The 144,179-nt window shown below is 39.6% G+C and overlaps 2 protein-coding genes and 1 pseudogene across 7 annotated transcripts; all 3 read left to right on the top strand.

Annotated features, from left to right (window-relative positions):
* The first annotated feature begins 37,966 nt into the window (after positions 1–37,966).
* Positions 37,967–107,944, top strand: KLHL7 (kelch like family member 7). Of its 3 annotated transcripts, XM_007981892.3 has the most exons (12): positions 38,224–38,328; positions 49,742–49,872; positions 55,533–55,635; positions 56,426–56,519; positions 56,789–56,913; positions 72,210–72,385; positions 75,637–75,811; positions 83,973–84,115; positions 97,996–98,236; positions 100,148–100,349; positions 105,124–105,221; positions 106,532–107,944. In XM_007981892.3, the coding sequence occupies exons 2-12, from the start codon at positions 49,819–49,821 to the stop codon at positions 106,813–106,815; spliced, it is 1,695 nt and encodes a 564-aa protein (XP_007980083.1). In that variant the 5' UTR covers positions 38,224–38,328; positions 49,742–49,818; the 3' UTR covers positions 106,816–107,944. The 3 variants fall into 3 exon arrangements, with proteins under 3 accessions (XP_007980085.1, XP_007980082.1, XP_007980083.1); XM_007981891.3 differs by lacking the exon at positions 49,742–49,872 and having other exon boundaries at positions 37,969–38,328; XM_007981894.3 differs by lacking the exons at positions 49,742–49,872; positions 72,210–72,385; positions 75,637–75,811; ... (3 more) ...; positions 105,124–105,221; positions 106,532–107,944 and adding an exon at positions 57,503–57,786 and having other exon boundaries at positions 37,967–38,328.
* LOC140709659 (GTP:AMP phosphotransferase AK3, mitochondrial pseudogene) lies at positions 60,811–61,661 on the top strand (annotated as a pseudogene).
* A 5,577-nt stretch (positions 107,945–113,521) lies between the features above and the next one.
* NUP42 (nucleoporin 42) lies at positions 113,522–131,209 on the top strand. 4 transcript variants are annotated; one of them, XM_038004738.2, is made up of 8 exons: positions 113,522–113,749; positions 116,534–116,762; positions 118,471–118,565; positions 125,550–125,626; positions 126,389–126,475; positions 127,174–127,257; positions 129,659–129,743; positions 130,353–131,209. In XM_038004738.2, exons 1-8 carry the CDS (start codon positions 113,629–113,631, stop codon positions 130,928–130,930), a joined length of 1,356 nt encoding a protein of 451 aa, XP_037860666.1. In that variant the 5' UTR covers positions 113,522–113,628; the 3' UTR covers positions 130,931–131,209. The 4 variants fall into 4 exon arrangements, with proteins under 4 accessions (XP_037860666.1, XP_007980081.1, XP_037860665.1 ...); XM_007981890.3 differs by lacking the exon at positions 127,174–127,257 and having other exon boundaries at positions 113,524–113,749; XM_038004737.2 differs by lacking the exons at positions 113,522–113,749; positions 127,174–127,257 and adding an exon at positions 113,759–114,033.
* The last annotated feature ends 12,970 nt before the right edge of the window (positions 131,210–144,179 follow it).

Raw genomic sequence — 144,179 nt, 5'->3', positions numbered from 1 at the left:
GGCTTGGCCACATCTCTTGCTTTAGACAATGGAATGTGGGTGGAAAAGAGAACATCTCCATTTTTAGCCATCACATTTCCATTCTCCTCCCTTACTCTTCTGCCATCTGCCATGAGAATAACCCTAGGTAATCACTGGTCCCAGAATAGAAACATGTAAAACATACTAAACTCAACTCACAGACTGAAAGAGAACCTCCCCAGCCTACCTGCAGGTCAGGAATATAAAAGAAGTAATTTGGGAGTTTTTCATATATCAATATTGCAGCAAAAACCTGACTGATACATTAAGCAATTAATATTTCTTTAAATATTAAACAGTTACTGTAAACATATACTATTCATACAACTGATAAACCAAATCACAGATCTAACAACTTAAAATTTCCTGGCTACGGCTGGGTGTGGTGGCTCACGCCTATAATCCCAGCACTTTGGGAGGCCAAGGCGGGCAGATCACAAGGTCAGGAGATCGAGACCATCCTGGCTAACATGGTGAAACCCCGTCTCTACTAAAAATACAAAAAAAACAAAAAAAATTAGCCAGGAGTGGTGGTGGTCGCCTGTAGTCCCAGCTACTCGGGAGGCTGAGGCAGGAGGATGGCATGAACCCAGGAGGCAGAGCTTGCAGTGAGCTGAGATCATGCCACGGCACTCCAGCCTGGGCGACAGAGCAAAGCTCTGTCTCAAAAAAAAAAAAAAAAAAAAAAAAAAAAAAAAAAAAAAAAAAAGTCCCAGCTATTCAAACACTGATTATAAACTTCTTTAATTATATGCTAAATAATTACTTTAAAATCACAAATTTAACATATCAGGTAAATGTTTTAAACAACTGAAACTAGAGACAAAGCATTCATGCAATGTTATACTGATCACCAGCACTGCAGGATTTTGGTGGTTAAATGACTGTTTCTCCATTGGATTTGGAATCTGATCACACAGCCCAAAATAATTCATCCCCAAATTACTAGAATTTAAATTAAACTTCTATTACAACTAATATTCACTTTTGCTTCTAATCAATTGCCTTTCTTATATATTTGAATTTTCCAATGCATGGTCTCTCTTTACAAAATGATAAATTATCTCATGTTTTCTATGTCTGCCAGTACCTAACCAATAGTCCTGCCACTGTAATATGATGGTCTGGCCCGAAGGTATAAAGGGAGACTTCTGTCTCGTGAATATCTCATAATAATAGGTAGCATATCTAGTTCAGGGTTTTGCAAACTTCAAGGTGGATGCAAATCACCTGAGAATCTTGTTAACATATATACTCTGGTTTAGTAAAGCTGGAGTAGGGCCTGAGATTAAGAGATGCCAGTGCTACTGGTTGTTGAACCATGCAAGTACTTTGCATAGCAAAAATATAGGAATATCTTCTCCTGGGTGGTAAGGGACTGACTCTATGTAGCTAATTCCTCTGCGCTATCTGGCTCCTTTATTTTCTTGGAACACATTATCTTCCTGCATGGTTATTACATCTGCTGATTAACTGTCAAACCTTCATTTCCCTGGCTATTTCATTTGCCTACTAGTGTTGATCAATTGTTCTCTTTCTTGAAACAATGTCTACTTCTTTGACACTCCCTATGTTTATTCTTTCCTGTACACAGACACAGAAATAAAGACCCTTCTGGCCAGGTGCAGTGGCTCACGCCTGTAATCCCAGCACTTTGGGAGGCCAAGGCGGGCAGATCATGAGGTCAGGAGTTCAAGACCAGCCTGACCAACATGGAAAAACCCCGTCTCTACTGAAAATACAAAAATTAGCCAGGCATGGTGGTGCACGCCTGTAATCCCAGCTACTCAGGAGGTTAAGGCAGGAGAATCACCTGAACCCGGGAGGCAGAAATTGCAGTGAGCCAAGATCGTGCCATTGCACTCCAGCCTGGGCAGCAAGAGCAAGACTCCATCTCAGAAAAACAAAATAAAATAAAAACCTTTCTATACTTCATAAACAGGCTGTCAGGAAAATTTGTAAAAGATTTTGAAAGGCAACAAAAAATTATTGGCTGCCCTGTCTAGCACACTTTTCTAGGTTTCATTGTCTTTGAACTATTTTATAACTCTGTAAGTTGTAGTGAACTGATAGTAGTACAATGGATTCTTGTCCACAGAAAAGCAAACTAAAGTGGAATGCACTTAATTATTGCCTTGTGGATAGATTCATTTTGCATTTATTTGTAAATTTATCTTGGCATTCCTTATTGCTTATATATAGGTGATTCTTTAAATTCTCCTTTGACCAAGTAGTAACATAGCATTGGTTCCCTGGTTAATTAATGAATTAAGTAAAATCTGGCCAGGCATGGTGGTTCACTACTATAATCCCAGTACTTTGGGAGTCCAAGGTGGGTGGATCTCTTGAAGCCAGGAGTTCAAGACCAGCCTGGCCAACATGGTGAAACCCCGTCACTACCAAAAATACAAAAAAAAATTGCCTGCCATGGTAGCATGCGCCTGTAGTCTCAGTTTCTCAGGAGGCTGAGACAGGAGAATCACTTGAGCCCCAGAGGCAGAGGTTTCAGGGAGTCAAGATGCAATACTGCATGCCAACCTGGCCAACAGAGCAAGACTCTGTCTCAAAAAAAAAAAAAAAAAAAATTAATGAATTAAGTAAAATCTTTCACATGGATTTATTTTATATCTATATGACCCAAGAGAGTCATATAGATACAATACTGTCTTTTAAAAATAGTCCTTTAGCAAGACACATAATTGAAAAAAAAAGCTACCCACTTATTCATTATTTACTAATTTACTAATTACTTCCATTAATAAGACTTGAACAAATCTATTTGTCTTCATCATTCTTTTGTTTTATATCCACATTTTTCTTCTTTCTTTTTTTCTTTTTTTCCTTTTCTTTTTTTTTTTTTTTTTTTTTTTGAGATGGAGTCTCACTCTGTCGCCCAGGCTGGAGTGTAGTGGCATGATCTTGGCTCACTGCAACCTCCGACTCCCGGGTTCAAGCAATTCTCCTACCTCGACCTCCTGAGTAGCTGGGATTACAGGCTCACGCCACCATGCCTGGTTAATTTCTTGTATTTTTAGTAGAGATAGGGTTTCACCATATTGGCTAGGCTGGTCTCAAACACCTGACCTCATGATCCGCCCACCTTGGCCTCCCAAAGTGCTGGGATTACAGGCATACACCACCGTGCCCAGCTAATTTTGTGGCATTTTTTGTGGAGACAAGGTCTCACCACGTTGCCCAGGCTGGTCTTGAATTCCTGGGCTCAAGCAATCCTTTTACCTCAGCCCCCAAAAGTGCTGGGATTACAAGCATGAGCCACCATGCCCAGCTGCTAAATTATTATTATTATTTTTTTTTTTAAGAATCCTTGTTTTCTACCAATAGAAGACTATTTCCGGACCCTTTTGGGGGTTTTTTGTTAGTTTGTTTTGCTTTCCTGTCTCATGTCTTGGAAACTACCAAAGTTCAAGGAGTTCAGGCTCCTTCTAGTGGAGAAAAGTATCAAAGACCAAAATTTGGGCCTTGTAAGTCTACATGAGAGTTGGTGGTGAATGAGTGCCCCTGCTGCGGCTGCTGGTTCATTTGAGAAGTCACAGGGCTAGAAAATATGTATTTTTAAAGTCCGGAGTTCATACTGATTTTCCCAAGCATATTAAGTTGCTATGCCCTACTTTTCTTATAGTCCGGAGTTTCACTGACCTCTAAGATTTCTTACTGTGTTTCTGCTAAAGAAAAGATGCTAGGCTCATTAAAAAACAAACAAACAAACAAAAAAACCACACACACAGAGATATAGGTTTCCAGATGCAATGAGGAAAGGTTTGGGGAAGGGCTATAGAAGAAATGTTGTATTTTACCTGTAACCTGTTTCCTTGCTTTTATCTCGTGTGTACAGTTATTTACATATAACCAGAGAAAAGAAGAGGGTAGGAAGCCACAAGGATTCAGGAATATCTCTTTAGAGACAGAAGATATGAACCATGAGGAAGAAAAGTCAAGCATTCTGTCTCGATCGATCTCCATTCCCCCGGGTTCAAATGGACCCCAGTCCACTGGGAGAAGTAAAATATTCATTTTAACCTCCCACTTGGCAGGGACAGAAAGCTGTCAGTGGTCTCAAAGGACACTGGAATTGTGGCTTACAATTTCCTGGAGCTTTCTCTAACGCAGGAAATACACCTACTTTCACTGTGAAATTTTTCTCTTTGCCTGTGAGTATCAGATATCACTTGATTCCTTTTTTTTTTTTTCTCCCAAATCCTGATGGAATTGAAGGTATCGCTTGATTTTAGAGTGTTTCCTTTTTTTCCTCTCTTTAAGTTGCAGGTTTTGTGAGACGAAAATTGCATCCTGCCCCACCTAGAGGACTGGAATGATGTGGGATCTAAAACCCGCCTGTCAGTGTGAAATACAGCCGAATCTGAGTTAGAAGGCTCAGGAACCCTCCAGTCTTCTTGTAAGGCAGCCAGAGGGGAAAAGGGGGATTGCTTGTGCCTTAGCACAGAACTCATGTGACCTGGGATCAAATCTAGATTGTTTCTCAAAGGCAATCGAACATTTAAGATCTCATTCTCTCTCTCTCTCTCTCTCTCTCTCTCTCTCTCTCTCTCTCTCTCTCTAACACACACACACACATACACAGACACACACACACACAAATGCACACACAAAACAGTTAAATGCTGTTGTGTGATGATAAGATTCTTCCCAAGACTGTGTCACTAGGAAAAGAATATACTTGAATGCTGGTATACATTTTGTGGAAATACTAAAGTGTCCATTAACTGAGATTATTATATGCTAGTCTTGAAAATAGCTTCTTCCTTACTAGTCTGAAGAAGGTAAGCAGTTAATGCCAACTGACTATGAAGCAACAAAGTGCTACACTTATTTCCATTAACTGAGAATTTAATGTTGCCCCCAAAGGAGATAAATTAATTATTTTTTAAAAATCACAAACCAGCCAAATTTGGGAACACATTTAAATTACTATCTCTCTTGAAGCATTTAGGAGACAAATTTTGGAAACTCATCATCACAAATATAGAGGAAAGGGCCAGACATGGTGGCTCATGCCTATAATTCCAGCACTTTGGGAGGCCGAGGTGGGTGGATTTTTTGAGACCAGGAGTTTGAGACAAGGTTGGCCAATGTGGCAAAATCCTGCCTCTACTAAAAATACAAAAAATTAGCTGGGCTTGGTGGTGTGTGCCTGTAGTCCCAGCTGCTTGGGAGGCTGAGGGACAAGAATCGCTCGAACCCGGGAGGCAGAGGTTGCAGTGAACCCAAGGTTGCAGTGAACCGAGATTGCACCCCTGCACTCCAGCCTGGGTGATAGGGCAGGGCTCTGTCTTAAATTTTTTTTTTTTAATTTTAGACAAAGTCTCGCTCTGTCTCTATCTATCTACCTACCTACCTATCTATATATAGAAAGAGAGGAATGAAGAAATTTAGAAAATATTTTACATGATCAAAGACATAAAGGTGAAGTTAACACAATATCTAGTTTTCCTACTTTCTGAAAAGATACTGAAATTCAAATAGGCAATTAACAAACTCCATTTATCCAATCTCATCACATTCCAGCACTAGGTAAACTTCGTCAGCTAGAAGTATTTACAGTTTAGCTAAGTTTGTATATGCTTACTTCATTTACTAAATGCCTGCTATGCCAGGTTCTTTGTTAGGAATGTGGATACAAAGGTAAAGAGGGGAAAAAATAATCTCTGGCACCAAGATTTCTCTTGGTCCTGTTTTACCAACAGTTCTCCGACTCTTGCATTTAAGAGAAGCAGCTTTGGTTGTGAAGGCAGCTATTATAGAAAGGGAATGATCATTTTGCTAAATAGAACTCAGTGAGGAACTAGCTGGTGAGTAAAAAAGGTTTCTAGGCAGCCAAAAACAGATTCCACACATGCCAAATACTAAAGTTATGGGTTGAATCCCTAGACATGACTCCTGGAGCCTTTTTCCTGCTTTATATACAATTCTAGCAATTGTGGTGTAAAAGAATATTGGCTCCCTTTCAAAGATAAACTTGGAAAACTTCCAAAGTTAATACTGAAAGGAGACTCTCTAGCCCAGAAGTGGAGTCAAACCACGTAGTTCTGGTTCATTCTTTCTGATTCTAGTGTGCATTGTAACTTTGTTTACAAAGTATATTTGACTAACAACCCACAACTGATAAAAGGGCCAACAGTGTTACAGTGTTGTAAAGTTAGAGGTCGCCCTGAAGGATTTGATCAGGTGGTATGTTTTACAGGCTTTAGATAAATTACCCCCAAAGATGTTATAGTTTTATTGCCCTGTAGAATGTTAGCCAATTTTATATCTAAATTAGCAAATATTTTCTTTTGCTTACTGGATACGTGTGTGTGTGTGTACGTGTGTGTGTGTGTGTAAGCATTTGGAAAAGCCAATTCTTTTGTCTAGTTGTCTAATTTCCAGTTCCCTCACTAGTGGTTTAAATAAAACTTTGACACATTATAATGTATAACTTTGTTCAGAGACTTTGCTTTTAAAGTTCTGTATTGTTTGTTTCCACACATTATCTGAGATAACTACCTGTCCTTCAGTCCATAAAAACTAACAAGCTCGCAGGTACTTGATCTGGGTCACTTTCTTTTTAGCTCCTAAGCTGTCTGCAGCAGGAGGGAGCCATCTTAACATTTGCCCCAGGAGTACCACTTCCTTGATTATTTTGATACCTTCATGGTTGGGACCAAGAGAGATCTCTGTTGATGGCAGCACCCCAGGCCTCTCCTTTCCAGCCTCTCATCAGCTAACTGTAACCAGAAAGGAAAGACACAGCAAATGACCTGCCCTGGCCCATTTAGATAACAAAATACCAAAGTCTTAATATAGTAAAATACCGAAGTCTTAATATAGTAAAATGCCAAAGCTCTGTGCCAAAAGCAATGGACCCAGGAGCCTTTTCTGAAAGAACTTTGCAATATTTATAACTTCCTTATTTTTGCCATATCTGTTACCCCTTGTTTCCCTAAAACAATAAAACTTAAAATAAGAAGAGCTTATGTTGAAGGGTTATGAGAATATTTTTTCCCTTTTTATTTCTGTTTCAATGTTTCCCATTCCCCATATAACCAATGTTAGTGGTTTGGTTTATAATTTGGCTTGCAGGCAATTTTTCTATGTATTTTCAATATGTTCTATATGTATTTTCAATATGTTCTGCTATCCTTCCAGGTCAAAAGGATGTCTTTTTGAACCATTTCCTCACCATTATGAAACAATTTCCCAACAGATTTTAAATGTTGGGGAATGGCATGGAATGAATTCCAGCAATGGAATACTTGGGAATTGTGCTTACCCTATTTGGCGGTTCAGAAATTCATTGTTTCGTAATTCGTCTGTTTGTTTAGTCTATTGTTGGAAATGCTCACGGAATACAGAGAGTGGGGAAAGGTAGGTGGAAATACAGAGGGGAAGAGGGTAGAAAATAAGTCTAGAGAAGCTGTAAGGAATTACCTAGAATGCCTAGTCCACAAGTCCCCAGTAAGAAGGGAGTGGGGGAGAAGAGTTTCCACTGACTTTTCAGGGCCACTCTCATGTGTGTGTTTGCAGGTAGGGGAAGGACAACAAGGAAGGATGAAAAGAAATACTCTATAAGCTCAGGAGAACACAATTATCCTTTAAAAAGTGGAGTGGGGTGGAGGGGCAGCAGATGGATACTTAAGACGAACTGGACAAGAATGCTGATGCTCAATGGGAATACATTTAGAAAAAGTGCATACTTCCTCCAGCCAACTTGACCTATGAAGTGAAATAAGATTAACAAACTAATTCACTCCTTCAACAACTATTGATCAAGCATCTGGTTTATGCCAGACACACTGTACTAGTTGTTAGAATTACAGCTATCAAAGCTAAAAAGACTATCCCAATGGAGGAGACTGATGTGTAAACAAAGAAGTAAAACACTACTTAGTTGTTCAGATAGCAAAGCACAAAGGAGGGGAAAGTAACTCAGGGTTTGTTTGTTTTAGCATGCAGATAGAATCTGGGAAGATTTCCTGAAAGGGGAAACATCTGAGATTAGACCTGACAAACAAGCAGAGCTAGCACCAGCCAAGCAAGCAGCAGATACTAAGACCCGGAAGCCAAAAATAGTACTGTGGGTTAGGGGGCTGGTGATGATAATCCAGTTGGCTGGAGCATCAAGGGCAAGAGCCAGGGGCATAGGAAGTTGGTGAGAGATAAAGCAGGAGAAGAAAGCAGATTCTCCACATTTATATTTCAAGTAGATTTGCCTTTGGATAACAGAAGGCTAAGGTTAAGGCTAATTGTTAATCGTATTTACAGTTCACTCATTCTGACTTGAGAACCCAGGCAAAAGGCTCACAGACTTGCTCTATAAGCATGTGGGAGAAAGAGCTGGCAGAAAGGAGCCTCACTGTCTGTTCCTGAAGATCCCAGGGCATAGGATGGCAGAAGTTGTTACAGAGGGGTATCAGGCCATTCTTGCATTGTTATAAAAAAAAATTAAATTAAATTAAATTTTAAAAAATGAGACCGAGTGATTTATAAAGCATTGGCTTAGGCAGGCAAGGAGAGCAACCAAGTAGGTAAGAGCTGAGAGCTAAGCTGGGGTCCTGACTTCTAATCCAGGGTTAGGCAAGAGAGGAAGTCGCAACTATGGAACCAAGTCAGTGCTGGGAGGGCAGGCAGGCAGGAATGGCTGCAACAGGGGACCAGAGGAGCCACAGCACAGGGTGGTCATATAAGGTCCAATTACCCCGAGGGTCCCAGGTCCACTCAGTGGATGGGTGCCTGATACTTTTAGAGAAATACTTACCTCTCTATTCAGGGTTAGTATAATAGGAAACAGTGTGGACTTCCAGAGTCAGATGGCCTGCCACTTTCTACCACTGTGTCCTAAGGCAAATTGCTGAATCTCTCGAAGCCTCAGTTTCCTCATCTGTAAAACAGGGGTGATAGTATTCTCTATATCATATATTTTTCTTCCCATTGAATGAAATAATGAATGTGGATTGTTTAGTGCAGTGTCTAGCACATAGCGCAAACTCAGTATCTGGCACCTGTATCATCACTCTGGCCACAACTTTTAGTCTGCCTTAGGTGTTATGCCCTTCTGGCAACCATCATTGCCCAGTTCACTCAACTGGGATTTGGACATCAACTTTGGAAAGTACTCGGGAACAGAGATCATATCTTTTACATCCAAAATTCCCCTTAGCACTTAACGATTTGATATAATCAGCATTTACGTGTCTACTGTGTTGGGTAGTTTATGGCAATAGACACTAATTCTTTTTATTAAATAAATAACTAAAAAATGACTTCAAACAGCAAAGTTAATAGAAGGAAGCAAATCATTTGCTAATTTACATAATGAGAAAAGTTTCCATTTGCAATCAATTACAGCACCCAGCCTAGCTTAGTGCTTTGCATAAATATTTATACACTTGAATCAAGATGGCTGTGAGATACTCTGAACATATTTTAAGTATTCAGGAGATACAACACTTAACATTCATCTAGCAAATCTGAAGCAGAATTAAATGCCTTGGACTGAAATCCTTTCATAGAAGGATTCACTGTCATGTTATCTTCTTTAACTAAAACAGCATTTCAGTTACTAGCTGTGGTTACAGCAAATTAGTGTATGACCTACAGGCAAACAGCCAACTAAGTAATTATAAGAAATGTATCAACCTAAATAATTCCTTGAGGGTCCCTGAGATACGGTACTGCCTTTCATTCCTGAGCCTTTTTCATTAGAGCATCTATGCATTAATATACAATTTACATCTTTTAAATTGAGGATATGACTAAATTATACTCTTTTCAACTCTTTTCAACTTAAGAATTGGATGAAGTTGGACGACTTAAAATGTTTGGCTCTTTAATTGGAAAATAAAAGAACTGCTCCATTTCTGGGCACAGGCACTTGAACTGACATATCAACATATGAGCTGAAGACCACCAACTTGCCCTTTTACAATCACCTCTGAAAGAATGTTGACTCTTATATTATACTTTCAGTGTCAGATTTTTCCCTTTAAGGTTTAGCCCAAAAGTGCATGGTTATGAAGGACATTTTCTAGACTTCTTGCCTACATATGAATTTTTAAAAATATAATGTTGGGCTGGGCAGGGTGACTCACACCTGTAATCCCAGCAAGTTGAGAGGCCAAGGTAGGTGGATTATTTGAGCCCAGGAGTTCGAGATCAGCCTGCAAAATCCCATCTCTACAAACACACACACACACACACACACACAAAATTAGCCAGTTGTGGTGGCACATGCCTGTAGTCCCAGCTACTCAGGAGGCTGAGGTTGGGGGACCCCTTGAGCCTGGGAGGTCAAGGTTGCAGTAAACTGGTCACAGCACTGTACTTCATCCTGGGTGACAGAGCAAGACCATGTCTGAAAAAAAAATCTATCTATCTATCTAGAGATTTCATATCTATAAAGGCAAGGCAATGTAATTACCCAGAATACCTCAAATTTGAGATCTGCAACGAGATAATAGTGCTTGGCAATTTAATTACTCAGTTAAGAGTTCAAAGCTGAGCCCAGTTCTTCTGGCTTCCTCCTTCATGTTCAAGGCTTTGTTTAATCAGGTCTAGGTACAACATGAGAATAAACAGGAATGTGGGAAATATGCAACGTAAGTTTCCAGCCCTCCAAGGTAGATGTTTATACAGTTAACAAAGTAATAATTACCACAATAACACACAATACTCTTGATTATCTATTACGTGACAAACACTGTATTAGGTACTATATGATCCCATCTGCAGTATCCCTGATGGTAATAATAGATTCCTACAGCAATACTCCATGACATACACTATTATCTCAATTTCCTTGTTGGGAACCTCAGGTTCAGAGAGGTTAAGTAACACTCCTTGCATCACGCAGCTAGTAAGAAGTAGAAGGAGAAATGTTATTAGGTCAGCTGGATTCTTTATGCCATTTTTCCTTTTAGTTAAAACAACAAACAACTTTTCACAAAGTTTTGCCAGAAATCATGAATGGATCCAGATTTTGAGGAGCATAAAGTTTATATAATTGGGGGGAGAGAACTTCTTTAAGAGAAAGAATACAAGATTTTTTTTTTTTTTTTTTTTGAGACCTAGTCTCATTCCATCGTCCAGGCTGGAGTGCAGTGGCATACTCTCAGCTCACTGCAAGCTCCGCCTCCCGGGTTCATGACATTCTCCTGCCTCAGCCTCCCGAGTAGCTGGGACTACAGGCACCCGCCACCATGCCCGGCTAGTTTTTTGTTTTTTTTAATAGAGACGGGGTTTCACCGTGTTAGCCAGGATAGTCTCGATCTCCTGACCTCGTGATCCACCCACCTTGGCCTCCCAAAGTGCTGGGATTACAGGTGTGAGCCACGGCGCCCGGCCACAAGATTTCTTACTTTCACAAATTTTACAAAAACATATAAGCTTGTGAACACATTGTAAGATCCTTCCCGTCACTTGGAAGAAGCCAGAGCAAGTGACACGTAAGCTTCATTAACATCATAGAAAATCCGCCTCTGCTGGGGACTCAACCCTTCAAGTTACCTTTGCCTGGCTGAGAGAGTGAGAAGGTGCTTTTGTGATGCAACAGGACATTCTGATAGCTTTAGACATCTCCTCCCACCCCCAAACGTATCCATTGCTGAGGAAACTTAGATGCTGCTGGGAATTAGGATGTGTGTCGATCAGAGCCTTCAACACATGAGGGTACTTTTGAGGGGAATCGAAGTGAGAACTTGTCTTTTTGCATCCCAAGTCCAAATGAGTCAAATTTGTTTGATGGACTTTGGTGGCCTAACCCAAATTAGGCAACAGGAAAGAGCAGCAAGATCCTGGGAAATCTTTACCATGAAAACAGGAAAACGGCAGGCTAGGAGGTCAGCTGGGAAAAGTGAACCTTGCATCTGGATCCATTAGTCAATCTGTTCTCAATGCAGCCATCCCGAAGGCAGTTTGGGGGCCCAAGGAAATACCTACATGAACCAAAAGAGTTTGAAGGTGGTAAGGCTGGGCCATTTTTGGTGTTGACCCATTAGCCAACAAATTGTACATCTCTCCAAAGAGTACATCATAAGGAATGACCATAGCCTGTGCTGGGATCTGCAATAACCCTTGTGGTAATAATTAGAGCAGGTGGCCCAGCTTGAGCCACAGTTATTTGGCTTACCCTATTTAACAGTAACCTTGAGGTTCAGCTTCAGCAATAGTAGCCACAGCATGGATGGTCACAGGGCAACAGGAGTATGGCCTGGTTAGGGCACACATCTCCAGACTGCCAGTATTATAGGAAAGGGGTCCTGATCCAGATCCCAAGAGAGGGTCCTTGGATCTCGTGCAAGAAAGGATTCAGGGTGGATCTGCAGTGCAAAAAAGCAAGTTTATTAAGAAAGTAAAATGGTGAGAGGGCAGCTATTCCATAGATAGAGTAGGACATTCCTGACAGTAAGAGAAGGAACGCATCCACCCTAGGCACAATGCTTGTGTATGTGGCGAGATGTGTTCTGCTACAAGGGTTTGTGATAAAGGATTGATTTTCTTGATTACTATATTTTGCAAGGATCAATATTATTATTATTATTATTATTATTATTATTATTATTTGAGACGGAGTTGCACTCTGTTGCCCAGGCTGGAGTGCAGTGGTGTGATCTCAGCTCACTGCAACCTCTGCCTCCTGGGTTCAAGTGATTCTCCTGCCTCAGCCTCCTGAGTAGCTGGGATTACAGGCATGCGCCACCACGTCCAGCTAATTTTTGTATTTTTAGTAGAGACGAGGTTTCACCATGTTGGTCAGGCTGGTCTCGAACTCCTGACCTCGTGATCTGCCTGCCTCGGCCTCCCAAAGTGCTGGGATTACAGTGTGAGCCACCACCCACGGCGGACACTATTACCTTTAAAGCAAAATTAGGAATGCCTTTGTTCTCCAGATATCAGGATACCAGACACTCCCAAGTCTTTGTTCTCCAGATATCAGGATACCAGACACTCCCAATTGTTACCGTTTAGTAAACAATATTAATCTGTTCTCTTAACCATAAATATCTAGGGGCTAGGAATGCCTAACTTTCTGAGAATGCAGCCCAGCAAGTCCCAGCCTCATCTTCCTAGCCCTCACTCAAGTTAAGAGTTTCTCTGGTTCAAACTCTGACTTCCTCTGCCATATCTCCCCCAACCCTTTACAACAGGACCCTTAATCCTAAGGGTTGCAGAAGGATGCAGATCTGTCTTCTGCAACTTCTTCAGGCTGAATAGGGGCGATTATATTCCTGCCTAACTATTAGGGTCTCTTGCATTCAGGGTAGAGAGAAGCTCAGTCAGACAGCATTGGTATGATGAAAGTCATTCGTAACTCCGAGTTCCGACACAAGGTGATACCTGGAAGATTAATAAGTGTCCAGTTTAGGCCTGGCGTGATGGCTCATGTCTGTAACCCCAGCACTTTGGGAGGCCGAGGCGGGCGGATCACGAGATCAGGAAATTGAGACCATCCTGGCTAACACGGTGAAACCCCGTCTGTACTAAAAATACAAAAAAATTAGCTGGGCGTGGTGGCGGGCACCTGTAGTCCCAGCTACTCGGGTGGCTGAGGCAGGAGAATGGCATGAACCCAGAAGGCGGAGCTTGCAGTGAATCGAGATCGCACCACTGCACTCCAGCCTGGGCAACAGAGTGAGACTCTGTCTCAAAAATAAATAAATAAATAAAGTGTCCAGTTTAAGAAAGCATTGAGTAAACTTGTCTTGCATTCCTACACAAAGAGTACAACCACAATATATTCCACAACAGCAAAGTAAAATAGTAAAATCATTCCAAGTAAAATAAACAGGAAGGCTGTCCAAGAGCCAAGCAGTTGTTGGAACCAAGCCGATGTAGAGTCGACTGATAGTGCATCAATGGCAGAGATATGAGCATCTAAAGCTTTCATATCCCAGGTAATATTATGTGAATAGTCTGAAACATACACTCATTTGGTTTTGATCAGAGCACAAGTTCCCCCTTGGGCTGCCGTTAAAATCTCCACATACCCAACAGTTTGTCTGATTATGTAGAGAGGCTAAAGTCTATGCCCACTCGGTAAATAAGTTACTGTCTGCATGATTCCAACTTATATGCAAAAGTAGAATGCCAATCTATATCTTTATGTTATCCATCCCTTTCATTTCTTCTGAACAGGAGTCGGAGGTCACCGATTGGCTCACAGGAATAAATGAGATCACTCTCTTGTATTCCACAGGCCTGTGGGACTTCCTAAGAGACAGGTTTAATTCAAGATAAGTGGACCTAGCTGTTTTTTCCCAGAAGTTCCATTGCAGTGGGTACTAAGGAGAACTTAAGAGGGTCCCTTCCATTTTGGGGGAAGTGGATCTGCTGGGGATCCTTCCTTCCAAGTTTTTAATAGGACCCAGTCTCCCGGCTGGGTTGCAACAAGATTCTCTTCCTTAGTAGGGGAAGGGAGTCTTTGATTTCTACATTCAAGGAGTGTGCTTTGCACTTGTCCTAAGTTGATCACATAATTCTGTAGCTTGAAAGTATCTATGCCTATTAGGAGGTCTGTAGTTAAGAAAGGACTTCCATACATTATTTCAAAAGGGCTGAGCTGCAGATTTCCCTTAGGGGCCACTTGAACCCATAATAAGGTTACAGGTAATAAAGACAGCCAGGTTTCTGGTGGCGTAGTTTAGCAAGAGTCCTTTTTAGAGTTTGATTAGTTCTTTCTACTTTCCCCGAAGACTGTGGCCTCCATGCGAGTGAAGGCGGTACTGAATTCCTAGAGCTGAAGATGTGTTTTGGGTAATTATCACTGTGAAATATGGGCCATTATCGCTATGTAAACTTTTAGGCAGCCAAAATCTAGAAATTATTTCCTTTAGTAGGAGTTTAGAAACCTCAATTGCCTTTTCAGACCGGGTAGGAAAAGCCTTGATCCAGCCAGTAAAGGTGTCAACAAATTCTAATAAATAGACACTTTACATGGGGACATCTGAGTATAGTCTATTTGCCAGTCTTCACCAGGGTACATTCCCCTATGCTGAACAGGCCTTACTAGAGGAGGAGGTAAAGACTGGTTTTTTGGGTTATTCCGGGCACACAGTTCACAGGCCTGAGTTAGTTACCTGTTTTACTCTTTTAAGTAAGCCTTTCCTACTAAATGCCAAGACATTAATTGAAACAGAGACTCTCTTCCCAAATGAGTAGAGTCATGCAAATGTTTAACTGTTTCCCACTGATTAGCACCTGGTATTAGCAGTTTTTTTGTTCTGTTTCCCTGGTGCACAAAGCTACTTCCATCTGCAAACCATTCTACCTCAGGATTATCTAGAGGATCGTCTTTTAAATCCAGATAGCTGAAGTAAACTTTCTCCATAACTTGTATGCAAGAATGATCTAGGGGGCCTGTGGGTTCAGGCAAATAGGTAGCTGGATTCAAAATTTGGCTTGCTTAAAGAATTATATCAGGACATTTAGCAACAAAGCCTGATATTTATTCACAGGAAAGGAGAAGGAACCATTTCTTGTCTGCTTTATGATTTCCAAAAGATACTGAAAGGAATAAAAATTAGAAACTTAAGTTAGGCCATTTTGAAACTTAGAAAAACAACCCACTCAGACCCACCCAACACCAGATGGCCACTCAGACCCACCCAACACCAGATGGCCCCTTAGTAAACACCCAATATCCCCGGAACGCAAACAGAAAAATAATTCCAGGAAAAACCCCTCATACGAGCCCACCCCAACCAATCAGAGAACTAGCCTACCCCAACCAATCAGAAAAGACACACCCTGCTCGCACCATAGCTGGCTCCAATCATTTTGAACCTTAAGCCTTGTTTGAATCTCGCGCCTTAAGCTTTGTTTGAATTTCGCGCCTTGTTTGAACCGGTGGTGTTTGCCTATATAAACTGCCTGTAACAAGCAATCGGGGTCCTTTGCCACCTTTGTGCAGAGGACCCTAGCGCGCTAGTAATAAATCTCTCTGCTGTGACTCCCGTGTTGAGTGGTCTCTCGAGACGACCCCCTATCCCAGGAAGGAATCTAAACCTAGGTTCCAACAATACTACTATTTTCAGCTGAGTTAACAAATCCCTTCCCAACAAGGGGTGGGACATTCAGGAGAAAACCACAGTCCCTTAAGAGGAGCTTACAGGATAGGTGAATGTCATCTATGAGCTTGTCTATCTATCCCCATGACTATACAGTTTTGGGGTGACAGAGGCCCATTATATTGGGTCAAAACAGAATCAGCATTCCAGAAGGAAGTTAATATTCTTACCTGCCACGTCAAGGGTTACCGAGGCTCCTCCGGAGATATGGCTAGCTGTCCGACAGAAGCTGTGGCAGAAGGTCTCAGGCCCCATCACTCTTGGGCTTGCCTGGTTATTTCTGCCATCATTGGTTCAGGTGTCGATGGCTCCCTTTGGAACACTGGGCAATCCTTCTTCCAGTGGCCAGTTTTCTTACAGTGTGCACACTGATTCATGCCCAAGGCATGGTGACTTGGAGACCCAGCTTTGGTTTTCCTACCTTTCAGCTTCCCTTGTTCAGGCCAAGAGCCAGGAGGGCAACCCCATGTGGGAGGTAAGCTTAAGGCTGCAGCCAAGAGTTGCACCTTGTGGGAGGTCCTTCTTGCTCTTTCTGCTTCCTCTGCTTTGTCCCTGTTATTAGAAATTTAAAATGCCATATCCAAAAGCTGTTCTAGGCTAGGCACGGTGGCTCATGCCTGTAATCCCAGCACTTTGGGAGGCCAAGGTGGGTGGATCACCTGAGGTCAGGAGTTCAAGATTAGCCTGACCAACATGGTGAAATCCCATCTCTACTAAAAATACAAACAAATTAGCTGGGCATGGTGGTGCATACCTGTAATTCCAGCTACTTGGGAGGCTGAGGCAGGAGAATCACTTGAACCCAGCATGCAGAGGTTGCAGTGAGCCACGATCATGCCATTGCACTCCAGCCTGGGCAACAAGAGTGAAAATCCATTTAAAAAAAAAAAAAAAAAAAAAAGGTGCTCCATAGGAGTTTGGGGACCCATAGCTGCTTTTTGCAGTTTCCTGTGGATATCAGGGGCAGACAGGAATATAAAATGTACTCCCAAAGGGTTTGTCCTTCCCTTGAGGCAGGATCAGTGTTAGTATATTTCCTGATTGCCTCAACTAAACCCCCTTGAAACAAAGCTAGATTCTCGTCTTTGCCCTGTGAAACTTCCTTAACCTTTTCATAGTTAACAGGCTTTTTCATACATTTCTTCATCCCTTCCAACAAACAAGAGACCATATGATCTCTACTCCCCAGGTCCTCACTGCACCTTTGATAGTTCCACCCTGGATCTTGATCTGGAACTGCTATACCTCCTGCCTGATATACGTGATGGTTAGGGTTACGAGCCAATACCTCATCTGCATAGGTCCTAGCTGTCCCCAAAATGTGTTGTTTTGGCTGGGCACGGCAGCTCATGTCTATAACCGAGCACTTTGGGAGGCCAAGGCGGGCAGATCACTAAGTCAAGAGATCGAGACCATCGTGGCCAACATGGTGAAACCCTGTGTCTACTAAAAATAAAAAAAGTAGCTGGGTGTGGTGGCGTGCACCTGTAGTCCCAGCTACTCAGGAGACTGAGGCAGGAGAATTGCTTGAACCCAAGAGGCAGAGGTTGCAGTGAGCCAAGATCGCGCCACTGCACTCCAGCCTGGTGACAGAGCAAGACTCTGTCTCAGATAAAAAAAAAAAAAAAAAAAAAAGCGTTGTTTTTCTTCCACTGTACAACACAGAGACAACAAAACATGCTGATTCTGCCAAGTTAAACTGTAGGTGAGAGGTAATTTCTCAAACTCATCTATGAATTTTCCTGGATCTTCAGAGAAATGACCAAAGTTCTCTTTACATAGAGCCAAATCAGACATAGAAAAGGGAACATGTACTCTCACAGTGCTCTGGTTCAAACGTCTCTGATACCAGGGCTTCAGAAGGTCACTGGGTGTCTTACTCAACACTGCAGGAGCCCCACCGTTCTGGAGTTAAAGCATGGGAGTGACTCTGTGGCAGCTTTTAGCCTCAAGGGGGCGCACTGAGTTTGGTGTTTGCCAAGAGGAAAATAATAGCTAGAAGAACAGACACTTGAACATGTTTCAGCATCCCTGGGGTTTTTGGAAATACTTGGGGAGGCAAACTAAAAAAAAAAAAGACGGACTTCCTGCAGTCAGGCATGCACACTAAATTGGATAGTAAAAGGACGTGTGACTGGTAAGGGTCATATAAGGACATGTTTTTCCAGGTCACTCTGAATACTTTGCCTCCACTGGATCTGTTTCTTCCTTGGGCTCTGATTTCGTAATTTGCTTTTGCTCATTTGTTTTCTTTTCCTTGGAGACCTCAATCTGCATCTTCAATGACTTACTGGACATTTTTATATGTACATTATCTCCAACTCAGTTTGTCTGAAATCTACCTCAACAAAAAATCCTTACAAGTCAATAAGAAAAAAAAAAAAGAAAAATGAGCGAAAATATAAACAGGCAATTCACAAAAGAAAAAATAAAATAGTCAATAAATGTATGAAAACATGCCTAATCTCATTAAGAATTTAAAAAATAACAAGGAGGTGGGAGGACTGCTTGAAACCAGGAGTTTGAGACCAGCCTGGACAATATAGTGAGACCCTGTCTCTAAAAAAACAACCAAAAAAGAAAAATTAGCTGGGCATGGCAGTGCACACCTCTACTCCTAACTACTCAGGAGGCTGAGGCAAGAGGACTGCTCGAGCCCAGAAGATAGTTAGCTATAATTGTGGCACTGTACTCCAGGTGACATAGTGAGACCCTGTCTCAAAAACAATAACACTGAAAAGTCTTTTTTTTTTTTTGTATATCATATTGATAAAGATTTCCAAAACCTAGGATTCCATTGTCATTATATATATATATATATATATATATATATATATATATATATGTAAAGCGCCTTTTAAAAAGTGATCCCAGCCAGGCACGGTGGCTCACGCCTGTAATCCCAGCACTTTGGGAGCCCAGGGCAGGTGGATCATGAGGTCAAGAGATCGAGACCATCCTGGCCAACAAGGTGAAACCCTGTCTCTACTAAAAATACAAAAATTAGGAGGTCGTGGTGGCATGCCTCTGTAGTCCCAGCTACTCGGGAGGCTGAGGCAGAAGAATTGTTTGAACTCGGGAGGCGAAAGCTGCAGTGAGCCGATGTTGCATCACTGCACTCCAGCCTGGCAACAGAGTGAGACTCCGTCTCAAAAAATAAAAAATAAAAAGTGATCCCAATGCCTCCAAGCTTGTTACCAGCTTAAATCTGTTAAATCTTTAGGTGCTTTTAAAAGTACTAAGGCAATTCAAATAACATTCATTGCTCAAATGTACAAAAGCCTCCATGGCCTCATAGTTGTTTTTTAATAAACAATTGTATTGAGGTATAATGGACATACAATAAACTGCATATATTTAAAATGTACAATTAGATAATTTTTGCACCCATTAAATCATCACCACAATCAAGATCATGAACATATACGTATCCCAAAATGCTTCCTTGATCTTTTTTTTTTTTTTTTTTTTTTTTTTTTTGAGAGACAGAGAGAATCTCACTCTGTTGCCTAGGCTGAAGTGCAGTGGCGCAATCTCAGCTCACTGCAACCTCTGCCTCCCGAGTCCAGGTAATTCTCATGCTTCAAACTCCCAAGTAGCTGGGATTACAGGCAAGCACCACCACGCCTGGCTACTTTTTATACATTTAGTAGAAATGGGTTTTCACCATGTTGGCTAGGCTGGTCTCTAACTCCTGGCCTCAAGTGATCCACTGCCTCGGCCTCCTAAAGTGCTGGGATTACAGGTGTGAACCACTGCACCTGGCTTCACACGTCTTTTTAATCCTATCTTATTCCACCTTTTCTTAAACCCATGTCCCAGGCAACCCCTGATTGCTTTCTGTCACTAAATATTAGTTTGCATCTTCTAGAACTTTCTATAAATGTGTATATTTATAGAATGATACAATGTGTATTTTGTCTATATTATCCTGCTCAGCATAATTATCTTGATATTTATGCATTTGTTGCATGTATCAATAGTTCATTCCTTCTTATTGCTGCAGAATATTCCATTATATGGATACAGTCCTTTTTTAAATCCCTTTGCCTACTAATGGATAGTAGGTTGTTTTCAGTTTTTGGCTATTATAAATAAATCTGTTTGAACATTTATATACAGGTATTTGTAAAGACATATGCTTTCATTTCTTTTGGGTCAATACCTAGGAGTGGAATAGCTAATTCACATAGGAGGCATATTGTATAACTTTAAGAAACTGCCAAACAGTTTTCCAAAGTAGTTGTACATTTTGTATTCCCACTTGGCAGTGTATGAGAGCTCCAGTGCTTCCATATTTTCATCAACACTTGATATGATCAAGTGTTTTAAGTTTAGACATTCTTTTAGGTGTAAAGTGGCATCTTACTGTGGTTTTAATTTGTACTCCCCGATAAATAAAAATGTTGGGCATCTTTTCATGTGCTTTTTTCCTATCTATGTATATTCTTTGGAGAATTATCCGCTCAAATCTTTTGCCCATATTTTCCCCAAATGATTTGTTTTTTCCTACTGAGAGTTCATTATATGTTCTAGATACAAGTCTTTTATCAGTATGTGATTTGCAAATATTTTCTCCCACACTGTAGTTTGTCCTTCGTCCTCTTAACAACGCCTTTTGAAGAGCAGATATCCTTAATTTTCATAAATCCCAAATTATCAGCACTTAAGCTCAGAGGGGTATGTAAAGGTAAAGGGAGACTATATAGAGAAAATATATAACACAGTGATTGGCACATAGTAAGTGCTCACTAAATGTTAGTTTTTGTCTATTTTACTGAAGGAAAACATGGCTTAAATACTCAAAACTAGTTATCAGCTTAAATCCCTCATTTTCTTACTCTATATGATTGTGAGCCTTGTGGGCAGGAATTGGGGATCAAGGCAATTTTCTGGGGCTCTTTCCATACGTGAACATTCATAGCCATGGGTAATTCTCTTTTGTTGACGATAAAATTCTATTTGCTAGACAAAATCATATACAAATAATTTCAAAGCACTTTATTTTAAGAGAGATAATCTAATAGAAATACTGACAACTGGCCGGGCGCGGTGGCTCAAGCCTGTAATCCCAGCACTTTGGGAGGCCGAGACGGGCGGATCACGATTCGTGGTCAGGAGATCGAGACTATCCTGGCTAACACGGTGAAACCCCGTCTCTACTAAAAAAAAAAATACAAAAAAACTAGCCGGGGGGGTGGCGGGCGCCTGTAGTCCCAGCTACTCGGGAGGCTGAGGCAGGAGAATGGCCTAAACCCGGGAGGCGGAGCTTGCAGTGAGCGGAGATCCGGCCACTGCACTCCAGCCTGGGCGACAGAGCGAGATTCCATCTCAAAAAAAAAAAAAAAAAAAAAAAAAAGAAATACTGACAATTATTTAACATTAATCTAAATCATATTGAAATAAAAAAGCAGATGAAACTTGTGTTTTCCATTATCGGGTGTTATGACGAATGTAAATGAATTATTTCTAGGAGGGAAATCACTGAGTGTCAATTGTGTTTATCAAAAACATTCACTCCTATTCAAGTTACTCTTTTATGTCACATCAAACTCCTTTTATCTTTTATCACTGTCATTTTCTGACAGTTATATGTGATAAAGCTATGGTAGCTGGTGAAATAGATAAAACAAACAGGTAGTAAAATGGGCCAGTTGCTGTGGCTCACGCCTATAATACCAGCACTTTGGGAGACCGAGGCGGGTGGATCACGAGGTCAGGAGATCGAGACTATCCTGGCTAACACGGTGAAACCCGGTCTCTACAAAAAATACAAAAGAATTAGCTGGGCGTGGTGCCGGGCGCCTGCAGTCCCAGCTACTCGTGAGGCTGAGGCAGGAGAATGGCGTAAACCCGGGAAGCGGAGCTTGCAGTGAGCCGAGATCCACCACTGCACTCCAGCCTGGGCGACAGAGCAAGACTTCGTCTCAAAAAAAAAAAAAAAAAAGAGGTAGTAAAACGGACAGAGTAGGAAGCATTATACATTACCCTCGAGTCCTGAAGAATAAAGAGAAAGTTTATTCCCCAGTCACGCCAGGGCAAAAGGGAGTAATGACAATTTGTTTTCACTGAGAAGCCAGGCATTGCTGAACAATATATGCCAATTTGGGTGCTAAATGGTATTAAAAGTTTAGAGATGAGTTTTGAAAATCCTACCACTAACCCACTGCCCTACCAGGCAGGGCACCCAAGTATAAAAGCCACGCATAGATGTGAGAAACAAGAGTCAGAAGGGAGAAAATACTATTTTATGAACAGCAAGAGAAGCACTCACAGCCCCTCAAGGCAGAACTCTGGCAGAACCAGAATGGAGAATGGAACTCGGCAGAGAGCCTCCCTCCCTGGCCAGCACCCCCTAAATCAGAAATGGCCGTGTTAGAGGGGCAGAGCTTAGCCTGACTTACACATCAAATTGCAGGCTGGAAGAAGCTCAAATAAATAGACCTGCCCAACAGATACAGGCCCTCCCTGGGCATTTTTACAACTCCATAGAATTAGATAATGAGTGATGAGTGTGGGTGCCGTTCTTTAAATGCATAGTGACCCTACCCACTAGTAAAATGGCACCCAATGACTATACGGCTCTGACCAATTAGATTAGCAACTATTCCTTCCTTGGGGCAGAGCTATTTCGAGAGGTAAAAGGAGTGGATGTCTGGGAAAGAAGCAAAATGTTTTAGCTGGTTAAGTGAGAGTAGGCAGACATGCTCCTCTTTTCCCCCGTCCACGTTCCCCATCCCCTCCCCCATAAGGAGCACCTTTTGACATGAGCAGAAATATTGAAGCTGTGACACTTGGTGGAGAAAAGAGTAGTTAGTGTCCCAGTGGACCAAAAATTAGAACCTGAAGTTTAATCCTGCTTCAACCGCATGCAAAGTGACTCTGGAAAAATGGCTTAGCCTTTCTATGATTATATTCCCATCCTTAAAAAGAGAAATACATATAAAATATCATAAGAAATAATAAACATGCAAATATCCTATGAACAGTAAAATAATATAAAAATATAAGGAAGATTGTTTCTGAAGGAGCAGATACATACTAGGTAGGAGAAAATGTTAATTTGTGATCTGAGAAAAAAGAAGAGACAAGAAATAAGCAACTACTGGACCATGCAGTTTGAGACTGATAAAACTGGGATATTCCCAAGTAGAAATTTTAAAAAAGGAAATAATTGAGAAATAATATAGATTCTGGACTATAAACAATGTCAGAATCATAAGCCTAAAGTGATGTAAGGATAGTGATGTTCATTTTTAGAGTGGTAACACTTTGAATGATATTTCTAGTTTCCATGTTTGTTGCCCTTTTTTTTTTTTTTTTTTTGTTAGTCATTCATTTGTTTTGGTTTTTGTATATAAATTAAACTTAATATAAATAAACTTAATATTATATAATTAGATGATTAGATATGCAAAATGCATAATAAATAGCCATGTACCTAGCATCTTGCTTAAGAAAAACAAAACAAAAATAAAACACACATTACTGAAATTATTGAAGCTTCACGTGAACTCATCCTAAAATTCACCCATCTCCCTTCCTCACATGGCTAACCATTATACTAATTTGGTGTTTATCATTCACATACTTTTTAAAAAATAATACTTTCACTACCTGTGCATCAATTTCTAAACAATACATTGGTTTACTATTTCTTACACTTCAACAGCGTTATAATGGCTTCATAATGTGTGCGCCTTTATGCATCTTTCTTTCTTTCCTCTATATTATGTTACTGAATCTATGTTTATTCCTGTGGCTCTAACTCATTTTTTACTGCAATATAATTACAGTACAGTGTGCCTACTTTATTATGTTCCTATAAGTGGACATTTAGATTGTTTACAACCAAAAAATACTGCCATGAATGTGCTATTCCCATATATCTCTCCTTGTAGGTACGCCCAGTCTAGGTGTGAAATTGTTTAGATAGGGAGTATGCATTGTCAACTTTACTAGATTTCATCAAATTATTCATCCAAAGTGACTGTACCAAATTATAACATTGCCAGTAATTGATAAATGTTAAATATCCTTAGCAATATTTGGTATTGTATCCCTATAGAATTTTGGTCAATCAGATGGATGAATGGATGCCAAAACCTATCTCATTTTGTTTTTTTATATTTATTTATTTATTTTGAGTTGAGTTCTCGCTCTGTTGCCCAAGCTGGAGTGCAAGGGTGCGATCTTGACTCACTGCAACCTCTGCTCCCAGGTCCAAGTGATTCTTGTGCCTCAGCCTCCCAAGTAGCTGGGATTACAGTCATCCGTCACCACACTCAGTTAATTTTTTTTTTTTTTTTTTGTATTTCTTGTAGAGACAGGGTTTTACCATGTTGACTGGGCTGGTCTCAAACTCCTGACCTCAAGTGATCTACCCACCTCAGCCTATCTCATTTTGCATTTAACATGCACTTCTAGGATTACTAGTGATGTTGAACACATTGTTATATGTTTCTTGGTCATTCCAGTTTCCTCTTGAGTACATTTTCTAATTATTTCTTTTGTCCTTTTTTGGAGATGTTTTTCTTATGGAATTGTAAGCAATTTTTATATATCCTAGATACTAATTCATTCTCAGTCACCTGTGCTTCTGGGATCACAAGACTTTATCAGGACATGATGCATTATATTGTCAAGATGTGGTCCAATATGTCAGGATGCATAAAATATGAAACTTCATAGACAAACTCACTGTTGGTAGTACTGTTATAAAAACATAATAATTCTGATAAAATATATTTCATGCATTTCCCCTCAAAAATGAAAAAAAAAAGGTGCATTTATAATTTTTAAATATATGCCAGGCACAGTGACTCACGCCTGTAATCCCAGCACTTTGGGAGGCCAAGGCAGGTGGATTACTTGAACTCAGGAGTTTGAGAGCAGCTTGGGCAACATGACAACACTCTGTATCTACAAAAAATACAAAAATTAGCTGGGCGTGGTGGCACACACCTGTAATCCCAGCTACTTAGGAGGCTAATGCAGGAGGATCAATTGAGCCTAGGAGGCGAAGGTTGCAGTGAGCTCAGATCACATTACTGCACTCTAGCCTGGGTGACAGTGAGATCCCATCTCAAAAAGATAAATAAAAACAGCTACAGTAAATATAATTTGTATACCATAAAGTTTACCACTTTACAATATACAATTCAGTGGTTTTTAGTGTACTCACAAAGTTGTGCATTTATCACCACCATCTAATTCCAGAACATTTTATCACTCCAAAAAAAAGGCATACATCTAAGCAGCCAATTATCATTGCCTCCTTACCACCCCCCAATCCCTGGCAAACAATATTCTACTTTCCGTCTCTTTGGATTTGTCTGTTCTGGGGATTTCATAAGAATGAAAACATGTAAGTTGTGGTCTTTTATGTCTGACTTCTTACACTTAGTATAATGTTTTAAAGGTTCATTCACATTATAACGTGTCAGAATCTCATTTCTTTTTATGATTTAGTAATGACTAATGTTCCAATTTATGGAACATTACCATTATATGGAATACACCACATTTTGTTTATCCAGTCACTAATTGATAACCATTTGAGTTGTTTTCACTTTCTGGCTATTATGAGTAACAGTGTTACAAACATCTGTGCCCACGTTTTTGTGTGGACATGTTTTCAATTGTCCTGTATATATATCTAAGTGTGGAATTGCTGGGTCATATGATAATTCCTAAAAACAAAAAAAAAACATTTTGAGGAACTGCTGAACTGCTTTCCCAAGTGGCTGCATCATTTTACGATCCCATGAGTAATGTATGGGCATTCCAAATTCTCCACATCCCGCCAACACTTGTTATTATACATTTTTAAAATTACAGTCACCCTAGTGGGTGTGAAGCGGTATCTTGTAGTTCTGATTTTTTTTTTTAATTTAGTCTTAGATGACTAATAGAGTTGAGCATCTTTCATGTGCTTATTGGCCATTTGTCTTCTGGGGAGAAATGTCTGTTAAGATTCTTTACCAATTTTTAAATAGGGCTATTGGTGTTTTACATATTCTGGATACAAGTTCCTTTTCCAATGTATGATTTTCAAATATTTCCTGTGATTCTATGGGCTGTCTTTTCACTTTCTTGATGGTATCCCTTGAAGAACAAAAGTTTTTCATTTTTATGAAGTCCAAATTATCTATTTTTTTTCTTTTGTTCTTTGTGCTTTTGGTGTCTAGGAAGCCACTGCCCAATCCAAAGTCATAAAGATTTAAGCATAATTTTTCTTCTAAGAGTTTTACAGTTTTTCTCTAAATATAAGAGTCTTATATTTAGTTCCCATTTGAGTTAATTTTTATATATGATGTGAGATAGGGATCTCAATTCATTCTTGTGCATGTGGCTAATCCAGTTATATTAACATAATTTGTTGAAAAACAAACTATTCCTTCTCTCGTTAAGTGGTCTTGACACTCTTCCTGAAAATCAATTGACCATAACTACAAGAATTTATTTCTGGCCTTTCAATTCTATTTCATTGATCTATATTTGCATTCTTATGTTAGTACTACATATTAACTTTGTAGTAAGTTTTAAAACATGGAAGTTTAAAATGTTTCAACTTCGCCTTTTTCTTTCAAAATGTTTTGACTATTCTGAGTTCCTGGCATTTCTTTGAGACTGAGTCTTGCTCTGTCACTCAGGCTGGAGTGCAGTGGTGCAATCTCAGCTCACTGCAACCTCCACCTCCCAGGTTCAAGCGATTCTCCTGCCTCAGCCTCCCTAGTAGCTGGAACTACAGGTGCATGCCACCACTCCTGGCTAATTTTTGTATTTTTAGTAGAGACAGTGTTTCACCATGTTGACAGGCTGGTCTCGAACTCCTGACCTCAAGTGATCCACTAGCCTCGGCCTCCCAGAATACTGGTATTACAGGTGTGAGCCACCATGCCTGGCCTCTTGGTGTTTTCATATGAATTTTAGAATTATCTTGTTGATTTCTGTAAAAAAAAAAAATAGGAGTTGGGATTTTGATAATAATTACATTGAATCTGTAGATCAACTTGGACAGTACTATTATTTTAACAATGTTAAGTCTTTCATTCCATGATCATGGGATATTTTTCATTTATTTAGGTCTTCTTTAATTTTTTCTATGATGTTTTATATTTTCCAGTGTATAAGCCTTGCACTACCTTTGTTAAATTTATTCTTATTTTATTCTTGTTTATGCTATGATAAATAGAATCTTTTCTTAATTCCATTTTCATATTTATTATTTTTTAAGTTAGTATATAGAAAACTGATTTTTGTATCTTGATCTTGTATCCTGAAACATTGCTGAATTTGTATTAGCTCTAATGCTGCGTGTGTGTATGGGTGCACGTGTGTGTGTTCCTTAGTATTTTTTATATATAAGTTAATGTCAACTGTGAATAAAGATAGTTTTCCTTCCTGCTTCCCAAGCTTAATGTCTTTTAATTCTTTTTCTTACATAATTTCCCTGGTTAGAACCTATAGTACAATGTTGAATAGAAGCGGAGAGATGAAACATCTTTGTCTTGTTCCTAATGTTAGAGGGAAAACTTTCAGTCTTTCAACATTAAGTATGATGTTAGCTGTGGGCTCTTCATAGATGCCCTTTAATGGGTTGAGGAAGTTCCCTTCTATTCATAATTTACTGAATGTTCTTGTCAGGAAAGGGTGCCAGATTTTTTCAATTGCCTTTTCCACATCTATAATCATGTTATTTTTGTTTTTTATGCTATTAATATAACATATTATGTTGATTGATTTTTCATATGTTAAACCAACCTTGCATTCCTGGGATAAATTCCTCTTGGTCATGATGTATAATCCTTTTTATATAAAAAAATCACTTAAAACAATAATTATTTTACTCTGCCAAGGGGTTCTATGTGTGTGTTGGGTTGCAGCTTTAATGCTCCAGCAGGCAGCTTATAATTCTGCCTTACTTGTCACTTGTTGCTTGCATAGAGCCACAAAAGTCAACCAGAGGTAAGAGTTTCAGGCCTTCTGAGGTTTCTCCTGGCCTTCTAGATTCCCAAGTATATGCCATAGTTTTCAAAGTCAACTATGGACATCTCATTACCTAATGTGGTGATTAATTTAAGGTGTCAATTTGACTAGGTTAAAGGATACCCAGGTAACTGGTAAAATATTATTTTTAAGAATACTGTGAGGCTGTTTCCAGAAGAGATAAGCATTTGAATCAGTAGATTGAGTAAAGAAGACCCACAGTCACTAATGTAGGCAGGTGTCATTCAAACCATTGATGATAGATAGAACAAAGAAGCAGAAAAAGTTTGAATTTGCTCTCTCTTCTGGAGCTGAGACATCCATCTTTTCCTCTCCTCAGACATCAGAACTCCAGATTCTCAGCTGGGCGTGGTGGCTCACACCTATAATCTTAGCACTTTGAGAGGGACCTTAGGAACCTTACCTGAGGTCAGGAGTTCAAGACCAGCCCAGCCAACATCGTGAAACCCTGTCTCTTCTAAAAATACAAAACTTAGCTAGGCGTGGTGGCACATGCCTGTAGTCCCAGCTACTCAGGGGGCTGAGGCAGGAGAATCACTTGAACCAGGGAGGTGGAGGTTGCAGTGAGCCAAGATCAAGCCACTGAACTCCAACCTGGGTGACACAGTGAGACTCCGTCTCAAAAAAAATAAAATAAAAAAAAAAACATGAACTCCAGATTCTCAGACAACTGGACTCAGACTTACATAGTCCCTCCAGTTTTTCAGGCCTTCAGCCTAGGACTGAGAGTTAAACCACCTGCTCCCCTGGTTCTTAGGCCTTTGTACTCAGACAATTGCAACAACAGCTTCCCTGGTTTTGTAGCTTGCAGACAACCTATCTTGGGACATCTTAGCCTCCATAATTGTATGAGCCAATTCCCATAACAAATATGTGTGCATTTATGTATGTATGTATGCATGCATTTATGTATGTATATGTAATACCAGCAGCAGACCATCTGGAGTGGCCACACTATGAAGACACAGGCTGCAGTTAGGGAGGTGCAGCTGGGGCTGTGCACTCCCCAGAGCTAGCAGGGGCCAGGAATAGGTCGGAGCTCCTTGCCCTACCAAGTTGGTAGGCTAGGAGCCCTCTCTCTGGGGCTCAGCTGTAGCCACCCAGCCACAGCTCCAGACCTGGGCATCCCTGTGCTCTCAGGAACTGGGAAGCTCCCCTGCTCCCACAGGCTTGGAAGTGCCTGCTCCCGCTCCCTGGCCTCTCCCTGCTTCCAGCACCTGCTCTGGGGCAGAGCAAAGTTGTGGTTGAGCCCGGGCATTGTCACAACCTGGCCAGCTGTACATGTGTTCAGGATGGTGCTGACACAAGAGCCCCCAGCCGCTTCAGCCCCCTCCAGACTTTGGGCACCAAAGAATATGGGAGGCAGGTGGGAGGGGCAGTGACTGATGGCAGCTTGGCATGGGCCTGCAGACACCCCTCAGTGTGGACAGCCAAGGTGCCATGTATGACATGTTGATGAGGGCAGCAGGCAGACAGGTTCCTGGATGGGAAGGGGTGGGTCCCCAGTAAAGCCCCTCCTTTGAGCCAAGAATGGCCTGAAGCCTGGGGGCCAGGCTGCCAGTTCGGGTAGAGTCTGTGGCCCAGAGTGAGAACTTATGGTGGTTTTCCTGGGCCCACCCATGGCTGCCCATGGACCAATAAGCACACACTTCCTCCTTTCTGAAGCCCATAAAAACTCCAGACTCAGCCAGACTCACACAGATGTCAAGACTACCAGCTGTGGGAAAGAGCTGTCCACTTTGGGTCTCCTTGACTCATCAGGATGAACTGCCTGCAGAAAAGAGCTACCCACTGTGCGTCTCCTCTCCACTGAGAGCTGGACATTCATCAGGATGACCTACCTGCAGAAAGGAGCTACCCACTTCAGGTCTCCTGAGAGCTGTTCTGTCGCTCAGTGAAACTCTTCACCTTGCTTGCTTGCATACCTCATTCTTCCTGGATGCAGGATAAAAACTCCAGTCTCACCAAATGGCAGGACTGAAAGAGCTATAACACAAACAGGGATGAAACACACACACACACACACACACACACACACACACACACCCTACTTGCCATGTTACAGACGACAAGAAGGAGAGAAGAGCTGTAGCCCTTTAGGAAGCCCAGACCTAGAGGCTTCCCAAGCCAAGACTGTGACACCCTCTTTAGGGCTCTATGGATCCTGGCGTCTCCAAGCTTCCAGGTGCTATGTGTTCCCCTCATCCAGATGTGGGTATCTGGAACAGAATCTGCACACAGTGCATCTGGACCAGCCACAGCCTCGTATGGAGCCAGCACCTGTGCTGGTGCCTGGAGCTGCCCGCCTTGCCACAGTAGCCGGCATGCCAGGCCGTGCACAGTGGCTGGACCCCAAGCTTACTGTCCCACACACTCCTTACCACTCTGAACCTGGTTTACTGTTGGCAGGTGTGGGATCTGGGCCAGTAGCCCGAGCTGAGCACAGCTTGCCAGGCCAAGTGGGCAGAATGAGTCCAGCAGGTGTAAGCAAAACTCAGGCAGAAGGTGCCACCAGCCACAGAGGTTTCTGGCTGGTGAAGCAACATCCTAAGGATCCTGTGACATATGTATGTATACATGTGTGTGTGTGTATACATGTATGTATGTATCATCTATCTATCTATCTTTCCATCCATCCATTCATCTTATTGGTTTTTTTTCCTCTGGAGACTCCTGCTTAATATACTCAGTTTTTCCTTTTAAGTGTTTAGGTCAGCCTTTTGCTGGCCCTAAATGGCAATACTGCCTTAGGCAGCTGCAATATTAAACAACTGCTACTTATTGTCTTTGTCAAATTCCCTGCTGGCAGAGCTGTTTGCACAAAGTGAGCTCTGAGTCATGTCAAATAAATACAAGCCCTGAGAATGGAGCTTCTCAGTAAGGTGCCAGACAGGCTGAATACTAAAAAATACCCTAGGCATGAGGCTTTCCAGGACCTCTTAACCTGTTCTGCCTTCTCCAGTGACGGTGGGCTGGTGGGTTTCACAGCTACCATAGTTGTGAAGCTGTTGGTCTTTAAAGCTACTGTAAAGCTGGGGAGAGTGAGAAGGGATTAGGAAGAGTTAAAACACTACAAGTCTCATTGTTCTTACTGAGATTCAGCCATCTGTATTAAATAAATACTTCTTGGATTTTTATAAGCTTTTAGTTAGTTTCCAGCATTCTGAAAAAGTTAATTTTGACAATTTCCCAGTGTTCTTGTTGCTTTTATGGAGGAGTAGATTTTCAGAGGCCCTTACTTTACCATTCTGGAAGTTGAGGTCACACTTCCCATTCATACGTTACATTGTAAAATATACACACGACTAGCTAGGCATGGTAGCTCACACTTGTAATCTCAGCACTTCGGGAGGCCAAGGTGGGCAGATCACCAGAGGTCAGGAGTTGGAGACCAGCTTGTCCAAGACAGTGAAACCCCATCTCTACTAAAAATACAAAAAAAAAAAAAAAAAAAAAAAAAATTAACTGGGCATGGTGCCAGGCTCCTGTAACCCCAGCTACCTGGGAGGCTGAGGCAGAATCGCTTGAACCCAGGAGGTAGAGGTTGCAGTGAGCCAAGACTGCACAACTGTACTCCATGCTGGTCAACAGAGTGAGACTCTGTCTCAAAAAAAAAACAACAAAAAAAGCATGACATATATATTCCTTCCACTTCTGACTGGAAGTGAGTACCAAACCTTCTGCTTACAATTTTACATATTTGATGATTGAAGAATTTTCCATAGACCAGCTTGTGGCTTAGCTGATGAAACCTGTTTAAAATTTGCTTCTCCTCCACTACTTAAATACTTTCAGTGCTGGTTACTGTAAGAAATATTAGGAGAAGATCTCAGGCCCTGCATCTTTGCATCACCAGATAGGGTTGGCACAGTGGGACTAGGGACTATTCCTGGATGCCATTCTTACATTAGAAGGGCTGGAAATAGCTTAACTATATGGAAGTAACTGTGATCTACAAATATATATCCTGCTAGATGCCAAAAAATATATCCCCCGCTCAATTTGTGATGCGTTCCCAAATATATATATGGCCATTTCAACACCACCAGATAGTAAAAAAAAAAGAAAAAAAAGAAAAAAATGTGATAGAGGGAAAATCAGGGTGAAATGAGACAATAGACTTAAGCTATTGTGGTTAAAATATCTTACTTTTATAAATTTTACCAAGCCAAATTGCTATGTGAACACGTTACTAGGCCCACAGCTTTGAAATCAGCCTAGAGACCCTGAATTTTAAGCTTAGATAATCCCCATCACCGTGCCCACTACCTGGTCCTTTGTCTGATTTCTCTCTGGGTTTCTGCTTTTTTTCTTTTTCTTTTTTTTTTTTTTTCATTCTGCAGTCTCTGCAGACTGCTGCCTTTCTCTGCTTATCTACATACACCGTCCAGATTGGCTGGCTGAGCCCCTTGTACGTACTTCCAGTAGAACTGCTACACACCAGCTCATCAACATCCATCTGTCCAGTGTCCAAAGAGAACATGATGCTCTTTACTTCAGCTTATTAATTGGATGTCTTTGGTTTAGGTGTTCAACCTTAATCCAATAAACTGAGACCAGGTAGAGGTAAAGTCCCACAGAATAGGTACAGCCTTAGGAATCCCTCCTGTGCGTGAATAGAGGTGTAAGTAATTCACAGAAAATGGGAATTGGCTAAGTCGACACTTCAAAAAGTACTGGACTATAGAAAAGTTGAATAGGTTTAAGTAATAGGTACAGGAAACCTTCTCTAAACACTTAATATGCAAATATATTTTGGGATTTTTCACTAAGGGTATATTTTACATGTCTCTGGAAATTGTTGCAAAGGTTCTCTACCAATCACATGATTGTGATTGCAAACAGATTTATTATGCACAGATAGATGAACAGCAGGAATAAATAGAAGCCTAGGATCCACAGCAAGCCAGTCCTCTAAGGCTCAAGAAAGCTGCTGAGTGTGGAAAGGGCCTTATCTGTGTGTGCTCCACATCCCACTGCAGCTGAGGGACACTGATGCACTGTGCTCTGGGTTTTATACCCTAGGTGGCACTAGGATCACCGAGAACAAGCGCTGCAGTACACCCTGTTCTGCGAGGAACAAGGACACAACATGGATTATTCTGCACACTACCTGTCTATCTCAGAAAGTTGCATTCTAAGGTTATTCTGAGAACTACAAGTTGCAGGAAGAGCTGGATTGGCCAAGATCACCCAAGGACCTATCCTCCTGTGGGTGCATTCCCAGAGAACCAATTCAGGTTAGGGGAATCATAAGACTAGTGGTATTCCAAGAAACACATTTTGGGAAATGCTAGATTAAATAGTAACAAAGTTAATACAGGACAGGTACACCTCATTTTATTTGCAGTTTGCTTTATTGTGCTTCACAGATACTACATGTTCTTTTTTTTTCTGGTTTTCTGCAAATTAATGGTTTGTGGCAACCCTGCATGGATCAAGTCTATTGGTACAATTTTTCCAACAGCATGTGCTCACTTTGTTGTGTCTCTGAGTCACATTTTGGTAATTCTGGCAATATTTCAAACATTATTATCATTATCATTATATCTGTTATGGTGACCTGTGACCAGTGATGTTTGATGTTACTATTATAATTGTTTCGGAGCACCATGAACTGAGCCCATAAAACAGCAAATTTAATCAATAAATGTTGTGTGTGTTCTCACTGCTCCAATGACCAGCTGTTCCCCACTTGTCTTTGTCTCCCCAGGCCTCTCTATTCCTCCAGACACAATATTGAAATTAAGCCAACTAATAACCTTACAATGGCCTCTAAGTGTTCAAGTGAAAGGAAGAGACGCACATCTCTAACTTTAAATAAATAGCTAGAAATGACTATGCTTAGTGAGGAAGGCATGTTGAAAGCCAAGACTGGGAAGCTAGGCTGCTTGGCACCAAACAGCCACGTTATGAATGAAAAGCAAACACACTTGGAGGAAATTTAAAGTGCTACTCCAGTGAACACACAAATGATAATAAAGCAACCCGGCCTTAATGCTGATACGAAGAGTTTTAGTGGTCTAAATAAATCAAATCAGCTACCACATTCCCTTAAGCCAAAACCGAATACAGAGCAAGATCCTAACACTACTCAGTTCTATGAAAGCTGAAAGAAGTAAGGAAGCTGCCCAAGAAAAGCTAGAAGATAGCAGAGATTCGTTCATGTGGTTTAAGGAAAGAAACTATCTCCAAAACATAAAAGTGTAAGGTAAGGCAACAAGTGCTGATGTGGAAACTGTAGCAAGTTATCCAGAAGATCCAGCTAAGATCTTGATGAGGGTGGCTACATCAAACAACAGATTTTCAATGTAGATGAAACAACTTCTACTGGAAGAAGATGCCATCTAAGACTTTCATAGCTAGAGAGGAGAAGTCCATGCCTGTTTTCAAACTTTCAAGGACAGGCTGACTCTTCTTGTTAGCAGTTAATTCAGTTAGTGACTTGAAGTTGAAGCCAGTGCCCATTTACCATTCCAAAAATCCTAGGGTCCTGACAAATTATGCTAAATCTGCTCTGCCTATGCTCTATAAATTGAACAAGAATGCCTAGCTGGCAGCACATCTGTTTACAACATGGTTTACTGAATATTTTAAGTCCACTGTTGAGACCTACTGCTCAAAAAAAAAAAGTGTCCTTTCAAAATATTACTGGTCATTGGCAATGCACATGGTCACCCAAAAGCTATAATGGTGCTGTACAAGGAGATTAATGTTGTTTTCATGACTGCTAACACAACGTCTATTCTACAGCCCATGGATCAAGGAGTTATTTTGATTTTTAGGTATTATTATTTAAAATATGCATTTAATAAGGCTAGAGCTACCACAGACAGTGATTCTTCTGATGTGGGCAAAGCACATTGAAAACCTTCTGGAAAAGATTCACCATTCTAGATGCCATTAAGAACATTTGTGATTGGGAGGAGGTAAAAATATCAACATTCACAGAAATGTGGAAGAAGTTGATTCCAAACCTCATGGATGACTTTGAGAGGTTTGAGATTTCTGTGGAGAAAGTACCTGCAGATGTGGTGGAAATAGAAAAACAACTAGAATTAGAAGAGGAATTTGATGTGACTGAATTGCTGCAATCTCATGATAAAACTTGAATGGGTGAAGAGTTGCTTCTTATGACTGAGCAAAGAAAGTGGTTGTTTGAAAAGGAATCTACTGATGGTGAAGACTCTGTAAATATTGTTGAAATGACAACAAAGGATGTAGAACAGTGCATAAACTTAGTTGATCAAGCAGAGACAGGGTTTGAGAGAACTGACTCCAATTTTGAAAGAAGTTCTACTATGGGTAAAATGCTATCAAACAGCATTGCATGATATGGAGAAATCCTTTGTGAAAGGGAGTCAATCAATGCAGCAAACTTCACTGTTGTCTTATTTTAAGAAATTGCCATAGCCACTCCCAATATTCAGAAACTACCATTCTGATCAGTCAGCAACCTGACCCTGATCAGTCAGCACCTATCAACATTGAGGCAAGACCTTCCACAAGCAAAATGACTGTGAATCTAGTGGGCATGGTGGTATGGGCCTGTAGTCCCAGCTCCTTAGGAGGCTGAAGCAGGAGGACTGCTTGACCTCAGGAGTTTGAGGCTGTAGGATACTATGATAATATCTGTGAATAGCCACTGTACTCAATCCTGGAGAACACAGCAAGACTCCATCTCTTATAAAAGTAAAAACAAAAATAAATTTAAAACTTACAACTTGCAAAGGCTTAGATGATCATTAGCAATTTTTAGCAACAAAGCACTTTTTAATTGAGGTATGTGCATTGCTTTTGCAGGTACAGTATTATTGCACACTTAACAGACTACAGTATAGTGTAAACATAACTTGCATATGTTTTGGGAAACCAAAAAATTTGTGTGACTCACTTTACTGCGATATTTACTTTATGTGGTGGTCTGGAACAGAACCTGAAATATCTCTGAGGTATGTGTGTATTATTAACTCAGTAAAGTAATTTTAAGGGTCTTGTGCTGGCACCCCTCTAAGCATTTTTATAATCTTTATGGCAGTTCCATGTGGTAGGTTCTATTTTCACAGATAAGGAGGCTGAGGCATAACAGAAGTTAAGCAATTTGTCCAAAGTTGCACAACTAGAAAGTTGAGATGCTTGACTTTGCATCCAGGCAGTCTCATGCTTAACCCCTGTACTGTATAATCTCTGTGGTCTCTTTGAGTTCTGAATCCTATGGCTCTTCCATGAACTTTGATGTTTTATATTCAGCAATATGTAAAAAGACTGTTCTAACACCAAGCACTAAGGATGCTGTTCCTTGTTTCTTTTTTGCTTTATTGCAGAACAGCATTCTTTTTCATCACCTACATTTCTGCCTTTGAATCACGGATCCTTCATCTCTCAAGGCCTTCGAGTTAGAAGACAGATTTCTACTTCTTTTTGATTAAAAAAAAGAAAAAAAAAGTTATTCTGTTTTTCTTCAGTGTCCTGGGTCATTTAATAAAGTGAATGAAAAATTTTCTCATTTCTAATTTCATTAACAATAAATTATTCCTATTGCCAGAGTTCACCTTAAATCCCCAAATCAACTAGTTAAAGTAGAGGCACATCTGAGAACCTCTAGATTAAAAGAAGAAAGATAAAGTGTACAGAGACATAAATATCTTACTCTTTTGTAAAAATTGAGGCATATATACAGTTTGCTCTTTCATCTGGATTATGTTATGTTGTTTGTCCCCAACAAGAAAAGTATACTGTGGGCCAAGACTGGCGGCTCATTCCTGTAATCCCAGCACTTTGGGAGGCCTAGGTGGGAGGATTGCGTAACGCCAGGAGTTCAAGACAAGCCTGGGCAACATAGTGTGACCTCTTCTCCACCACCACCAACACCAACAACAAAATTTTAAAATTAAAAATTAGCCCAGAGTTGTGTTGCACACCTGTAATCCCAGCTACTTGGGAGGCAGAGATGGGAGGATTGCTTGAGCCCAGGAGTTCTGAGGCTTCAAGCCACTGCATTACACCCCCAGCCTGGGCGACAGGGCAGAGACCCTGCCTCAAAAAAAAAAAAAAAAAAGCCTCAATAGTGTAAATTATTTTACATAAAATAGGTCTCTATACAGTCCTATATAGACCGAGGAGGAAAACCAATGAAATATAAAGTTTTCATAATATTCATGTACAATTTCAAATAATCCTGTATATTACTATACACTAGAAAGAATATGGTTACAAAACGCATTTCCATGAGGGCTGTGATTGAGTTCCGTGTTACTGTAAAAACACTTAGATGCGCCTAACTGAAGATTTCTAGAACTGCCTGTCAACTGATTTCAGTTGTGAACACATAGTAAGCCAGCCTAGTTAGGCAGACACTCACTGCACGCCAAGGAGACAGCAACGTGAATGTGTGCTGTTGCTTTATGAATCCCATGAAAATAAATCTTGTACTCCGTGTAACAAGACTTTAACGTGCAGTAACATCCTTTCATCATTTAATATCTACTGAGCGCCTACCATACACCAGGCTCAGATATTGCACTGAACACCGACCCTGTTCCTATGAAGCCTTACACTGATGGGAGACACCTTTGCAGGTTCCACCGCCCAATTATCAAAAAACAAAAAGATAATCACGTAACCGAAACCTGGAAATCTGCCTTGGGCACACAGAAGGGCAGGCGCGACCTCGGACCAGCTCCGAGGCAAAATTCACTTAGCGCGGGACAGCGACAATGCATCCGGCCGCACCTGTGCCTGCAGTCGCATTGCTCGGAGCGGCGCGCCACTGTGACGTTCGAGGCCCCGCCCCTGATCCCTTCAAAGGGCCCCCGCCTCCTTGCGCGAAGTGCGCAGGCTCCTCGGCCGGACTTGGGTTCTGCCCGGGGACGCAGCCCAGCTGGCAGCGTCGCTCCCTGAGCGCTCCTAAGCGGGCCGCCCGGCCTTGTCTTTCGGCAGTGGCCGAGCCACCGCCGCCTGTCGCGCGTTCCAGAGCTGGGTGCTGCAGCCACAGTCCCGATCGCCGTGTTTGGTCGATAGAATCCCCAGTGTGCCCAGAGAGTGCGACCCCTCACCCGGCCCGGCGAGCCCCGGGCGTGAACCGAGCTGAGGGAGGATGGCAGCCTCCGGGGTGGAGAAGAGCAGCAAAAAGAAGACAGAGAAGAAACTTGCTGCTCGGGAAGAAGCTAAATTGTTGGCGGGTTTCATGGGCGTCATGAATAACATGCGGAAACAGGTACCGCCTCTGTGGGAGTGACGGACGACGGTGGGAGGTGGTCCGGGGCTCGGGTCCCTGGCTCCCGGCGTCGAACCCCGCGCCCTGTGGATCGCGCCTCTCTTCCTCGGTCCTCGCCCCTTCTTCCATTTTCGCAGGCGAGTCTGCAGTCGGTAGAGGGGCGCGTAAAACAATTCTCGAGCAAAAGTGCTTCTAGTCTGCGGAGGATGTAGCTCCCAAGTCAGACTCCTGGGGGACTCCTCGGGCTGGCTTTCGCCGTCGGGTATCGGTTGTGTAACAGCTCTGCCCTAGTTATCTCTTTGTGAGGCGAGGATTCTTCCACCGGCGAGCCGTTTTAAAGTGTCGTGAGATCTTGTGTGAAGAAACCCATTGGCATAGCCCAAACCGAAGCCCCCAAAGGGAGGAGAGTTGCTGGCCTGAAATCAGCTGCTCTTAAATAAGGATCCCCGCCCCCTCCAGTGTTTCCCCGGTGGAGCTAGTTGAAAACGAGTCCTCCTGTACGTGTTAATTTAGAGCAGAAGCAGCCATCGATAAATACCATGCCATCTTCTAAGGGCACTGTGCGCCCCTGTTATTAAGAGGAGCTCTTTGTTCTGTCTTTGGTGTGTGGTGCATTCATGAAAGTCTGCAGCACATCGGCGAAAGGTGGGTTATGAAAAGAACGGATTTTAACGCTGGCGAAGGTGAACCAAAGAGGCTTTATTATTATTATTTTTTAATTCCATAACATCTATACCGATAAGCATAGAAAGTCACTTTTTCCTTTCTGTAAGCTTTATTTATAGATAATACACATCTAAGGAGATTTGTGGTAATGTTTGGGTTTTGTTGACTGGGATCCTATTTCAAGAGGACAAAGCAGGATGTGAATTGCATGTAACTACAAAACCTAGTTTGCTTTGTCTAGTGGTTCTGGGAATATGGGCACAGTAGAGGAATTTAAGATTTTTATGAAGATATTAACTTCTGGTTTCTATAAGCAAACGCTGACTGCAGGGATCTTGTCTTTGTTCACCAGCTCCTGCTACAGTGCACCAGTGCAGTCTACTGGAATGCTTTTAAATCTTTCCTGGCCTTTGTGCTGAAGTACTGTGAATGTCTGAATTCGTTAATTCGTGCGACTTACTTCCATGTATCTATTTTCAAATTCATGTTCCTTTCATGTAAACCTTTTTGTATCTACAATACCACAGACTTCAAATTGCTGGTGCATTTAGCTATTGCCTGCCTGTAATGGTAGTTGAACATAGTTTACCAGTGCTTAAACTTGCTGAAGACTCATTAGGTTCCCTCCCACTCCCTCAAATATGTTTTCATTCGTGGATCATAGCATCGTAAAGCATTGCCTCAATCCCTAAATAGATAGGGTGCAACTGGGTTGCAGTAGCAAATATTTACTTGAGGAGGAGAGGATTATCTGAGACTGTCCATTTAGCTCTTTGGATTTAAAAATTGACTCACGTTTCCTAGCTTTGGAGTATATTAACATCACTTATTTACTGTTACAATAGAAATACAGTTACTGAAAAATCAGGGTTCTGTTACTGAGTAGGAAGGAAAAAATGGTTACTTGGTGAACAACCAGGGATCCCCTCCACAATGCTTAACTGACCTTAATCTGCCAGGTTCTCCTTTTGTCAGTGGTTTGGCATGTGATTCAAACAGTTCTCCGATAGCACTTTTATCAACTTCATGGAATCATGCATCTTTTGCAAGATGTGCAGTTTCACTTTGCAATTGATTTACATTATGGTTATATTGTATTGTCCTGTTTAACATCATAACACAGGAAATAATTCACCAAGAATGACTGACAAGGGCAGTTGATGGGAATTGGCAGAAACAGTAGCTGGCCTGAGCCAGAGGAGGAATGTTTGAGCGAGGACCAACTTTATAAGTGCTCTTGTTCTTCAGTAAATATTTTTGTGTTATGACTAGTTTTGCATCCCTTTACAATCTCATTGATTTAAGGATCAGGATAATGAGTGCTTAGATGACGAGGACCCCTCTGTAAACATCCGGAAACATTCCTTCAAAAATTTCAGAACATTGTGAGATTAACATACCTCAGTTCCAATCCCTGCTCTCTCATTATTTCATTTTGTTATTTTAGATAACATGATTTAGGTCATTCCATCTCTCTATAGCATAGTGGCCAATTCTATATATCGAGGCAAAAGGGGCTTCTGCAGAGCCAGCAGCCTCGGCTTCTTCTAAAGCCTTTTCCTACATTGTTTTTGTCATTTCTAGCCTTTTGTTTCTAAGTAAACTCTCCAGTGAAGTATGGGATACATAAAAGAGGGCACAAATCATAAATGTACAACTCAATTATTACAAAGTGCACATCCCACCAACAAGACTAGAACATGACCTGTACTCCAGAGGTACCCCTTATGCCCTTTTCAGCCACTAACCACAGTAGTAACAACTATTCTAACTTCTGTAACCATAGAAGTTAGAGCAGAAGCAGCCATTGATAAATGCCATGCCACCTTCTAAGGGCACTGTGCGCCCCTGTTATTAAGAGGAGCTCTTTGTTCTGTCTTTGGTGTGTGGTGCATTCATGAAAGTCTGCAGCACATTGACAAAAGGTGGGGTTTTCCTGTTTTTGAACTTATATAAATGTAATCATATGGCATAAACTCTTGTGTTTTGATTTCTTAAAGCCAACATTGTTTGTGAGATTATTCTGTGCTTTGTGTAGCACTACTTCATCCTTGTGGTATATAGTATCCCGTTGAATGAATATAGCACAATTTATCCATTCTATCATTATGGACATTTGGGTTATTTCTAGTTTGGGACTGTTAAGACTAGTACTACTTTGAACATTTTTGTACACTTTGTACATACCTTTTGGTATGCATATGTATATATTAATATTTGTGTTGGGAAATACCAAACAAGAATTTTTGAGTCATAAGCTATATCACCTTCAGCTTTAAAAGATATTGTCACGTACTTTTCCAAAGTGATTGTACCATGTTATGCTTCTGCCAGTTGTGTGAGAGAGGCTTTTGCTCCGCATCCTTGCCATCACTTAATGTTGTCAGTCTTATCACTTTAGCAATTCTAACTGGGTGGCATCTTATTTAATTGGATTGAGTACTTTTTCATGTATTTCTTTAACTTTTTGCTTAGATTAATGTTATTACCTGATATGTAAAATAGAAGCTTTACAAGGCAGGTCTGGGTCACAATCACTATTGCACATGCACATTGCTGTTGCCATACTCTTCTTTTGTGTTAATGAAGTCCAGGAGTCTCTTAACATTGGAGGAAGATGTTTTAAGACCTTCCTGAGTACCAACATAGTTTGTAGTTTCTCCACATTAAATGAATTAAAGCATAATTGGAACTTGAAAGCTTATGTTAAAGTCCTTATTGAGAGTTATGTGAGAGAACTACAAAGCTGATTTGACAATTAGGTACTGGGCAGTTAACTGGGCTCACCTGCTGGCTAAAATGACTTTGCTTCTGTATTCTTATCTGTCTGACTGTAAATTACTACTTGTCATTATCTTTAGGTCCTCTTGTGAATAATCTAAACCTTTAGTGTTAAACCCTTGATAATAATAAGACTTCTTGAGCCCTTATAACTCTTTTCCAGCCACTTTGCAGAATGTTTTACATGCTTTGTCTCATTTAATTCTCTTAACTTTCATTGACAACTCCAGTCATCCAGACCTTTCTATTCTTTTTCCTGTACTTTACTGTTTTCTGTTTTTTTCTGTCTGTCCAGCTTAGAAGCTATTGTCACTCCACTGTCTCTCCAGTGCCCCAGCTTTCTTGACCCTCTGTCCCTTTTTCATGTCCATCTGGCAAACTTCAGTATTGATGACTGATTACCTTCTTCATGCACGGCTCCAAGCACAGCTGGAAAATATCTCATTATTGGGCAACTTCTGCCAAGTAAGTGCTTGGCCACTAATTTCCACTAGACTATCAGTGCCGGTGAGCAATCTTTTTGTTTTACTATTTTCCTCCAATCTGAGTCTTTTCTATAGATCCTCACTTTCAGCAGATCACCCTCTTTTGACATCATAGATAAATAGAAGTCATTAGTCTAGAACTATCTACCTTTTCACTTTCTACCACCAGATCTATAAACCTATTTTGACACTTTCCCTTTTCTCTTCTTATCCTGCTACAATGGAGATGCTGCTTCTTTTTCTAAGGCCAGTACTTCTACCTAGGCTTTGGCTTCCTGGATGCTGGGTTTCTCAGAAGTATTATACTGTTGGTTATTCCATCTTTGTTGAGCATCTTTAACTTTTCTTCTTTGCTGGATTCTTGCTATTGGCACTTAAGCTTGCTTTAACCTCTCCAACTTTTGAACCAACCAACCAGCAAACCCATTCTTAATGGGTTTAATCAATGTACCCCTGTAAATACTTCTTTCCCCCCATTAAAATGAGAAGTTGAGTAAATTCACTACGTTTTCTTAGTCACTATTTATTTATTCCTCTAGTTCAATTTGGCTTGCAAGCTCATTCATTGAAATGAATACTTATTGACAACGCACTGTATGCTAGACATTTTGCAAGATTCTGGGGTTGCAATGATAAGCAAACCCTGACAGTCCCAATCCTCATGTGGTTTATAGTCTAGTAGAAAAGCCAGATATTAGTCAAGTAATCACACAAATAAATGTAATATTGCAACAGTGATAGGTATTACACAAGAGAATAACATGGTACAATGAGGGCATATGGGTGGGTAATTTGACCATCAGGAAGTTTTCTCTAAGGAAGTGGTCATTGAGAGCTGAAATAGGAGTAGGTGTTAACTAGGTAAAGAGAAAAGGGAAGAGTGACTCAAGTAGAGGGAACAACATATTCAGAGGCTCTGAGTTGGAGACCTACTTTATTATAGAATGGCAAGTTTGAGACTGATTAAAGGTCAGTGTAATTGGAGCATAGAACATAAGGAGGACAATGGTTCTAGATGAAACTGGTGAAGTAGCTAGGGACCTGCCCATGCATAGCTTCATAAGTCAAGTTAGGCGATTTGCCCTTATTCTAAAATCTGTGTGTGCATGTTTGTGTGCATATGCGTGCATGTTTGTAGAGGTGGGGTGTTTTCCTCTTTTAAAAAGATGACTTGGCCTGGCACAATGGCTCACACCTGTAATCCCAGCACTTTGGGAGGCTGAGGTCAGGAGTTTGAGACCAGTCTGGCAAACATGGTAAAACCCCATCTCTACTAAAACTTCAAAAAATTAGCCACGCATAGTGTCACGTGCCTGTAGTCCAAGCTACTCACAAGACTGAGGCAGGAGAATTGCTTGAACCCGGAAGGCAGAGGTTGCAGTGAGCCAAGATTGCGTCATTGCATTCCAGCCTGGAGACAGAGTGAGACTCTATCAAAAAAAAAAAAAAAAAAAAAAAAGACTTACTGCTTTATGGTAAATGAATTAAAGAGTTTTCCGAGTGGTTGTTGGCAGACCAAATAGGAAGCTGTAGTAGTCCAGTGAGACATGATGGTCCTTTGGACTGAGGTGATGACAGTGGCAGCCACAAGCAACATTAATGAAGAAAAGGTGATAGATTAAAAAGATAATAAAATCAACAGGACTTGGTGATGATAACTACCATATGTAGTTGTGATAACTAAATTAGGTAACTAAATTAGGTAACCAAATTAAGATAACTTAAAATACGACCTGATAACAAGTAACATCTCAATAAGTGTTAGCTATTTGTGTTGTGATGCTGGTACCTGATTGGATGTTGAGGGATTCAGCATAAGGTGTCACTTATGATCTCTAGGGTTCTGGAATGCATAACTAAATGGATGATGACACTATTCACTGAGAAAGGAGGTATTGGAAAAGGAGCAAGGCATTGGGGAAAGGATTATAATTTGTGTTTTAGATGTGTTTAGTTTGTGATATCATTGGGACACAAGTATATATAACAGGTTGACGGGTCTAGAAAGTTGTGGGTTAGATGTATACATTTGTGAATTATCTGCATGTAGAAGATAACTTCTTCATTGAAGCTGTGAAGAGTCAAGAGTCCAGAATAAAGGATAGGAAATGGGCCTATGGAGGAGATAACAAAGGAGTCACCAGAAGAATAGGAGAAAAATGGAGAGTTTTGAAAATTGGGAAGAAATTGTTTCTGCTTCCCAGGAGGAGGATCACAGAAAGTCAGAATGGCCAAATGGTCTAAAGCACTGTGTTCAGAGGAGGACTGCAATTTTTGAAGCTGATAAAAGATCAGAATAAGATTAAAACTAAAAATACTTGTAGGACATAGCAACACAGAGTGGTTTGTTGACTGTAGTAAGACTTATTTTGATGGGGAGACAAATGGGAGTCCGATTAATGTAAGCTGAAGTGAGTAGAATATGAGGAAATTCAGGCAGCTGTTTTGAGAAATTTGGCCTTGAAGGGAGAGGGAGTCAAACGAAGGTTGCTGGGTTTTATTTGTTTAAATGGGAAAGATATAGATGTCTTTAAAAACTAGTGAGAAAAAGAGATGTAGAGGTTGAATGTATATGAGACAGAGTGGATAATTAATAGATAATTCCTGAGATGAGATCCAAAGCAAATGTGGTTAATCTTAGACAGGGGTGGGGGGCAGTTCCTCTTCCATAAAAGTGGGGAGGAGGAGGGGATTGATAGTAGGTATGTTTGAAATCAGAAAAATGAAGGAGTTTCTATCAAGTGACTTCTCTTTTCTATTAAAAAAAAAAGAAAGAAAGAAAAAGATCATCTGCTAAAATGAAGGAGGAAGAAGGCAAAGCTGGAGGTTGAGGAAAGTGGTCTTTGCAAAGAATAGAAATGGTATTATGGCTGTCAGTATTTTTGAAGATTTTTTTGAGGTTGTCATGAACTTATGTTGAATATTAAGCTAGCCTTCAAAGCCCTATCTTTTGTTCTTTTTACCTGATGAGGAGGTAAAAATTAGGAGGCTAATATAGACAGGTCACAGTCTTAACTTTCAATCCTATGGAAACATTTTTCTATCACTTGGTTGAATCACTTTTCTTTTGGGCCTCCAAATCTCTAAACTAACAGAACCCACTAGCAGAAAGACTAATTGCTGAGATTAGAAGCAAAATATTTGTAAGTGAATCATTAAGTGTAATATTGAAGGGAGCCGGGCCAGGCACGGTGGCTCATGCTTGTAATCCCAGCACTTTGGGAGGCTGGGGTGGGCAGATCATTTGAGGCCAGGAGCTTGCGACCAGCCTGGCCAACATGGTGAAACCCCCGTCTCTACTAAAAGTACAAAACTTAGCTGGATGACACATTCCTGTAATCCCAGCTACTCAAGAGGTTGAGGCAGGAGAATCGCTTGAACCCAGGAGGCGGAAGTTGCCATGAGCCAAGATCATGCCATTGCACTCCAGCCTGGGTAACAAGAGCGAAACTCTGTCTCAAAAAAAAAAAAAAAAAAAAAAAAAACACCCAAATATTGAAGGGAGCCTCTTCCATTTTTTGGTTGCCAGGCTGTTAATTCTTGCTACAGAGAGACCATTCTGTCTATATAAATTATATTAGATTAGCTTATTTGAGAATGCTGCTACATAAAAAAGAAGCTCAAAAAGCACGAATGTAAGAAGCTGAAAGGAAATGAGGCATCTTGAGCTCGTATCTATCTCACTTCCTCACTTTGTCAAACGAGAGAGGAGTAGCTAATCTAATTAAGTTAGAACTGAAGACACTGCTGTTTTATTAATGGTAAAGTTACTCTGTTGAGAGCTACCTTGTTGTATTTAAGGACTCCATCTGCTGAGTAGGACAGGTAAGGTATGTGTTATGATGGACTCCATAAGCTGCGTTTGGGCCAAGCCATCTCTCTCATTTTTCCCATGTAGGACATATGACTGTGCAGATTCCAAAATTTAGATTATTGGGATATGTAGGGGCAATTTAAAGGTTGGCTTATCAAGCAAAGCTTCATTTTCCAACTTTGTTTTATGAGAGAAGCACTGCATATGGGAGATTAACAAGTACTTGCCCCTCAGTCAAAAGTGCATCTTGTTATGTCTTATTTGGTTATTGATCCTTCCTTATATAAACAACCTGAGTTGAGAATCTCAGTGGGCTGAATGATAGAATTCAGGCACCAAAGCCCCGCCGCAAACCTCCAGCACAAAGTAGCTGGACCAAGTAGCTGTAAGTTATTTTTTCCAAGTTTGCCTTGTCTTTTGGGCTATTTTCTTACTACCTCAGGGAATGCTTTATCTTCAGTGCTTATGTGGCTATTTTCCTCTACCAATAACTGTTCTTTTTTGTATCCTCTGAACACCAGCTTAAGAGGTTTTTAAAATTTTTACCCAACAATGCTTTGAAATGGGTGGATAACTATTAACACCAGGCCTTGAAATACTACAGGCTGGCAGTTATTCACCTCTATTTCCCATCTCAAATTTTTCTAAGCCGAGGTGTCATTCATAGCTCTCTAGATGTTCTGTGGTGAACCAAATGACAGCCTAAAGCACTCTGTATGATTCTGTATTAGCAACACAAAATCTCCCAAATCTGACTGTTATGAGCCCTCTCATGATTAAATTCCAACATCTATGTTCTTCCTCTGAATTAAAATGAAAGGCAGTTGAATTCCAAATATGTGCTCACCCTGGTTTCTTATACTGTTCAGTTTAGTCAGCCAGAAAGCATTTGCTTGAGTGTTTGGGTACAGTCAGGGTAGCTTCTTCAGCAGCTGCAATGTGGGCTGGCTTCCATTGGAATGGATTTAGTTAGCTTAGCACCTCCAAAGCTGACTTTCTCCAATTTCGAGGTAGTTGATACCACACTTTTCCAGTATGTCAGAACGTCCCTAGGATTGATACAAGAAGATCTCTCATCTCTATACCAAACAGCCCAGATGTTGACATATTATTTATACAATCCTATCCCACATTATTTTTCACAGCCAAAAACAGAGTATAAACTTTGGTTTCTGGGGAACAGAGGGTTTTCAAATAAAACATAACAATCTTGGCTTTTGGCTTGCCAGTCTGAATCAGCTTTCTATAATCTACAGACTCTAGGCTAAACTCAGTTGGGAGGAATCTTCCATGCTTATAGGGGCACTGTTTACCATCTATAGAAGAGATTTCTTCCATATATATTGATGCTTCTGTGGCATAGGACTCATTCTTTTTTTTTTTTTTTTTTTTTTTGAGATGGAATCTTGTTCTGTAGCCCAGGCTGGAGTGCAGTGGCGTGATCTCAGCTCACTGCAACCTCTGCCTCCTGGATTCAAGCAATTCTCCTGCCTCAGCCCCCCCGAGTAGCTGGGACTACAGGTGCCTGCCACCACACTGGCTAATTTTTTGTATTTTTAGTAGAGACAGGGTTTCACCATGTTAGCCAGGATGGCCTTGATCTCCTGACCTCGTGATCTGCCCTCCTCAGCCTCCCAAAGTGCTGGGATTACCAGCATGAGCCACCACGCATGGCCAGGACTCATTCTTTGTCTTGGACAATTGTTAGAAATTTGCCAGGGTAATAATACTCAGCTATCAGGTATCATAGAGTTTCCCTTCTTTCCCTATTGTCCATCCTGCACATTTAAAGCTTAATTTTGACATCTTTTTTGAACCCTGTGTTCCTGGCAACCTGATGCTGAAATGATTGAGTTCTATCTAATGACAAAGCTTCTCTCATTTTTGAGAGAAGAGTGATTCACATTTGTAGCCAGCAGTTCTGCAGAACAGTTTGTGGCCTTGCATTCCTTAAAATTCTGAGCTTCCTGATTGTTCTGCACCTTTGTGTGCCCATTAAGATCCTGTCATGCTGTGAAATTCCTTATATCTATGAATCCTGTCTCTTGGAGGGGTTTGTCCTCCTTTCCTCTCCATTTGTCTCAGCTGGAGAATGGCCTTTAACATTCCTTTAAGACCTGTGGTCCCACAGGGACCAATATGGCCCTTACAGCATGCTCCTAAAAACTTTGCTTTTCCTCAGTATTTGAATTTTCTAGGCCTTGCAAACTCAGCAGCAGTGCAGATATGTTCCTTTCTGTTACCTATTGGTGTCAAAATGGGCTATGTCTCTAGCGTTGCGTTTTCCTCTATGGTACATCTGTTCTTTCAGGCAGCATCAGCTGACTTGTTAACCTGCTTAAGTTGGATCTTTTCCTTTCTACATCAGGTAGCTGACCCTTTTAGATTAGAATACCTTTCTTTTTCTTTTCCTTATGATTTTGGTGTTTGTTTTGCTTACATACTTATTCCTCTAATGCATTTCCTACAGAGCTTCCCCTAGTGGAAAATAAGAGAGCACATGTATTCAGAATTAGTTCAGTTACTGCCAGCCTTCACTAATCTCAGAAAGGTAATTCTAATTGTGGGGATGTCCAGCATATAACTTAGAGCCGGACTACTTTTGGGTTATTTGACTTACTTTAATGAGATCTAGTACTCTCCCTTAGAGTCTTAGTTCCACAAACTTCTCAGTTCCACTATATACCATGTGCCATATAGCAAATACCACACCTGTCTTCCCAGCAATATCAACTTGAAAATTACTTAATAATGCAAGAAATACTCTTGCTGATCTTCCTCCTTTTCAAATCTATCTGAACTTAATTGTAATGGCCTATTATAGTTGTCCTATTCTTTAAGAGAAATCCTCTAATTTTCTCTTAATATCTTTAGCATTAAGAGCAATCATAAAATATTCCTAGATCCAGGCTTTTTTTTTTTTTTTTTTTTTTTGAGATCAAGTCTCGCTCTGTCACCCAGGCTGGAATGCAGTGGCATGATCTCAGTTCACTGCAACCTCTGCCTCCCGGGTTCAAGTGATTCTCCTGCCTCAGCCTCCCGAGTAGCTGCTATTACAGATGCGCGCTACCAAGCCTGGCTAATTTTTGTATTTTTAGTAGTGTCAGGGTTTTGCTGTGTTGGCCAGGCTGGTCTTGAACTCCTGACCTCAGGTGATCCACATGCCTTGGCTCCCAAAGTGCTGATCCAGGCCTTTCTGAGAGAACCGTTTTAATCTACTCCTGAATTCTTACTTCTCTTCTTCTATTCCTGTTTGGTCCATAACACCTTCCTTGAATAAATAACAACAAAAATAGCTTTTTTTTTTTTTCTTAGTCCCATCTCTTAAAGGGCAATTATGCCAAAGTCTCCTTTCCTTTGCAAAGCTGTTCAGCCTGACCTGGTATATGTTTCCCTTGAGGAAGGCAGTCCCTCTTTTCCTTCTGCTTAGTCTAGGTATCTTCCTTTGTTTTTCCTTCGCTATCCCACTTGCCTTATTCTAATGTGTGTGTTTAAGTTCAGTCCTGTTTTTCGTTGCTTTTCTGACAAATGTGATTTCTAGAGAAGTCTTTTTAATGTTTCTTAGCCTTTGCATTTACTATTGCTTTATTGAGGCTTTTCTAGTAACTAATCCAAGAAAATTATTTACCCCATCTAATAAGGGCTTCATTTCCCTTTATATTTTCAGTGACTTAAATCTACCACCCAGCTATAGTTGAATCTACAATCTGCTCAGGGGTTTATACTCAATGCCAATTTGATATCATGCTGGGAGGGACTGATTGCAGAACCTTCTTGACAAGCCACATAAATCTAAAGGTTAGTCATTCCTCAGTCTCCTCCTTGGGATATAACAAAGAATAGAATGTGGGGCAGTTGACTGCATGCCTCTTACTAATGACAGCACATGTGATTAAAAGCTAATCTTCATACAGTGCTTTAGCGCTTACATGGACCCAGCTGCCTTTTGTAATCCCGTGTGGTAAACTTGATAGAGAGCAAAAGGTCATGATACCAACAGATGCCTAAAATGTCTGCCTCTTCTGAGGTCAACCTTTCCTAGAACCAAAGGATTCTTCCTGTAAAAGCCCCCAAATCTTGCAGGCACTAAAGCAGCACCAAAGTTTCTTTCTCTATGATGTGTTGAGTATCTATGCATACATATTTGAGGACCCGTCACTACTAGTTCTAACTATAGGACATTGGCCTAAGCATTAAATTGGGCTTTCTGTACTTTCTTTCCTAAACTAAACTTACCTACCCAGTCTGAGGCAGAGCAACTGATGAGCAGGAACAGTCCTCTCTTGCCAGAGGGGCAAGCCTGCCCCAATGATTGATGTCCCACTTTTGGGGCAGACCTAGGAAAGAAGAATGAGCCACAATGCCTGGCTCTGTGTTGTCAGTGACCTCTGCTACACTCTTGTTCATCCTGTATTCACTCTTCCACATGTGATGGATGGAGACTGAAACTTCCTTCTCAGTACTTACCTTCCCAGGGGAAGAGGGAGTATATTATGAGTGAGGAGTCTAATGGTTCCCTAAATGATTAAGTTATCTCAATATCAATTTTGATTATCTGATCTCTTACCACATTATTTAATAGACTTTTTTTTTTAAGAGCAGTTTTAACTTCATAGAAAATTTGAGCCAGGTGAGGTAGCTCGTACCTGTAATCACTATACTTTGAGAGGCCAAGGTAGTGAGATCGCTTTAATCTGGGAGTTGGAAACCAGCCTGGGCAACACAGTGAGACCTCGTCTCTACAAAAGATAAAAAATTAGCCAGGCATGGTGGCACATGCCTGTGGTCCCAGCTACTTGGGAGGAGGGGTGGGAGGATCACTTGAGCCCAGGAGTTCGAGGCTGCAGTAAGCCGAGATTGCATCGCTGCACTCCAGCTTGGATGATAGAGCAAGACCCTGTCACAAAAAAGAAAAAGAAAAATTGAGCAGAAAGTGCAGTATTTACATTTATTCCCTCACCACCTCCTCTACACACAGTTACCCTTATCATTAACATATTGCATTCATGTGGTATGTTTGTTACAATTGATGAGTCAATATTGTTACTTTTTTTTTTTTTTTGAGACAGAATCTCACTCTGTTGTCTAGGCTGGAATGTAGTGGCAAGATCTCTGCTCACTGCAACCTCTGCCTCCTGGTTTCAAGTGATTCTCATGCCTCAGCCTCCTGAGTAGCTGGGATTGAGGCGGGCACCACCATGTCCAGCTAGTTTTTGTATTTTTAGTAGAGACAGGGTTTCGCCATGTTGGCCAGGCTGGTCTCGAACTCCTGGCCTCAAGTGATCCATCCGTCTCGGCCTCCCAAAGTGCTGGGATTACAGGGGTGAGCCACTGTGCCCAACCCCCAATGTTGTTACATATTATTAACATTCATAGTTTACATTAGGGTTCACTCTGTGTTGTACATGTTACAGGTTTTGACAAACGTATAATGACACATATCCATCATTACAAGATCCTACAGAATAGTTTCACTGCCCTAAACATGTCCTGTTCTCCACCTTCCCACTACATTTTTGAAATGGTATCTTTATCATATATCAAATTGCCACTTAATGAAGATCCCTCACATTTTTTTTGTTTCTCAATATTTAATTATTTTGTTGCTTCTATGCCTTGGGATTTTTTTCTCATTTGTGTTTCTTTACGGCTTATTTCTCATACAAGATAGTTAATTGCATTTCCATATTTATCTTATTTGTGTCTGGCCATTTTACTGACTTTTCTTGTTATTTCTGTAAGTGTAAATTGATTTATCTTTATCTTCTTACTAATTTGGCTAAGATTTCCAGAGCAAGGTTGAATAATAGTAATGACAAGGATTTGTGTACATAGTTTGTTTTATTTTATTATTATTTTATTTATTTTATTTTATTTTTGACTGAGTCTCACTCTCTCACCCAGGCTGGAGTGCCATGGCACAATCTCAGCTCATGGAAGCCTTTCGCCCCTGGGCTCAAGCGATCCTCCCACCTCTGCCTCCCAAGTAGCTGGGACCACAAATGCGTGCCACCACACCTGGCTACGTTTTTGTATTTTTGGTAGAGATGGGTTTTACCATGTTGCCCAGGCTGACCTTGAACTCCTGAGGTCAAGCCATCTTCCCACCTCAGCCTCTCAAAGTGTTTGGGATTACAGGCATGAGTCACCACACCCAGCCCCATATACCTTGTTTCAAGATTGAAATGAGAACATGTCTGATGTTTCACCGTTACATGTGATGTCTGCTGTTGATTTATTATTATTTTATTAGAGACAGGGTCTTGCTCTGTCACCCAGGCTGGAGTGCAGTGGCATGATCATGCTCAGTGCAACCTCAAACTACTGGGCTCAAGTGATCCTCCCATTTCAACCTCCCAAGTAGCTGGGACTACAGACATGTGCCACCATACCTGGCTAATTTTTTATTTTTAGTAGAGTCAGGGTCTCACTATGTTGCCTAGGCTGGCCTTGAGCTCCTGGCTTCAAGCAATTCTGCCTTAGCCTACCAAAGTGCTGGGATTACAGGTGTAACCCACTGCTCCCAGCCTGAATCTATTACTGTTAACTATAGTCATCCAACAGTGATATAAATACTAAAACTTTTTCCTCCCATCTAACTGTAATTTTATGTCCTTTAACAAACCTCTCTATCCCTCCTTTCCCCCACCGCCTTCCCTCTACCCTTTCCAGCCTCTAGTATCTTCTTTTCTGCTTTTTACTTGGATAAGATCAACCTTTTTAGCTTACACATATGAGTGAGAACATGTAGCATTTAACTTTCTGTTCCTAGTTTATTTCAACTAACATAATGTCTTCCATTTCCATCCACATTGCCATGAAAGACAGGATTTCATTCTTTGCTATGGCTGAATAGTATTCCATGGTGCATATATGCCACATTTTCTTTATCAATTCATCTATCATTGGACACCTAGGTTGAGTCTATATCTTGGCTGTTGTGCATAGTGCTGCAGTAAACATGGGGGTGCAGATGTCTCTTTGTTATAATATCACTGGAGTACAGTGATGCAATCACAACTCACTGCAACCTCCACCTCTGGGGCTCAAGTGATCCTCTTACCTCAGCACCACCCCCACCCCCAGTCACTGGGACTATAGGCACACACCACTATGCCTGGCTAATTTTTGTTGTTTTTTTTTTTTTTAAGAGAGATAGAGTTTCATCATGTTGCCCAGGCTGGTCTCGAATTCCTAGGCTCAAGCAATCCACCTGCCTTGGCCTCCCAAAATGCTAGGATTGCAGGTGTGAGCAACCGCACCCAGCTCCCATTTCTTGTCTGTGGATATACCTTTCTTTTGCTTATTGATAACAGGAGGGGCCTTTCACTATAGGTCAGTCCCATCTCTTTTTTTTTTTTTTTTTTTGAGACAGAGTCTCACTCTGTCACCCAGGCTGGAGTGCAGTGGCTTGATCTCTGCTCACTGCAAGCTCCACCTCCTGGGTTCACGCCATTCTCCTACCTCAGTCTCCTGAGTAGCTGGGACTACAGGCGCCCACCACCATGCCCGGCTAATTTTTTGTATTTTTAGTAGAGGCGGGATTTCACTGTGTTAGCCAGGATGGTCTCGATCTCCTGACCTTGTGATCCACCTGCCTCAGCCTCCCAAGGTGCTGGGATTACAGGCATGAGCCACTGCGCCCAGCAATCCCATCTCTTATTGGAAATTATCAGTCTGTTGTACAGGCAAATAAATGTACCACTTGGATACAAAAGACTCTTCTGACTTATTCTCCCCACCCCTCAAACCATTAATATCCAGCTGGCCATTAATCTTAGACTAAAACTCAGTTGCTCTACAAAGTTCTACATTTCTTCAGCCTCCTTCAGTGCCTAGAAAGTCATTCTACTTTTAAACTCTGTTGTTGAGTATGCCTTGGAGATGTTTTTGCTGTATTTTGGTTTAACCCTATGTTTCACAGAAGTTCCATCACTAGCCATAGATTTCTCTCCGATGATCTGATGTAATCTGATTTGCTTGATGCTTTATCATCTTTAGTCTTCACTCCCCACCCCTTTCTCCCTCTCCTTCTCTCCCTCCCTCGACCTCCAAGGCAAATTGATCACTTGTTTTTTGGTGGTAACCAAATAGTTAACTTGGTTCTGCTACTTGGTATTTTTTGGTGTAGTATATAGCAAAATCACCTAAGAGATCTGCCTCTGTATCCCCTCCGCAAATGAAAAGAAATAAAATTTAAAACTTCAAGACACTATGAGAATAAAAATAGCTTTAGCTATTAACCTGTATATAAGTTTTTAGCAATAGTCAGTAGTAGGCCTTATTTGAAAATCTTCAAATAAGTGGTAAAAGTGAAATTTTGTTCATTTCCTAGCCTGCTATTTGAGGCTTATTTTCTCTCTCATTATAAACATCATTATTTTTTATTTTGATTTATCTTCACAAAATAATACAGTAAGAAATAACAGGGATTTATCTATCAGAAACTATATTAACAGTTTTAGTAAAATACTTAAAATTTGCAAAATGCAAATCCTCTGAGCTATGAAGCCAATCTTAGATTTGTAAGCGATATTTTTTTTTACTCTGAATATGTTATTTGCCTCATATTCCCAGTGCCTAGGACAGTGTTTAACACATTGTATGCACCAAGTTTTCTGTAAGCCTAACCTCTATATTTTATCTTTAACTTCGTTAAGAAATTAAGATTGGATTTGGCAAAAAGGACATTTATTTTTCTTGATATTCATTTATAAGTGTTTGAGTAAGCCTTAATTTTTTTTCTTTATTATTCCATTTTCCCCACATTTTAATTAAGTATTTACTCAGAGCTGCCTTCTTTAAGCAGCTTATAGTGATACTATTTTGACCTTGGTCAGAAATCACAATTTAAAACTGGCTGCTATCCAGCTTTTATCAGAAGTACATTTGAGAGAAGTGTTATTTAAGAAAAGATTGCTGAAAGGACATTTAGTTCATCTCCTCTCTGTATTCTGAGCTGTTTCTGTTTCAAGTTAGATCTGTGAATGCTACTTTCTTAGGAAATGCAGTGTGTGTTCTCGATTTCACCAAGGATAAATAATGGAAAACAAATCATATAAAAACTAACTGCTGTGTTTGAAAAACTATCAGGGGCACTGCCATGATGTCATTTAATTTCCCCCAGAAAAGCTTACCATGAGAAATGTCTTAGAATCTGTGTCAGAAAAAAAAAAAAAAAAAGACTTCTCAGAAGGGTTAGTAGACTTGTTTCTGATTATGAGGAACGTTTTCTTTCCTCTTGACTGTTGGACAACTCAGTGCAAAATTTTCACACTACATGGCAGCAACTCTGTAAGTCCTTCCTAAACATGTCTTCAAAAGAAATTCTGTGCTGAAAAAAGATTGGCTTTAAATAGAAAATAGAAATAAAGCATTTGGCAAGCACCTTTTTAATATGTATTGCCAAGCTAGGCTAGTGAGCCTCTTTTTATTTTATGTATTTTTTCTTTGATTAGAAAACGTTGTGTGATGTGATCCTCATGGTCCAGGAAAGAAAGATACCTGCTCATCGTGTTGTTCTTGCTGCAGCCAGTCATTTTTTTAACTTAATGTTCACAAGTAAGTATCTTAAGGTAAAACATGCCATTATTTCTTCTATGAGAATGAAGTAAAATCTAAAAGAGAATATGTCATTTTTCTAATTTTTAAAGCAGTTAGGAACTTAAGGCCACAGAACAGTGAAGAGACTGAAAAAGTAGTCAGCTGATAACCAAAGAAAAAAATGTCCTTTCATTAGACATAAAGGCCTGATGCCTTTATAGATGGAGGTATAGCGTCAACTTAAAAGCCCAGGGTTGAGGTGGAGGTTGCAGTGAGCTGAGATCGCGCCACTGCGCTCTAACCTGGGCGCCAGAGCGAGACTCTGTCTCAAAAAAAAAGCCCAGCACTTTCTTTTTAACCTCAGGTGGAAAGACAAAGAAGCAGATAAATTTCATAGTATTTTAGCTGGCAAGTTAAACTTAAAAAAAAAATAGATATAGCATATTGTGCTAGAAAGAACCCTGGATTTGGTGTTGAGAGCTGGGTCCAAGTCCTCCTTCCTCTACTTAGTACTATTTTATGAGCTTGGGAAGAAAACAAAATCTAGTTTTATGTTTCTGTTAATATGGTCTTTAAATTAAAAAAAAGTATACTAATTCACTGTTTTCTTAGCTTAATTTAAGGCACATCTTGTGTGGAGAATTAATTTGCATTTACTATAGGAATGTTGGGCTTGCTGGGGTATTTTCTTCCAGAGAGAACTGTCCTGTTATTTTTCTCCATATTTAACAAGCCCTGGAATGCCATGGTTCCTCAGTCAAACTTGTGGTATTACAGATGCCATTTATGTTTCTTCTCTTCATTGTAGCTAACATGCTTGAATCAAAGTCCTTTGAAGTAGAACTCAAAGATGCTGAACCTGATATTATTGAACAACTTGTGGAATTTGCTTATACTGCTAGGTGAGTTAAGAAGGATTATTTTTATTTTAGAGAAGTAATGTTGGTATCTGCCATGGCAAAGCATTGTTGTAACAAATGGTTGCACTACAAATTCTTCAAAATGAAAAACTGCAAGGATAGAAGAGTTTGAGTATCCTATGCCATACTGATTCAAGGACTGAAAGTTTAATTTTGTGTTTAATTTCAAGGGCTATTAGGATACATTCTATAGTAACATTTAAATAATAAAAAATCATGGGTAACTAATATTCCCTCTAACTTATTTGCAGAATTTCCGTGAATAGCAACAATGTTCAGTCTTTGTTGGATGCAGCAAACCAATATCAGATTGAACCTGTGAAGAAAATGTGTGTTGATTTTTTGAAAGAACAAGTTGATGCTTCAAATTGCCTTGGTAAGAAATACCAGATTCCTGTTGTGTTTTTTTTTGTTTGTTTTATCCTCAATTTGTAATTTAATTTTTTTAAAAGGCTGATTATAAGTATCCTCATTCAACCTTAAAGACATTGTCCACTAGAACATTTTCTAGTAATAAAATTTAAGAGGGGCTTAGAGCGATGCATATTAGCCTGGGCAGCAGCAAGCTTATTAAATATTATATCAACATTTTCTAAAAATGGCATTTATAATGGTTTTTCATGGATCGAGGACAAGGAATAAGGATTGCATGTGGTGATAGTAACATGATTATGAATGTTTCCTTTTATTTAAGCACTTATGATATGCTAAAGTCTGTCACAGATAAGGCAACTTATAGTTAGGTAACTTGCCTGAGGTCACATAGCTAGTATATGAAGGAGCTGGCATTGGAACTCAAGTAATCTAATTCTTAGCTACTACACCTTGCTGCCTCCCCACGTTGTCAAAATGGTGTTTTATACTAGAAAATATAACCTTAGTCTATAAATTAAGATACTAACTGAGGGACTGCTATAGCCATTCATTTTGAAGCTATTAATAAAGTATTTTCTATTTTGTGATAGGAGAAGCACAAAAAGTTGATCAGAGCCTTCCAGAGTGTGGTATGCTTTTGGCTGTGTGATGATCCTTAGTGGCACATGAATGAACGTCCAGATGTTTGTGCAGTAGCCCACCCTTATCTGCAGGATACGTTCCAAGACCCCCAGTGAATGCCTGAAACTGCAGATAGTACTGAATCCTATATATACTGTGTTTTTTTCTATGATACATACATGCCTATGATGTTTAATTTCTAAACTAGACAGTAAAAAATTAACAATAGTAAAATAGAACAACTTTAACAATATGCCAGCATCACTACTCTTATATTTTGGGGCCATTATTAAGTAAAATAAGGGTTACTTGAACAGAGCACTGCAGTACTAGGGTAGTCCACTTCATAACCAGGACTTTTACTTAAGTGACAGACAGGCAGGTAGGTTAAACAGCATGGATATGCTGGTCAAAGGGATGATTTCTGTCCCAGGCAGGATGGAGCAGGGTGATGTGAGATTTCATCACACAACTCAGAACAGCATACAATTTCAAACGTATGAATTGTTTATTTCTGGAATTTTCCATTTAATGTTTTTGAATGACAGAAAGCAAAACCATGGATAAGAGGGACTACTCTAATTCCATTTTCCTTCCCTTGCTGTGATTCAGAAGCTTTAAAGAAAGGGAAGAGCGCTGGGATAGGAGTGCTAGGAAAGCAGGGAGGAAAGAAAAGTAGAATGAAGGAAAGTATAAAGAGGGGTCAGAGATTCAAGTCAGTGCTAAGGTATTTGACCCAGGGGAAAAGAAGAGGAGTGCTAATGACAAGAACTCGAAGACTGAGGCAAAGGGCTCCTGGAGATGCTTCAGAATTTTGGCAAGCCTCCTCTGTCTCTACTTTTTCTAGGCTTTCCTCCTTCTGGACACTTTAGTACTCCTTCCTGCATACCCCCTCAGTGTGAGCACAGAGAGAGAGATCTTGGAAGGCAGGTAGGAAAGAAGCAGAATAAATTTCAGGAGGGAGTAAAAGCCAGGTGAAGGGAGTAAAAATGAGACTTAGTCTAATATCCAGAAAAGGAATTGGACTAGATGGAGCAGGAAGAGAAACAGCTATGCAGGTGAATATATTGATGGAATTTTTAAAAGGTAGCCATGGGTCTATGTATTGAAAAGATCCCCATGTTAGGAAATAAAAGGCCAATCTCTAATCCTAGGTATACAGCAGAGACACTCTGGCATGAGTTCTTCCATCTCTTTGGGCCATAGTTGGGGCTTCACTCATCAATAAGATTTATATTCCTAAGATTTCAGCTTACTTCCATTATATAAATAATTATCTTCAGACAATGTACTATAAAAAGAGAATTACCTTAATTAAGTTTTTCGAAGATGATGGCTTGTGTATGTTTCTATAACTCTCTTGCACTCTAAATTTCCTCCTGGGGTGATTCAACTACAAAGAAGAATGGCTGAAATATAGGTAGGTAGTAGATGTGGTGGTGCAAAGCATAGTGTGAAACTTGGAGTTAGTCTGTGCTAAGCACATCTTAGGCTTTGGGCTTCTGAGGATACCCTCAGTTTTGCCTCTGGATACCTTCTATCCTCATTGTTCACAAAGCTGGGAGGAAGGACAGCCCAGCAACCTAGAAAGTAGCCTGAATCCTGGCTAAGCTTGTAGCAAAGACAGTGGCCCAGCCAGGTGAGCCAACTGCCATAGCCCAGTAACTGGTGAAACTGCTTCTGCTTGCTTTCTGTTTAGCTCTGAGCATGGCTCTCAATGTCAGCTGATTGGAGAATTCCTATCATAGTTTTCACCACCTGTCAATTCTCTGCTGCCCAGAAAGTGGCCAACAATCGGGCTTCCACAAATGCTAAAGGGACCGGTGGCAGCTGATGGAATCGGGCAAAGATCATATAAAAAATTAAACCCAGTATCAGCCTGGCCAACACGGTGAAATCCCATCTCTACCAAAAAAATACAAAAATTAGCCGAGCGCAGGCGTGGTGGCACACACCTGTAGTCCCAGCTGCTCCGGAGGCTGAGGCGGGAAAATCGTTTGAACCAAGAGGCGGAGGTTGCAGTGAGCCAAAATCATGCCACTGCACTCCAGCTGCATGACAGAGTGAGACCCTGTCTCAAAAAAAAAAAAAAAAAAGAGAGAGAGAGAGAGAAACCCAGTAGTTTGAGGAACAGAAAACCAAGCTAAACAGCCAAAATGAATGGCTCCTGTAAGGCAAATTTAATGTAAGAAATAGTGGTGATGGCGCGCCTATAGTCCAAGCCACTCCGGAGGCTGAGGCGGGAAAAACCACTTGAACTGGGAGGCGGAGGTTGTAGTGAATGAGCCGAGATTGCACCACTGCACTCTAGCCTGGACTACAGAGTGAGACTCTGTCTCAAGAAAAAAAAAAGAAAAAGAAGCGAACTTAAAAACGTGATATGTAAAAATATGGTTTTACAGTTTTTTGACATTCAATTGTATTGAAAAATGGAATGGATACTCTTAAAAATCAACCCGAAGAAGATCAAACAGCAAGTTGCCTCATGATGCAAAACAAAAATGCAAAGGAAGCCACTAGTGAGAAGATAAAAGAAAGGAAAGGAAAATACAGGAACTGCAGTGTGAGGTAGGAGTTCCAGAAGGAACAGATGGAGAAAGCAATAATCGAATAAGACGACAACTTCTTTGGGTTTAAAAAAAAAAAAAAAGAAAAATCTCTCGGACTAAGTTATACTGAGTGCTAAACCTGATCAATGAACTAAGATATTCCTCCCTCAGATATATTCTAGTGATATTTTTCACCTTCAGAGATCAAAAAAGAGCTTACATTTGGGGTGATAAAAGTATTCTGGAACTAGATAGTGGTGACTGTGGTACAACATTGTGAATGTAGTAAATGTCACGGTAAGTTTTATGTGTATTTTACTACAATAAAAAAAAAAAGTGACCCTACGGCTAGCAGGTCCCAAAAGAAACTCCCGCAACCGTTAGCAGTCACTCCCCATTCTTCCTCTGGCAGCTCTGGCAACCATGAATCTGCTTTCTGCCCCTATAAATTTGCCTATTCTGAGTGTTTCATATAAACTGAATCATACCAAAGATGGCCCTTTGTGTCTGGCCTCTTTGAGCACAGTGTTTTTAGGGTTCATCCATATTGTAGCATTTATCAGTACTTCCTTTCTTTTTATGGCTAAATAATATTCCATTGCATGGATATACCAAAATATGTTTATCCATTTAATGATTGGTGAATGCTTGAATTGTTTCCAAGCCAGCACATTTTATAGAGAAAAAGGAAAGCGCTGGTTAACTTGAACCAAAAAAAAAAAAAAGTGCTTTCTGCCATCTGGGACCTTGGCTGTGGATCAGGTGAGTGCACAGGTCAGACCAAAACCCTACGGTTGGCATGGCTTGGGCCTCTGTCCATGGTTGCAGGGGCATCTCCACAGCTACTGCATGCAGTGATCATGGGGACCCCAGCCCTGGGCTTAGGCAAGGGTGCCGTGCTGTTGTACATCACCAAACACTTCAAGCTGAGGCACCTCTCCAGCAGGGACTGCTCCAGGACAACATGCTACAGGGCACAGAAATTGGTATGTTAGCCAAGGCTTTTCTTGACCAAGGGAAACTCATTCCAAATGATGTTACGACTCGGCTGAGGCCCTTCACGAACTGAAAAATCTCACCTAATGTAGCTGGTTGTCCAAGGACACTGCCATAGGCAGAAGCCCTAGATGAGCTTATCAGATAGACACAATGATTAACTCGTATGTGCCCTTTGAGGGCATTTAAACAACACTTCACTGCCTGCTATTCAGCCAGCCAGTGGCGGAGTCTGCTACATTGAATTCAACCCTCCCCAAACTGTGGGCATTGCTGATCTGACTGGGAGGCCTCTCATTCAGCCTGAGGATGATGGACCAGAGACACAGTTATCAAGAGACTGAAAATTTATGGAGCCAGTCCCAGAATTTACCAGAAAAAAAGGATGTTGGAAACACTCTCCAGAGCAGAATCCAACAAGATTTAACACTATGTTTATGCTTTCCTACAAACTAAAGTTCCACAAATAAATCAGAAAGCCCCAGTTACTCCATGAGGAGAAATGATTATAACTAGTAAGATGAGCAGAACCTCCTTATCCTTGGATTTAGAAGCTCCTTTTCCTAAGAATGGAGGATATATAAATAAGAATGTATGCATGTATAAGAATGTATGCATGTATAAATTCTTTGAAAATTATATTATTTCTACAGATTTTATTCTGGATACTAATGATGTGCCAAATGAATCAGGTACTGATTCATCTTTTGAAATCATGTAATGTGTTTTATCTAGTTATCTTCTAGCAGTGTGCAATTCAAAAACATCAGCAGTGTCTAAACTTTTAAAACATCTGTTAGAGCAAAATTAAAAGAGCAATTAGTAGTCTTTTTTCTTCAGTAAGAGTAAGTGGTTGATAAAATTTTCATATTTTTCTGGAAAAGTTTTTAAAAGTTACATGTCATTTGGGGAAAATATCTCAAAAGTTTTTGCATAGAGATATTTCTAGCCCTGTGGAACATGGATTTGTGAGACATCATGTCTATAAAATTCCAGAAAACCAGCAACTGGATTTAGAGATCTGTTGCAAGATGCAAATTCACTGCTGCCTTTACACCAAGACATTTATAAGCTAACCATATTGCTATATTTATTTTGTTGTTAAACATATCTTCAGTTTACTCAGAATTTTCAATTTGCTATACAATTATCAATTAGCATATGGGAATATATTACTTTAAGATGACTTGTTTTCTTTTGAAAATACATATGTGCTGAGGGATATGATTTATGTCAGAAATTGACATTGTAAGTTCTTGGATAAGTTCTTGCACCACAGTGGAATGAATTTTCAATGGAAAATGTAATTTAAAGACTTATTTTTTCATCTGTTACTCAGGTTTAGTAATGTATGTTTTAAGATCTACTTGCCAGTTTCTTTTCGATCAAACATGATCTGCCTTGAATAACAACATCTGGTACCAAGAAAAAGAAAAAAGATTAAGGGTAAACTTGGCCTGGCGCAGTGGCTCAAACCTGTAATCCCAGCACTTTGGGAGGCCAAGACGGGCGGATCACGAGGTCAGGAGATCAAGACCATCCTGGCTAACACGGTGACCATCCTGGCTAACCCCGTCTCTACTAAAAAATACAAAAAAAAAACTAGCTGGGTGAGGTGGTGGGCGGCTGTAGTCCCAGCTACTTGGGAGGCTGACGCAGGAGAATGGCATAAACCCGGGAGGCGGAGCTTGCAGTGAGCTGAGATCCGGCCACTGCACTCCAGCCTGGGCAACAGAGCGAGACTCCGTCTCAAAAAAAAAAAAAAAAAAAAAAAAAAAAAAGAGTAAACCTATGACACTATGTAAAGTGAACATACTTTGTTGTTAGGAAATAGAAATAATAGATCAGGCAAGTCTGGGGAGTATTCCCTTTGCATAAGTAACAAACATGATTAGTAAACAGGTATAGCAACAAAAAGAATTTACATAATGGTTAACAGGGATCAGGAACGTGACTTTCCTGAAAGAGTTATTTATTTCTGATGACATTGATACCTGGTAGTGTTCACTGCCACCCTATCTTAAGGGGAAAGAATTCTGCTGGTGAATGTCATCTGAGCAACCGTTTAAAAATTTGAATCATTTTAGATTCCTTAGTGGGGCAACAAGGATGCATGCTTATGTACTGTGACTTGGTAGGAGAAGCAGGCCAATATGAGAGGTGGAGATAAAACTCGACTGTCTTCCATGGCATATTTACTTTTACTTGATGCTAAATCAAATGAAACAAGCCCTTGTATAGCTGTTATTAACTGCCTTTGAAAATTTGGCTTTTTTTCCCCAGGAACTTGAAACAAAAATGCCAATAAATGGTTCTTGTGTATTTTGGTGGAAAAAACCTTATTTTCCTTTTCTTTTGATTGAAAAAAAATTATTGTTGATCTTTGAAAATGAATCAAGGCTTTTAAAGAGGATTATAGTAGACATTTCATTCTTTATAAAACTTTCTTTAATGCCTATTTTTTGTGTGTTTGTGTTTTTATTTTTGTGGGTACATGGTATATTTCTAGAGTATATAAAATGTTTTGATACAGGCATGCAATGTGAGATAAGCACATCATGGGGAATGGGGTATCCATCCCCTCAAGGATTTATCCTTTGAGTAACAAACAATCCAATTACACTCTAAGTTATTTTAAAGTGTACAATTAAGTATTAACTATAGTCACCCTGTTGTGCTATCAAATAATAGGTCTTATTTATTTATTTTTTTATTTTTTTGTTACCCATTAATCCTCCCCTCATTCTCCCAACTACCATTCCAGGCCTCTGGTAACCATCTCTCTACTCTCTATGTCCATGAGTTCAACTGTTTTGATTTTTAGATCTCACAAATAAATGAGAATATGTGATGTTTGTCTTTCTGTGCCTGGCTTATTTCACTTAACATAATTATCTCTGGTTCCATCCATGCTGTTGCAAATGACTAGATCTCATTCTTTTTTATGGCTGAGTAGTACTCCATTGTGTATATATACCATAGTTTCTTTATCCATTCATCTGTTGAATGGACACTTACGTTGCTTCCAAATCTTGCTATTGTAGACAACGCTGCAGCAAACATAAGAATGCAGATATCTCTTTGATATACTGATTTCCTTTCTTTTGGGTATATACCCAGAAGTGGGATTGCTGGATCACATGTTAGCTCAATTTTTAGTTTTTTGAGAAATCTCCAAGCTATTCTCCATAGTGGTTGTACTAATTTACATTCCCGCCAACAGTGTACGAGGGTTCCCTTTTCTCCACATCCTTGCCATCATTTGTTATTAACTATCTTTTGGATATAAGCCATTTTAACTGGGCGAGATGATAACTCATTATAGTTTTGATTTGCATTTTTCTGATGATCAAAGATGTTGAATACCTTTTCGTAAGTCTGTTTGCCGTTTGTATGTCTTTGAGAAATATCTATTCAAATCTTTTGCCCATTTTTTCATTGGCTTTGTTTGATTTTTTTCCTATAGAGCTCCTTATGTATTCTGGTTATTAATCCTTTGTCAGATGAGTAGTTTGCAGATATTTTCTCCCGTTCTATAGGTTGTCTCTTCACTTTGTTGATTGTATCCTTTGCTGTGCAGAAGCTTTTTAACTTGACGTGACTCTATTTATCCATCTTTGTTTTGGTTGCCTATGCTTATGGGGTATTGCTCAAGAAATCTTTGCCCAGACCAGTGTACTGGGGATTTGTCCCCAGTGTTTTCTTGTTGTCATTTTATAGCTTGAGGTCTTAGATTTAAGTCTTTAATTTGTTTTGATTTGATTTTTGCATATGATGAGAGATAGGGGTCTAGTTTCATTCTTCTGCATATGGATATCCAGTTTTCCCAGCACCACTTATTGAAGAGACTGTCTTTTCCCCAGTGTGTATTCCTGGCACCTTTGTTGAAAATGAGTTCACTGTCAGTGTGTTGATTTGTTTCTGAGTTCTCTGTTCTGTTCCATTGGTCTGTGTGTCTGTTTTTATGCCAGTACATGCTGTTTCGGTTACTATAGCTGTGTGGTATAATATGAAGTTGGGTAATGTGATTTCTCCAGTTTCATTCTTTTTGCTTAGTGTAGCTTTGGCTATTCTGGGTCTTTTGTGGTACCATATAAATTTTAGGATTTTTTTTCTACTTCTGTGAAGAATGCCATTGGTATTTCGATAGGGATTACATTGAATCTATAGATTGCTATGGGAAGTATGGACATTTTAGCAATGTTAATTCTTCCAATCCATAAACATGGACTATTTTCCCACTTTTTGGTGTCTTCTTCAATTTCTTTTATCAGTGTTTTATAGTTTTCATTATAAAGATCTTTCACTTCTCTGGTTAATTCCTAGTTATTTAATTGTATGTGTGGCTATTGTAAATGGGGCTACTTATTTTATTTTATTTATTTTATTTTATTTATTTATTTATTTATTTTGAGACAGAGTTTCTCTCTGTCACCCAAGCTGGAATGCAGTGGCACAACCTTGGCTCACTGCGGTCTCCACCTCCTGGGTTCAAGCGATTCTCCCACTTCAGCCTCCCAAGTAGTTGGGACTACAGGTGCATTCCACCACACCCGACTAATTTTTTTGTATTTTTAGTAGAAACAGATTTTCGCCACGTTGGCCAGGCTGTTCTCAAACTCCTGACCTCAGGTGATCCGCCCGCCTCGGCCTCCCAAAGTGCTGGGATTACAGGCATGAGCCACCACGACCGGCCCTCTTATTTCTTTTTCACATTGTTCACTGTTGGTATATAGTAATGCTACTAATTTTTGTATGTTGATTTTGTATCCTGCAACTTTACTGAATTTATCCATTCTAATACTTTTCTTGTGGATTCTTTCAGTTTCTCCAAATATAAGATCATATTGTCTACAAACAAGGATAATTTTATTTCTTCCTTTCCGGTTTGGCTGCCCCTCATATCATTCTCTTGTCTGATTGCTCTAGCTAGGACTTCCAGTACTACGTCGAGTAACAGTGGTGAAAGTGAACATCCTGGTTGTGTTCCGGATCTTAGAGGACAGGCTTTCAGTTTTTCCTCATTTAATATGATACTAGCTGTGGGTCTGTTGTATATGGCTTTTATTATGTTGAGGTATGTTCCTTCTATCCCCAGTTTTTTTTTTTAGGGTTTTTGTCATGAAAGGATGTTGAATTTTTTTAAATGCTTTTTCAGCATTGACTGAAATTTTCATATGGTTTTTATCCTTCATTTTATTGATATGCTGTATCACATTGATTCGTGTATGTTGAACCATCATTTGCATTCCAGGGATAAATCCCACTTGGTCATGATGAATTATATTTTTAATGTGTTGTTGAATTTGGTTTGCTAATATTTTGTTGAGGATTTTTGCATCAATGTTCATCAGAGATATTGGTGCCTGTAGTTTTCTTTTTTTTTTTTTTGATGTGTCTTTGTCTGGTTTTGGTATGAGGGTAATGCTGGCCTCATCAAATGAGTTTGGAAGTATTGCCCCCTCCTCTGTTATTTTTTGTTGTTGTTGTTGTTGAATAGTTTGAGTAGGATTGGTGTTAGTTCCTCCTTAAATATTTGGTAGAATTCATCAGTGAAGCCATCAGGTCCCAGGCTTTTTTTTACTGGGAGACTTTTTATTATAGCTTCAACCTCATTCCTTGTTATTGATATGTTCACGTTTTGTATTACTTCCTGATTCAATCTTGGTAGGTTGTATGTATCTAGAAATTTGTTCATTTCCTTCTAAATTTTCCAATTTATAGGCATATAGTAATAGTTGCTCATAGTAACCATTAATGATCCTTTGAATTTCTGTATTATCAGTTGTAGTATCTCCTTTTTCATTTCTGATTTTATTTATTTGGATCTTCTCTCTCTTTTTCTTAGTCTAATTAAAGGTTTGTTCATTTTGTTTTAACTTTTCAAAAACCCAACTTTTTGTTTCATTGATCTTTTGTATTTTTTTCATTTCAGTTTTATTTTTTCTTTGATCTTTATTATTTCTCCTACTAATTTTGGATTTGATTTGCTCTTGCTTTTCTAGTTCTTGAAGATACATCATTAGATTGTTCATTTAAGATTTTTCCTCTCTTGATGTAGGCACTTATAGCTATAAATTCCCTCTTAGTACTGCTTTTGCTGTGTCCCGTAGGTTAGGGGATATTATCATCATTTGTTACCATTTGTTTCAAGAAATTTTTCAGTTTCCTTTTCAATGTCTTCAGTGGTCCACTGGTCATTCAGGAGCATATTGTATAATTTCCATGTGTTTGTATAGTTTCCAAAATTCCTCTTGTTATTAATATCTAGTTTTATTCCATTGTGGTCAGGGGAGATGCTTCATACTATTAAGTTTTTTTTTTTTTTTAATGTTTTAAGGCTTGTTTTGTGACCTAGCGTATTGTCTATCCTTGAGAATGATCCACATGCTGAGGAAAAGGATGTGTATTCTATAGCTCTTAGATGAAATATTCTATAAATATCTGTTAGATCCATTTGTTCTATAGTGCAGATTAAGTCTGCTGTTTGTTGATTTTCTGTCTGGAAGATCTTTCCAGTGCTGAAAGTGGGGTGTTGAAGTCTCCAGCTATATCATGCCCTTATTTGAATGATACATGCTTTCTAAAAATGTTGTGACTTGCTAAACATGTATTATCACTAGGCTATCAGGCATACATTAGTCTTTATTAGAATAAAACAAAATTTCATAACTGTGGCGGTTTGTCTTTGGTCCTTCACAGAGCCTACTCCATCCCACCTTCCTTTCTGCTGCCCTGATGTTTCCCTGGCTTCTGAATGAGTGACTGTGTAATAATAAGTTGATCTTAAAACAGTAAAAAAGAACAAGTATCAATATAAAAAAATTTACAGCCTTTCAAAGAGAAGCAGTATAGTATATTACAAAAAATAACCATAAATTCTTTCCTTCCATTTATGTACACCCTTTTGCAATGTCACTTGGTAGCTCCTCCCATCAAGAGACAGAGTCTGTTTTCCTCCCTTGTAATCTGTGACCATGTGATTTGCTATAGCCTGTGGGACATTAGCAAAGGAGATGTTAGCAGAGGATAGAAAAATGCTTATGCTTTGGGATTTGCTCTCCATTTGCTCTCCATTGTTGCTGGGAACTCTTCTGCTGTCATGAAAAGGCTAGAGACCATATGGCAGAGATGAACTATCCCAGCTGGTGTTTATAACAAGTTACTCAGAAAAGAAAGAGAATCAGAATGCCATTACTTGTTTATCTGCAACGCAAAATTAGAACATAATATCACAAGGTTGCAAATGAGAGGGAGAGAAAATTGCATTTCAAGGCATCATTCATTTGGATATTGCAAGAAAACAATCACATGTATCCCTTCTGAGAAAAGTATTGGAAGAAGTACTAAAGCTAGCTAAGTGAGAGAGAGAAAGAGCTCAAGATAAAGATGTACTGGTTAGCTTTCTTACTTGCAAGCAAAATAAACCAAATGTTGCTGCTTTACACAGAAAGAGAATTTATGGAATGGCTAGTGAGTAACTCATAGCATTGCCCAGAAATCTCAAGTCAGATTTTAGAAACAATAAGGATTTGAATAATACAAACTTGTTCAGCTAGATAACACAGAATGTTTTACTTAGTCATCAGAGAACACAGATTGTTTTCAGATACCCTTGGAGTATTTACAAGTACTGATCACCAGCCACAGAAAAGCTGGAGCACCTAAAAAAGAGGAGACACAGGCCACATCCCCTGATTATAGTGCAGTAAAACTAGAAATTAACTATGGAAGGACAACTCTTCTCTCCTGCCCCATTCTGAACACTTGAAAATTTAACCGAAGAATTATTTAGAAAATTATTTTTTAGAGATACTAAAGGTAAACTTATAGGCTATATAGAAACATGGCAATAAGCACACAATAAACTGAAATCTTTAGAATATAACCAAAGTATTTCTTAGAAGAAAATTTGTAGTCTTAAATTTTTTCCAAATAAATGTATTTATTTTTATTCTTTCTTGACTTATGTATCCTATTCAGAGAGGTAGAGAAAAATAATTTGTAAACACCTAATGAAAGTAGAAAAAAATATGATTTAAAATATAAATTAGGCCAGGCGCAGTGTCTCACACCTGTTATCCCAGCGCTTTGGGAGGCCGAGGTGGGTGGATCACCTGAAGTCAGGAGTTCGAAACCAGTCTGGCCAACATGGTGAAACCGCATCTCTACTAAAAATACAAAAATTAACCAGGCATGGTGGTTTGTGCCTGTATTCCCAGCTATGCAGGAGGCTGAGGCAGGAGAATCATTTGAACTCCAGAGGGGGAGGTTGCAGTGAGCCAAGATTGCGCCATTGCACTCCAGCCTAAGCGACAGAGTGAGTGAGACTACATCTCAAAAAAAGAAAAGAAAATATAAAGTAATAAAGTAGAGAAATAAAACTAATAGACTATAGACTTAGTCAGAAAAACTAAAGCTAAGTATTTCAAAATACGGTACAAAATAGCCTCGGACTTAACAAGTCTTATCAAGAAAAGATCAAAGAACAGCATCAGGAATTAGAACTATAGATATGAAAGCAAAAGACAGTGACCAAAATTGTCTCTTTTTTTTTTTTTTTTGACAGTCTCACTCTGTCGCCCAGGCTGGAGTGCAGTGGTGTGATCTCATCTCACTGCAACCTTCGCCTCCCTGGTTCAAGTGATCCTCCTGCCTCAGCCTCCTGAGTAGCTGGGATTACAAGCACCTACCAGCATGCCCGGCTAATTTTTGTATTTTGGGCAGAGATAGGGTTTCACCATGTTGGCCAGGCTGGTCTCGAACTCCTGACCTCAAGTGAGCTGCCCACCTCATCTTCCTAAATTGCTGGGATTACAGGCATGAGCCACCATGCCTGGACAGATTTTATGCTTTTTAAGACAATTTTGGGCCAGGCACAGTGACTCCTAAAATGCTGGGATTACAGGCATGAGCCTGTAAAAAGAAAGAAAGACAAAAAAAAGTTATAAAACCTGAAGCTGGTAACCTCAGAAACAATAAAAAAAGTAAAGATGTATTTCTTTTATCTTTTTGAGACAGAGTCTCACTTTGTCACCCCAATTGGAGTGCAGTGACCCAATCTCAGCTGATGCAGCCTCTGCCACCCGGGTTCAAGCAATTCTCCTGCCTCAGCCTCCTGAGTAGCTGGGATTACAGATGAGCACCACCACACTAAGCTGATTTTTGTATTTTTAGTAGTAAAGATGGGGTTTCACCATGTTGGCCAGGCCGGTCTCGAACTCCTGACCTCAAGTGATCCACCCTCCTAGGCCTCCCAAAGTGCTGGGATTACAAGCATGAGCCACCATGAAGATGTATTTCTAATTAGTGCTCCAGGCTTGAAGGCTTCGTGGGTTAATTCTATCAACCTTTCAAAGAATAGATTAATGCTTATGTTATTTAAATTGTTCTAAATCTCTAGAAAGGGTAGAAAACTTGCCAGTTCATTTTCCTAGGGTAAGGTTACCATAATACCAACATTGGTTGAAGAAAGTGTGTGCGTATGTATACATGTATGTGTACAAACACATATAACATTTTAGTTTCATTTAAAAACGTTTATTGATGCTAAAAAAAAAAAAAAAATTCAAGAATACCCCTCGTGTGGAATGGTGATAGTGGGAAAGGTTATGCATGTGTGGTGACAACAGGGACATGGGAACTCTGTAATGTTTCTTCAGTTTTGCTGTAAACCTAAAACTGCTCTGAAAAAATGAAGTTTATTTTAAAAATAATAATACTTTGTGACCAGCTAGAATTTACTTTAAAAGTGACACAATGGTTCAATCATTTCAATGTCAAGAAATCTAGTAACGGCCGGGCGCGGTGGCTCACGCCTGTAATCCCAGCACTTTGGGAGGCCGAGGAGGGCGGATCACAAGGTCAGGAGATCGAGACCATCCTGGCTAACACGGTGAAACCCCGTCTCTACTAAAAATACATAAAAAATTAGCCAGGCGTGGTGGTGGGTGTCTGTAGTTCCAGCTGCTCAGGAGGCTGAGGCAGGAGAATGGCGTGAACCCAGGAGGCGGAGCTTGCAGTGAGCTGAGATCGCGCCACTGCACTCCAGCCTGGGCGACAGAGCGAGACTCCCTCTCAAAATAAATAAATAAATAAATAAATAAATAAATAAATAAATAATTCATAGTTTCATATAGAAGAGGGAGCCGACTTTTCCTGTAAAGGACCAGAAGAGAAAATATTTTAGGCTTTATGGACCACATGTGGTCCTTATCTCTTCTCCTTTCCTTTCCGTCTTCACTTCCCCTTCTCGCCTCCTCTTTTTTTTTTTTTTTTTTTAACCTTTCAAAAAAATGTAAAAGCTATTATTAGCTGCAGACCCTACAAAACAGGCTATGGGCTAGATTTTGCACATAAACAGTACTTTGCAGACTCCTGACATAAAAGTTTATACCTGAATAAATTTGATGTATGTCATGTTTTTAAGTGGAGCTCCTCCGTGCTGCAGAAGTTGTCCCAAAGTAATCCAAAAGTTCAGTGCAATTCTGATTAGTATCACATGGAGATTTTGTAAAGTAGAATGTGATAAGCTTATTTTAAAATTTGTCTGCAAGGGAAAATGTCTAACAATAGCCAAGAAAACTTTGAAAAATCATTGAAGGGGGCTTCTCCTACAGAATATAAAAACCAGCAGGGCATGGTGGCTCACGCCTGTAATCCCAGCACTTTGGGAGGCCTAGGCAGGCAGATCACGAGGTCAGGATATCGAGACCATCCTGGCTAACATGGTGAAACCCCATCTCTACTAAAAATACAGAAAAAAATTAGCCGGGCATGGTGTCGGGTGCCTGTAGTCCCAGCTACTCAGGAGGCTGAGGCTGGAGAATGGCATGAACCTGGGAGGTGGAGCTTGCAGTGAGCCGAGATCACAGCACTGCACTCCAGGTGGGTGAGACTCTGTCTCAAAAAAAAAAAAAAACAGTCTTTTATCTCAAAAAAAAAAAACAAAACAGTCTTTTATAAGACAGTATAGTATTGGTACAAGAATAGACAAATCAATGAAACAGAAAAGGATCCAGATTTATGAAATTTATTCAACTGATTTTCCTGAAGTCATGCTTCATCTTAAATGTATACTTGGTTTTTCTAAAAATGATTTTCTATTCTTTTATTTTCTTTATGTATTTAGGTATAAGTGTGCTAGCAGAGTGTCTAGACTGTCCTGAATTGAAAGCAACTGCAGATGACTTTATTCATCAGCATTTTACTGAAGTTTACAAAACTGATGAATTTCTTCAACTTGATGTCAAGCGAGTAACACATCTTCTCAACCAGGACACTCTGACTGTGAGAGCAGAGGATCAGGTGACTAAATTGCCTTCTCACATTTTTCTTAATAAAAAATGTCTTTATTGGTTTCTTATAACTCATGTTTGGACACATGACAAGGGAAAGAGTCATATTAGGAAAGAATATGTTCTTTACACTAAACAGAGTATTGCAATCTTAGGTGCTTGCCAGGCTGGCTGTTTGAGAAATAGGTCACTTCATAGAGATAAAACCATTGGGTACCATGGTAGGCAGAACAATGCCTTCCCCAAAGATGTCCACTTCCCAATCCCCAGCATCTGGAATACACCTTTGTGGCAGATAGGACTTTGCATATGTGACTAAGTCAAGGATTTTGAGATGAAATTATCCAAATGGGTCCAGTGTAATCATAAAGATCCTTAAATTTGGAAAAGGGATGCAAAAGAAGGCAGCATCAAGTGGTGCAATATGAGAAAGACTTGACTGGTCATTGCTGTCTTTGAAGGGGGAAGGGGACCATAAGCCAAGGAATGCAGGCAGCTGCAAGATGCTGAAAAAGGCAAGGAAATGGTTTCTTCTATGGCAAGGAAATGGTTTCTTCTATAGCGTCTCCGGGCAGACACATTGGTTTTAGTCCACTGTGACCCATTTTGGACTCTGACCTATAGAATTATCAGATAAACTGTCAGAAGTGTAAGCTGGGTGCAGTCATTTGGGAGCTGGGTGGGGGAACACTTTATTTCATGTATGTACATATGTATGTATGTATGTATGTTATTTTTTGAGATGGAGTTGGCCAGGCTGGAGTGCACTGGCATGATCTCAACCCACTGCAAGCTCCACCTCCTGAGTTCACGCCATTCTTCTGCCTCAGCCTCCCAAGTAGCTGGGACTACAGGCATCCACCACCAAGCCCAGCTAATTTTTTGTATTCTTTAGTAGAGCCAGGGTTTCACCATGTCAGCCAGGATGGTCTCAATCTCCTGACCTCGTGATCTGCCCGCCTCGGCCTCCCAAAGTGCTGGGATTACAGGCGTGAGCCACCGTACCCAGCCTTATTTATTTTTTTGAGATGCAGTCTCACTCTGTTGCCCAGGCTGGAGTGCGGTGGTGCGATCTCAGCTCACTGCAATCTCTACCTCCCGGGTTCAAGTGATTCTCATGCCTCAGCCTCCCAAGTAGCTGGGATTATAGGCATGTGCCATCACACCCTGCTAATTGAGATGGAGTTTCACCAAGTTGGCCAGGTTGGTCTCAAACAGGTGACCTGCCCACCTCAGCCTCCCAAAGTGCTGGAATTACAGGTGTCAGCCACCACGCCTGGCTGTGGGAATACTTTAATATGCAGACTCAATCTCTGTTTTCAGCCCCACATGCTTCTCTGTATTTTAAGCCACTAAGTTTGTGGTAATTTGTTACAGCAGCAATAGAAAACTAATGTAGGTACTGTAAGATCATATGTTTTAGGCCGGGCGCGGTGGCTCAAGCCTGTAATCCCAGCACTTTGGGAGGCCGAGACGGGCGGATCACGAGGTCAGGAGATCGAGACCATCCTGGCTAACCCGATGAAACCCCGTCTCTACTAAAAAATACAAAAAACTAGCCGGGCGAGGTGGCGGGCGCCTGTAGTCCCAGCTACTCGGGAGGCTGAGGCAGGAGAATGGTGTAAACCCAGGAGGCGGAGCTTGCAGTGAGCGCTGAGATCCGGCCACTGCATTCCAGCCTGGGCGACAGAGCGAGACGCAGTCTCAAAAAAAAAGAAAAAAGATCATATGTTTTAAGTTGCTTTTGTTCTAAAAACAAAAATTGGCACTTAGCAATGTTCTTTTGCCCAGTCTTCTTCGTGGCCCAGGGTATCAATTTGCAAGTTAACAGGTTAGACCTGGAGGACCTCACTAGGTAAATAGAAAAAATTTACTTCCATGCTCAAATTGGTTGACTTATATGCAGTATGGAAAAGGAATAACAAGTAATGTTAGACTGGAGAAACGTGACGAGCATTACCTACAGGTGGTCAGCATTAGCATCATCAGTGATGTCATGATGATTAGTATGCACACTTGATGTAATGAAAATGTCATTCACCTCTATGATCATCCTCCTAAAAAACCGTAACCTCAGTCTAATAAGTAACACATCAGACAAACTCAGATTGAAGGACATTCTCAACAAAATACCTGACCAGAACTCAAAACTGTCAAGGTTGTCAAAAACAAGGAAAGGCTGAAAAATTGTCACAGTCTAGAAGATTCTAAGGTTTAATGACTACATGTAATGTGGTATCCTTTATAGTATTGTGGAACAGAAAAATAACACTAGATAAAAACTAAAGAAATCCAAAAAAAAAATGAAATTTAGTTAATGTGTCAATATTGGTTCATTAGTTGTAACAAATATACCATACTAATGCAACACCTTAACAACTGGGGCAGGGTATATGAGAACTCTTTGTGCTATCGCTGCAACTTTTCTATAAATCTAAAACTATTCTAAAATAAAAAATTTGTTTAAAAAAACACCAATTCCCATAAAAAATTAACTCAGAAAGAGATCAGAAGTTGGGCCTTATTAAATCACCCCAAAATTAATTTCAAATATCACCCCAAAATTAATTTAGTGGGTATGGGAGATGTGTGTGTATATGAAGCAATTGATGTTTTGGGGGATGTTTAATGATTTGTAGGTTAAATTATGTTGAGGAACTTGGACTTGTTCAGTGCAGTTAAGTGCAGCAACAGTATTATTTTGGAAAATAATTCTTTTAAATATCCTGTAATTTATTTTTAAGTATAGAATTCTTCATATCTTAAAGTTTCTAAAAAGCAGATAAGTCTATCCATTCATAATGCAGGAATATAATATTGAAATAAAATCATGGGTGACCTTCATATCTCCTGGAATGGACGGCCTCTTGAGAAATTAACCTGTTTTCCTGGTACTAAACTAAATGAGGGTATGTTGAAACTTTTGTTGACTGCAGTTTTTTTTTTTTTTTTAGTGCAATGTATATCATGTCTTTGTCTGAAAATGAAGCTATCTTTTTTTTTTAAATCATAAATTCAACATCCTCACTGTCATTACATTACATAATAGTAGTTAGTTCTAAAAAATATATTACCTACAAGACTCACTAGAGCAGTAAGTAAACTGTTCTGAAGTACCAGCAAGTGTCCAGAGATGAAAAATATTAGGAATAAGTGGTTGTCTCCTTATGAGGTTCTCTCCCTTCAATGTGAGAGTAAACATAGGTAATTGGAAATGTTGCTGTCTTCTAAGAACTTTACTGTGCTGTTTTTCCCCCTTAGGTTTATGATGCTGCAGTCAGGTGGTTGAAATACGATGAACCTAATCGCCAGCCATTTATGGTTGATATCCTTGCTAAAGTCAGGTTTCCTCTTATATCAAAGAATTTCTTAAGTAAAACGGTACAAGCTGAACCACTTATTCAAGACAATCCTGAATGCCTTAAGATGGTGATAAGTAAGTTGCCTTAATATCCATTTGTAACCTGATCATGTAGCCAGTTTCTCATGGGCTTGAAACCCTTTAGAATGGATTAGACTCAGTAGCCAGGGAGAAACAGTCAAGATTTTGCTCTTCTAGATAGTTAATCCCTTGGGTTTCTGAACTGTACACTTGGAAGGGACTTGGCCTCAGCCCTTATTTTATAGGGGTGTATATCATAGAAAGTACAAATTACTTATGCTTTTTCTATTCTTATATACAATAACTTTCATGCAGTTTTGTTTCTAGTGTTCCTTTTTTATTTTACTTAGCCAAGTAGTTTACTGTGATCACGTTTTCTTTCTTCAACAGTATATATTTCTTTTCTTTTTTGGCCCAGAGATAAAAATTGCCACATTGTTTTCATTTGCTTCGATTTTCTTGTTTGCCAGCTAAGTCCCAACCCCTCAACACCTTTGTAAAATGCCACTTAATAAAATTGTCTATGCAATTAAACAATCTGTTGCTTTTCTTTCTTGGAAACATGCCTTGTAGAACCTTCCTTCTGCCTATTCCAATATGAACTGTTTGCTCTCTAGACCTGAGACACAGTTCTTGTCCTGGGGCTTCCGTCTCCATAATCCTGGGAAGCCATTTCACTCCTCTCCTGTTAGATCTGTTGTCTTCTTGGATCCTGGCTGTCCTCTATCTTAATTCTTTTTGTTTGATGCAATATATCCTCTAAAAGGTTCCTGATAGAGTATATGATCAGTAAATATTTGGAAACTTGACAAATCTCATATATTTATTTTATCATAAAATATTGAAGGAGGCCGGGCACAGTAGGCCACACCTCTAATCACAGCACTTTGGGAGGTCAAGACAGGAAGATTGCTTGAAGTCAGGAGTTTGAGATTCACCTGGGCAACATAGCAAGATTCCAACTCTACAAAAAAACAACAACAACAACAAAAAAAAACCGTAGCCGGGCGTGGAGGCATGTGCCTGTGGTCCCAACTACTCCAGTGGCTGAGGCAGGAGGATTGCTTGAGCCCAGGAGTTTGAGGTTACAGTGAGCTCTGATCCTGCCACTGCATTACTCCAGCCTGGGCAACAGAGTAAGACCTTGTCGAAAGAAAGGAAGAAAGAAAAAGAAAGAAAGAGAGAGAGAGAAAAAAAGAAAGAGAGAAAGAAGGGAGGGAGGGAGGGAAGGAAGGAAGGAGAGGAAGGAGAGGAAGGAGAGGAAGGAAGGAAAGAAGGAAGGAAGGAAGGAAGGAAGGAAGGAAGGAAGGAAGGAAGGAAGGAAGTTAAACTGAAGATAGAATTATGCTGAAAATCATTTTCAGGTAGAATTTATCTTCTAGCTTCCAATGTTATTTTGAGAAGTCTAGTGCCAATCTGATCCTTTTCTTTCTTTCCCTTTCTTTCTTTCTTTTCTTTCTTTCTTTCTTTTCTTTCTTTCTTTCTTTCTTTTTTATTATCCATCTTATGTCTCTTGGCCTTTTTCTGAGAGATAGCTTGATTTTTTTCAACCCTTTTATTTCAGCTATAATTTTTAATTTCTGGAGTTTTTATTCTCTATTATTTCATGGCTGCAATATCTTATCACTCTAAAGTAGTCTTTGTAGTGCTTTTGAGGTTTTCTTATGTTGTCTGTATTTTCTATATTTTGAGTTTTCTTTTCCTTTTTTTATTGGAAGCTTTTCTTAAATATTTGGTTTTATATCATATGAGAGTGAGTTATTACAAAACTGATAGATCATGCTGTATGTATGATTGGGCATCTCAGTTCTTGAGCTAAACTGTAGCATAATCAGAGTAGCTGTTCAGTTTTTTAATTGGGGACCCCCAGATGTCAATATTTGTAGATATTGTCTCAGGGAACTATAAGCTGGGTGTAGGCATTTAGGAACTGGATGAGATAATATTTTGCTATTCAGACGTTCACTTAATCCATATTTTTCTTTTTCTTTTTTTTGAAACAGAGTCTCCCAGGCTGGAGTACAGTGGTAAAATCACAACTCATTGCAGCCTTGTCCTCCCCGGCACAAGTGATCCTTTCACCTCAGCCTCCCAAGTAGCTGGGACTACAGGTGCACACCACTGTGCCAGCTGATTTTTGTATTTTTTTGTCAAGATGATGTCTCACTATCTTGTTCAGGCTGGTCTCAAACTTCTGGGCTCGAGTAACCCTCCTGCTGAGGCCTCCCAAGATGCTGGGATTATAGGCGTGAACCACAGTGCCTGGCCTTAATCCATGTTTTCAGACTCCCATCCTTTTCTATGCTCTACCCTGAGTCTGGAACATTTCTCATTCAGTATTTTCAGAAACCAGTCCTGTGTCCTACAGTGGTACAGGTATAGTGGGTACCTGACTGTGCAACAGGGGAAGGAGAGCTGGAAGTTCAATTGTCGTTTGTTCAGTATTTTAGAGTTATCTTGTTTTCATCCCTACCTGCACTTCTAGGTACTTAGTATCTCCAATTATGAGCCTTTTCAGGGTTCTGCAGGGTAATTTGGCTTGCTTTTCATTGGTGTCTCCTGGCACAACCATTTAGGTTTAACAGACACTCCATCTGCTAGCTGTCTTCATTAATTGTGTTTTGGGGTTGCAAGTCTCTTAGTATTATCAAAGATAGAGTTTGTGTTTGTTTCTTGTTACCTTGTCGTTTGGGATAGCTTTTGAGAGAAGAGGAGAAAAAAGATCTTAAAATGGCGAGTCTGATCTCATGTTGTTTTTTATATTAAGTCTGAACTAGTCTTTTCCTTTGTGATGTGGTTGGAAAGGTCTTCCCTATTCCAAGGTGATTTTTAAAAATTAACTAAATTTTCCTCATGTGCATTTATCACTTATAGCGTTCTTCTTCTCTTTTTAAAAAAAATTTTAAGGGTATATCTTACTGAAATCATTTGGGTGTGAAATAAATAATATTTTTCCTAATATATCTGATAAGATGGTTCAATACCATTATTGAATAATTCATTTTTTCCCACTGATTTGAAACCGTTAAACTAAATTTCCATATATCTATATGTACACACATCACTTCTCAGTCTGATCAAGTGTAGTGTAGGTACACATACACACAGTTTCTCTTCTACTTCATTCTAATACCTTTTAATTATTGTTATCCTTCATTTAAATTGCCATGTGTCTCTGGAGAATTTGTAATTTTCTTATGAGTTCTGCATTCTTAATTTATTTCAGATACTTTTGTTGTCATTGTAAATTGTATCTTTTTCCTTTTATGTATGTATTATTTATTAGCCTGGCTTTTTTTTTTTTTTTTTTTTTGAGACAGAGTCTCGCTGGCTTCCAGGCTGGAGTGCAGGGGCACAATCTCGGCTTGCTGCAACCTCCACCTCCTGGGTTCAAGTGATTCTCATGCCTCAGCCTCCCAAGTAGCTGGGATTACAGGTGCTCCACTACATCCAGATAATTTTTGTATTTTTAGCAGAGACAGGGTTTCGCCATGCTGGTCAGGCTAGTCTGAAACTCCTGGCCTCAATAGATCCACCCACCTTTGCTTCCCAAAGTGCTGGGATTACAGTTGTGAGCCACCAAGGCTGGCCTACCCTGGTCATTTTTTATGGTCTTTTTTCCTTGCTTGTGTTTTCAGTTCTTGCTTTACCTTAAACTTTTCAAATGTTATTTTATGTTCTATGTTTCATAATGCCAGTATCTGAAGTCCCTGAAGAACAATGCTGCTATTTGTTGGTTCTGTTGACTTATTTCTGGTGGCTTAATTCCTTATATGTTTTGTAATTTTGAATGGTATGCTTATATTTGATTGACTTTAATCACCAGGAATATTGGGAGGCTTAGGTAGTGTCTTCTCTGTTCTCTGGAATGTCTTCTCTCTTCTCCTCAATAGGAGAATGGTGTTTGCTTTTGCCGAGTTCTATAGGGCACAACAATCCAGGACTACTTTGAGTTTTCTTTGGCTTATGGTTTCCTACACTTGCAGGTGGGGTAAATTCAAACCTCAAAGCTGCATGAAGATAGGGCTGTCAATATAAATTCTCAAAAGAGGGACACTTTACCTGAAGCTGAAGTTGAAACAAAATTATTGCTGCTTCTTCTGCCATCGGGCAGATATTTTTCTTAGCCTATCCTTTCACTAAAAGTATAACCACCAATCCAAGTGATCCAGCTTTATCTCAGTTCCAACTCCTTATCTTGAGCAGATCCAAGACTTTATCTTCTCTGCCTCATACAGCCAATAAAAACAATTTCTAGGTTTCCAGTATTTTCATTAGACTTATCACATAGCTACTGCTTACTAGTATGATGTGGTTTTAGGTAAGTAGACCCAATGTCGTCCCTAGATTGGAAAAAAATATATCCATACAATGTAATGTTCCATAGTTACTAAAAATATTTTACATGAATATCTAATAATGAAAATTTTCATAAGTGGCAAAGGCGTATTTTTTTAATTAAATGAAAACAAAACTGAAAAAGACTAAGTGTGCTTGAACCTAGTTGAGGTTGTCAAGGGAAAAGGAGAAGAAGTGTGCGTCAAGGACACATCCTTACAAATACCTATATTTAAGGGGTATAAGAAAATGAAAAAAAATAATAAAAGAGCAGCCCCAAAGCTACTTGAACCAAAGCCTGGTGTCTTAGAAAACCATAGTGTAAAAGAGTGTTTAGAAGGTAGAACATAGGTGGCCACTTGTCTCTTTAAATGCAGAGAGGAAAGAAAATCAGGACCAAGAAGATGCCTTTACATTAGGACTTTTGTCTCTTAGATTTTGTACATGCAAGTATCAGGTTTTTTGTTATGCCCAGTTTCCAAACTGTGTGTTATTTTCCTGGCCTTAGAATTTCTATGTCTTCATACATGGTCTGAGCTGTTTAAAACAACCAGCCAGTCTCAGAAGCTAGTGTTTAGTTCTTACATGGATTCTGAACTGATTAAGAAACAGGATAGCGGCATTATTTCAGAAAGTCAACCAAGTGTGAGAATTAGACACTTGAGCAGGATGCTTTGTTGTTTAGTTTAACTTACTAGGCTTATTACAATTTTTTTCTTTTCCTTTTTTAAAATAAATAATAGTGGATTGTTCTATTACTCCTTGACTAAGCACAAGCAGCTGAGATGCTTCCAAGCTTTGGGGCCTGGGCAGAGCTAAATTGGGGAAAGCCTTCCAGCCTCTCTTTTTCAAATCATCAGTTGTCTTCCTACCGCCTGACTTTGTTGCCTTTCCAGAGTAGAAGAAAAACAGAAGATGATTGAAAAATAGAATAAAACTAAGCTAAAAAAGTTACATCTAAAAGAAAACGAATTACAAAATACAAATGAAGTGCACAGTCAAAGCCACCACAAAGGGCCAGGCCAACTTCCCTGAAAATTTCCAAATGATTATACCTAAATCTGGAAAGAATAACTCACGAAGGAATAAGCCTAAGCAGCAATGAGCTCCTCAGAGAAAGTTACCAAAGTGTCCCCCAGCCCTATTCTTGGGGAGGGAAAAAAAGGCCCATCAGTGAAGGATCCAAAGGCATGCCTCCTCCAGTGTGTCAGCACAGTTGGCCACTGTCAGCCACTTTTACCCCATGGCCTATTGGTGGAAACAGTTCCCTCTTGTCTCTCTCCTTCCCTCCTACCTTTTTCTTACTGGGAATATTTTGCATTCATAGACTACACAGTCCACTTTCAACCTGTGTGGAACCATCCTAGAGCAGTGGCTCTCAAACCCCTCCCTAGCGTTTCTGATTCAGAAGGTCTGGGCTAGTGTTCAATAATTAGGATTTTCAACACACTTCCAGATGATACTGATGCTGGTGGTTATGGAACCACACTTCAAGAACTACCCACAGGCTAAATGCAGACTTGAGCTAATGTGGTTTTTACAATTGTAAAGGATTATAAAACAAACAAAGAATATTCCACAGAAACCATATGTGGCCTACAAAGTCTATTTGTCCCTTTACAGAAAAAGTTTTCAGATCCCTGACCTAGAGCATGCATCAGCTTGCCTTGGCCTCTGAAATATCCAGCTGTTTGAATACAAAAGAGCTTCTACTCAAACTCTGAAATGGAAGAAATGATAAATATTGATAAAGATGTTCATTAACTCACCAACTATTCCAAATGAGTTTCCATTCTCTATCCTTTTAATAAAGACCCAAACCATAGCCTCATTTATAGAAAAGTTTTGCATGTGTCAGGAATTTTTGGGCCAGGCATGCTGGCTCAGGCCTGCAATCCCAGTGCTTTGGGAGGCTGATGTGAGAGGACTGCTGAGCCTAAGGGTTTGAGGTTATAGTGAGTTGTTAGGGCACCACTGCACTCCGGCCCAAGTGACAGAGCAAGACCCTGGCTCTAGAAAAAAATAAAATAAAATGGCCTTATTTTATCTTTAGATTGATAATATTGTACAGTTCAAAAGATATTAAAAGGATACATAGTGAAAAGTAAGTCTCCCTGATATCCCTTTTCACTACTCTCTCATTCTCTTACCCTGGAGATTAACATTATTATCTTGTATATACCCTTCCAGAGGTAGTCTTGAGACTGTACATACAGTCATTTACTTATATATCCATGTATAAATTACATGTATAAAATTTGTATATTTACATTAAAATATACATTTTTAACACAAACAGTATTGCACTCTGTGTGCTGTCCTACATCTTGCTTTTTTCATTCCGTATTATTTATTGGAGATCATTCCATGTGTACATACTAATCTTTCTCATCTTAACAGCCACATATAATGTTCTATTGTATAGGCATAGCATAATTTTTTAACCACTTCCCTAACAGTTGATAAACTCCTAGAAAGGGGAATTCGTGGATTAAAGGGTGTATACATTTATAATTTTTGTAGATTGGGCTATATCACCCTTCCCATGGTTATACCCATCCATCCCCACCATCAGTGGAAGAGTGCTGCCTCCCCGATACAACCATTTTATACCCTGTGATCCAGGCAGTTTGATCTTGGCCAATCTGATAAGTGAAAAAAGTATGGTTTTAATTTGTTGTTTTCTAACTAGAGCACTCAAGCATCTTTTCACATGTTTAAGAGTTATAGTTCTTTTTCTGTGAACTATATTCAGATACTTCACCTAATTGTTGGTTAAGTTGCTGGTAATTCTTAATAAAGTATCTTTTAATAGTATTTTTTATTATTTATAAATATTTTTCTAGTTTGTCATCTTTTAATTCTGCCTTTTTTTTTTTTTTTTTTTTTTTGCTGTGCACTATTTTAACTTAAAGTTTTATATAGTTAAGTGTGAACATTTTTTTCTGGCTCCTATATTTTTGGTCATTCTTAGGCTTCTCCATTCTGGGCCTGTTTTTTTTTTCCAAGCTTTTACTGCATTTATGAGTTTATATATTCAGATTTTTATTGATTTGGAATTGAGAGTGAAATATGAGGTAGGGGTATAATTTCTTTCTTCATATTGTTGTCTAACATAGACAATCCTCCTTTCCCACACTGATTTGAAATGATACTTTAACAGTTTTTGATTGTTAAGTGGCATTGACAAAATTAAGGAATTGCCGAAGGAAAAGGATCGTGATAGATCACAGTAGTTCTGACCTTATTGCATTTTAGAGTCATCTAAGACAGTGCTTCTCAAAGTGTTATGTACATCCTAATTACTGTGGGGTGTTAAATATGCAGATGCTGATTCTGTAGGTCTGGGATAGGGCCTGGGGTTCAGCATTTCTAACAAACTCCCAAATGCTGAAGCCGCTGGCCTTTGAACCACATTTTAAGTGGCAAGATTTAAGAAGCCCTCTAAAATACCAATTCCTAGACTCTATCTAGAGATTTTTATTTAATTGGTCTGTGGTAGGTCCCAGGTATAAATAGTTTCAGAGATTTTCTAGGTAATTCTAATGTAAAGATGAAGAACCACTGGGTTAGGAGATGTGGATATTATTTTGACAGCTGTTGCCTGAGGAGCCAGATAATTCACTGGTACATAGTAAGTTGCTGGCTGGGTGGGGCAGTCTTAGAATAATGGTGATTGCTGAGAATAATGAATTGGTTAGTACTCGGATCCTTATACATTTCTCCTGCCTCTTCTCCCTCACTTTCCTCAAATGCTATAAAGATATGATAAAAGAAAGTTACTGAAATAAAGGCCCTGTTATGTCTTGGTATTTCCTTTTCAAAGCACTGGTTAGTGCCTGAAGTTCTTGAAGAGTTGCCATGTATTTTACTACAGGTGGAATGAGGTACCATCTACTGTCTCCAGAGGACCGAGAAGAACTCGTAGATGGCACAAGACCCAGAAGAAAGAAACATGACTACCGCATAGCCCTATTTGGAGGCTCTCAACCACAGTCTTGTAGATATTTTAACCCAAAGGTAACTGATTTTTATTCTTGTTTTTTGATGTTGTCTTTGAAAGCACTGAACACATAAGACACTCACCAACCACAAGTGGTAATAACTCATACCTTCAGAGATGATAGTTTATGGTGTTCTTTCACATACCTTAGGAGATACATAGATCATTTTACAGATAAGGAAATCAGGCTTAGATTCCAAATGTTTCCTTAATTGTTCTGGAATGTTGCATGGTAACCACTCTCAAAGAAAAAGGGAAACTAGTTCTTCCCCACCTCTCTTTGTCAGCAGCTCCTTGCATTCATTACGATTTCTTCCTTATGTCCCATTTTAAATGAAAATCTGCTTCTGGGGCTATATTTTGTTTATTTTTTCCGGTTAGTAATTTTAATATGAAATAATACATAGTCATTCTAGAATATTTGGAAACCCTAGAAAACCACAAAGAAAAAAGATTAAATGACCTTTATTTGAACCATCTAGAAATGATCACCAAGTTTAGTGAACTTTTCATTACATATTATGCCGACCAACTGGGTCAGGAGAGCTTGAGTCATAGGGATAGGAATAAAACTTTTTTCAGTGGGTCGTTACTTATAACCTTGAGAGAGTCCACTCACGTTTCTACTCCTTGTGTCTTAGACCTGTATGTTTTGGCTGTGGGAGAAAGAATACCATATTTTTCTGGTACTACATGTATTGCTGGGGAAGAGCAAATACCACAATCCTAAAGGATAACACCCCAAACTTGCACGGTGATATCCATAAGTGGTGCTGAATCCAAACACATAATGATCTTTTTCATCATTTTGCAAACCCATTTTTGGTTGAATAGATACCTGATGAGACCAGAGCATTATTTCAAGCCTACATCCATCTGGATAAACCATTAGCAACTGCCCAAGACTTGATAAAAACTGACCTTAGGGTTTTTCTCCTAAAAGGTATAATGGACAGTAAAATGAACTGCTTGGAATTCTGTCAAGTCAGAACACTTTCCTTCATATTGTCCTTCAAAACAGTTCCTGACGCGGGGAGCTACAGTGCTTTTGTAGCTCATTATTGGCTATTACTATCAAAAGTGAACCAAGTCCAGGCCTCTCAAATTTGTTAGCTGATATATTAGTGACACCCCTCCATGAAGGCATAGTCCTGGGTGAGGGAGAAAGGTAGTGAATTAAGTGAAGGGCTACTGGATAAGGACTGTCATTAGCCTATTTGGGTATTTTGTGCCTTTGGAACCTCCATAAGCCCAGTCTTACATTTACATGCTGCATTATTGGTTGAAGGCATGCTGTATTTGTGGCTAGGCAGGTCAGGTAAAATTGTTCAAGATGGGTTAATGACATGGTCACCTGGTTTACCTTGGTGTCAGACATTTGCCATCTGTCAGAACCTCATGACCAGCTGGGAATTGTCTACTGAAAGAATGATACCTGCATAAAGGAGGCTGGCCTTGCTCCAGAATTTGGGGCATGCTCTGATTATATTGAGACATACCTCAAGCTATATGCAGCATCCTAATGCCCCAGGATCACAGGCAGCTGAACCATACTACAGTCCCACTCAGAAAGATTTCTCGTACTCTAGATTTTACTTGTAACTGATAGCTTTGCGGTTTACCCAGAAGTGTGATAACCATATGCCATCTCTAATATGTAGGAGGTGCTAGGGGTCAGCAAGCTGTCCTTCATTTTCAAGGGATTATACCAACGTGCTGTAGATCAGGGCTTCACAAACTTTTCTATGAAGGACCAGAGTAAGTATTTTCAGCTTTGCATGCCATCCATAGTCTGACCCAGTAGCAGGAAAGCAGCCATAAACAATACATAAGCGAATGGTTATGGCTGTGTTCCAATAAGACTTAATTTACAGGTCAGGTGCAGTGGCTCGTGCCTGTAATCCCTGTACTTTGGGAGTCCAAGGTGGATGGATCACCTGAGGTCAGGAGTTTGAGACCAGCCTTGCCAACATGGTGAAATTCCATCTCTACTAAAAATACAAAATAATTAGCTGGGCATGACAGTGCATGTCTGTAATCTCAGCTACTTGGGAGGCTGAGGCAGAAGAATCACTTGAACCCAGGAGGTGAAGGTTGCAGTGAGCTGAGATCATGCCACTGCACTCCAGCCTGGGCGACAGAGTGAGACTGTGTCTCAAAACAAACAAACAAACAAACACTATTTACAAAACCAGCTAAGGGGTTGGATTTGGCCTTCAGGCCATAATTTGCCAACCTCTGCTCTAGACCTAAGAACATCTAGGGACTTTGAAGCAATCAGCACTGTATTCTAGGCTTATCTTCTGTCCTGTCAAGCAACATTTCTTACCAAGATGTAGGATCCTTTCCATTTTCTGGTCTCCAGAAATGGTTAGCATTATGCGCATCAACACAGGAGACCAGTGTGTGACCTTGGGAAGGTGAGATGGTCCAGGATGCCTGCAGCTTAGATTATGGCATAGAGCTAAAGAGTCAAGGGATCCTTGAAGTCAGACCATGACATTTAAAAATTTTCCCTGCCGGCTGAAAAGGAATTCGATCTAATGATCTGAATAGATAGAAACAGAAATATGCATTAGCCAAAGTGTTAGCTATACGGCAAGTTTTCCTGGCTATATTAATCTGATCCAGTAAGAAGACCACATCTGGCCCTCTTGCAACAAAGTTACCAGTCTCAGCAGTTCCACCAAGGCAAGCAGTTCCTCTTATATTTTGGTAGAGAAAGAAACTTCCATCAGCTTTTCTTTCTTACCGTAACACCTAACACCATAACCCATAGAGCAAATATGCCGCCAGATAGCAAAAACAGCTCCCCAAGGAGGGAAAGATCAGTTTAAACTGGCTAATCACCATCATATTTGGACTGTCCCTGTTGCCCCGCTCTTGGCTCAGACATCGATTTCTGGTCTATTCCTTCATCTCCAGAATATAGGCTGATTTTTCACCTACAGAATCCTGGCTTTCTCAATAGAAGACTGACTGACTAGCAGGTGCCATGAGAATTCATGGCCTGTGTACTATCCAGTAAGCACACTGGCCTCACTGTGAGGACAGTTAACTTTTCAGGATCCTTTTGAGTGAAGAACAGGAAAATGATAAACTTCCTTTTTTCCCAAACAAAAACTGAAATGGTAGTTTAAATTGTAATTCTAGGCCAGGCACAGTGGCTCACACCTGTAATCCCAGTACTATGGGAGCCCAAGGTGGGTGGATCACCTGAGGTCAGGAGTTTGAGACCAGCCTGGGCAACATGGTGAAACCCCATCTCTACTAAAACTACAAAAAATTAGCCAGGCGTGGTGGCAGATGCCTGTAATCCCAGCTACTGGGGAGGCTGAGGCAGGAGAATCGCTTGAACCCGACAGGTTGAGATTGCAGTGAGCCGAGATCCTACCACTGCACTGCAGCCTGGGTAATGAGAACAGCAACAAAAACAAAACAAAACAAAACAAAAATTGTAATTCTAAAAACCACAGCTTTCAGGTATTAGTAATAATTACACCCAATTTGTTTCCCAAACCGTAACTGTGGTATTGATTTTGGTTAAATCAATTAAAAAGTTAAAAAGCAATTAAGCCAAGTGTTGGTGGAAAATATTTTATTTTAAAATAAAGTAGATGGCTATTTTGATGTACAGATGGGCAAGAAGAATTCTGATTTCATTTAGGAGGCAGGGAGCACTGTTCCTACAATAAGGTAAATGTGGGATGACTCTTAGCACTTTATTTGTAGTCTGTAGTTCTAATTCTTTCCTTGATTTTTTTTTATTGGACAGTTGAAAAGAGATGCATATTCTTCTACACGAGCCTGGAAGTGAGATTGTAACTTCAGAATTCTCATTTGTTGTCTTGCCTTGCTCTTATAAATGACTCATTCCTAATTGCACTTTGAAAATTTATGGAAAAATTCAAATAATTGAGGAATGAACTACCAATAAAAACATTTTCATTCTATCAATTATAGTTCTTGTATTTCATTGGTGACAGGAGGCAAATATTTGTTCTTACTGGTGACTAAAAAGTTATAGCAAAGAAAAATCTTACTTTTTTTCTGAATATTGACAGAAAAAGAAATCTTGGGTTGCTATATTGAATTGAAATGATATTTTTCTTGTTATTATCCTTTTATAAAGCCTGTTGAGCTGCCTCTTCCCATCCTGTATCTGTTTTTAAATCATCAAATGCTTAGTGATTTCTAAAAGAGTTATGTATTCAGTGTTCTATTTATCCTAGTATTGGTGTTCTCAATCTGTAACATGGTAATGTCTTACGATATTGATACCTAAATAAAAGTTGACTTAACTGACCAGTTTTTATTTGGATTCCTCCTCCCAGTGAAATGATGAGCTGGGGCTTTGTAAGGATCTTGGCTTCATATGTGGAGAAACAGGAGACTATGCCCTGGAGAAAAGAGGATTCTACATATTCCCTGCCAAAAATAAACTAGTAGTAAGACTAGCAGGGCGAGGGCCAGAGCTTGTAAATTACTAAGGCAGAAAACCATATGGCACCCTATTCATGGAACCACCAGGTTCAGAAGGTTTACCCTGGGTGCATTTTCATATTCAGAACTCTAAGGTAGACTCATTACTGAGCTGAGTGTCTGGCGCAGGGTGAGTACTCAGGGTTATAAGGATGAGTGAATCAATATAACTTTACATAATTTTCTCGGTTGTATAAGACTGGATCTAAATATAGAGGGCTCTAAATAAAAGAAAAGAAGAGAAAAAGAAGTTATCTTTAACTTGGGACACATTTTCCTGTCAGAAATATTTTATATTAAAGGTATTGCAGTGCCTGTATCATAGCCACCTTCCCTCTTAAACAGGTCCTCCCTAAGGAGGAAACAGTCCCACCCTGTGATCATGGCGGAAATCAGCAGTTATAAACTGTGTACAATTTTAAAAGATCATGTGCATAAATGAAGTGTAAACCTTAAAGGAAAATGGTGTTACATTAAAAAAAAAAAATGAGAGTTTTATAACAGTATATGAGTAGTGTTTGTCACCAGCAAAGAGCTCTAGAAGTACTACACAGAAGTAAAAATGTGAACACTGCTACAATGATCAGAAGTACCTACAAGAACAAAATATCTAAAATAGGCAGCAACCATCCCAGATGAGTTGGACCTCTAGCTGCAAGCCCCAGCAACTGACATTGCTGAGATGCAAGTGTGGGTCATCATAAGTATCCCTTAAGCTTCCTTAGTTGTCAGCATCATGGGCAGCCAGGGGTAAACAGTGTTCTCTGCAGTTTGTGCTTGAAACGTATTCTCCCTGATTCTTTGAAGGCAGTTTGTAAGACAGGTGGTCTTCATGTTCATGTAAAGAAGAGATTAGATCACATCCTGAGGTAAGTTCTCAGTTACATGCTCTGGTTTCCTAGAACGTCTTCCAAAATAGAAATATTGAGAGTCTCAATTTCTTTTCAAGTACCTCCCTAATACACTGGTTGGTAGTGTTGTTCTAAAATCAACTTCACAGCCCCTTTCACCCCACCTTGGCATAGTGCCTGAAGTTCCCACCTTCAAAGATTTGTTTCTCTTTGTGTTATGTCACTGCATCTCCAAGAAACCCCCAGGGAAAATATGACTGATGCTGGGAGTCATGACATCAAACTCATGCTCCATAGCCACAGCTGGCCTTAATTATCATAAATTAACAGATCGGCACTCTAAAAAGGCTCAGGGAGAGTGGAAACAGAGCTGCATATATTTGATTGAAGGCTGTAAATGGGAAGAAATGAGGAAAATGGGAATGATACCTCCGTGAAGTTGTGTTATGTTGTGTTTTTGAGACAGGTTCTTGCTCTGTCACCCGGGCTGGAGTGCAGTGACACGGCTGTGGCTCACTGCAGCCTTGACCTCCCAGGCTCAAGTGACCCCCCACCTCAGCCTCTCCAGTAGTTGGGACTTCAGGCACTTGCCACGACACCCCACTAATTTTTTTTCATTTTTTGTAGCGACAGGGTTCTCTCTATGTTGCCAGCGCTGGTTTTGAACTTCTGGACTCAAGCAGTCCTCCTGCCTCAGCCTCTCAAAGTTCTGGGATTATAGGTGTGAGCCACCACAGCCAGCCTGGGGTGGGGTTTTAAGGGACTCTAGCCTTTGGGAGGTAGCCAGACAGCAGTGGGTCTATGAGCCCAGGGCTAAAGGGATAAGTCAAGCTAAGAATAACTGACAAGGAAGGAGATAAATTCACACTCTTTACTAGACCATGTCACCAATAATTAATATTGATTACCTTTGGTTATTGTTCATATGTTGACCCAGAGCTGCATTAAGAGCTGTCATCTCAGAAGTATTGAATCATATTTGGTTGGGTTTGGTACGGATTATTTTCTTTGAAAATTTGGTAATCCAGGTATAAAAGATAATTATCCTTACCTAACAACAGGGTGTGTTGTATGGCTAGCTGGTTGTAAAAGTATAGTTTAAACAAATAATATTTTAGCATATATTACCAGTATCATGGTTCATCTAGGATTTGAAATTTGTGGGTTGGACACCAGCAGGGGATATGAAAGACACATACAACAGGACCCTGTCCTCACAGAGTGCATGAGGTGTACACATAAGCACACAGCAGTTAGCACAGAGGTGGCGGTCAACACCTCAGCTGAACTTAATAGTTAATTGTCCTGATGTGTGATAGACAATGACTGTGTTGGTGACATGGAAAGAAGAGAGCTCCCTGGGTTGGATTTGTCAATCAGGAATCCTCTGTGGAAGCTTCATGGAAGTTTTCTTGAGGGAGACTTACTCATAAGGTTTGGGTAGGAAGAAAGAGAAAAGACTTAAAAGTATATTGAATCCTGGGTATAAATGCATCTTGACTTGGTAAGTATGATTATTAAAATTTTTCATAAAAGCCACCAAAAGTATTGTATAACTGAATGGAATCTAACTTGACTTTGCACTTAAAAAAAAAAAAAGAAATTAGACATAGGTGGAAGAGCTGAAGGATTAGGTCGTTGGTCTTTTGTGTTTTGTGAGATCTTTTTGTTGTTTTGTTTTTAAAACAGGGTGTTCCTCTGTCACATAGGGTGGAGTACAGTGGTGATCACTGCAGCCTCAACCTCCTGGGCTCAAGTGATTCTCCCACCTCAGCCTCCCAAGTAGCTGGGACTACAGGCGTGCATCACCACACATGGCCATTTTTTTTAAATTTTTTTTTTTTTTTTTTTTTTTTTTTTTGTGGAGACAGGGGTCTCACTATGTTGCCCAGGCTGGTCTTGAACTCCCAGCCTAAAGCCATCCTCCTGCCTTGACCTCCCAAAGCACCGGGATAAAAGTACATGAACCACCAAGCCTGGCTGAGACTTTTCTTTCCTTTTTTCTTTTTTCTAGATATGATCTTAGGCAAGTCAGTTAGCCTTCTCCTCCTTCTCCTTCTCCTTCTTCTTCCCCTTCTTCTCCTCCTCCCCCTCCCCCTCCCTCACTCTGTTGCCCAGGCTGGAGTACAGTGGCGTGATCTCGGTTCACTGCACCTTAACCTCCCAGGCTCAGGCATTCTTCTCACCTCAGCCTCCTGAGTAGTTGGAACTACATGCCACTACATCTGCTAATTTTTAGATTTTTTGTAGAGACAGGTTTCACCATGTTGCCCAGTCTGGTCTCAGCTACTGAACTCACGCAATCTGCCTGCCTCAACCTCCCAAAGTGCTAGGATTACAGGCTTGCACCACCATACCCCACCATCAGTTAGCCTTTCTAAACCAGTTTTCTGGTCTAAAGCCAAAAAGTTTAAATCTTCTCAGGATTTATGTGAATGTCAATTATGTTCGTCTGACTCTTTTTTCATTTCTTTGCTCTCCTTAACTCCTCTGTCAGATTCTCCCTGCCACCCTTGGGTTTTCTAATCTTCCCATATTTAAATATAAAAATGCTTACCATCTTCCCCACTTTGTTTTTCCCTTCATCTTCTGAACTCTTCTAGACACCTGGGACATCTCCTGTACTCTGTACAAAAAGTAGATGTTTGTTTCATTGGTGAGAATGTTTTTATAAATGAGTATACGATTACTTTCTGGGATTTGAGATAATTTAAAGCATAATATACCTTACTACACCAAGATTAAAAATTGCATGGCAAAGTTCACTTAAAGGCAATCTTCTGTTTAGATAACTGGCAAGGTACTAGCGCAGGGATACTATATACTTCTCTAATATGTTATTTCTACTCAAAGGACAAGTACTGTTATCAAGCGTAATAGCCATGTCATGCTTCATTCACCTTCAGACTGAGTTTTATTTAATGGTTGAGTTTCTGAGTAACTTAGGTTTGATTTTTGTTTGTTGGTGGTGTGGTTTTAATTTGAGAGTGGAGATAGGAAGAACATTTTGTGACTTTATAAAGCAGCAGTGATTCTTAATAATTCTCTTTCAGCTTGCCACTGGCCTCACTTTGGACTCTTTGCTAATTTTAGCTAATCATTAACAGTTAAAGAATGCCCATTTGTATATTGTTTGTTGCTAATTAAGCCTGATTTTATCTAGCAGCCTGCAATAGCACAATCTCCCTCCTCCCCAACTGTGGAAACTATTGAGCTACAATGTTACTGTTGTTGAAGAATTTGAGTTACAAGAGTATTTTTCCTAATGGCTAATTACTAAATTTCTTTCTGGACTTAAGAAAGTTAATATGTTTCCAGTAATATTTGTGTGACTCTACTGAAAATGAGCATATTTCAAAATATGGATACATCCTGTGGAATTACTTGACATGATCAAGTGTTTCCTTCTGGAACACCAGAGTGCCCTTAAGAATGTGCTATTTGGAAGGAAAGAAAAGACTGCCTCTAATCTGTCCTATAGTTGAAATTTAGTCTCATAATATAGCTATTTGTGTTTCTCAATTCTTAAAGCCTTTAAATTAGTTTGAATTAAATGTTCCTGTTAAAACATTTAGCACTAGTATAGGCTTCTGCTGAGAAAAGTAGTTGTTTTCCTGGTACCGTATTTTTGGTATCATTCATTGTATTTTTGTTATTTTTTTTTTTTAAAAAATACATATTCTTTGTAGAAAATTCAAATATAGCAAGATATAAAGGAGAAAGCCAAAGTGCCCCCAACGTCCAAAGACAGTCATCAGTAGTTAGTGAACATCATTTCAGTCCTTACATTTTACAAATATGGGATCACTACATGCTATTTTACAAAATGTATTTTACTCTCATCATTTTATTATGGAGATATTTTCACATCAGTGAGAATATCATCCTTTTGAAGGGCTGTAGAGTATTCCGTCACAAGGATGTACCATAATTTAATACCTGTCTTCATCAAACACATTTGGTCGATTTACAGTTTTTTCCTGTTAAAATACTCCTGCAGTGAAACACCTTTATATCTGCCAGCTTTACACACTGTCCAGTTTTTTCTTTAGGATAAATTCTTAGGAGAAAAATTGCTCTAGCAAAGGATGAAAGTGGAAAGTATTTGGATTTACAAAAATAGGAGATGAAAACCTGGCCCTCAACCCCAGGAACTGCCAGTTGGTTGGTTACAGGTCCCTCTGGTCTTCAGTGGTACAGCCACCACAGAACCAGGAGCCATAGTGAGAAGATGCCAGCTGGAGCCAGTGTAATATAAAGATAGTGCTGCAATGAAGAACTGGTACAAACCAGTAGCAGAGTGCAGCAAATGTCTATGACATTTGCAGAGTCAAAAATGAGGGTGGCCCAATTGAATGATATATAGTTTTCTACAAATGTGAACTATCACTCAATGACAACATTCCCTCAGTATGCTAAGCCCTGGGCAAAATACTATACAAACACATGGAGAGAAACTCTATTTTCACACCAGCTGTGCTTTTGGTGGTTGAGCATTGTGTTTATAAGTGAAAAGATATGGAGATTGTGCAGGACATCAGCAGCCATCCTGCTAACCTCCTGATTTTATAGATGAGGCTGTTGAGATCCAACCACGACAATTCAAGTGCCCAGAATCACTTTGCTAGAAACACAATAGTGACAAGAGCAACCCAGATCACTGTACTCCGAGACCTTTTGTTCTTTCTAATAGGCCGTCAAAGTCTTTTAGAGAAGCAGCCTAGAGGCTAAGACACGGCTTTGGAGTCGGATGGATTTAGATTAAGATCTTGGGTTCACCATTTTCTAACTATGTGACCTTTGATAAGTTACTTAATATCTCTTAGTTTTCTTATCTGTAAATGAGTATATTAACTTATAGAGTTATTAAGGAAATTAAATTAGATGATGTTTTAAAATATTTCAGCATAGTTCCTGGAAAGGTAAGTACTTAATAACTAATAAATTAATAGTAGCTATTTGGTTAGGGATACATCCTAAGTCATTTGGATTCTAAGATCATTGGATGTTCGGGCTGAAAGGGAAGAGACCTTTGGTCATCTAGCTCAATCATTTTGTTGTACAGATAAAGTAAAGTCCCTTGGAAGTTAAGTGACCCAGTTGAGATCCGTAGCTCCTCCATACAGAGCCTGGCTTTATACCCAAGTTTCCCAGTTCCCTTGAACTGCATTCTTTGTGTCTTTGCAAAATGAATGAAGACAAAACTGTTTCTATGTGTTTCTCATGAAACTACTAGGAATGTTCTGGTATCTGGCATAAACCTGCTTTTCATGTAGATTGTCACCACAGGCGTATGGCCTTTTTAAAGCCGTTAGAAACTAAGATATATCAAATAATGGCTTAAGAGAAAGTACTTGCAATTTGGTCATCTTAAACTCAGGTTGGATTGATTCCCTGTGGTTTCTCTAAGGAGTCTTAAAGTTTCGATAATTTTGCTTTCTTTTTTCCGTAAGACCCTGCCTTCCCTAATTTGGCTCGATTTTCTCTCAAAATGATCTGAAATAAAGTTCTCAGGTGTTAAAAATGAAAAGTATTTCATTTTGGATTGTGGTTCCCTTTATACTACAGCATTTCTATTATTTGAGGATCTATGTGTTTTCAGAATACATTATGTAAAATCAATCCTTTGAAGGAAAATACCTTTTTTTTTCTTTTCTTTCTTTTCTTTTTTTTTTTATTGAGACGGAGTCTCGCTCTGTCGCCCAGGCTGGAGTGCAGTGGCCGGATTTCAGCTCACTGCAAGCTCCGCCTCCCGCGTTCACGCCATTCTCCTGCCTCAGCCTCCCGAGTAGCTGGGACTACAGGCGCCCGCCACCTCGCCCGGCTAGTTTTTTGTATTTTTTAGTAGAGACGGGGTTTCACAGGGTTAGCCAGGATGGTCTCGATCTCCTGACCTTGTGATCCGCCCAAAGTGCTGGGATTACAGGCTTGAGCCACCGCGCCCGGCCTGAAGGAAAATATCACACTGATCTTTTGCCTTGAGGCATTTAGAGAAAATATTTACAACGTATCACCCCCAAGCTTTTACTCTTTTTTTTTTTTTTCTTTCTTTTGGGGGAGACGGAGTTTCGCTCTCGTTGCACAGGCTGGAGTGTGATGGCATGATCTCGGCTCACCGCAACTTCCACCTCCCAGGTTCAAGCAACTCTCCTGCCTCAGCCTCCCGAGTAGCAGGGATTACAGGTGCCTGCCACCATGCCTGGCTAATTTTTTGTATTTTTAGTAGACACGGGGTTTCACCATGTTGGCCAGGCTGGTCTTAAACTCCTGACCTCAGGTGATCTGCCCGTCTTTGCCTCGCAAAATGCTGGGATTACAGGCATGAGCCACCACATCCCACCCGAAGCTTTTACTCTTGGAGGAGCAATGAGAGCTATTGTATTAATAGCTAGAAAGTCACACAGGGCAAGATACAATAGAGTGCTCAGTCATCAGGCCTGAACTTCAAGTGGTAAGGATTCAGAAGAAAGAAATCAGGAAAACCTACAAAAAGGAAAGCAGTCTTGAGCTTAGAAAAAAGTATAGCATGGCATATCACAGCAGAGGCAAGAAAGGCTGACTAGGACCAAGGAAGACAGGACTTTATACATGGATGTGTCTGCATGTGTACATGTGTATAATGAGAGAGATATCAAAATTTTAAAAATCCTTCTACCCATGTCTTTTCCAGGCTTTCCAATTTTCCCATTTTCACATCTCAGCACCTAAGTGTAAGAACTTGCATGGAATAGATACTCAGTAAAACTTAACTGAATTAAATCATATTTTTAGGGTAACCATTCCCTGACTCTGCCCACACACATACACCTTCCCATCTGTGACTCTAGTGTTATTTGTCCATCTTCTTGATAACATGAAAACTGCATATTCCTCTAGATTTCCTTTTAGCCTATGAGTGCAGGGAGCAATAAATAGCACTGCCTTTACCTGCAAGCCCAGGTTGGAACTAGTTTCATCACTAGGGTAATGCCGAACAGTCATACCCACTGAGCTGACAAGGCTGACTTCCCATCTACTCTTTCCCCCTCCCACAACTACATACAGTATCTAGGTACTATAATCAAAAAAAAAAAAAAAGTTTCCCATATAGCTCTCAAGTAATAAATGTCAAATAAATGAGGGGTAAGAGGGACAAGATTTGAGATTCACTGAGTTAATGCAGTTAGTGAAATCGTATTTCTCTGCTACATAAAACTGATTAGATAGGAATTATGAGTAGATTTGAAGAACATTTAAGAGAATGATTTAGTTTATCTTTGAGGGATTGTTGCCTGTACAATATGATCATTATTTTATCTCTTTATTTCATTCTGTGGTATACAGTTTCTTTAAGAGAACAAGTGAAAATATTTTCCCCCAGTTTTTCAAGTGTTCGTTGAGTGGAATTGAAGTTTCAGGAACATGTTACGTTTATCCCATTGTTTTGTGTGCCCACCACTGAGTAACCTAGGGGGATATTGATCCTAATTTGAGAATAAAATCTTAAGCTATTAAGGCTCTATTTTCCTGGTCACCTAAAAAGCAGAATGTTCATCTTTGTCAGGAGTCAAAGTATTCTACTTTAAGGGCTCTTCCTTTCCTAAGAGACCATTCCTGATGTTCTGTGATACTTTAATCCAGTGACTGCCTGAAACACTGGATACGATCATAGGTTATCAGTCAGATTTTCTCAAAGGAAACTCAATAATCACACATAGTGCTTTCCTTGGTGAGATTGGGAATGGTATGAATTTCTATCTGACCCTGATTATTTTCAGAAAATAGCAGGAACACTGTAGCTTCCTATCTCAAAAAAGGGGAGGGTCCAAGATACTATAACTTTAGGGGCATCCCTCCATGCACATCCATGGAAGGGTGGCACAAGCATTCTTGGATGCTATCAAACATAGTGAAGAAACAGGTGCTGTGAACAGCCCTTACTGTCAAGTACTGATAGGTGTATATTTCTAATCGTTGAGGTGAAAAGTGAGTATCCAGAATACTCAGAAGAGATTACTCAAGTATTTCCTTATAAACATCAACAGTTTTAAAGTCCAGCTGACTACATTGGCTCAACTGAATATAGAAAAGTAATAAAGAAATCCACGAAATACCTTCTGGCTTTAGACTATCGGTAGGATAATGGCAATTTGAGCTTTATATTATCCATTGATTACTTATGTCACACTATATATCTGGCAGGGAAGGGATGGAGACATTTACATTTGAAAAAGAAGCTTTTTAAAAATAATAAAAGCTTACTTTAGAATCTTCTTGTATTATCTTCAGTAACAAAAGGAATAGAAAACAGGGTGGTGATGGTATATCCAAATATATTTAAGTTTATTTTAGAGCCAGAAAGGACCCAAAGCAGTCAAGTGCCTGCCTTCTGCCCTCTGCCCCATCTAATCAACATTCTGCAGAAACCACACAAGATTAAATTGGTAATAGTCTCAAGCCAAACATTTGTATGTGTAGTCTAATAAATTAACATATTCTTATATATTTTTGGCTATATCTTTGCACTGTCCTTTTCAGTTATATTTTTTTCCTTACCGAAAGCTTCCTGTCCTTTTCTGCTACAGGATTATAGCTGGACAGACATCCGCTGCCCCTTTGAAAAACGAAGAGATGCAGCATGCGTGTTTTGGGACAATGTAGTATACATTTTGGGAGGCTCTCAGCTTTTCCCGATAAAGCGAATGGACTGCTATAATGTAGTGAAGGATAGCTGGTATTCCAAACTGGGTCCTCCGACACCTCGAGACAGCCTTGCTGCATGTGCTGCAGAAGGCAAAATTTATACATCTGGAGGTTCAGAAGTAGGTAAGGACTCCTTAAGTATTTTGGTTTGGGGCAAATGCTTTAAAGCCAAGTATCTTGGCTTTCATATTTAAATAAACAGCTGGTATTATTTCTCCAGATACTTTCTTGGTAATTTAAATACGTGTTTGTCACATTTTAGAGCTCATCTCCCTGAAGGTTTATCTCATTCCTTTACAAACCATTAAATTACAGAATTTAGCTTCGTAGATTAATGGTCCATTTTTTATCACAATGAAGCATTAGTTGACACTATCAGAATTATAGTTCTAAATTAGTTATTTGGGCTACATAATATTTGTTTTAAAGATTTCAGAGTTCAACTTATAGACTCTTTAAGAACTCATTACTGTATTCAGGCTTTTAAAATTTGTATTATTTTTGCTTTCTCTTTATTAGAAAAAATAATGCTCTTTTTCATTCATTTTATTCTTTAAGTTTTTAATGACTGTAATGGTATTTATGCTTATGAGCAGAATGGGGTGTGGGTGTGGATATAAAAACCTTTCTTATTGAATCGTGTGTTAGTGTCCAGTAGTGCTCTTTTTCTAAATGAATAATTTTTCTAAATGAATATTCTAGGTGCAGACTAGACACATAATAGCTTTCGTATGCTTTCATTTTCAAGTAATTTCTTCAGCATAAATAATGGGCTAATAAAGAAAACTAGGAAGACCAAGTAAACAGTTATACTTTTGGTCTGCATACTTACATTTTTACCCCCAACTATATGTCAAATGAATAAAACAAATATCATTTCCTAATTGTAACCATTTTTTCTCTTTAAAAGCATTCTTCACGGACTGTTATAATGTAGAATATTTCAAATACAATAAATCCTAAAGATGATAGACAGTAACTGTTCTGTGGTACTGCAGATAACTTCATTTCTTCAGCCTTTGCTAAGTGTGTTTTTAGCTTAAATAGTAGTTTTTTTAATCTACTATATACTATATATTTTCCCATAGTGTCCACCCACTGAACCTACCAAATCAGAAATGTTTAAAAAGTTAAAAATAAATTATTTTTGGTCATGACCATTGCTTCTTCTAGTTGTTATTTTCTGATCTTTACTTTTCACAGACCTTAGTTGCAATGGAGAATTATAAAGGTGGTGTTGTTTTTAAATCATTTGATATTAGCCCAGAATGGTGGGAGATGAGAAATAGTTTGGTAACTTCTAACATTTTTTGTCCTTGGGAAGGGAAAAAAAAAAAAAAAAAGCACTTAATCTTTAATAGTATCATTTCTAAAATTTTTTTATTGAACTCCTGCAGTGTGTAGAAGTTTCAAAACATGATGAATGTATGTTTTGCCTTTAAGTTGTGTAATCAAAATACATCAGAAATATACATCAGTATTTTGAGAATATACTCAAGCAGGGACCAGTGTGATTTCAGGATATACCACACTGAGAATAGTTAGGAAGTATAGTTTTGTTAATGGTGCTATAGCTATTCCAAAATATTAAATAAGAATATGATCAGATAGTAATTTTCATATTTTAAGGTGTGGGTCTACCATCTGTAAGGAACTATTATGCTTTTCCACTTTATATAAACATTTGAAGTATGGATAATTCCTGTCATGCATAACGGGGCTTGAAGACATATATAAGGCTTCGTATTTAATTTTTCATTTGAAATCAAATTTCTTTTTCTAAAGTTTAATTACCAATAAATAAATCTTTCCAACAGATCCTTTTAAGGATGTTTTCCAGGGTGTATACAAACAGGATTATTAGCGTTTTCTTAAACTATTCCTACACTTTGTTGTTGTTGTTGTTGATTGAGTATGAAAATGGCCCTATGACCCTAAATTCTTCCTTCCTTAACTAGTAAGATCGACAGTCAGTTCTCTCCAAACCCCCGCACACACTAAAGTTAAGTATGGTGGGGCCTTTTTCTTTTACAGGAAACTCAGCTCTGTATTTATTTGAGTGCTATGATACAAGAACTGAAAGCTGGCACACAAAACCCAGCATGCTGACCCAGCGATGCAGCCATGGAATGGTGGAAGCCAATGGCCTGATCTATGTTTGTGGTGGAAGTTTAGGAAACAATGTTTCTGGGAGAGTGCTTAATTCCTGTGAAGTTTATGATCCTGCCACAGAAACGTATGTACCTATTTAAAACTTATTTTACAGTTAATTGTATTCTATAAGCTCTGTAGGAGATGTCAAAAGACCAGAGGAACCCAACAGAAGAATTTTGTCCTTGAGTGACGAGTGTATATAAACTTTTAAGTGTGCTAGGAAATGTAGAGGAGGAGGGGGAAATTTATGATCAGCAATAAATTTGTCCTTAATTAGAAATAGATTTGTCCTTAAATAGAAATATTAGACACTGGCTCATGACATTAATAAATCATGCTTCCCTAGTTCTTTTTAGGTGGTAACTTCCTAAGTATGTTTAGATTCATGTTTATTAAATAAAATTATTCTTAAATCAACTGCTTTTAAAAAGGCAAAGTGTGTCAAAAAGGTAAAGTGCTAAAGAAATAACTGGTTAGCCAGTTTTTCTGACCTTGTACTTAAGGATGGAACACATTCAATGTGGCCAAAGGAAATGTGCTAATCATTGAATAATGGAGAGGGTACAAGGGCAGGGGTAGTGAGTAGTGACATTAAAGCTGATGAGGACATAAAACAGATGATACCCTAGTTGTACCTTTTATGGAAACATCCAAAAAGCTTTGATAAGAAAAGTCACTTGATCATATGGCTGAATTGCCCATTGTTCTTCCCTTACGAGAACAAGTTACTGGGTAAATATGTTCACTAAAATGTTGTGCCAGAGTTGCATCAAAACTCTGGTGCTTGAAGTTTTATATTTAGGAAATATTGCCAAACTACAAAACATGGAAGTCTTCAACTCCAGCTACTGCTTTTTTAATAATTAAGAAATAAGAGGCCAGGCACGGTGGCTCATGCCTGTAATCCCAGCACTTTGGGAGGCTGAGGCAGGCAGATCACTTGAGGTCAGGAGTATGAGATCAGTCTGGCCAATATGGCAAAACTCCGTCTCTACTAAAAATACAAAAACTAGCTGGGTGTTGTGGCACATGCCTGTAATCCACTACTTGGGAGGCTGAAGCAGGAAAATTGTTTGAACCCGGGAGGCGGAGGTTGCAGTGAGCCAAGATCGTGCCACTGCACTCCAGCCTGGGTGACAGAGCAAGACTCCATCTCAAAAAAAAAAAAAAAAAAAAAAAAATTAAGAAATAAGAGATTAATTATAAAATATGATTAATTATGTGCATTTATTTATTTATGATTCCCACCTATTTTTAAAAGATTTAAGGAAGCATATCAATAACTTCTTTCCAATGCAAATAATAGAAAAGCAACTTGTCTTAAAATTTGTCTTTTGTTAAAGATGTTTACCAACTTTGCTGCCTTTCATGTGAACTCTACCTTACTTCCCATAAACCCTAGGTTCAAAAAGTGTAACAGCATACTAGTTGGAAAACTGATTCATTCTGCTGTCTAATTATTTTTTATTTCTAAAAAATCTCTTAAAAGAGAAGCCATAACCATAAAAACTCCAGGTTTCTAATTTTTTACATCTTTATTCAGGCACTATCAATGTAAATTAGTATTGATTTTTTACTTACTTTTGTTCAAAGTAAAAATATAAAGAAGTACTGCAGCTTCTGCATTTTTTAAAACTAGGTGAATATTCAGTTTCAGGAATATTTAAAAACTTACAAGACCTAGAATTTCTTTCATTTTACATATATTGAGCTTAAATTTCAATTCTCTGTGTTCCCTTCAATGCCTTTAAATTTTCACAAATGAAAAGCTAGTATGAATATAATTATCCAACTCTCAAAATAAATGTTATATTATTTCCTTTTAAAAATGTTACCTAGTCCAGGTGTGGTGGTTCACACCTGTAATCCCAGCACTTTGGGAGGCCAAGGCTGGTGGATGAGGTCAGGAGTTCGAGACCAGCCTGACCAACATGGTGAAACTCTTGTCTCTACTAAAAATACCAAAAAAAATTAGCCAGGCATGGTGGCACGTGCCTGTAATCCCAGCTATTCAGGAGGCTGAGGCAGGAGAATCATTTGAACCCGGGAGGTAGAAGTTGTAGTGAGCTGAGATCACACCATTGCACTCCAGCCTGGGCAACAAGAGCGAAACTCCGTCTCAAAAAAAACAAAAAAGTTAGCCAGCCAAGTTATTTTTTATAAGAATTTCTTCCCAATTTTGACATTTTAAGTGTTTTATAATTAGAGTGTGTTTAATTGGAAGCTGAAAAACTAAGCCTATGGACCATAGAAATACAAATAACACATGTTGTCACTCATGTGGGAGCTAAAAACGTTAATCTCATGGAGGTAGAGGGTAGAATGATGGTTACCAGAGGTTGGTTAACAAGTATAGAAATACAGTTAGATAGGATAAATTCTAATATTCAGTAGTACAGTAGGGAGATTATAGTTAAAAATAATTTATTGTATATTTCAAAATAGCTAGAGAAGAACTGGAATGTTCCCAAGACAAAGAAAAGATATTCCTCAGCAGTCACATGGGAGGTCTGGGTTCCTTCCCTAGCCCAAAAAGAAACAAAAAAGAAAGATAAGTGTTTGTGATGATGGATAATGCAGTTACTCTGACTTGATCATTACACATTGTATACATGTGTCAAAATATCACAGGTACCATAAAAATATGTACATGTATTATGAATCACATTTTTAAAATCGATTTTGAAAAAGATGGAGAGGAACAGAAGCTCATGATAAAGTAACAAACTGAAGAAAGAAAGTATGCCTGTGGAAACAATGTGACACAGTTTGAGCCGTCACAATTTTAAGAAACGCTTGCTTTTTTTTTTTTTTTTTTTTTTTGAGACAGAGTCTGGCTCTGTTACCATGCTAGAATGTAGAGGCATGATCTCGGCTCACTGCAACCTCTACCTCCCAGGTTCAAGCGATTCTCCTGCCTCAGCCTCCTGGGTAGCTGGGATTACAGGTGCATGCCACCACACCGGCTAATTTTTGTATTTTTAGTAGAGACGGGGTTTCACCATGTTGGCCAGAATGGCCTCGATCTCTTAACCTCGTGATCCGCCTGCCTCGGCCTCCCAAAGTGCTGGGATTACAGGCGAAAAAATGTTTCTAAACATTAAATTTAAGATTGCAGATAGTAGGGACCTAGTTCCTCCTCCGCATGTGAATTATAGGAGGAAGGGGAATTTGCGAAACTTTTTTCTAAACCTTCAGGAGATTTAGATATACATAAAAACATGCTCTCTTTTTATATCATTAACATAGTATATGGAGAAGCAAGTGATATGTAAATGGAATTTTTCCAAGTCAAATACTACGTTTAATGCATGATGATAGCTCAGTCTATAAATCTCACTGCGTGCAGGGCAGTAAACACCTAGTTTTTACTGCTCTCCCACTTCCGAGCTGTATGCCGGTCATTTCACCTGGATGAGGGCGTGTTTTTCCTAAAAACAGGAGCCGTGCTGTCCACCTCACCTTAACAGAGTACTTGGAAAATGAGAGAGGTGACTGTCAAACCATTTTTAAAACAATACATAAATGTAAGACAAAAGAATTGTTAATATTTCAGAGTTAATCATGGTGCCCTAATTACGTTTTATAAAGTTAAATTCATCATATTGTTTTGTTTGTTTGTTTTTTGAGACAGAGTCTCGCTCTGTCGCCCAGGCTGGAGTGCAGTGGGGCGATCTCAGCTCACTGCAAGCTCCACCTCCCGGGTTCACCCCATTCTCCTGCCTCAGCCTCCCGAGAAGCTGGAACTACAGGCGCCCGCCACCTCGCCCGGCTAATTTTTTGTATTTTTAGTAGAAGCGGGGTTTCACCGTGTTAACCAGGATGGTCTCGGATCTTCTGACCTCGTGATCCACCCGCCTCGGCCCCCCCAAAGTGCTAGGATTACAAGTGTGAACCACCGCGCCTGGCCGGCCATCAAATTGTTTTAAAGAAGAAATATAAACAATAATTATAGAGAGTTACACTTATGCCAAGTTTCCCTTTTGTTGTTGTCGTTACTGTTGTTTGGAGTCTTTTGGTTTAAGTTAGCTGCTAAAAGCACAAGCCTATGTGCCAGTACCACCTTCACAATCACAAATGTCAGACTTGGGAGTGTATGCAGAAGAAGGTATTAAATCTCAGAAAAAAAATAACTAAACTCTATTGTCTGTGTATATATGTATAATGCTGCTACTTGTGAATTAATATCCTTTAACTCTTGTGTCCACATTTATATTCTCAGCTTCATTATTTATAATAGTGGCTGTGAACAGAGCACCATGAGTTACTAAACTTGACAGAATGATAGTACTTTTTTGTTACCAGAGCAGCATAGGCTTCTTAATGTAGATTTAAAGATGGACATGTGAATAGTAACAGATACTATTAATTTCCTGATTGCCTGAGGCCCATTATAAGTTTGTGTTTTACTTACACATGTATAAATAATAATTAAAGCTACATGTGATAGAACTAGTTCATATTTCCTGCCAGCAGAGGTGTGAAGAAAGAAAAAAGAATTATTTCTTTATCTTCTAAGTATCTTCCTCTTCTTTTTTGTTCCCATATTGCAAGTTTTTATGAACCTCAGGAAATGGATTTCCTCTAAAAATGTGTTTTTTAATAGTCAGATATCCTCATTTTCTTATATCCTATCAGAATTGAAAGGAATAAAATCCCTGTTTACCCCATGTATTAATAAATTACCCATAATCATTGTTAAACTTTTGTTTTCTACCCTTCTAGACATTTTGTGTGTATATGTACACATATGTGAGTAGTAAATAAGCACTTAATTAGAATAATAGACCTTTCTTATTAGTATGAGTTATTTTACTTCCTGTAAACAAGCACACTAAAATCTTTAATTTTTTCAGATGGACTGAGCTGTGTCCAATGATTGAAGCCAGGAAGAATCATGGGCTGGTATTTGTAAAAGACAAGATATTTGCTGTGGGTGGTCAGAATGGTTTAGGTATGTGATGTTAATTCACTGTTCCACTTTCCTGATGAGTTTGCTGATACTTCCTTAAATTATTGAAGCATTTTTTAAAAATCTAGATAGCATTTGCCATGCATATTATTATATCTATTTTTATAGTTTCTGGGAATTAACATACTTGATAAAATATCGCAGGATGTTAAACATTCTTGTTTATGAAATGTCGCAGTGGTCACCAGTCATTGTGACAATTTTAGATGGCTGCTATACATTTCCAGATACCTCCTGGGGAATGATGTCACACCAGCTTAAGAACTATTGAGCAATAGAAATATGTGAACCTTAAAAAACCTTTAAAAACTTTTTAAATACAAATTTTAAGGCTTGTATCCAGGGCCTAAATGGTAAAGTTTCCTAAATATTTTTAAACATTGCATGAAAATATAAATATTGTAATTTTTTTTTTTTTTTTTTTTTTTTTTTTTTTTTTTTTTGAGACAGAGTCTTGCTCTGTCGCCCAGGCTGGAGTGCAGTGGCGGGATCTCCGCTCACTGCAAGCTTCGCCGCCTCCGGGGTTCATGCCATTCTCCTGCCTCAGCCTCCCTAGAAGCTGGGACTACAGACGCCCGCCACCACGCCCGGCTAATTTTTTTTTGTATTTTTAGTAGAGACGAGGTTTCACCATGTTCGCCAGGATGGTCTCCATCTTCTGACCTCGTGATCCGCCCGCCTCGGCCTCCCAAAGTGTTGGGATTACAGGCGTGAGCCACCGCACCTGGCCCAATATTGTAATTTTTAAATGACTAAATTTGGCATTTTATATTCGTAAATGATGTACTAAAGAATCTTAAATAATTTTATTAAATGAAAGGGAGTCGGAACTGAATCTAGACACAAGCTTCATTTTAGTCAGTACATTAAAGCATTACTTAAATGTAACAAACAACGTCTTTTCCTTCTTGTGTCCCCGCCCATTGCTATTTTCCATAAAGTGCTAAAATATAAGAGGGAAAAGAAGGACATTTGAATAATTATAATCAAAGTTAATCAGAGGGGAAATCACTGATCTGTTTATTTTGCATTTTTCCAGAATAGATAGAATATGTTTAATTTTGTAGAAAAAAATCAATATTTAAAAAGAAATATTAAATTTCTATTGTGTTAAAATAAGAGTAAGAATTTAGGTGGTGGCTATGTGGACATTCATTGTAAAATGATTACAGTTTTTCTGTGTGTTTGAAAATTTTCACAATAAAATATTGGAAAAATACAAAAAGTTATTTAAGAAACCTTAGAATTTTTCATACAGTTTTTCATGTTGTTCATGTTTTATTCTTTTAAAGGTGGTCTGGACAATGTGGAATATTACGATATTAAGTTGAACGAATGGAAGATGGTCTCACCAATGCCATGGAAGGGTGTAACAGTGAAATGTGCAGCAGTTGGCTCTATAGTTTATGTCTTGGCTGGTTTTCAGGGTGTTGGTCGATTGGGACACATTCTCGAATATAATACTGAAACAGACAAATGGGTTGCCAACTCCAAAGTTCGTGCTTTTCCAGTCACAAGCTGTTTAATTTGTGTTGTCGATACTTGTGGAGCAAATGAAGAGACCCTTGAAACATGAAAAATGAGTGGACTTCAGAATCATCAGAGACTCAAAAATATAGCCACCAGTGCTTTGTTCCAAGAGTTTGGTGACAAAGTTTTGGTTTGGTGTTTTGGTAAAGAAAGTTTCAAGTGAAATGAGGTTCCTACTAAATAGATGTTTCTTTTATATGGATTTCCTTAATTCAAAGATCATATTTTAGCTGGCCACAAAGCCAAGAACATATCTAGCAAGAAAACTTGAAAAAGTATAAGCATTTGTTAAAAATATGAATTTCTTGAATGAATTTCACATTTGTAACTATGATTTTGGCAGAATGGAAGATTGGCTCATCAGTGAAGCGCAGTATCTTAGCTCTAGATTCTGTTTTCATGCATCACAGAAGTGCTACGTGGTTAGGTCTGTTTGTGCTCAGTCAAGAACTAAGAAATAGTATGAATTGTAAGTCAAGATGGGCAACTCAGATGGAGCAGCTTAGTCTCACATAGTTTGCTTGTCTTTATTTATTTTTCTAGTGCCAAATGTATTCCATTTTTAAAGTAAGCCAGAGTGAGTCAAGGCATATACACACTTTCTCACAAAACTTCCTAAACAGATTTGGGGGTTTAATGTGTCCAACTCCTTATGAAATATATTCAATCCACTTAAATATATTCCATATTTTTAACACAAAATGTAAAGCTTAGCACCAATCATTAATTTATGTCTCTGTTTTATTCAGTGGTTAAAAAAGGATTCTGCCTCTTTAGTCCTCACTGTTAAATAAAATCCAATCATAATAAGTGATTAACTAGCAAAAGGTAAAGCTATTTATAGCAAATTTCTAGATCATTAGAAAAGCACTGGTAGTTGTACCACAATATCAGTGTTGACTTTGAACTTCTTTAAAGAGATCATGAATTATTTTCCCTTAGCCAGAACATGAGATATTTAACCTAGTTGTCTCTAAAAGTTTTGTAATCATGAATTATATATATGTCATCTCCTATTCGTTGCTTTTATGTGATCAATAAATCTTTTACAAACCCAACTACTCATTTCTTTTCTAGTAATACTTTGCCTTTTTCACTGTGTATGGAATGAACCATGTAAAGCTGTCACCATCAATGTTTTTATCTGATAATATTAAATATTTTTTAACTTAAAATAGGCCACTCAATTTATTTGTTCTTCAAGTATGTTAGGTAATGACTGTTTTTAGAATTTGTGAAGCAGTGTCTCTTAATTTTCAGTTTTCTTTATATAGAGGTTATAATAGTCTTAAACCCTAAAAATGTTTAAATCAAAAAGGAATTAGGAAAAACATATATTTCTATTTGGGTAGGGTTTTTTAATGTACAGAACAGCTTTATTGAGATATAATTCACATACCATACAGTTCACCATTTAAAGTATACTATTCAGGCCAGGCACAGTGGCTCATGCCTGTAATCCCAGCACTTTCGGAAGCCAAGGCAGGTAGATCATTTGAGGTCAGGAGTTCAAGACCAGCCTGGCCAACATGATGAGACCCCGTCTCTACTAAAAATACAAAAATTAGCCAGGTATGGTGGTGCGCACCTGTAGTCCCAGCTACTCAGGAGGCTGAAGCAGGAGAATTGCTTGAACCTGGGAGGCAGAGGTTCCAGTGAGCTGAGATTATGCCACTTGATTCCAGCCTGGGCAACAGAGCAAGACTCCTTCTCAAAAGAAAAAAAAGCAAAATACAAACGTAAAAAGGAAAACATAGGGCCCCCAATCCAGTATGACCTTACTTTAATTACACCTGTAAAGACCCCATTTCCAAATGAGGTCACATTCTGAGTTTCTGGGTAGACATGAATTTGGGGAGATGCTGTTTGACACAGAAAACCTCCCAAATACCATAGCCCTAGGCAACCACTAATCTACTTTCTGTCTCTAGATTTGATTATTCTGAACATTTTTAGTAGGGTTTTCAATTTTGCACTCTATTGAAAAATGTGGCTAGTTTAATTTTTTTGAGGATGAAATATTCATTTATTATATTACAATATAGCTATATAATTTGACAGTCTCCTATGTAGAATATACAGTACCTGTTTGAGATATTTGAAGTACACTAGCATTTCCTTTTAGGCTGTGTCAATTGACTAGAACACACTAGTAAATACATACACAGGTTTGATATGGATTATAATGAAGTGGTTTTTTTCCTTAGTAATCTGTATCATAATTCCTAATTAGTGTCTTTTTCTGCCTTGGAAATTTCTACAGAATTGTCAATATCAGGATAGTGGGTAAAAGTACACCCACCATACTGACAAGCACATTTTCTATTTTGTTCCCCAAAACTTCCTGTCCTGTAAAGTGCTCTGCTTGCTTTTTAGTAGACATTTGATAAGTTAATGTTATATCCCTTGCAGTGATACTATTTTGATGACAAAGTAATTCCGTTTATGCTTTCGAAAATCACAATTTGGACAGAAAAGTTTAGCATTTTTAAAAAATTGTTGCTATTAAAAAAAAAAATACACTTGTGACTTTGTGGCCTTGCTGGCAAAAACTCGACATATCGTCCCATGAAAATGTTGAGTCATGAATTATTTTGACATGACAGTATTACTAACAAAATCAAAATCAGCCATTTAATAAACAATTATTCCACCAAGCAGTCTATATTCCTTTTGCCATATATACATATATAGTGTTAACAGCAAAAATTTTGGACTTGCTATATATGCACGGGTAAAGGAGGTATTCAGAGGAAATTTTGCTTTCTAAGGTTATACCAAAGACTTGAGAAAATCCAATTTACTCCCACATGGCACCAAACCAGCTCTCACTGAGAGTCATTATTTGGACTCTTAAGTCCAAATAATTTGTCCTTTTAATGAAAGGACATTTTACAGGTGGCATCATTCAGCATTTGATAAATCCTTCCTTTAAATATCCTCCTCCCGGCCGGGCGCGGTGGCTCAAGCCTGTAATCCCAGCACTTTGGGAGGCCGAGACAGGCGGATCACGAGGTCAGGAGATCGAGACCATCCTGGCCAACATGGTGAAACCCCGTCTCTACTAAAAAATACAAAAAACTAGCCGGGCACGGTGGCGGGCCCCTGTAGTCCCAGCTACTCGGGAGGCTGAGGCGGGAGAATGGCATGAACCCAGGAGGCGGAGCTTGCAGTGAGCTGAGATCCCGCCACTGCACTCCAGCCTGGGCAACAGAGCGAGACTCCGTCTCAAAAAAAAGAAAGAAAAAAAAAATCTTCCTCCCTCTTTACAGTTGCCTCAAAAGACTTTAAAAAGCTTGAATCCACTTTTATCTTCCTAACCTTCCTCCTTCCCAAGATGATTCACACTACTTTAGAAAAATTTAAAATTAAAAAAAAAAAAAAAGTCTGTGCTGGGAAATTGTTTGAAATGTTGCCCTTATTAACTAGAAATCTTTTTACTCTCCAGAGCTTTACGCCCTCTCTCATAACAGATTTAAAATGAGGTTCAAGATCTAGTTTGAATCTTACAGAAATTCCCTCAAACATTATCTTCTAACCCTCTTTAATTTGTTCCCACTATCTATGTTTTCCAAGAGTACTTTATTTCTATAGTTGTTCTTTTGTACAGTATGCCATTCTTGTTTCATGTTATCCTCTCTGGTGATATTTTAGTTTCTTTAACTTTTAAAATATTTTTGGTGTTTTTGTTTTCTCTAACTTCTTTTTCTGTTTCTTTGCTTTGCTCTTTCCTGTTGGCATCTGCCTTCAAATGTCTAGTCCCTGACTGTGCATTTGTATTTATAATGAGACATTTGAAAATTGATAATTCAGGGGTACAAGGGTGAGCTTAATCAGCGAACTTCATTATATGATGAGGAGATGGCCAACTATTTTTGTTGCTGGTCCATAAGAGATACATAGGTATTTTTCTGGGATGTTTGACTCACCATTCAATAAGCATAAGCCCTCTCTGTACCTGATGTCCTAGAATCTGAAGTGTCTCTTGTTCCCTTTTACTGGGGGAGGAATCCTATCTCCTATCAAGTTGAGACAGTTGTGTCATCTAATTGGAAGGGGAGGCAGCAGTATTTTCACTCTGCCATCTTGAAGAAATCAGAAGTTTCCTTCCTGTAACCCCACTCTCCTGATTTCCACCTATACCCATCACCAAACTGATCACTACCAAGTTCTGCAAGCCCTAGGCTCTCATTGTCTCACACACACTTCACCTAGACAGTCTCAACCGGCATTCTGACCTTGCCCCTCTCTACCTTCACCAAGCACTGGGCTTACCCTCACTTAAGTTTCAGCCACCACTGGTATTATTTTAGGTATCTGATCCCAGCAGAGTCCTTATACATGCTGACATTTGCAGGAATGAGAAGTCAGTGGCTACAAAGCAATACTGGTTAACACAAGGAGATAATAAAATAAATATATTAAGGTTAATGAAAGCCAAGTTTCTTGTTATCAATAGAGTTAGAAATAGAGGAAAATAAAATGAATCATGTGATTTTGGATTGAAATTGGAGATTATCAGTGTGAACTCAAGTTTTTTCTTTTTTTTCATAGTCTTTGATATAGAAGACATAATAGTTTTAATATATAAAATATAGAAATGTTTGATGTAAATGTTTGTGTTTGTTTATACTTATGTATTTCCAAGCAATGTTCATGAGAGCAAAGACATCCCAGTAGCAATAAGCACATTAAAGCTCAGATTTTGGTTTCTATGCAGCACCAAAAGGACCCCTGGAGAAATAACTGATTTCAGGACTGGAGTAGAGAATGTAAAAATGAGCCTGGAACATCTCTAGATCAGAAAGTTAAAAAGTGCTCAAGTAATCATGGGGATTTTTTTTTCCTTTTTCAAATGTGCAAAGGAGCTTAAAGGGGCTCCCGCTGGCCAAATTGGAGATGATTTGAGCATCAAAATAAATAATGATAGTAATGGATTATAACCCACTGAGTAACATTAGAAATCATGAGTCCATACTGATATGAATAAATAATGAGCCAAAAGTTGAATGAACAATCAGATTTTTATACACTTTCAAAGTGCCTCCCCACAAAATTCTTATTAATAAGAAAAAGGAAAAGAATAACTTTATGGGAGAGCAGCTTGGCAGACACCACCTTAAGCAAGTGATCAATTGAGTATCACAAGTAACTGGACAAATTGAAACTGTGCACAACCTGCAATGTGAAAACCGCAGCATCACTTCTGTGATAATCCTGCCAAAGATGCATAATCTGAATCTAATCAAGAGAAAACATCAAACAGACCTGCACTAAGGAACTTCTACAGTATAACCAGCCTGTAGTATTTAATGGTGTCAAGGTCATGAAAAGGAAAAACAAAAAATCTTCCAAACTGAAGGAGACAAAAGAAATATGGCTAAGCAACAATGATTCTGAACTGAACCCTTTTCCTCTAAAGGACAATACTGGGACATTTGGCAAAACATAAATGGAGTCTAAGGATTAGAGAGTAGTAGTGCATCAGTATCAATGTCCTAATTTTGTTGATTGTGTTGTGGTTATATAGAATGCCCTGGTTTGTTTGTAGAAAATATACAGTAAGTATTTGGATGATGGGGCATTAGGTCTGCAACATAGTCTCAAATGGTTCAGGAAAAAAGTTCTTTGTACTGCTATTTGTAACTTTTCCATAAATTTGTTTCAAAATAAATGAATTGCCTTGATTAAAGAAAATAAAAAACTAGTTTGGACAAGTAGTTCCCGTCCTGTAGATTCTGTCTTCAAAATCCAAACAAATTACATGAGCAAGAATGATGGCTCACTCCCAGCCCAGTAATCCTAAAACCACCAGCACAAACCTGTAAGCCAACAAAGTCAGATTTATTGACTTACTGCAATCAAGAAGACTGCACACCAGAGGAGCTGTGGGGTGTCTCACTGTACAAAATAAAAGGTAGTTGTATGTTTTGGCAGGGAGAGTGAAGTTTAGGTGAAATTTAAATGAAATCTCAAAACATAGCTGTGTGTAAAGGCATTAACATCAGGTCTGGACGAGAACTGAATGTAGGGCATGTTTCCTTGGAAACTGCAAAGTTAAGAAAATATAGAATGTTTTCAGAAACTGTTTATATGAATGAAGCTCTACACCTAGGTAGAAATTGAGGCTGCTTCTCTGCGTCAGAGAGACTTAGATCCTCCAGGCAAGGATGGGACGTTTCACTGGTTCTGATATAATTTCAAATAGCAACGTTTATGTGGACTTGAAAGAACAAAGTTTCTCAGTGTGTAGTAAGAATGTACTACTCACTCAAAGGGGTAATACTTTTCCGTTGCAGTATGTCCTAAAAGAAACATTATTTCCTCTTAACGTCACGTCTGGCTTTATTTGACTCTGTTATCCATCCAGATGAAAGGCTGGGCATTTTGTTACTTTCTCAACCCAAGCTAAGTTTTACTGTCTTAGCAAGAACGACTCGGTCTCGCAAATCATAGCTAAGTCTCCTCTCAGGGCCTTGCTGAAGTTGTGCGTTTGCTTGCTCCGCTTTCCCCTCATTTTGGACCTCAAGCATTCCTGTAGTCCGAGGCCCTGCACCGGGGTCAAACGCGGTGACCCCGCGGTGAAGCCTCCGGTCTTCACGTAACCGTTCAAGCATCCCGCCTTCCCAGGACAGACTCAAGCGTCAGAGCGGTCCGCTCTTCTCAAATCTTATTGGCTCAAGTCCACGCGTCTCATGGCACTGGGGGAGTGAGACAGGCGGAAAAACGCCTTCCCCCGGCGCGAGAAGATGACGTCACAGTAGCCCGGCCGGGCGCGGAAGTTGTCTGCGGCTCTCTGCCCAGTAACTGGCATCCACCGGTGCCGACCGAAGACCCATCCGTCGGCAGCGCAGTTGCAATGGCCATTTGTCAATTCTTCCTTCAAGGCCGGTGCCGCTTTGGAGATCGGTGCTGGAACGAACATCCCGGTGCCAGGGGTGCAGGAGGAGGACGGCAGCAACCGCAGCAGCAGTCTTCAGGTGAATCTCCTCTGTATCCTCCGCGGTAACCGAGCCGTGAAGGGCCCGCTGGCGGGGACCGGACGTCCCGCCTGTGTCCCAGTGCTGGTGACCCCAACGTGCCCGCGTCGCGGCCTTGCCGGCCCCACTGGGCCCTGCACAACGTTTTTAAACCGAGGATTTTTATCTACATATTATTCATGTGGTCCGTTTTTATTGAGCTTCAGAGGACCTGGGTTTGGGCCTGGATGCTTTTGCGAAACTGAGTTTTTAAATCGGAATTAACTATCGAAACTACCTTGTAGGTAAATGCCGTAATTGAATATAATTTTTACTAAGTTGTTTTCTCGAGGGTGAGGCTAGCAGCTTGGGTCAGAATCAGGACTTCATTTTGGATAAGTCGTAGACCAATAAAACCGGCCAGGTGCGGTGACTCACGCCTGTAATCCCAGCACTTTGGCAGGCCGAGGCGGGCGGATCACGAGGTGAGGAGTTCGAGACCAGCCTGACCAACATGGTGAAACCCCGTCTCTACTAAAAATACAAAAAAAAAAAAAAAAAAAGCTGGGCGTGATGGCGCGCGCCTGTAATCCCAGCTACTCAGGAGGCTGAGGCAGGAGAATCTCTTGAACCCGGGAGGTGAAGGTGGCAGTGGGCCGAGATCGCGTCACCCAACTCCAGTCTGGGCGACAGAGCGAGACTCTGTCTCAAAAAAGAAAAGAAAGTCTAATAAAACCTATAGAGCCATACCGCAGAAAAAATGCACCTGTTCATACATTTGGGGTGAAATTGGGAAGGTGGGAAGTCCAGTTAACTCTCCGGGAGATGAGGAAAGGGGATGTGGGGGCCTCGTTAATCTAATCCCTGGGCCTAGATCATTGTCAAAGCTTTTTGTCTTAAAGGAAAGGAGAGATTAGACGTGAAACCTTAAAATAACACAAGATGTTAAAGATCGGGTTAATAATTAGGCCCTGTCTCCCTTCCTTCCCCTCCTTTAGGGCTCTTCATCTGATCTTTGTTATGTTATGTTATTTTGAGACAGCGTCTTGCTCTCTCAGGCAGCTCACTGCGACCTCCGCCTCCCAGGCTCAAGCGATTTCCACGCCTCAACCTCCCAAGTAGCTGGGATTACGGGTGTCCGCCACAGGATTTTGCCATGTTGGCCAGACCGGTCTCGAACTTGTGACCTCAGGTGATCCGCCCGCTTCGGTCTTTCAAAGTGCTGGGATTACAGGCGTGAGTGACCGCGGCAGGCTACGTCTAACCTTTAAACCTTGTATTGGTTGATGGTTTCGCGTCTGATCCCACTTAAGGGAAGACAGTCCTTTTATTTCATCCACAATTAATCTAGTGAAATATTTCAAACCAAAAATTAGGACTCAGGTCTGAGGAATGTGAGTGTAAACAAAATTTAGCAGACAAACTTTGTATTTAGCTCCCAGAAACAAATGTTTCTGGAATTATAAGTATGAAGACCAAAAGCAATATTAAAAAAAAAAAAAAAAAAAAAAAAAGGAGGAAGTGAGTTTCTTCAGTTGTATCATACCCCAGTGAAATTTGGAACTTTAGAAGAAGACACCATTAACTCCTACTTGAAGGATCTGGTCTAGCAATCTCCACTTTTGTTGTTGTTGTTGTTATTATTAGGGTAGTTTAGAGTTGCAGGATGAACTTTCACAACTGGGCATGTTTGTCATTCCAACTTTTGATATATTTAATGGCTTATCTCCTAATTCAGTCAGAAACGAGATGAATTACCTTAATCTTGGCCCCAAGTAGGAAGTGATGAGTAAATGAGATTGCTAAAGTGATTTTAAAAAACAAAACCAGTATGTAAAGAGAGGAGATAATCTTTTTGACTCATTTTGATATTTATGAAATATTGGAAAGCTACTTATAGAGGAACTACATGTATTTTGTTCACATGTAAATACCATGTATAATCTCTCTGTGAAAATAGGTGTGTAGGTGCTTGCCCAGAGAAAAGACTGCATCAAATAGACTTAAGCATCTGTCCAAAAATAGCGAGTAGAATCTAATCTTTCATATTCAAGAAACTAATTCAATGTCCGTTTTTCAGCTTTTACTATAATATAGGGCCTGGTGGGGGAGCAAAGAATGATAAAAACACAAGTTTTTATCCTGAAAGAGTTTATGATGTATGATGCATGCCTTCTGTCAACTTAACTATCAAGCAGTTGTTTATTTAATAAGCTTTGTCAGCTGAATTAAGTAAAATATCACTATTTTTCTATATTATTTTCTTCTGAATCTCAAACAGAAATGCAATTGGCCACTATATGATTTGTTGATATTACAACCTAACTACTGTCTGTAAATAAAAAATGAAGAGATTGTCATTTAAAATGAATTTAAATGTAGTGCTTGTTGAATCTTTCTATAATGTCTAGAATTACTAAGATATGAAGATTTTTGAGATTTAAAAGAACAGTTGCTGGGCACAGTAGCTCATGCCTGTAATCCCAGCACTTTGGGAGGCCAAGGTGGCTGGATCGCTTGAGCCCAGGAGTTCGAGACCAGCCCAGGCAATATGGCAAGACCCTGTCTCTACAAAAAGTACAATTAGCCAGACATGGTGGTGTGCAAAAAACGCCTGTGGTCCCAGCTACTCAGGAGGCTGAGGTGGGAGGATTGATTGAGCCTGGGAGGTTGAGGTTACAGTGAGCCAAGATCATGCCACTGTCCTCCACCCTGGGCAACAGAGTGAGACCCTATCTCAATTAAAAAGAAAAAATAAAAAGAAAAGTTGCTAGTAAAATTATTTTGTTTTATTGTTTATTTTAGGTAATAATAGACGTGGATGGAATACCACTAGCCAGAGATACTCCAATGTCATCCAGCCATCCAGTTTCTCCAAATCCACACCATGGGGGGGCAGCAGAGATCAAGAAAAGCCATCTTTCGGTTCTTTTGATTCTGGAGCTTCAACAAACAGGAAAGAAGGCTTTGGATTGTCTGAGAACCCATTTGCTTCACTTAGTCCTGATGAGCAGAAAGATGAAAAGAAACTTCTGTAAGTGAAAACTTTCAGGAAAATTACTATCCATTTGCTTATGTTTTTTCAAAAGCACCTACAATCTTTGTATTTTGTTTTCTCTTTTTTTGTACATCTTTTCGTAATACAATATTTTCTTTAAAAAAAGAAATAATGCATTATTTTTAAATCAGAGTAAGCAAAAAAAAAGAAAAGTCACCCACAATCCTATTACTCATAGATAGCCACTCTTTTGCTATGTATTATCCTAAACTTTATTTCACTTAAAAATATATTATTTTCTATAATAGTAGAGTGCCTTCCTAGGGATAATTATGCTTTTTCACTTTGTGTTGATAACACTATATTGTGAATATCTTTCTAAGATTAGTCCTCCTTAAGTTCATTCTAACTTACAAGTCCTTTACAAAGTGTGATGTAATTTAGAACAACTTGTAAACTTGGAGGTCAGTTATACTATCTCTGTCTCTCTCTCTCTATTTATTTATTTAGAGACGGAGTCTCGCTCTGTTGCCCAGGCTAGAGTGCAGTGGTGCAATCTCAGCTCGCTGCAGCCTCCGCCTTCTGGGCTCAAGCCATTCTCCTGCCTCAGCCTCCCAAGTAGCTGGTATTACAGGTGCCTGACACCACGCCAGCTCATGTTTTGTGTTTTTAGTAGAGATGGGGTTTTACCATGTTGGCCAGGTTGGTCTTGAACTCTTGACCTCAAGTGATCTGCCTGCCTCAGCCTCCCAAAGTGCTGGGATTATAGGCATGAGCCACCATATCCAGTCACATATCTTATTTCTTTCTAAAACTTTTACTTGGATTATCCTATTCAAACTGATCTCATTTGATTTCCCACATTTATTGTGAGGTAGATACACGACATTTCTTGAGAATATTTACGGTAAAATTTATGGCTGGTGTCAAAACAATGCTTGGCTATCTGTAATGTTCCCTCAACTCATGGTGACCAGGATGGAATTTAAATGTAACTGGTTAGTCTTTTACTTCTCCTAATTAAATCAGAACCAATTGTAGATATTTTGAGCCATGTACCATATATAGCCGATTTTTTTTTAAGTAAATGAACAAACAAAACCTTACTTTCTGCATTTGTTACAGTCCTAAATTTAATAGTTTTCTCTGTGATAATTCTCCTTTTATTGGCATAGTCTAAGTAGAAAGAAACTTTAATTTACAGCCGAATCTACCCACAGCATTACCACAGATTAGTTGTATGGATGTGGGTCTGTTTCCCCTGTTGCAAAATCTGAGAATTAGATAAAATGATCTCTGAAGTCCTATAACCCACCTTTAAAATATTATGATTCTGTATCACGTAAGTGGTACTTTGTTCTTCCCAGTTAAATGATTGATGTTTGTGATAATTAACAAAGAAAGATTAAAGTTACTATTTTAGATTTTAATTCCTAAATAACGTATGGTATCTGTGATAGTATTTATGTAAGTATATTGGTTAATGGGTCAGTGTATTGGAAAATCAAACTCATTAACTTCTCTGACATTATAATACCATTTGTAACCATGAAATATAGTTCACACTTCTATAAACTTGTGCTTTAAAGAACACTCTTCAGAAAATATAATGGAAAAGATTTTGAACTATGTGTTTACTAGAATTTAAATTTTCAGTTGTGGAAAACCATTAACGATAAATTTTACCAAGCAGCTAAGAAGATCCTTTACTCTTTTTTGTTTGTTTTTTTTTTCTTTTTTGCAGGGAAGGAATTGTAAAAGATATGGAGGTTTGGGAATCATCAGGGCAGTGGATGTTTTCTGTTTATTCACCAGTGAAAAAGAAACCTAATATTTCAGGTAACTGAAAAATTGTGCATTTAAAAAATATGTTCTAAAACTATTATTTTCTAAAACCAAAAGAATGCCAAATAAAGAAATCAACCACCAACTTAGCTACAACTAGGAGAGTTTGGACATTGTTTAAAGTATTTGAGTATTCTAGCCAAACTTCATAATTTAGAGATTAAGGTTGGAGAATATAGTCTTTTAAGACATGTAGTTCTTGGGAGAAAACATTTAAATAAAGCCCAGGAAGAGACTCTATATTCTTGATTCCCTGTATATACAACTTTGGAACCTCTTAGCTTCCTGTAGTGAATAGAAGAGTCACATCCTACCTGTCATTAAGGCCTTGGCTGCCTGGTTCTGTTCTTTCTTCCCTATGTGTGGAGACCCGTTCTGGAGATAATGTTTAGATGTGAGGAGGCTTAAGGGATAGCAATTTTTTTTTTTTTTTTTTTTTTTTTTTTTTGAGACAGACTTTCACTCTTGTCCCCCAGGCTGGAGTGCAGTGATGCAATCTCGGCTCACTGTGACCTCTGCCTCCCAGGTTCAAGTGATTCTCCTGCCTCAGCCTCCTGAATAGCGGGGATTACAGGTGCCTGCCACACCCGGCTAATTTTTGTATTTTTAGTAGAGACAGGGTTTCGCCATGTTGGCCAGGCTGGTCTCAAACTCCTGACCTCAAGTGATCCACCCGCCATGGCCTCCCAAAGTGCTGGGATTATAGGTGTGAGCCACCACACCTGGCCTGGGACCTGAAATAGCATTTGCTTTAGAATATTCTTCTCTCTCTCTTTTTTTTTTTTTTTTTGGTCCATAGTCCCTAAGCCCTTTCTGGGCTGAAACCTACACCACCAGGCTTTTCCAAGCCCACTCTAGGTGTTCCTGGGCCTCCATCCTTTTGAGGAAACAGTGGGTACCTTGCAGATGGGAGCCCTTGCAATCAATATCGCAGAACCTTGGGATCTTTACTCTGTCTCAGTTCTAGTTGCTCATTTTCTGTGAGCATTTGCATTGCAACGCTTCTTATTTATTTACTTGTCCATTTAACAAATATTTACTGAATTTCTTTTGTGCTAAGTGCTAGGAATATAGTGATAAGCAAGACAGACAAGATCCCTTCCATATGAATCTTACATTCTTGAGGAGTAAGACAGTAAGTGCTGCAAATAAACTAAGATGATTTCAGATAATGATATTTTCTATAGAGAAACAACAAAGTATTAAGCCCTTAATCAGCTTAAGTATTAGTACTTGAGTATTAATCCATTCCAAATTGAACCTAATGCCTGTTGCCCTAAAGCAGTGGTTCTCAAAATGTGGATTCCTGAATACAGTTGCCAGATAAAATACGGGACATCCAGTTATATTTAAATTTCAGATAAACAAACAATATTTTTAATATGTGTACATCCCATGTAATATTTGAGGCACATTATACTAAAAAAAGTATTTATTGTATATCTGAAATTCAAATTTAACTGGGCATCCTGTATTTTTATTTGCTAAATCTGGCAACTTTATCCCTGAGGCCCTTTTAGGAGTTGCCTAAGTTCAAAAATATTTTCTAATAATACGAAGTGATTAATTGCCATTTTTCACTGTGGTGACATTTGTACTTTTGGTGCAAAAGCAATTTGAGTAGAACTACTTGTATCTTAGCATGAATCAAGGCAGAGGCAATAAATTACTAGTAGATGTCACAATAAAAAAAAGTTTAATGCCATTTGAACTTAAGAACTTCCTTTATGAAGACATAAAAATTACTAATTTTGTTAACCCTTGACCCTGAGTACACAGCTTTTTAGTATTCTGTGTGACAAAATGGGGAGCACATACAAAGTGTGTCTGCCCCATGCCCAAGTGTGATGGTTATCTTGTGTGATTGTTCGTGTTGGACTGAGCTAGCCACTTTTTTCAAAGACAATATTTATTTGAAAGGAATGACAACTATGGTTATTTAGAAAAAAACAGTTGATAGTGTTTATTGCCAAAGAAAAAAATTAAAACTTTCATGCAAAAATTGGAATTACGGAAAACGGTTTTGTCATCATGAACATGATGACTTCTCAATACTTAAACTCTCTTCTGATGAAACAGAGGGCAACATTCACAAATGTGAGGGCCACACACAGCAGCTCATGCCTGTCATCCCAGTGCTTTTGGAGGCTGAGGTAGGAGGATGGCTTGAAGCCAGGAGTTTGAGACCCCCCTGGAAAACATAACAAGACCCTGTCTCTACAAAAAATAGAAAAATTAGCCTGAGTATGATGGCATATGCCAAGAGTCTTAGCTACTCTGGAGGCTGAGGTGGGGGGATCACTTGAGTTCAAGAGTTCAAAGTTATGATGAGTTCTGATGGTGCCTCCACACTCCAGCCTGGGTGACAGAGTGAGACCCTGTCTCTTTAAAAAAATTTTTTGGCCGTGCGTGGTGGCTCATGCCTGTAATCCCAGCACTTTGGGAGGCCGAAGTGGGCGGATCATGAGGTCAGGAGATGGAGACCATCCTGGCTAACACAGTGAAACCCTGTCTCTACTAAAAAATACAAAAAATTAGCCAGATGTTGTGGCAGGCACCTGTAGTCCCAGCTACTCGGGAGGCTGAGGCAGGAGAATAGTGTGAACCTGGGAGGCGGAGCTTGCAGTGAGCCGAGATTGTGCCACTGCACTCCAGCCTGGGTGACAGAGCGAGACTGTCTCAAAAAAAAAAAAAAATTTTTTTGTTGTATAATAACATGCCAATGTTTGGAAGTTCTGCATAACTCGGTGAACTGGCATTTTTAAAATGACTTATGTGTGATATTACAAAATTATGCATGGCTGAAAGTCCATTCTACATGCATGATAAACCAGTGGATTTTAATATAATACCACAAAAAGTTCATTAGTATGGCTTGAGTCTGTGTTATAATTAACTTTTAAGAAACTACCACTTGTCAAGTTTTGGTGTAGTATCAAAGAAAAATGTCCACAGTTACTTGAAAAAGCCATTTAAGTCTTCCTCTTCCAATACGTGTCTGTGTGAGTGCCCGTTTTCTGCATACACTTCAGTCAGAACAACATATTGCAACAGAATGAATGCAGAAACATATAAGAATCCAGCAGTCTTCTATTAAGCCAAACATTAAGAGATGTATAAACATAAAACAAGGCTATTAATCTTACTAAATTTTCATTTTTTGTTTTGGAAAATAGCTTTTTCATTTATGTAGATAGGTAATTGGTTTCTTTTAAATAAATTAATACTAAGTTTCTCAGTTTTCATTTCAAATGTGGTAATTATCAATGTAAGTAACCCATGTAAACAAACATTCTTTGGGGTCCTTAATGATTTTTAAGAATGTAAAGGAGTCCTGAGACCAAAAGTTTGCGTACTTCTATCCTTTTGTGGTATTATATTAAAATCCACTGGTTTATCATGCATGTAGAATTAATCCATTGTATTAATAAATTAACTTTTTCTGTGCAGCTATAATAGAATGATACTACTTTTGCCCCATTTTACGAGACTTGAGAAAATTGTCACTCAGATTGTTTTCTGTGTTCTGTGGTTCAGATGAGGAATTCTGGTTGAGCTTGGCTGGAAGGAATAGGAGGCAATTAGGGGAACAATGTTCCTTTAGATAGAGTGGTTATCTATTCCTGGGAGGCAGTATTGGGAATGAGTCCTGCATAAAGAGAGGGTATCAGTTACGGGAAGATTTGGGGAAAACATTCCTGGCAGTAGGACTAGCTATTGCAAAGGCCCTGAGGTAAGAACAAGGTTGGCAGTGTTTACAGACTAGTGAGGCCTGAATTATTGGAGGAGAGTAAACAAGGGAAAGTAATATGACAGTAAGGCCAGAGAGATAGCCAGGGGCCAGATCATGTTGGGCCTAATTGCACTGGGCAGGCAGCCATGAAGAACTTTAAGCAAAAGAGGGACGTGATCTGATTAGGAAAAGCTAACTCAACATGCTGTGTGAGGGGGGATAAAAAAGGTCTGTTGGGAGCAGAGGCAAAAGTAGAGATAGGGAGACAGAAGACGTTGCTGCTTGTGACTAGAGTTCATAGCAGTGAAGACAGAATTGGTCATATTTGGGTTCTGTTGGAGCTTGAACTGGCAGGATACTGATTAATTAGATATAGGGAAAGAGAAATCCAAGGTGATTCCTAGGGTTTTTTGGCTTGAGGCGTCAGTAAAGATGGGGAAGACAAGTCATTAGAAGGAATCCAGGGTTCTGCTTTGAACATTTAGTCTTTATTCTGAAGCAGGTGTCCTTCGAGTTAATAATAACTGGGTTACAAGGAATTCTTTGTAGAAAATATCTTGAACATTTTTTGCCTTTCTTAATAAGTTTGCCCAATTATAAAGTTACAGTTTTTGGACCAGATGTGGTGGCTCATGCTTGTAATCCTAGCACTTTGGGAGGCTGAGGCAGGTGGATCACTTGAGCCCAAGAGTTTGAGACCAACCTGGGCAACAGCGAAACCCTGTCTCTACCAGGGTGTGGTAGCACATTCCTATAGTCCCAGCTACCCAGGAGGCTGAGATGGGAGGATCACTTGAGCCCAGGAAGTTAAGGCAGCAATGAGCCACTGCACTCCAGCCTGAGTGACAGGAATGAGACTCTGTCTCAAAAATAAAAAAAAAACAGGTTACAGCTTTTGCTTTAGAAAACTTGGAAAGTACAGAAATATATAAATAAAATAAAAATAACCTGTTATCACAGAGATAACTACTACATTTTAGTATATTTCTTTCAAAACATACACACACAAACATATTTCTTGTTTATGTATACAATTGACCCTTGAACAACATAGAGTTTAGGGGCACTGATCCTCTGTGCAGTCAAAAATCCACATATAAGCTTTGATTCCCCAAAAGCTTAACTACTAATAACCTACTGTAAGAGAAAAGAAAATGTTAAGAAAATCATAAGGAGTCAGGCGCGGTGGCTCACGCCTGTAATCCCAGCACTTTGGGAGGCCGAGGTGGGCGGATCACAAGGTCAGGAGTTTGAGACCAGCCTCGCCAATGTGGTGAAACCCCATCTCTACTAAAGATACAAAAACAATTAGCCGGGTTTGGTGGTGTATGCCTATAATCCCAGCTACTGGGGAGGCCGCGGCAGGAGAATTGCCTGAACCTGGGAGGCAGAGGTTGCAGTAAACCGAGATCACGCCACTGCACTCCAGCTTGGGCAACAGAGCAAGACTTCGTCTCAAAAAAAAAAAAAAATAGAAAATCATAAGGAAAAGAAAACATATTCTTCACATAGTGGAAGTGGATCATCATAAAAGTCTTCATCCTTGTTGTCTTTAAGTTGAGTAGCAGAGGGATAGGTGGGTTTGGTCTTGCTGTCTCAGGAGTGGCAGAGGCAGAAGAAAATCCCTGTACAAGTGGGCCCTGTACAGCTTGTGTACAGTTGACTCTTGAGCAGAACTGCAAGGGTCCACTTGTACAGGGATGTACAAGTTGTTCTATGTGTGTATATATGTATACCTATACATATATACATATACATATATATAATTAGGATCGTAATCTAGTTTTTCTTTGTTTTGTTTTGTTTTTTTGAGATAGAGTTTCACTCTTATTGCCCAGGCTGGAGTGCAGTGGTGCAATCTCAGCTCACTACAGCCTCTGCCTTCTGGGTTCAAGTGATTCTCCAGCCTCAGTCTCCTGAGTCGCTCAGATTATAGGCTTGCCAACACGCCTAACTAATTTTTGTATTTTTAGTAGAAACAGGGTTTCACCATGTTGGCCAGACTGGTCTTGAGCTCCTGGCCTCAGGTGATCCACCAGCCTTGGTCTCCCAAAGTGCTGGGACTACAGGCATGAGCCACCGTGCCCAGCTGTAATCTAGTTTTATTTATTTATTTATTTTTGAGGCAGAGTCTCGCTTTGTCACCCAGGCTGGTGTGCAGTGGCGCAATCTCAGCTGACTGCCACCTCTGCCTCCCAGGTTCAAACAATTCTCCTGCCTCAGCCTCCCGAGTAGCTGGGATTACAGGCGCATACCACCATGCCCGGCTAATGTTTTGTATTTTTAGTAGAGACGGGGTTTCACCATGTTAGCCAGGATGGTCTCGATCTCCTGACCTCGTGATCCATCTGCCTCTGCCTCCCAAAGTGCTAGGACTACAGGTGTGAGCTACCGCGCCTGGCCCTAGTTTTATATTCTAATTTTTGCTTTCAGTTTGTTTCTGGTACTAAAAATATTAGAATGAGCACCCCTATACATAGTGACCTTTGTTTACATATATAACTATTTCCCAAGGTTAAATCCTATAAATTGTAAGTCACAGGATATGAATGTTTTTCAGGCTTGTGATGCTTATTAATAATTATCCCTCTCAGAAAACTTGTACCATTTTAATTCCCTTAACAGTAATTTAGGAAATGATACATTTCACCACATTTGGAACAACAGTAAATACCAGCTTTTAAAATTTCTGCCAGTCTGATAAGTAAAGCATTTTATCTATATTTTAAGTTGCATTTAACTTTCATTTATTTACTATTTGATTTTTTTGTGTGTGAATTGCCTGTTCATTATCTTTGCCCAAATTCATTTACTTTTCTCATTTATTTGTAAGAGCTATTTATACATTAGGGCATTAGTTCTTCTCTTGTCATACATGTTAAAATTGCAATTTTCCTAGTGTACAATTTGCCTTATAATTTTGCTTAGTATAGTTTCTGGCAGATTTTTTTAAATATAAGTTTGAATATAAGTGTAGTCAAATCTTTCTCTTGTGTTTGTTGTTCATTCTACCCCACCTATCTTTAGAAAATTCTTCCCCATTTAAAGATCAAAATAACCAACTATATTTTACTGTAATTTTACACTTTATTAAACATTAAGTAGAGTGTAGGCTTTAAGTTTCTTCCTTATGATTATGAAAATTTTCTAATCAACATTAGATATTTTCTTGTTTAGCACCTGTAGCTTTACTATCAAAATTATTGGCATTTATTTTAAAGATTCCAATTGATTCCTCACTTCAGGTTTTACAGACATTTCACCAGAGGAATTGAGACTTGAATACCATAACTTCTTAACCAGCAATAACTTACAGAGTTATGTAAGTTTGTTTCCTATTAATCTACTGCAATAACAGATGAGCTGTTAATTACTGCTTTCTTTATTGTGGCTTGTATTTTGGCAAAACCGATGAGGTCTATGATCTTTTTTCAGGAGAAGGCTATTTTTCTTTTCTCTATTATTTTCATTGAAATTGGTTGGTTATTAAAATGATAGTATATTTTTACTTTAATAATTAGGAATATTACTATTTTTATTACAAATTACCTAACAGTCAGTCCCAGAAATGAAACCATTTTATCATTTGACAGATATTTATTGAACATCTGTTAGGTACAGATCCAGTGATGAATGCTAGAAAAACAAAGTTAAATAAGATACAGTCTGTAATACAGATTAACATCTTCATATATCAGATATCAAAAAAAAATTAAAATCTTGACAATAAGTTGAGTACCTGAAGGAAGCAGTTTAAATGCTGTATTTTTCTGTTTCTACAGTCATGATCATGCATTTCAACTAGTACATGTGTTCACCTCCCATCCAAATATAACTAACTAAGTGCTGCCAGATGCTTGTGATATTAACCAGATGATACAAGGAGTTGAACAGGGAGAGGGAACTGGAGCTGGAATATCTTTGACAAACAGGCCAAGTCAATGCAAATTTTGCAAGTTATGGGCCATAAAACTGTTACATAAACCTTTCGTGATTTTGGCAAAGAAATATGTGAAGTTTTTATTGAAGAAACTAACTTAAACATACAATATTGAACTGTTATTTTTCTGTCTTCCCTTTTCAGCTAAATTCTGTCCAACATTTAATAAATCAATGGAGAAACAGGGTAAATGAACTGAAAAGTCTAAATATATCAAGTAAAGTAGCTTTGGTGAGTATGGGAGAGTTTTCTTGAGGGAAGTGTCTTACCCATTGCTTTTTTGAAGAGAATATTTTACTTTAGATTTGGAAAGCAAAACAAAAATTTTCTGTCAAGAATTGATACACACATTCCCAAAATAGCATCACTTAAGAGTCAAGGTCTTGAAATAGTTTTCTCTGTGTTCCTTGGTCAGAAAAGCAGAAATAGTTATGCCTTTTTTTTTTTTTTTTTTGAGACGGAGTCTGGCTCTGTGGCCCAGGCTGGAGTGCAGTGGCGCGATCTCGGCCATTCTCCCGGGTTCACGCCATTCTCCTGCCTCAGCCTCCCGAGTAGCTGGGACTACAGGCGCCCACCACCACGCCCGGCTACTTTTTTGTATTTTTTAGTAGAGACGGGATTTCATCGTGTTAGCCAGTATGGTCTCGATCTCCTGACCTCGTGATGTGCCCACCTCGGCCTCCCAAAGTGCTGGGATTACAGGCATGAGCCACTGCACCCGGCCAGTTATGCTTTTAAAAGCTTTTTAGGGTAAAGTTGTTAACTTTGGTAGTGCTAGTTTTGAATATGGCAAACTTATATAAATTCAAGTATTTAAAGTTATCTGTATGTAAAAAGAAATTACTTTGAACAATTATATGAATGCACATTTAGAATGTAATGTATCATTTTGCGACTGAAGAACACAGTATGTTCCTTGTCTTAAACAGAAATGCCTTTGGAAGATATATACCCACCTGTCTCCAAAGATCTATGGTCCTGACTGTAGCAAGTTCATTATCCTTATAAATAAAGTTATGATGTTTCTACACCCATTAAAAAGTTCTTAAAAATTTTATTTTAAAATAAGATATTCACATTTATAATTTTAATATTTCCAATTTCTCAGATGGTTTCTACTCTGTATAAAGGATGTGAGAGTACTGTGTCCGTACACTTAGTGAATGGTTGACAGTCCCAACACCCCTCCCCTTTCTTAAATATGTGCTTCCTGAATAACTAGACTCTTGCGCAAGCTAATTTCTTTGACCTTTTAGTTGTTGTAATGCTATTTGAATTTAGTAGGACCTCTTGGAAGTAGTCTGTCCTTGTGTGGGAGGTGGCCCACCATCACCATGGATGAGAGCTGATGGAGAAAGGATAACTGAGTCCAAAGAACTGTGGAACTTCCCTCAGGGCTGGAAGGTCCCTGCTCTTTGCTAGCTGCCCAGGGCCCCCCCATAGGTGAGGATGTGGGACAACCCACCCATAGCTGACTTAACATGTATCAGTAGTTCATGCCTTCTTTATGCTGAAGTGTACCCATTGCATTGTATGGATATATTATAATTTATCATCTGCCTGTTAATGAATATTACACTAAGGAAGAGAAGCCAGACCAAAAAACAAAACCAATAGTGTAGACCATGTGATGCCATTTGTATGAAACTCTGGAAAAGACAAGTCTCATTTGTAGTGATAGAAAGCAGATAGAGTGGTTGCCGGGGACGAGGAGTTGAGAGGGAGTTGACTGGAAAGGGACACAAAAGAACTTTCAGGGAACAAAAATGTTTTGAATCTCGATTGTGGTGGTTGCAAGTTTGTTAGAATTCATTGAAATATATACAAAAAATGGATGCATTTTATTGTATTAGACTATACCTCAAAAAAAGTTGATTCTTTAAAGAATGCTCTTGAGGGCTGGGCGCGGTGGCTGACGCCTGTAATCCCAGCACTTTGGGAGGCCGAGGCAGGCGGATTATGAGGTCAGGAGTTTAAGACCAGCCTGACCAACGTGGTGAAACCCGGTCTCTACTAAAAATACAAAAATTAGCCAGGCATGGTAGCACACGCCTGTAATCTTAGCTACTCAGGAGGCTGAGGCAGGAGAATCACTTGAACCCAGGAGGTGGAGGTTTCAGTCTCAAAAAAAAAAAAAATTTTTGTGTGTGTGTTTTTTTTTTTTTTTGAGATAGAGTCTCGTTCTGTCGCCCAGGCTGGAGTGCAGTGGCACGATCTCGGCTCACTGCAAGCTCTGCCTCCGGGGTTCATGCCATTCTCCAGCCTCAACCTCCCGAGTAGCTGGGACTACAGGCACCTGCCACCATGCCCGGCTAATTTTTTTGTATTTTTAGTAGAGACGGGGTTTCACTGTGTTAGCCAGGATGTTCTCAATCTCCTGATGTCATGATCCGCCCGCCTCAGCCTCCCAAAGTGCTGGGATTACAGGTGTGAGCCACTGCACCTGCCAGAGAATGCTTTTGAGGCTTCCAAGTGAAAGAAATCACTTATGTTTGCTTTGGATGATTAAGAAAGTCTTCTTGGAAGGAAGGAGCAAGTACACAGTTCCTTGAGGATTAAGATTTCAGTAAGCAGAGATGAAAGACATTTCTAGAGCACAGAATAGCAAGAACATAAAGTACTTTCAGGGAATGGGAAATGTTTAATGGATATTTGGTCATAAGCTTTTAATTATATAATAGTGGATCTACTTCATTTCGAGTATTGAAGTTGACTGGGTATTCTATAAAGGTCCTTTTTACCTAATATCTAGATTTCTCTATAAATGCAGATCTAACCTTATAGACACTGAAAAAAATTTAAAAATCTTTTTCTCATTATAATATCTGCTCATTGTAGGAATTTAGAAAGTATAAAAAAGCATAAATAAAATTTAAATCAACCATAATTCATCAGCCAGAGACAATCACTGTTAACTTACTAATGTACATTTTTTATGCATATTCATATTATTAGTTGTGATTATACTGTTTATACAGTATTAGATCTTATCCTTTTCAACATCATATTATGGGCATTTTCCATGTTAAGCATTTAACTTTGCCTTTTTTAATGCACTTTTTTCTTCTCTTTTCTGTTCTTTTTTTGAGTCAGAGTCTTACTTTGTCACCCAGGCTTTCCCAGGCTCAAGTGATCCTCCCACCTCAGGTTCCCAAATAGCTGGGATCACTGGCTAATTTTTTGTAGAGATGGGGGTCTCACTGTGTTGCTGAGGCTCATCCCAGACTCATAGGCTCAAGCCCTTCACCATCTCAGCCTCCGAAAGTGCTAGGATTACAGGTGTGAGCCACCACACCCAGCATTTAATGCCCATTTTAAAAAATTGAATTTGTCCATAAAATGTATAGAAAAGACACTGGAGCATTATTCATCAAGCACTTTATTATTTGCACACTTTTTTTTTTTTTTTCCCAGCTCTCTGATGTAAAGGATGGTATAAATCAAGCAGCACCTGCATTTGGATTTGGCAGTAGTCAAGCAGCAACATTTGTGTCGCCAGGTAAGTGATAAAGTAATACAGGACTTAACTGATGTAGAAAAATTAGATTTTATAGGTTTCAAATTATAAGCCTGAATCACCATTTTAAATTACCTTCATAAATTCTACAACCTTCCATCATAGAACCTCAAAGCATTTGGCTCATTAGACATTTGTGAAAGGGAGGCCAGATTGGGCATGTTGTTTGAAAGACACTTAAGCTTTAGAAGTCCATTTTAGGAATGGTTTTTCAGGAGTTTCGTAGAAGTACATAGCTATGATAGCAGCACCTTTGAGAACTTTCTTGTCACTGTGTTTAACAGCATAGCATTGTCTTCAGGTGGCAGCTCTGGTGAGGTAAGTAGAAACCAAAGTGAAAGTCTATTCTCTAGTCCCTGTGGTTTCTCCTTGGGTGAAGGTCAATCAAGGTGAAAATGGGATTGTTAGCAGAAAAGGCAGGAAGCAGGCTTTAGTGGGTAGTTCTAGCCTCTCATTTTTACTTATCTCATCCTTCCAGTAAGCTTCTCAATACTGAAACATGACATAAATAAGAAAGAAAGACAGGGGAAGGAAATAATGGTGACATTTTTCTGACTATAAAAATTTTTTTTTCTGCTTTGTTTTTTGTAGGCTTTCCAGTCAATAACAGCAGCAGTGATAATGCTCAGAACTTTAGTTTTAAAACAAACTCTGGATTTGCTGCTGCCTCTTCTGGAAGCCCTGCTGGTTTTGGGAGTTCCCCAGCATTTGGAGCTGCAGCCTCTACCAGTTCAGCTATCTCTACTTCTGCTCCAGCTTTTGGATTTGGGAAACCTGAAGTTACATCGGCTGCATCATTTTCATTCAAAAGCCCTGCAGCTTCCAGCTTTGGATCACCTGGATTTTCAGGACTTCCAACTTCCTTGGCAACAGGTTCTGTTAGAGCTCCAGTGGCCCCAGCCTTTGGAGGTGGCAGTTCTGTGGCTGGTTTTGGTAGTCCGGGCTCACATTCTCACACTGCTTTTTCTAAGCCATCCAGTGACACTTTTGGAAATAGCAGCATATCCACTTCTCTCTCAGCCTCAAGCAGCATCTTTGCAACAGATAATGTGTTATTCACACCCAGAGATAAACTAACAGTAGAAGAACTGGAACAATTTCAATCCAAGAAATTTACTCTGGGAAAAATTCCATTAAAGCCTCCACCTCTGGAACTTCTAAATATTTAAAAGGGCAATTTTAAATACAAAAAAGAATGATGTTTGAAATTGTTTTGAGTGATTCATATAGAGGTGCATATATGCATACATGTATTATTCATAAGGAATATAAGCTTCCATTAATAGTGATTTTAAATTTTATTTTTTTCTTAAGTCTAAATATTTAAGTAAAAAGTAACAAAAAACTCAGCAAGCAAGGGAATTTTTTTGTACTGTAATTTTGAATGGAACCGAAAAATTGTGCATGAATAAAGTACTTTTCTCATGCCACACCACTTTACTATCTCACCATTTAAAGTTTTAAACTTTTTTTTTAGGAAGGAGATAATTTCTGGAACTATTAGGGGGAATATGCTCAAATATTTAGCCTACTGTTGGAATAAACATTAATAGCATGACTTCATGTTCAAGATTCTCTCAAAAAGATAAATCACAGTTTGTAAAGAGTGACAAGCTTTTATTTTTAGAACCATAGGGGCATTTCCCCCCCATTAGTTTGAGACTGCCTCTCAACTTTGGCAGTCTCATGGACCACCATTTGAGTTTTCTTCAACAATCTTAGGCTGCTTTTTATTTTGGCCTTACTTTTATAGAATTCTATTTATTCATCACATTAGTCTGTCAAATGGATGAGTTGTAAGAGAAACAAATTGTGATCTCATGTGAGTAAATAATATGTGTAGTGGGGTCAGGATTTACCAGTTTCTGTTTCTAGATCTTCTTAGGCATGGCCAGGTATGGTAGCTCACACCGGTAATCCCAGCACTTTGGGAGGCTGAGGCGGGCAGATAGATCACTTGAGGTAAGGAGAGTTCGAGACCACCCTGGCCAATATGATGAAACCCTATCTCTACTAAAAATACAAAAAATAAGCTGGGCATGGTGGTGGGCACCTGTAATCCCAGCTACTGGGGTGGCTTGAACCCGGGAGGCAGAGGTTGCAGTGAGCTGAGATCACGCCACTGCACTCCAGCCTGGGTGACAGAGCCATACTCCGTCCCCTCTCCCCCCAACCCAAAAAAAAAGAATTATCGTGCGTGTTTGGATCTCCCTGTGTCCTCAGATTGAGGGAGTAAGATTTGTATCTTACGTATGGATGATCCAAGAAACTAAAGGCCTGTCACGAGTTGAAGCAGGTATATCAGAGTTCTGTGCTTTCTCAGGCCTCAAAAATTACATAGCTAGCACTGCCAAAGCAGTTACTAACACGGGTCTGGCATTGAGCTGATTTTTCTAAGTGAATATAAAACCTTACATAATAAAATATATGCACTCCAAATGATTTTAACATATGCAAAGATTCAGTCCTCAAAAGACCCGCATTCTCCATTACGCTTTGTTGTTGTTGTTGTTGTTGAGACAGTCTCGCTCTGTCGCCCAGCTGGAGCGCAATGGCACGATCTCCTCTCACTGCAAGCTCCGCCTCCCGGGTTCACGCCATTCTCCCGCCTCAGCCTCGCGAGTAGCTGGGACTACAGGCGCCCGCCACCACACCCGGCTAATTTTTTTGTATTTTTTGTAGAGACGGGGTTTCACCGTGTTAGCCAGGATGGTCTTGATCTCCTGACCTCGTGATCCGCCCGCCTCGGCCTCCCAAAGTGCTGGGATTACAGGCGTGAGCCACCCCGCCCGGCTCCATTATGCTTTTTGAGAAGCTGCATGACTCATTTGACAGTTCTGGAACCCCAGTGTTTGGGACAGAATCTATACTATACCCAGGGGATATATATTTGAAACCACGCTGGTGTAGAGATGGTAAATAGAGCATAAGTTCCTTTAGAAGGAGCAAGATTAAAACAAAAAGAGCATAAATTCCTTCTTTGGTCTCAAGCTCTAAAGACTTTCCAGTATTCGAACTAATACTGGGCATAAAGGTAGGTTGAGTCTTTCCTGCCCCCTGGGATGAGCCCTACACTACCTTTAAATTGCATACAAGCTCCCTGAGGTATCAGTTGAACGTCCCAGTGTCCTGGAAGATCTCAGAGAATTCAAGTTAAAAGCCCATTGTTTCCAACTGTGCCTGATTATAAGAATCACCTGGGGTGTTTGTTAAATAATATCTCCAGATAATATATCCAGATTACAGGGGCTGCCCTTTGGGATGGGCTTGGGAGTATGTCAACAGGTATTCCTTGTGATCTTTCAGGCAAGTTTGGGAAACAGGCCTATCCAGCTGTATTTGGGCTACTTAGTAATACCTGATTTGGGAATTTTAATTGTTGAAGTCTGTTTTCTGTGCTCCCATATACACAAAAATGTGGGAATTTAACGATCCAAAGTTTTTTAAAAAGCACAAATAAGTTCTACGGCTACTAAAAAAATTGAGAAACTAAAGCAGAGAGGCCCACAAAGTAGAATCTAGCACCATGCATGCATACTGGTGTCAGAAGTCAAGAAAACTGGTAACTTCCAGACCTAGGCTAAGGGGCATCGGGGCTTCAAAAAATCAGAAACAGGTAGTAATGAAGTGGCAGCAGCTGGGCATAAAGGTAGGTTGAGTGTTCAGACCCCAATAGGGAGGGAGTAGAAGGGAAAAGGCACCCACAGCAAGAGGATGTGCCAGCATCTTCTGGGTGGTATCTCCTAATCTCATATCCAGTGAGACTAGGAGAGCTGGACTAAGAGGCATACCCTAAAATAGGCAAAAACAGCCTCCCTTCACAGCTGCTGCAATAGCTGTCCCTTTTACCAAAGGCCTAGAGCAAGTGACAGAATTGCAGATAAGGTATAGCAAATAAACTGATTTAACTCACTTGATTATCTGATCACAGATTAGAATGGGAGAACAGTAACAGCTGAGAGCTGATTAGAAGGGGAGAGAAAGTGAGCTGACATTAAAACTAAAAGGAATGAAATGATTTAGCTACACAGTATTATTCATAAGAGTAAAATAATTCAACTTGAAGCACCAACAATGATTTAATTGTGGTAAATACATACACTGGAATACTAAATAGCCTTTCTAAATGACTTAATAGAGAATAACTCTGAAATGTTTTCTGCAATCAGTGGACCAGAATTTGCTATAAAAGTAGCATGTACATTGTGATCCATTTGGAGGGAAATAATATATTCATGGGGGGGGGAGCCTAAAAGTTAACAACAATAGCTCAAATTTTAGTGAGTTTTTGCTATGTGCCAGACAATGTCCTAAGCATTCTGTATCTAGTATATTAGCAAATTGCCTCATCACAACCATGTAATCTAGGTGCTATTATAACAATCCTCATTTTCTAAATGAGAAGAGCAAGATTTGGAGACATTAAATGACCTATCCAAAGTCACTCAACTTGCAAATAGTTGAGTTGTAATTCAAACACTGAACTTAAAGGGGCCATGTTTAAACCACTCTGCTATACTAGATACTAGATTATGAGGCCACTTTGTCTTTTTTTTTTGTATTTTCTACAATAGCATTAACTTTATATGTTTCCCCCATTTTTCTTCATATGAGTACAATTTGCAGGTCCCACCCCAAACTTACTGAATCAGTCTGCATTTTAACAAGACCGACCAAATGATTTGTATGCACATGAACATGTGAGAAACTATTTCCTGTGTAAAGGAGATGTACAAAAATGTACACAGTATTGTTTATATAGCAAAACAGAAAGCACCAGAAGTCCATCCACGGGATAATGGATAAACTTTGGCATAATGGAATATAACTGTATAATGACTCTAGTTACTTGTATAAACAACCACCAAAAATGGGAAGGTACAGAAAAGTATGTATGATACACCATTTAAAGTACAAAAGAGCAAAACAATACTATAGTATTATTTATGGATACATAAATATAGGAATAATAGCATGTGGATAATAAGCACTGATACGATTTGGCTGTGTCCCCACCCAAAATCTCGTCTTAAATTGTAATAATACCCATGTGTCAAGGGCGGGACCATGTGGAGATAACTGAATCATGGGGCTGGTTTCCCTCATTCTGTTCCCATCATAGTGAGTTCTCATGAGATCTGATGGTTTAGGGGTTTCCCCCTTTGCTGGGCTCTTATTCTCTCTGCTGCTGCCATATGAAGAAGGATGTGTTTGCGTCTCCTTCTGCCATGATTGTAAGTTTTCTGAGGCCTCGCCAGCCATGCAAAACTATGAGTCAATTAAACCTCTTTTTTTTTTTTTTTAATTATACTTTAAGTTCTAGGGTACATGTGCATAACGTGCAGGTTTGTTACATATGTATACTTGTGCCATGTTGGTGTGCTGCACCCATCAACTCGTCAGCACCCATCAACTCGTCATTTACATCAGGTATAACTCCCAATGCAATCCCTCCCCCGTCCCCCCTCCCCACAATAGGCCCCGATGTGTGATGTTCCCCTTCCCGAGTGCAAGTCATCTCATTGTTCAGTTCCCACCTATGAGTGAGAACATGCGGTGTTTCGTTTTCTGTTCTTGCAATAATTTCCTGAGAATGATGGTTTCCAGCTGCATCCATGTCCTTACAAAAGACACAAACTCCTCCCTTTTTATGGCTGCATAGTATTCCATGGTGTATATGTGCCACATTTTCTTAATCCAGTCCGTCACTGATGGACATTTGGGTTGATTCCAAGTCTTTGCTATTGTGTATAGTGCCGCAATGAACATATGTGTGCATGTGTCTTTATAGCAGCATGATTTATAATCCTTTGGGTATATACCCAGTAATGGGATGGCTGGGTCATATGGTACTTCTAGTTCTAGATCCTTGAGGAATCGCCACACTGTTTTCCACAATGGTTGAACTAGTTTACAGTCCCACCAACAGTGTAAAAGTGTTCCTATTTCTCCACATCCTCTCCAGCACCTGTTGTTTCCTGATTTTTTAATGATTGCCATTCTAACTGGTGTGAGATGGTATCTCATTGTGGTTTCGATTGGCATTTCTCTGATGGCCAGTGATGATGAGCATTTTTTCATGTGTCTGTTGGCTGTATGAATGTCTTCTTTTGACAAGTGTCTGTTCATATCCTTTGCCCACTTTTTCATGGGGTTGTTTGTTTTTTTCTTGTAAATTTGATTGAGTTCTTTATAGGTTCTGGGTATTAGCCCTTCGTCAGATGAGTAGATTGCAAAAATTGTCTCCCATTCTGTAGGTTGCCTGTTCACTCTGATAGTAGTTTCTTTTGCTGTGCAGAAGTTCTTTAGTTTAATTAGATCTCATTTGTCAATTTTGGCTTTTGTTGCCGTTGCTTTTGGTGTTTTAGACATGAAGTCCTTGCCCATGCCTATGTCCTGAATGGTATTACCTAGGTTTTCTTCTAGGGTTTTTATGGTTTTAGGTCTAACATTTAAGTCTCTAATCCATCTTGAATTAATTTTCGTATAAGGAGTAAGGAAAGGATCCAGTTTCAGCTTTCTACTCATGGCTAGCCAATTTTCCCAGCACCATTTATTAAATAGGGAATCCTTTCCCCATTTCTTGTTTTTCTGAGGTTTGTCAAAGATCAGATGGCTGTAGATGTGTGGTATTATTTCTGAGGACTCTGTTCTGTTCCATTGGTCTGTATCTCTGTTTTGGTACCAGTACCATGCTGTTTTGGTTACTGTAGCCTTGTAGTATAGTTTGAAGTCAGGTAGCATGATGCCTCCGGCTTTGTTCTTTTGACTTAGGATTGTCTTGGCAATGCAGGCTCTTTTTTGGTTCCATATGAACTTTAAAGCAGTTTTTTCCACTTCTGTGAAGAAACTCATTGGTAGCTTGATGGGGATGGCATTGAATCTATAAATTACTTTGGGCAGTATGGCCATTTTCACGATATTAATTCTTCCTATCCATGAGCATGGTATGTTCTTCCATTTGTTTGTGTCCTCTTTTATTTCACTGAGCAGTGGTTTGTAGTTCTCCTTGAAGAGGTCTTTTACATCCCTTGTTAGTTGGATTCCTAGGTATTTTATTCTCTTTGAAGCAATTGTGAATGGAAGTTCATTCATGATTTGGCTCTCTGTTTGTCTGTTACTGGTGTATAGGAATGCTTGTGATTTTTGTACATTGATTTTGTATCCTGAGACTTTGCTGAAGTTGCTTATCAGCTTAAGGAGATTTGGGGCTGAGATGATGGGGTTTTCTAAATATACAATCATGTCATCTGCAAACAGGGACAATTTGACTTCTTCTTTTCCTAACTGAATACCCTTTATTTCTTTCTCTTGCCTGATTGCCCTAGCCAGAACTTACAACAATATGTTGAATAGGCATGGTGAGAGAGGGCATCCCTGTCTTGTGCCAGTTTTCAAAGGGAATGCTTCCAGTTTTTACCCATTCAGTATGATATTGGCTGTGGGTTTGTCATAAATAGCTCTTATTATTTTGAGATACGTTCCATCAATACCAAATTTATTGAGAGTTTTTAGCATGAAGGGCTGTTGAATTTTGTCAAAGGCCTTTTCTGCATCTATTGAGATAATCATGTGGTTTTTGTCTTTGGTTCTGTTTATATGCTGGATTACGTTTATTGATTTGCGTATGTTGAACCAGCCTTGCATCCCAGGGATGAAGCACACTTGATCATGGTGGATACACTGTTTGACATGCTGCTGGATTCGGTTTGCCAGTATTTTATTGAGAATTTTGCATCAATGTTCATCAGGGATATTGGTCTAAAATTCTCTTTGTTTGTTATGTCTCTGCCAGGCATTGGTATCAGGATGATATTGGCCTCATAAAATGAGTTAGGGAGGATTCCCTCTTTTTCTATTGATTGGAATAGTTTCAGAAGGAATGGTATCAGCTCCTCCTTGTACCTCTGGTAGAATTCAGCTGTGAATCCATCTGGTCCTGGACTTTTTTTGGTTGGTAGGCTATTAATTATTGCTTCAATTTCAGAGCCTGCTATTGGTCTATTCAGGGATTCAACTTCTTCCTGGTTTACTCTTGGGAGAGTGCAAGTGTCCAGGAAATTATCCATTTCTTCTAGATTTTCTAGTTCATTTGCGCAGAGATGTTTATAGTATTCTCTGATGGTAGTTTGTATTTCTGTGGGGTCAGTGGTGATATCCCCTTTATCATTTTTTATTGCGTCTATTTGATTCTTCTCTCTTTTCTTCTTTATTAGTCTTGCTAGCAGTCTATCAATTTTGTTGATCTTTTCAAAAAACCAACTCCTGGATTCATTGATTTTTTGAAGGATTTTTTGTGTCTCTATCTCCTTCAGTTCTGCTCTGATCTTAGTTATTTCTTGCCTTCTGCTAGCTTTTGAATGTGTTTGCTCTTGCTTCTCTAGTTCTTTTAATTGTGATGTTAGAGTGTCAATTTTAGATCTTTCCAGCTTTCTCTTGTGGACATTTAATGATATAAATTTCCCTCTACACACTACTTTAAATGTGTCCCAGAGATTCTGGTATGTTGTATCTTTGTTCTCATTGGTTTCAAAGAACATCTTTATTTCTGCCTTCGTTATGTACCCAGTAGTCATTCAGGAGCAGGTTGTTCCGTTTCCATGTAGTTGAGCGGTTTTGATTGAGTTTCTTAGTCCTGAGTTCTAGTTTGATTGCACTGTGGTCTGAGAGACAGTTTGTTATAATTTCTGTTCTTGTACACTTGCTGAGGAGTGCTTTACTTCCAATTATGTGGTCAATTTTGGAATAAGTGCGATGTGGTGCTGAGAAGAATGTATATTCTGTTGATTTGGGATGGAGAGTTCTGTAGATGTCTATTAGGTCCACTTGGTGCAGAGATGAGTTCAATTTCTTGGATATCCTTGTTAACTTTTTGTCTCGTTGATCTGTCTAATGTTGACAGTGGGGTGTTGCAGTCTCCCATTATTATTGTATGGGAGTCTAAGTCTCTTTGTAAGTCTCTAAGGACTTGCTTTATGAATCTGGGTGCTCCTGTATTGTGTGCATATATATTTAGGATAGTTAGCTCTTCCTGTTGAATTGATCCCTTCACCATTATGTAATGACCTTCTTTGTCTCTTTTGATCTTTGATGGTTTAAAGTCTCTTTTTTCAGAGACTAGGATTGCAACCCCTGCTTTTTTTTGTTCTCCATTTGCTTGGTAGATCTTCCTCCATCCCTTTATTTTGAGCCTATGTGTGTCTCTGCACGTGAGATGGGTCTCCTGAATACAGCAAACTGATGGCTGTTGACTCTTTATCCAGTTTGCCAGTCTGTGTCTTTTAATTGGACCATTTAGTCCATTTACATTTAAGGTTAATATTGTTATGTGTGAACTTGATCCTGTCATTATGATATTAACTGGTTATTTTGCTAGTTAGTTGATGCAGTTTCTTCCTAGCCTCGATGGTCTTTACATTTTGGCATGTTTTTGCATTGGCTGGTACCAGTTGTTCCTTTCCATGTTTAGTGCTTCTTTCAGGGTCTCTTGTAAGGCAGGCCTGGTGGTGACAAAATCTCTAAGCATTTGCTTATCTGTAAAGGATTTTATTTCTCCTTCACTTATGAAACTAAGTTTGACTGTATATGAAATTCTGGGTTGAAAATTCTTTTCTTTAAGAATGTTAAATATTGGCCCCCACTCTCTTCTGGCTTATAGAGTTTCTGCTGAGAGATCTGCCGTTAGTCTGATGGGCTTCCCTTTGTGGGTAACTCGACCTTTCTCTCTGGCTGCCCTTAACAGTTTTTCCTTCATTTCAACTTTGGTGAATCTGATAATTATGTGTCTTGGAGTTGCTCTTCTCGAGGAGTATCTTTGTGGCGTTCTCTGTATTTCCTGATTTTGAATGTTGGCCTGCCTTACTACGTTGGGGAAGTTCTCCTGGATGATATCCTGAAGAGTGTTTTCCAACTTGGTTCCATTTTCCCCGTCACTTTCAGGCACCCCAATCAGATGTAGATTTGGTCTTTTCACATAATCCCATACTTCTTGAAGGCTTTGTTCATTTCTTTTTCCTCTTCTTTAGACTTCTCTTCTCACTTCATTTCATTCATTTGATCCTCAGTCGCTGACACTCTTTCTTCCAGTTGATCGAGTCAGTTACTGAAGCTTGTGCATTTGTCACGCATTTCTCGTGTCATGGTTTTTATCTCTGTCAGTTTGTTTATGGCCTTCTCTGCATTGATTATTCTAGTTATCCATTCTTCCATTCTTTTTTCAAGATTTTTAGTTTCTTTGCGCTGGGTACGTAATTCCTCCTTTAGCTCTGAGTTTGATGGACTGAAGCCTTCTTCTCTCAACTTGTCAAAGTCATTCTCCATCCAGCTTTGATCTATTGCTGGCGATAAGCTCCGTTCCTTTGGAGAGGGAGATGCACTCTGATTTTGTGAATTTCCACCTTTTCTGCCCTGCTTTTTCCCCATCTTTGTGGTTTTATCTGCCTCTGGTCTTTGATGATGGTGACGTACTGATGGGGTTTTGGTGTGGGTGTCCTTCCTGTTTGTTAGTTTTCCTTCTAATAGTCAGGACCCTCAGTTGGAGATTGCTTGAAGTCCACTCCAGACCCTGTTTGCCTGGGTATCAGCAGCAGAGGCTGCAGAAGATAGAATATTGCTGAACAGCGAGTGTACCTGTCTGATTCTTGCTTTGGAAGCTTCACCTCAGGGATGTACCCCACCGTGTGAGGTGTGGGGTGTCGGTCTGCCCCAGTAGGGGATGTCTCCCAGTTAGGCTACTCAGGGGTCAGGGACCCACTTGAGCAGGCAGTCTGTCCGTTCTCAGATCTCAACCTCCGTGTTGGGAGATCCACTGCTCTCTTCAAAGCTGTCAGACAGGGTCGTTTGCGTCTGCAGAGGTTTCTGCTGCTTTTGTGTTTGTTTGTTTAGCTGTGCCCTGTCCCCAGAGTTGGAGTCTACAGAGACAGGCAGGCCTCCTTGAGCTGCTGTGGACTCCACCAAGTTTGAGCTTCCCAGCAGCTTTGTTTACCTACTTAAGCCTCAGCAATGGCGGGTGCCCCTCCCCCAGCCTCACTGCTGCCTTGCCATTAGATCGCAGACTGCTGTGCTAGCAATGAGGGAGGCTCCGTGGGCATGGGACCCTCCCAGCCAGGTGTGGGATATAATCTCCTGGTGTGCCGTTTGCTAAGACCCTTGGTAAAGCGCAGTATTGGGGTGGGAGTTACCCGATTTTCCAGGTGTTGTGTGTCTCAGTTCCCCTGGCTAGGAAAAGGGATTCCCTTCCCCCTTGCACTTCCCAGGTGAGGCGATGCCTCGCCCTGCTTCAGCTCTCGCTGGTTGGGCTGCAGCAGCTGACCAGCACCGATTGTCCAGCACTCCCTAGTGAGATAAACCCAGTACCTCAGTTGAAAATGCAGAAATCACCCATCTTCTGTGTCGCTCGCACTGGGACCTGGAGACTGGAGCTGTTCCTATTCGGCCATCTTGCTCCACCCCCAAACCTCTTTTCTTTATAAATTACCCAGTCTTTATAAGCAGTGTGAGAATGGACTAATACAAGCACCAAATTCAGAATAGTGTTTACCTAGGGAAAGAAATAAAGGAAAGCCACAGACAGGGAGCTTTATATGTGACTTAAAAAAAAAAAAGCTTAATATGATAAGCATAAAATTTGACAGTGGGAGCTGGGCATGATGACACAAACCTGTAGTCCCTGCTACTTGGGAGGCTGAGGCAGGAGGATCACTTTGGCCCAGGAGGTCAAGGCTGCAGTGAGTCATGATCACACCACTGCACTCCAGCCTGCATGACAGAGTGGGATGCTGTCTCAAAAAAAAATTTTTTTTTAATTGATGCTGTGTTGAGTAGTACATAGTAATACTCTGTTAACAATTTTCTGTACTTTCCCACATGCTTGAAATAAGTTTGCAAACTTTTGTATATTTGATTTAGGGGGAAAATGCCTTTTTCTCCACCCTAACTTGTGTATTATCAAGTCACTTTCAGATTTCTGCAGTTATCACTGTGAATCCACTGGTTTGCCAAATTGTGTCCAAGACTGTTGGATTAAATATGCCATACTGATGAGGCTTGTCATTCAAACACTGAAGCACAGGAGTGAAACTAGAGAACTGACTGTAGTGGTGGAAAATGTAATTTTTGCTATCAGACTAACGAAATATAAAAGGTACACATTTGTGGAACAAGATAAAAATATTTGATTCACTAGTTGTGTGTTTCTCTAATTACACTGGACGAGGAAAATAATCTAGAATCAACATATTAAGTAGTTACCTTGAGGCTCTTTTCTCAACCACACATCATCAACCACCTGGAAATCTCCAATTTCCAAATCTCAACCACCTGGAACCACCTGGAAATCCTGTTTCCTGGTTATTTACAACGCAAGCAGCATTTAGCCCTGGCAGCAGAGAAGTAGAAGAATTGAGGAATTCTCTCCCACTCCTGTAGTATCATTTAACAGGTTAAGGGGTTGTCAGGCTTCTTTTTTAAATTTGTAAACGTATTTGAATCAATTTGTGACTCCTGAGTTCCCGCCCGGCAGAGAGTTCAGAGAGACGCAGAGCGCGGCCCGCTCCCCCAGGGCCTTCCAGGCCGGAGGCTGAGCTGGGGTCCCCGGGCCGGCAGATGAGCTGGGGAGATGAGCTAGGGGCCCCGGACTGGCTGCGCCCTCTGCCCTGCAGACACTGGGGTCCCTGCTGTGGCTGCCCGCTAGCCGGGCGCAGGCCTTGAAGCCGAGGCGCACCTCTCTTCCCCACCTCACCTCGGTGACTGATGGCGGCGGCCTCTTCCTGCCCGGACCCCGCCGCCGGGTCTCCTGCCGGCCTCGACGAAACCCCGCCGAGCCGCCGGGCCCAGCGCCTCTGAGTGGCGGCGGGAGAGGAGGGCCGGGAAGCATGGCGGCCGCCTGAACACCGCGCGGCGGAGACCGTTAGGGTGTGCGGGGCCCGGGAAGGCGGTCTCGGGACTCAGGCAAGCTCAGCCGCCTCTTTAGACCTCGGAGCCGCGCAGGTCCGGGCCCCGGTGACCGCTCTGTTCCCACTGGACGAGACCTACCGAGTCCTGAGGACAACGGACAAAGGCCTTAACGGGCTTGGGAGGTGAGCGAAGTCCCGACCGACGACGGGTGGAACAGTTAGCGGCCTTCGGGGGTTGGTCTCGTTCTACCAGAGCCTACTGTCGGAAGAGAAATGGTAGAATGACAAGCCACGTCTGGCCCCTTGGAAATGCCCACCACCCTTTGGGAAGATTTACTGGCCATTTATGAAAGACCTGTGTATATAACATGAAAAAGCTGCTCTCAACACCACGCCAACCTTTTAATAGAAAACATTTGCCACATCTAGCCCTTCTAGATGGAAATAGGCTGCTTATGTATGATAAAGTTAGAAAATCACACATCTTGTAAATTCTCATATGTTTAAAAGAAATCATAGAAAATAAATGTCTTCTGGAGACGACTTTTGGAAATGAAGTTGTTAGACGACCTCTGGAAGCAATACGTCCACGTTTGTTAAGTGGTTTAGAGGACGTGGAGTTGAAAGACCTGAGAAGGAAAAGAAGAAGCCTCTGTGCCAGACTGGTCATATTTAGAAGACATTTTCGTATTCTATCCATTGTTTTGTGTGCATTTTATTCCTCACCACTGTATATATAGTTGACAATGCTAAGCTTTTTTGAAATGTCTGTTCTTTTTAGATGTTCTGAAGTGCCTGATATATGTAGAAAAAATAACCTTTTGTAAATATCTTTTTGTTACAATTCATATGAAATATTGTTTGGTGGGGGAATGGCCCAATCATCACCTGAGTAATACTCATTGTGTTTGTGCAGTGGTTCGGGGGGGTGGGGGGTGGAGTGCAGAGAGCTCTATGCCACTGTGCTTACAGCGAGGCAAGATTAATCATTATCTCTGCGCATTTTGTTTTACTTATCTGTGTATATAGTGTACATAAAGGACAGACAAGTCCTAATTTACAACTAGTCTTTCTAGATGTTAAAGAGGTTGCCAGTGTATGACAAAAGTAGAGTTAGTAAACTAATATATTTTGTACATTTTGTTGTAGAAGTCCTAGGAAAGATTGTCTTCTGAAAATTTGAGCATTCTTGCCCACTGGGTTGATGGAGATGGGAAAGGTTCTAGGCCAAAATGTTCATATTTGGAAGACTCTTTCAAATTATAACTCTTGTTACATGTTTGCAATTTATTCAAGACTGCTGTGTACATAGTGGACAAATTAACTCCTTACTTGAAACATCTAGTCTATCTAGATGTTTAGAAGTGCCCGATGTATGTTAAATATAGAGGTAGTAAAATACCACTTTGTAAATATCTTTTTGCTAAAATTCATAGGGAATGCTGTCTTTTGGAAACTGAATTGTGAAGCCACCTTTGTAAGCAGTATAGTACTGTCTGTACTTGTTCAATGGTTTAGAGGAGAT

Source organism: Chlorocebus sabaeus, chromosome 21 (assembly GCF_047675955.1).
Source record: "Chlorocebus sabaeus isolate Y175 chromosome 21, mChlSab1.0.hap1, whole genome shotgun sequence".
Classification (NCBI taxonomy): Eukaryota; Metazoa; Chordata; class Mammalia; order Primates; family Cercopithecidae; genus Chlorocebus; species Chlorocebus sabaeus.
Note: the sequence above shows the minus strand (reverse complement) of the source record. Positions and strands in the feature narration are given on the sequence as shown.

Coding starts and splice junctions, on each gene's coding strand:
- KLHL7 (XM_007981891.3), top strand. CDS start 38,209: ATGGCAGCCTCCGGGGTGGAGAAGAGCAGCAAAAAGAAGACAGAGAAG. Junction 72,386..75,636: donor CTGTGAGAGCAGAGGATCAG/GTGACTAAATTG, acceptor TTTCCCCCTTAG/GTTTATGATGCTGCAGTCAG. Junction 75,812..83,972: donor ATGCCTTAAGATGGTGATAA/GTAAGTTGCCTT, acceptor ATTTTACTACAG/GTGGAATGAGGTACCATCTA.
- NUP42 (XM_038004738.2), top strand. CDS start 113,629: ATGGCCATTTGTCAATTCTTCCTTCAAGGCCGGTGCCGCTTTGGAGAT. Junction 113,750..116,533: donor ACCGCAGCAGCAGTCTTCAG/GTGAATCTCCTC, acceptor TGTTTATTTTAG/GTAATAATAGACGTGGATGG. Junction 129,744..130,352: donor AGCAACATTTGTGTCGCCAG/GTAAGTGATAAA, acceptor TGTTTTTTGTAG/GCTTTCCAGTCAATAACAGC.